Below are 144,179 nucleotides of genomic sequence, written 5' to 3'. Positions count from 1 at the left end.
ATGATGCTTTTTGTATATAACATCCACTTAGTTCACCCTAGTCTAACCCTTAGAGATAAGGGAGCTCACTATGTATGCACTATAGTGTATGTAATACTTATAGTTTCAAGGTCATTTAAAATACAAAATGAGATTACACCAAAGTTTTCTTAACCATTGTTTCTTTTTGATACAATTCAACTATTTGTTTTACTAATAGAAGTATATTAGTATATTGGCTAATATTTAACCGTTTTCTATGGCTCAGGAGTGCATTCACCTTATCAGCTTTTCAGAAGGTCACACATACAGTACAATACAGCAGCAAGCATTTAAAAGGTGATAAGCATCAGGTATGGAAATGTGTTGAAAAGAACTGTTGTACCTCTTGATTTATTTTCCTCTCTGTGCAATGTCAGTAAATGATGTACCTTGCCCCCCACTCTGCTCTCTACATGAAGTGCCAGAAATGACATCTGGACATTTAAATAACGTTCTTCTTCAGTTTCGCTGTCAGTGCTACTAGGAGTATATAACAGCATAGACAAATAATATAATCTGCCCATATGAAAATTCTATGCAGAAAATATCAGTTATAAATGACAATGAAAAAAAATTAGAAGTTAACTACATGTCACTGAACTTAACTACTGCTCCCATTGGTTACAGGTAATAAATGCAAAATAAACAGACCACTGTAGTCTTTGTGCCCTGTTTATAAATGTAAAATCCAATCCAGAAAAAAAAAAACACCACCTGGCCACAAACTGCAATCTGAAGATCAAAGGAGCCAGGCAGAAAATTCTCAGCTGAACAGTGACTTCATCCAATCAAATGCAGTCACTGTTGGGGTATTCTGACAGCCGCTGCTCCTTTGGCTGTCATAATTCCCCAACAGTGACTGCATCTGATTGAATGAAGTCACTGTTTAGATGAGAATTTTCTTCCGGCTCCTTTGATTTTTAGATTGCAGTTTGTGGCCGGCTGATGCTTTTTCTTTTTCTGGATCGGATTTTAAATTCACAAACAGGGCCATTGAGGGAGATTCTACCAACCATGGTGATTAGCATTATCCAGGCAGTAGCAGAATTTAGAAAATATTTGAATACATTAGTAGTAGATCTAAACCCTATCGAGATTACATTTTGTTTGCTAAATCCTTGTGTATCATAAACTATATCCAGTATAGTTCTACCTACATAAAACACTGTTTTCTTATGTTTTCCTGTCTCAGTACTGCTGTCTGATCTCCTCCAGCTTTTTCAGCAACTTCTGTCTTCATGCAGTGGCTCCATGGTCCCAGCAGCAGATTCACTGCGGGATCACCCTTACGATGCGGCGGAACAGGTGCCCCCCTCCTGCCGTGTCCCGGTCCTTTTCCCTGCTTACCGGACCCGCCGGCAGCGGAGAGAACGATCCGGTCCTGGATCCTCTTAGACAGGAAGTGGATTGAGGGCAAGATGGCTCTCACTTGACTCTATGGTCTTGGAGGACCAGAGCGATGTCAAATGTCGTTGCCTAGCAACCGGTTTAAAGAGACGATTTTGTTTTTAAACCATTTTTTTTCTTTTTTAGTGTACTTGTGAGGGCTTTTTGACCCCAGATCTCACAATAAAGAGGCCCTGTCATGCTTATTTCTATTACAAGGAATGTTAACATTCCTTGTAATAGGAATAAAAATGATCAAATTTTTCAAAATCTGTGTAAAAATAAAATAAAAAATAATAAATAAAATAAATAGGGAAAAAAAATAATTAATTAAAGTGCCCTGTCCCTGTTAGCTCACGCGCAGAAGCATACGCATACGGAAGCCCCACCCACATATGTAAACGGTGCTCTAACCACACGTGAGGTATTGCCGTGATCGTTAGAGCGAGAGCAATAATTTGAGCCCTAGACCTCCTCCATCAAAATGTCGCATATGGGATTTTTAAGCACCAAAGTTTGTCGCCATTTCACGAATGTGCACAATTTTGAAGCATGACATGTTGGGTATCTATTTACTTTACTTTTTAATTCAAAAATTGAATTTTTTCCAAAAAAATTGCGTTTGTAAGACCGCTGCGCAAATACGGTGTGATAAAAAATATTGCAACGATCTCCATTTTATTCTCTAGGGTCTCTGCTAAAAAATATATATATAATGTTTGGTGGTTCTAAGTAGTTTTCTAGCAAAAAAAAAGAAATCTGATTTTAGCTTGTAAACACCCCGTGTCAAAAATAGGCCCGGTCTTAAAGTGGTTAAAAACTGGCTAGATCTCAGTAGATGGTCTGGTTTTATGATGTAGCCTCGAAAGCTAGAGTAATGATTTTAAATCAGAACCCTTTTATTAATCGGAATTTCTCCTTTTGAATGAGCTGCTACTTTACACTACTACGTTAACAAAACTTGTCAAAATGTCATTTTTAGTTGTATTTCTTTCATTAAGGCCCTGTTCACAGCTGTGCATTTTAAGTGCGCTTTTTAGGTGTGGCACATTAAAAAAAAAAAAATCCTGCTTGCTGAAACTTCGATGTCCTTTTATAAAAATACATGTTATCTAGAGTTCAGTGGTAATGCATGAAAAATGCATGTAAAAATGCGTCTAAAACGCAACATATCTAAAATGTACAGCAGAGATGTAAACTGGTTTATAGACCTCCCACTACAAAGAATTTAAATCATTTTTCTACAGGCTGGATTTATACATACAGTATGTGTATCAAATTTGACACATAACCAGTTAACAAAGGGTTAGTACATATAACATACAACATTGCTGTATATTGGAGCTCAGTTTGCATTTCCATTGTGTTATTTGTGTGAGATGATTCAACATGCATATTTCTCAGAGTGTTCCATAGGTTTACAAAAGACCATGTTGGTGTAATGGGTCTTTAAACTCTATACAAGGTTCACAGTTCCCAATGTACCTTGACGCTCCTTGTACTTTTAACCCTGTTAAGACAACATGACCCTAGACCAGTAAACGAATAAAGATTAATCTGTAAATTGCAAAGATACTTGCATTAAAAAATATGTATATATTATAGTATATTTAAACTATGCAACAAATGCTAAAAGAAATGTAATATGTCGGAGCTCCATTTTTGTAAACAGATAAACCCAATTATAAGTAGATTGTTGCATTTGACCTGATTGCTATATACAGTAGATTTGCAGTGTTGCACGGTCATATAACTGTAACTTTTTTGTGATTTCCATTTATTTTCTTCTTTTTTCTATCTACTAAAATTGGAAATATCTTTTTATTAACATTTATAAACTTTGTCAGACATAATATAAACAGAAAATGTTTATGAATAGTGTAGGTGGATATTTATCTCTGTATTGAGAAAACTCATAGGGAATTTCTTTGAACAGCAGAAGATACAGGAAATGCAGAATTTTGTTTGACCTCACCATTTTTTTTTTTTTTTTTGGTAAAGGAAGAGTTCATTTATCAACTCCCAGCTATTAGTAGTCACGCTCCTTAGGGATACATTCATTGTCTCTTAAGCATTTTTTGTAAGTATCGTATTTTGCTTACAGTAATAGACCTTGTATTGTAGGAATTATGCTTTTGAAAGTAAAACCCAGACTTTCACAACTAGCACTGTCTAACCTCTAACCAGCATACATTCTTGTGCTAAGCACATGCATTAAGAATTTTTCAATTTCCATTTAAAAGTACTTTTTCTGACTCATTTCAAATTTCTTTTGACAAATTAACATTAGAGAACCACTATAAAAAAATGCTAATAACTGCATTTGGATATGTGGGCATGTATTTAAAGGATTTAATTTAATAATTCCTTTTTTATTTCAACTTCCTTTAACAACTCTTCTCTACATTTACATGCAAACCAAGCTGTCCAGTAAAACACACAGTGACAAGGGTTGTAACAAATTATACCACTGCAAGAAGTGCTTGCAACGGCCTCCTTTTATTCACAGGCTTTAAAAAAGCTTTATTATTTTAAAGATACAGTGCTTTGCGAAAGTATTCGCCCCCTTGAACTTTTCGACCTTTTGCCACATTTCAGGCTTCAAACATAAAGATATATAACTGTAATTTTTTTGTGAAGAATCAACAGGCCCAAACCATGATGCTGCCACCACCATGTTTGACAGTGGGGATGGTGTGTTCAGGGTGATGAGCTGTGTTGCTTTTATGCCAAACATAACATTTTGCATTGTTGGCAAAAAGTTTGATTTTGGTTTCATCTGACCAGAGCACCTTCTTCCACATGTTTGGTGTGTCTTCCAGGTGGCTTGTGGCAAACTTTAAACGACACTTTTTATGGATATCTTTAAGAAATGACTTTCTTCTTGCCACTCTTCCATAAAGGCCAGATTTGTGCAGTATACAACTGATTGTTGTCCTATGGACAGAGTCTCCCACCTCAGCTGTAGATCTCTGCAGTTCATCCAGAGTAATCATGGGTCTCTTGGCTGCATCTCTGATCAGTCTTCTCCTTGTAAGAGCTGAAAGTTTAGAGGGACAGCCAGGTCTTCGTAGATTTGCAGTGGTCTGATACTCCTTCCATTTCAATATTATCGCTTGCACAGTGCTCCTTGGGATGTTTAAAGCTTGGGAAATCTTTTTGTATCAAAATCTGGCTTTAAACTTCTCCACAACAGTATCTCAGACCTGCCTGGTGTGTTCCTTGTTCTTCATGATGCTCTCTGCTCTTTAAACGGACCTCTGAGACTATCACAGTGCAGGTGCATTTATACGGAGACTTGATTACACACAGGTGGATTCTATTTATCATCATTAGTCATTTAGGTCAACATTGGATCATTCAGAGATCCTCACTGAACTTCTGGAGAGAGTTTGCTGCACTGAAAGTAAAGGGGCAGAATAATTTTGCATGCTCAATTTTTCAGTTTTTTATTTGTTAACAAAGTTTGAAATATCCAATACATTTCGTTCTACTTCATGATTGTGTCCCACTTGTTGTTGATTTTTCACAAAAAATTACAGTTTTATATCTTTATGTTTGAAGCCTGAAATGTGGCAAAGGTCGCAAAGTTCAAGGGGGCCGAATACTTTCCCAAGGCACTGTAAAGAGATAGAGAGCTGTATTTTTCACAGGCTGAATACTGAGGGATTTCCTCTTTGCTGCAAGGAGACCGAAATGTGCACATCGCTGCTCCAGTGTGCACATCAACCTTCCAAAAGCTTGTGGATATGTGCTAAAGACTGGAGTTGTTTCAGGCAGATCCAGAAGTGAGCTGACATCTGAACAGTGAGACCCCTGTTATATTGCTGGAAATGGTGAGAGCACACTGATGTCATTAAACTGTTGCTGCTAGCAGACACTGAGCATATAGGTAATGGCCATCAAACCAGTGGTATTATTTACTGCATGAAGACTTTACTGGGACTGTACTCATGTACACCACTGCAAAAACTGGGCCCCATTGCTAGCCGGGTAAAGAACTAAGGCTGAAGACTTCTGATAGCTGCTTTACAATAACTTTGCCTATTTCGTAGTAAGAGCTACTTATTTAGGGAGACTTAAATCTCCTTGCTGTCATTAATATATAGTGCACTCTGTAGTAGATATAGCCTAGTGCTTGCAGAGGTGTTATAACACTATTGATTATCATTGCTGTTACTGTTTTGTAATGCCATTGCTTATTGCTGATTTTGTGGATTACCAAGTTTACTCTAATATAATGCCTAGTAAACATACTTACTATGATTGACCTAATCCTTTACTTACTCATTTATGTAAATAATGCTATTTACTGCAACCCTTGACAATATATTTGGTTCATTTACCATTAACCAGCCTGATGTTTGCTTTTTGATACTGAACTGAGGTTGTGTGTAGGGTATTTTAGCACTGCACCCTTGAGGGCTGCTGGATATTGCACTCTCGGGTCCCCCTGGGTTACCGTTAGCAACACTGGCATTCACAATTTAACACGTCTTGGCTCAGTCAATGATCAGTCCAGGGGTTTGTAGTTGTTTTTGGTGTTTTATTTAAATTAGGGATGGGAGAAGGGAATAGTGGGATACTCCAAATTAACTATTCACAATGCAGAGGACTCCTACTTCTGACAATGCAGCCAGGCTGCTGTTTCACCCTGCCACTGGGTGAATTTGGAATGATGGACTAAATTATCTTCAGGACACCATCCTGGTATCCTCTCTGTTGACCACTGACACCTGTCCACTGACTATCTCACTTTGGGGTGGCCCCCTCAGGTCAGGCCCCTTGACACAATCCCCTGTACTCACGATACTGTTTTTCTAGGGTCTCCAGTGTCTCCCCCTCAGTCAGCTTTCCTGGACCTCTGGGTTCAGTTCCGTTCCTCTGGCCCTCAGGACCACCTCCTGATGCCACGTGCCACTGCTACAGAGGAAGAGGCAGCCGCCACCCTCCCTTCGGTACTCTGCTAACCAGCCAAAGACCCGCAGCACATGTGCTCCTGGCTTTTATACAGTATTCCAGAATGCACAGAGAAAGCCTGTCTCTACCAATCACCAGGACTGTATCAAAGCCTATGTATCCATTGGTCAGGTTTCCTCCCACTGTACAACATGCCTCTATATTTGACCAGTGTGAAACACTCTCTAGACCCAATGAATCACATACTGAGCACACTGAGTAGACCTAACTCACAGATCCTGCTCTCTGGTAGGCAGAAAGCAATATAGATTTGCCTGCTGCCCCTCTGATAGGCAGACAGAGCTAAAAACTATACTCTCTCACTAGCACCTACCTAGGAGGGTGCTACACTCACCCCCCGCCAAATGAGCCATGTCCTCACTGGCTCTGGGCAGCCGCCCCTACAAAAATTATTTTACCAAAAATGTCCACAGAGTATCCCACAAACCTGGAAAAGGGGAAAAGGCAACTAACAAATGTACAGGGCCATGGGGCATACATCATATGTGGCCAGTAGATACAATAAATTATGTGAAAAAATATATGACTCTGCTGTACAAATATGCACATGGTTTTTTACACATAGCAAGTGCATTGAAATCAATACACCCCTCGCCAAACAAAAATCAGCTTGGACAGGTAGACATCATCCTGTCTAACTAACTAGATACAGTATCTACATGGCATAGAAATATACATTGAGTAATGGAGGGCCTAGCCAGACCCGGAAAGTCCCAAGCAAGCCTGCAAAGGAAGTTTGGTTAAGCATAAATGCATTGCTTGCTGCACCAGTTAGACTGTCCTCTGTTCAGAGGCGACCTTCTCACCACATCATCTCTGACTACACATTCTCGCAGAGATTCCCTTCAGTTCCTGCCCCCTCAGGGCACACTTGAGGCAACGTTCCATCGTTACTCCTGAAACAGATAAGAATTAGATCTTGCCAAGCTATATATCTATCTCATACTCTGCAACCAATTTTTGTTGACTAGATAATAGGCACAGTCCCTTCTTGACACTAGGGCACTGACTCTCTTCCTATTATAGTCAGACCCACAAGTTCAGAATAAAGACATCCACTGGTGTTCACAGTGTCCTTTCCTTCTGTAACACCGAGGCAACATATCTTCTTCTGTGACAAGCTATATTGCTGAAGCCTGAGCAAGCTTGTCCAACTTGTGAGTTTTGAACATCTCTTCGAGGGGTCCCTCACTCTGGCATCCCATCCTCTGAAGCGACAATGAGCCTCTACCTCCTTGTCCAAGGAAGCAACTCGCACAAAGTTCTCTCAACTGGTCTTTTGGCCTAACAGGATCTTCACAAAGTGTCCTTTGAGCAAAGAATCCTCTTCTTCTGTACTCTTTCTCCTGGCCCGTTGGCCCAAGTTTCTTCATAAAGTGTCTCTAGAATTGTTCCAGTAGGTGATTCTGGCCTGTTGGCCCAAACGATCTTGTTAGAACATTTGGTAAAGAAGGCTTCTGATAGCAACTGAAGTATGACACCAAGTGACTACTGAAGTCCTCTGAACAGAAAGTCTGTTGTGTGTTAGAGGGTCGGCCCACTTTTTATGGTACTATACAGTGGTAGAACGTCTGCTGATTCCCAATCCCTCTTCCAAGGATAGAAGGTAAAGGGGGAAACATGGGAATAGGGTTTTTAAACCCAACAAACAACTTGAACTTAGCTGAAACTGGAACTTTGGACTCTCCAGCCCCTTTTCTTTTCAAAGAACTTTTAGGACAGCCAGCCTTGTAACGACAATTTCTCTACAGGGGTGGGATCCTACACCCTTAGCAATTGTGATCAAGATGAGGGATCCAAACAGCCTTCCCCTCAGAGTACTGGACACGGACAGACCAAGCCTGGCCTGTTCCGTTTGGGCAGCGGACCTCCATGGGGTCTATGTAGATGGCCCGCTCTAAATTCCAATTTGTCTTCACAGAGCAAAAGGTGGTCCACAGTTCAGGTCTCTCCTTGCTCCGATATGGTTTGGGGATGTATAGGAACTCCCAAATCGTCTCGTCACACAACTCTTCTCTCTTGGCCTCTATCTCCTGCATAATCTCTCTGGGAGCGTAGGGATAGTTGTACCCATACTCCAAGGCCACCTTCCTCTGAATAAGACGTTGACATCTTGAGAACCTGGGAAGGGTCTGTCGATTTCCGGTCTCTCTTCTCCTGATGAGGTTGACGTAGGCCTTGTTCAGATTCTGAGCCCGGGTGTAGGTACGAGGTGGGGAGAAATCTGGGACCCTTGTAGCATAGGCCTCACAGAACCCCAAGTTCTTGGCACACTGCATGCATACCACAGATTTCCGTGTCTCCTAATCAGGCAAACTGGGACTTGCAGAGCTGCTCCTTTCATCTGCTCCCCAGTCCCATTCCGTCTCTCTTCCTCCGACTTCCACACATCTATTCCTTCTTCCAAGGACCTGAACTGATGCTGGAAGCTGGGTGACTCTACATCAAAGACCCCATTCACAATTGAGTGTTTTCTAGCTCAAAGCTCCAAAACGCTCAACATCCAAAATCCCATGGTTTTGAATTGTGTCTGTTGACACTTGAGTGTAGTGTCACTTGGAGCTTAAAGTTTGTAGCTCAAAAAAGTACATGGGATTTTTTCATGCTACAATTGTGAAGCGTTTTTGGTCCCAAATGGACTTCAATTAGAGTGCCTGAAAAACACATGCTTATGCATGGTTTTCCTTGTTCTCTAGTTTTCCATTGGCTAACAATAAAAGGCTGAAGCCTCAGACACCCACAAAAATGTACAAAATCCCCTGTACAAACCCTAAAAAAATGCCTGTAAAATGACCAAAGACGCTTAGTACAAATGCAAATGCAGCCTAACCTGTCCAAACATTCCCCTGCCAACTCATCTTGTGATGAACAACAGATTGGCAAGGGTGGATTTTTCGCCACCTGATTATTTTGTTCCCTTCAAAATTTAAGAGAAGCCAGAGTAGTTTAGGAATGCATCTTTTCCCTTGTGTGTTTCCCTTGGATATTTTTTAAATAGATATTTTATTGGTCTGATAGTGCCTTCAAGTCTACACAATTGTCTACACAATTCTTTTTATTTTATTCAACTATTTTTAAAAAATCTGTCCTTTTGCCTATTATATACAGGTATATATATATTTTTTTCCCTCCAAATGCCCACCAGCATAGTTGAGAATGCCACATTTTATATGTTGCACTAGGGTGTAGGGTGCTGTAGCTTTTACTAACCTTAGCCTCTGATCATTTTGTATTATTAAATTTTTGAAATAGCCTATTTAACCATTGAAGCAAACCCTGGGAAAATTAAAACTCTTTGTACTTATTCGCCTACTATGTTTGATATCAATTGATCTGTACTGAAAGTTTTTGGTGTGGGAAAATCTTTCTAACAGATCTATTTAGCTTTCATGTATCCCACATTCAATTGATTTCACATGAAAACTGCTTTTATCATCACTCAGATGGTGTTTTCCCTTGCTTTTTTTGGTAATAACTCTTGTCTGTGACAGATCTCATTACAAAATATTTCCTGACAAACCTACATATATTATATCTCATAAATCTATATCACTGTTGTTTTTTCAAAGGATATTTAAAAAGAACAAAGGTCATAAAAAAGTGCAGCAATTAGAAAAAAAATCATGTTTACTTCGATGGGGGGGATATCTACCTAGAAAAAGATGTCTTTAACTCAATTCTCTTTTAACTGGAGGTGCGTCTAGGTAAAGATGGGCTTAGGTATTCTCCAAGCAGAACTTCTACCTGTACTCCGAGTAAGATGTGGGCCAGGTCATTCCCTGCCCTCAGCTCATGTAATCTGTGGGTTATGGGAATGACCTGGCGTACTGCTCATTAGAGTACAAAAAAGAGGAGTTCAAAGTTTGGATTAGAGAGGACTTTAAAAGTCGCTGAAGCTCATCTTTACCTAGACACCTCCAGTCAATAGAGATTTATCACAATATTCAGCTTATTCTAGGAATGTTGTGGTTCTCTATTAAAGGAGTTGAAAGGGGGTACTACTTTTAAAAGCAGATTTTTTATTTGCGTACTTTGCTAACACATGTTGTACTGAATATGCGGAAGAAACTGCCACATAAAGGCACCCCTAATAACTGTGGTCCCTGACTCTAAACTATCTGAGTTGCCCAACTATAGGGCATATATATAGCGATACACAGAGAGCAGGCTCAACTAGAGGCAGTACTTTGGTCCTTAAATCTACAGCAACACATTAGAAGCTCAACTATCACCTTTGCAAGACAGATGAAGACTTCCAGTTGGTGTGTCAACACCAAATCCAAAAAAGCAAAAAATGGCAGCTTCTCTGTTCTGTTCAAAACTAGCAAAAAGGGAAAAGTGCATGTAGGAAGGGCATCATATAAAATAATACAAAGGGGCCCCAGCACATTTACAAGACAGCAAAATAAAGAAAGAAAGAAAAAATGATTTACATTTGCAAATATGTTCTCTGTAAAAGGATAATTCCACCATTAGCAAAATGTTACATGTTACTCCTGTATTTGAGTTGTAAAATGTAACATGTTGCTGAGCAACCCCCCCACCCCCAAAGCAGCCCCTCCCTTCACAGTGTGCATAGGTTCCAATGCAGCAGCTGTCAAATTTTAAATGGGCATGGTAGTTCATTCATTCACAGAAATCTGTGAATTAATAAACTAGAAATTTTGTCTGCCACAATGGCAGTTGGAACTGTAGTTCTCGATAGAATTAAGAGCGGACTCATAGTACGTTAAACCTTCCTCCAGCTCTCCAAATGAAAGCCCATACGGAGCAGAGAGGAAGAGTTTTCAGAAGCGTGAAATTGCAAACATGATCCACACATGATTGAAAGGTCCACCCCCTATTCATAGTTCCTATATCATTCATAGAAGCTGTAGTATGACTTCTTTGAATGGAGAAGTAGGGTCAAAAGGGCAGGATATTCAGGAACTCTTAAGGATAGCCTGTACCAACTACCACAATTCTATTAACCCCTGCCAGACCGGAAGGTTAATGTGGCAGGTGTGGGGGGCATAGACAGAGGAGGATTTCACCTAACAAAAGAGGCATCAGCATAAGGGACACATCCTAATGGCGGCACTTAGGCTTTAGTTTTAATTATCCACTACGTTATGGTATTTAGGACATCACTATGGATACCTTGTAGGTAATCGTTGTTTATTGTATACAGATTCAAGGTATCTTATATTAAAAGTATGCAGTTTCTTCTGATTCCATGAAAAATATAAATCCCCTACTTATTTAGGTCCCTAATTTTTAGTTTCCACCTCTCACATCCTCATTGCTAACAGCAATAGAGGCACCTTCCAGCTGCTATGTATATTACATAGCACAAATTGTCTTAATAGTGAAATACATTGGGTTTTATGGTCACACTTAAATTACATATAGTAGCTGGTAGCATTGCAAGTCAAACCTGTAACTGCAACTCTTCATCTTCGGAAAACCTGATAGATCTAGATGTGGAGCTTTTTTACAATAATAGGGGGATTATTGTAGGTTTTTAGGGATCACAACCTCCTTGCCTGCATTTTCAATGCCTTTGCTGCTCCCCTTCAGCTTTCAGATTACCTAAACAATGATTGTACTTATTGTCCAGTCAATAATTTTCCCCCCAGTTCCTTTTATTTGTTGATCAAATTTTTTTGGGCTGGGTGATGCCCACAAGGCCACCCATGCCACAAATATTGACTAAATAAGCAGGAACCAACCAAAATCCAAGCCATGCATGGTCAGCATTGCAGGAAGGAAGTTTTCCAGCTCTGTGATCCTTGGCTGTAATCCTAACTCTCAGCATAAGACCACTCCTTTACTCAGCCTAAGGATAATTGTATAATTTAACTCATAACCCAGCTTAGAGAACCACCCCCTCTAACATTTCACTCAATCCTGACTTGATTACAGGTTCTCTGTCGGGTGGCCAAGGTCGGGCTGCATAATGCTATGTCTGAATTTGATAAAATTGGATGCGATCTGACATAATTATTGTGCAACTTCCTACTTTTCTATTGAGTTCATCGAGCGAGGTTTGGTTCCCTTTGGTCGGCACCAGAAGTTCCAGAGGCAAGCAGCCTTTATACAAGCTACATCTCTCTACAATTCAACTGTAGTTTAGGTTTTTATTATATTTTATTTTATATTTATATGTGCATAAACAACACATATGATACCTTCACTAAAATGAGTTACTACTTTTATATGTTAATATAAATATGTTTTATATGTTATATATGATAATGATCCCTTGATAAAGTCACGTTTATGCTGTGACGCAACGCGTCGGGAGAAGCGCCTGACGTCACTTCCGGTCTTCGGCCGAGATCGGAAGTCTCTGGATTACACTGCCTTACCGCTGCCACGCTACCTTATGCTACCTAATGCTGTATTACTATTGATTCAAATGTGAGTTCATTACCTTACACTTTGTCAAATAAATGTTTTTAAAACTTACTACACTATGAAGTGCTCCCTTTTATCTGTGGTTTGAGTTTCAAACCCCACTTTAGGATATTCCCCCTTGATGTTTGATGCTGGCTTTCCAAAGGACCTAAAGAGCTTGCCTTAAAGGGACCACCACTGGACCTCTATTCCTACATTGGAGACCCTGTTACCTATTGGTACAAACACTCATTAAGAGTGTTTTGGAGGTGAGCGGCCATTTCACTCATTTATGGATTTATGCTCACCACCACAGTGTAACTAGTTTCCCGCACCATAGGAGTTTCCCGCACATCCGGCAATATCTCTTCACCAGCACTTTCTCTATGAACTTTTTTGGTTCTTTATGAACTTATGAACATTTTTTAACGTTTTTTATCTCCATTCATTTATGCTTTTTTATATGCTACCTTCACCCAAAAAATATTTTTTTGTTTTTTTGGGCTTCATCATTTATATCTTTATTATTTAGTATTTGTCACCATTTATCACTGAGTATATTTATATTGTGGACTATTATTACTTTCAGTGTGATCAGACCATTCTTTCTTTTTCTTTCTTTGTTCTTATTGGATCTGATCTATTTATAGCACGGTGCATTTTATAGTTCACTTTCACCATTTATTTTTCCTCAGTGATTTTTTTCATCACTCATGTTATTGTGGTTATATATTTATGCACTTTTATGCACTGTGCACTTTACCACATCTCTCTGATATTATTCAGTATTTATTGGTTAATATTCAGTATTTTTATGACACTTATTTAATCTATTTATCTTTATCAATATATTGTTGATTTTTATTGTGGTTTATTTTCACTATTGTCACCGTGCACACCACCACATCAACTTTATTTATATTGATTTGTTGCTATTTTGCTTAGTATCATTTTAGATGTGTATGCTTATTTATTCTTGTGATTTCTATATTTATTGGGGTTGATTGAGCGCCGTTTCTATTTATTATTTCATTTTATATATGTAGGTGCAAACTTGCCAATTGGTCACCTTAGAATACACCTTAGAATATGTGGTAGACATGTATTTCATGTCAAAATACTGTAAGTATAAGTGGTAATGATAGAAGGACATGGTGTAACATCCTCGGTGTCCAGTTATTTGTGGAACCTTCTAACTGCACTGTGAGACACACATACTTGGCTTTAGCAGTTTCAGAAATGCATGCAACAGCATATGTAGAAATAATATCCTTTACGTTTTGAAACATATTCGTATTTCATCATATTACGTATTGTAATTATAAAGCATGAAATAGGATTTACAGATGAGCTTATTGAGTACTGTTTACACATTCTCCAGTAGTTTGGAAAATTATGCCAAGAACTGTTAGTTGTCATGGTTAGTTAGCTGTTTACAGCACAAAGTTGATGGAGGATCGTTTCAGATGTACCAGTTAAATATTTGGGTTGAATGTGAAATATTAAGTGCTATAGGAACAGAAGCTAAAGAGCACACACACTTGGTTTCATGTTCACGTCTATTTTTTCCGTGTTTTTGTTTAACTATGGCTCCAATTTTAAGCTGGTTTATTTGATAAGGTGGGGCAAACTGTGATGACTATATGCAAAATGCTGTAGTCCATAGTACTGCATCATATTTCACCCTTCACCTTCTCTTTATTGACTTAACTAAGCTAAAATCTTTAAACTGTAAAACATATTATAACAAGATCGACAATGAGTAAGAGAACTGCCGGACACCAGTTTTTTGACTTGACTTCTCAAGGAGGCTTATTGGAATCAGTAAGACTCCCAAATAACTCATGGTCCAGGCGAAAAACAATAGCAAAACATTTAAATAAAAAAATAAAAAATACATGAATAAAATATTGTAAAATAAAATAGTGCCATCTACCACTTCAAAATAGCAAACCCCAGAAAACCTTTTCTGTGGATTAATACGATAAAGTATACTTTAAAAGCTATGTCAAAATTTAGGCAGGAAAATTTGCCAAAGATTTATTGTCCAGTTAACCAAGGCATACTGATGCTGCTCACATTTGTCTAGGCATCCTCTTATCAATGACCTCTAAAGAGTTCAACTGAATATTATTGGGCATATTGTATTTATTATGACAAACTATCTGGGGCTTGCAAGTGATCTTAAGATTCCTGTAATTAGGTCTCCTTATTTATGAGAGAAATATAGAGACTGCCATTGTTCACCTCCTTATCCTTCTGAAAATGCTAGTTGTCTGGTTATGTCTTACTTCAATACCTCCATTTCCCTGACCCATAACAGGCATGTAGTAATTAAAAGTCAAAGAAAAGTCAAAATCCCTTATTATATACCGTATATTATTTATAAACTTGTTCTGGGTCAGTTATTCAGAATGTACTATAGACAAAACATGAGCACGACAGCCAGTCAAGAAATATTACCAACGACTGCCTCCACATTTTACTTTTCATATATTGTGAATTCATGGAAATGTTTAATAAGCTGGAAGTCTTCTACAGTACAATTTATTTATGGTGCTTTATAGTGCTTACTGATCCGTCAAGGTACATACACACAACTGTGGATAATGCTCAAATCAACTTTGTGCCCATGCAGTCACATGGAAGTGTTTGCACTTTATAACAGCAGTTAGTTTATGCAGATAATGTCTATCTTTGCTTATGTTCAGAGTTTAGTGACTAGTGACAAAACAGTATCAGCACTTTAGTACAAGATACAGTTATACATATACTATGTGATTACCAGTTTTAGTGGTCCTTCTGTTTGTTTTGGAAAACACCAATTATCAGAGCAGAAATAAGAGTTCACGCCAATTTTCAGACTGTAAAACTTCCAAGTGCCTTTCATGGAAACCATTTTTGTACAATGAACCATGTACTTTGATTCAGCAGTTGGCATCTTTTTCTTGCTGTCTGTATCCACAATGAGGGGTAAATAAAACAGGAGTGGTCTTCTAGCAGTAATCTGTAAGAGTAACAATTTTCAGCATCCAGAGAACAACTATTGTTAGCCGCACTTTTTTTGTATATCATAGCAAAAAGGCTTCTATGAGGAATATATTTCACTTTCTATCTTATGAAGGATCCACCTAAATATACATTGTGTGCTAGTTGGAGTCAGGAATCTTCGACTTCTCAGAGAGAAACCCTTTGCTCCAACAAAGCCACCCTTTGAATAAAGAAATGCTGGTTACAGACAGTTCCAATGTTCATATTATCAATAAGGTGATTTTTTCTTACCTACTGTTATTTTTACAAAAGGAAGTAATTAACTAAAGGCAATTAGGCTGTTCATTTTGCAAGGGAATTTGCGCCAGAGCTTAGTAAATGTGGTGGCATTTCACTTTCAAAAAACAAAATACTAAATCATGTGCAAGAAAAAAACAAACATTTTTTTTGACTGGATGAAGGAAGTCAGTAGAGCTTCACCTCATTCACTATTATATCTCTAACAATGTGAAAAAATAATCTACTATAATAAATAATTCAGTGTTTCAATTGATATATATACAAGATATGCACACTTCCGTTTGCGGTGTGTCATCATCGGCTCCTCCTCTGTACGTATTGCGCCACCACATCACGTGACTTTACGTGACAATTTGCGCTGAAGTAACCCCACGATTTTATTGATCACCTCATTCACTAAGCTAGTAAATCAACCCCTCTGTGTGTCATGGTATGACAAGATGAATTGAGAAATGTCATCAGCACACCAAGGATCCCTCAGAGGGGTCCAAAGCTTTATTTACATGGTCTCATGGTACACATATGGCAACCTTTCGGAGCCAGGCAGGGCCCCTTTGTCAGGCAAGTGATGGTACCACAGGGAGTAACTGGGACAGCAAGTGAAGGGAAAGCATCTCTCCAGTGTAGAAAAAGGCAAAAATAAAAGGTGGAAGAAGTTCTAGCCTTCTAGTACCTAACTTTTCTTCACACTATATAAATAAACAAAAACATCTTGACTGAAGTTGGGTTTTAATCAAAAACAATATCTTTCATATTAATGTTTTAGCTGTAGGTATGCATAGATTGTAGCATTCTGTTCATGGTTTCTTTTTTTTTTTTTTTTTTTTTTAATAAATGTATTTATTGTTTTCAAAATATAAAACACACATTATTTCAAATACAAAAGCATTATATCTCCCAATCATTAACCTAACCCCACACCCTTAATTACCCCCCCCCCCCCCCCGACCCCCAACTACCCTTGTAAACTCTAGTTATCTAATTGCCTATTGTCCATTCCACTTTATGTATCTCTTTGTTTGTCCCACTTTATGTATTCCTTTGTTTTCTTAAAGGCCATCCACTCCTTCCAAATGCCCTCCCACTCTGTGGTTTCCTCTTCCTCCCACTCTCTTAGATATTCCAGTATTCTTATTCCTTCTACCCTTCTCACCCAATCTCCTAATGTCGGAGCCTCTTCTCTCTGCCAGAATAGCGGGATCAGAGCCTTTGCAGCATTTATCAAGTGTGGAATTACTGTCGCCTTATATTGTTTAACTGAACTTTTAGTACCGTGAAATAAGCAGACCCAGGGATCTTCTATAATCTCTATTTCCATAATTTCTTTGATTAGAGTTAGTACCTCCTTCCAGATTTTTTTTATTTTTGGGCAGTCCCACCATAGATGAGCCACTGTTCCAGTTTCACTACATCCCCTCCAGCAATCTTTTGATTTTTCTTTTTGATAATTGTGGGTCCTCTCAGGAGTATTATACCATCTTGCAATACATTTATAGTTCATTTCTATTGTGTTCACATCTACTGAATAACTGTGTATTAATCTAAAACATTTTTCTAAATGAAAATCCCTATTCCGCGTTCCTAATTCCCTTTCCCATATTTCAATGTATAGCGGCACCCTCAGACCCGCCATGTCCACCAAGATTTTATATATATTTGAAATACTGTTCTTATGTTTTTCAAGTGAGCAAATCTGCTCAAATGGGAGCAGCTCGTCTCCCGATCTTAATGGTTTTGGTAAGGTGGACACGAAATGCTTTAACTGATAGTATCGCCATTCATTAATCTTCCAATTTTTTTTGTTTTAAGTTATTTTTTGTGCAAATCTGTCCTTTATCTAAAATATCTCTCACACGTGCGTCCTCGTCTCTAATCCAGCTTCCCCCCATCTTTTCCCGTCCTGGTGGGAAAAAGCTGGTATCCCTAAGAGGAATTAATGGTGAATTAAATTTCCATTTATTTTTTTTGTGAATTATGTCCCAAATTCTCATTGCATGATGTGTAATCAAATGTGTATTGGTATTTAATTTCCTATATTGTGACGGGATCCATATAATTTTCCCTAATTGTGTGCCACTCATAGTGTATTCTATTTTTGCCCATATTTTTTTCACTTTTTAACTTCCCCCATTCTATCACTCGTGTAAGAAGTGTTGTATCATAATATTTTTTTAAATCTGGGACCGCTAGGCCCCCTTGGTTTTTGCCCTTTGTTAGTACCGTATATTGTATTCTAGGTTTACTCTTTTTCCATATAAATTTGGTAACCAGAGATTTCAAAGTTTTAAAATACACTTGAGGAATCGGTAACATTTGGTATTTATAGGTAATTGTCGGTAATATTATCATCTTAATGATGTTAATCTTTCTATTTACGATAACGGTCTATGTGATATCCTGTTTAATTCCGTTTTGATTTCTAACGTCTCACAGTCTGTGGGCAACTTACTCTGTCACATGACCTTTATTACCTCCTCATGGATGGTGGAAGCATGCTCTGCTTAGGTGTGTGTCTATGCAATCAGATGGCAAATATCCATTACTAATGCAAAGCTATGCTGCATGCCCACAAATTATCTCAATCAAGCAAGGTTCTAACATGAACCTGGAATGATCTATCATACTACATTGGCATACATAGATCCATTTATTTTATTTATTTCAGATGTGTCTTTTAGAGGCAGTGGGGCCTTTTTTGGACAGTTAAGAGGTAAATGCACTTTTCTGTAAAGTACACCTTTTCAGCCTGCCTAGCAGCCCTGATCAAAAATATTCTACCCTCCCCTGACCCAGGTGCTTATTTACCTGAACCTGACAGCCAAGGCCTGCCACTATATTTGGAGCCTGCAACTGAAATCTTCCTTACCCCTAGCCACACCTGCGCAATGGATATTCATAGACTTCTGTGTCCTTAGCATCTTCAATTTTGAAGCACATAGCTAATTTTAGGGTCAGGCCCAGTTTATTGAAGAGATCTCATAGATCATTATCTATGATGGGAAGAAGAGTGTGCCTCATATTATCATTATTTCTTATATTTCTTATATAAACCTTCAGGAAGAATAACAGACAAATAATACACTAATGCTCATAGAATTTAAGTATTTGAATTAAACAGCACTATACGGTCAGAAAGATGATGTTGAAGATGGTAAAACAGTAAAAGTGACCTGATGGGAACATAACTGAAAGCGAACTGTGGTTTGGACTGCATATTCTAAATATATGTATGTCTTGATAAGGCTAATAATAGTGCTTGAAGTAGACGGATTGCAGACGTCACTGAGGTATTATGAGCTGATTTTGGTTTGGCAGCTAGGATCACTTTTCAATCCGTCAAAGACTTTCTTATCTACAAAATGTCAGAACAAACTGTAATGTGACCAACCAGCAAGTGACTGTTCCTCTGGGGATGCCAAGGGGCAGTAAGAAGTGTAAGTGACATGGGCTAACAGCACAGGCAGTGGAGCCTGCTGTCATGAGCTGCCCTTCAAGTTTCCAGAACATGGCTTGGCTCATGCTGTCACTCCTAATGAAGTGCTTTTAAGTGACAGGGCCGATTGAGGCAATTAAACCAAAACCAAAACAACAATTTGTTAAATACACCATGGACTGTATTGCTGTGTATGCTTTTCACTTTCCACTCCAGTTTTACATCTGAGTCAGACTAATTTACATGTACTGGGAAGGCTGATTTTGCCAACAAAAAAATACAAGGTTTAGATGGAAATAATTTTAAAAGAATATTGACACTTTTTCACTTTTAATTTTCTATCTGGTCACAGATACAGTAAGTGATGATCATTAAAGCTGGCCAAATCAGATGACAATCCTATGTCAGTGGTAATAGCCACCAATCAACCATTATGAAGAGAAAGACTTGATCAGACTAGGTTGAAAACATTATTTAAGAGGTTTCTTTGTTATTCTGTTTGTTATAGTTGGTATATTGTTTCATAAAAGGTTAGTCATAAAACATATGTAAGTACGTAAAATGTAAACGTAAGTAGTGCGTAAAACAGCAGTCTGAACTGATGACTACAATTTTTCTATAGAATTATTGTGCACTAAATACATATAACTGTACTTGGCAAACAAGGCCCAATCCATATCAGACAATAATTTCTTCCCCTGACATAAGTCATGCCAGAACTGTCTGTGATGGTTAGGAGTGGCCTGTACAGTAGATACATGGTCCTTCTTAGTTTAGACTAATATTGGCCAGCTTGGTAAATGATCCTTGTGACGGACAGCCTGGCACCTTGCCTAGGTGCTCCTGCCAAGATACAGCTTCCTCCACTCCGGAACCAAGAACCATATATTATAGCTGGGAATTGCACCCAAGAACTAGATGACACTAGCTTAGATGCAAACTGGAACTCTTTAATGAAAACTCACACAGAATGTAAACCACACAAAATCAGGTAAGTGCTTGATCATATTATCCAAAACAATGCAAACTTACTCTACAGTAACTTCCTCAAATGCCAGGGCCCATAGTCAGTAGGTAAGAGGCTATCCTGCCGTCCCCTCCAAAAGCCCCTGTCCTGGTTTGGTCTGTCACAATCATCTTGTGTTTATTTGAAACTTTGTATGTGATTTTTCTTCCAGGGAATTTAAATTTGAAAGTAAAGCTAAAGGAGTATTGTCCGCTAACAGAAGTATGGAAAATAGTCATATTATATTTTCTGTTGCTGGTAATGTCCACAGCACATGGGAACTGAATTATTTAATTAGTATGTTACATATCAGGAATGATTTACTAAATGAATGGGAACTGCTCACTTTAGAAAGTATAGAGTAACTTAGCTTACTAAAGCTGGATACACACTATACAACTTTTGTTGTCAGATTTCCTTTAGATTTACCTTTTCTATGTAGTGCAAGGGCCTGCCAGATTGCATACAAATTGAAAGTGTTTAGGTTTGACCTCATATTATATGGTCTTGGTAAGTCTAAAGGAAAAAATCTAAAGAAAATTGTATAGTGTGTATGGCCCATAAGCAAGATCTTCTGTGTTCGCTTTAATTATGCTTTCATGTAGAAGAAAAGTCTTGTTTTTCTAATTTTTATAGATTATAATTGTAGTAAGTGTTGTTGTAAGTGTTGTAAGTGTTGTACCTGAGGGAAATGTCAAAAACCCAAATATAATAAATAAGAGATATCATAGCAAGCATAACCTGCTACATATTGCTTTATAGTCCCCTCCTGGGAGCTGACATTTTTCTTTAATATGCCAGACTCTACATGTTTCTGATAACCGATGAATGCAATCCTGACTCACACCATCTCCTTTTTTAGAGACAGACAGGTTGATTTACTAAAGGCAAATAGACTGAGCACTTTGCAAAGTGTAGTTGCTTCACTTTGCAAAAAGTACCCAATCACGTGCAAGGAAAATAAAAATAATAATTTTTACTTGCACATGATTGAATGATGGAACTTAACAGAGCTTCTGCTCATTTTCTAAACTCTGGAGCAACTTCTCTTGTAAAGCGCACAGTCTATTTGCCTTTAGAAAATTAACCCTAGCAGCTTGCAAGATTTGGGGTGGCCACTTTTCAGAAAAAGTCAGAGTTAGGCGATTCAGTTGCAGTAATAGCTAGGGTAAGTGTTTACCATCAACTCTAGTAGAGGCTAGTAGTAAAGTACAGTGTAGATAAGTATAGAGTCTCATTCACAACCACTGAACAGCCAAAGAGAGTTTGAACTGGAAAGCATTATCTTTTTCAGTTACAGATATGAGGCAGATTTGGGGCTTTATATAAACTACAGAAATGAAAAGTGGAGATGTTGGTGTACACAGCAAGAAGTCAAATTCCAAGTTTCATTTTCCCATTGCAAGTTAGAGGGTGAAAGTTGAAACCAATGTAATTGCTATGAGTTGCTATTTTAACGTTCTTCCAGTTTTACAAATCAGCCTCACTGTTGGATATGCCAGAGAGGCAGTCCTTGGGGGTCATGGAATTAAGATTGAAGATATAATGACAGAAGTTGCTAAATCTTGATAAAGATTGGAAATGTCTGTTAACATACATTTCTTTCAGCATGTGAGCTTCGAATCACCCCTGCAGATCATAATTCCTTTGGGTAGCCAATTACCCAGCATATCCTGGTAGCTAGGTGTACATTTAGTAATAAGTATGGTAAAATATACCCCAAGGCATACCAGCAGTAAATATTTTATTTGCACTAATAAAATGTGCTATTGGGTAAAGTAGAGCAGTAATAGTGTGTCAAAATATCACACGGGTACTTTGCTGTACAATTTAAAACTTTAAACAGTTCTACTAAGAAACATGTCTCTAATGGTTGCAAACATCACTGCTTGACGCTCACTTAAACTTTTAAACTCTGATCCTGTGTGAACCTCTTTTGATTTATAGAATATTAATACTACCAGATACATTTCACCATCAAATGTTCCTATAAGTTGTTCATTTTAACTGTAGCTTTGCCAAACTGGAACAGCAGTCTTACTCCAGCCTCCTTCTAGGCTGCCAAAAATAGCTTTTTTTTCCCTGTACATTATTCCTTTGATTTTCTGCAACATTGTACACTTCATAATTCAGTTTACTGGACCACTTCCATTTACTCTGATTACGCTTTCTCTATCTGTGTTATACATCTCTCTCCAGGAGTATCCCGGACAGGTGCAAAATCACGTGGTATAAAATATGCATACCATATTATCCACAAATTGCATCTTCAGAATTTCTGACTTCGACTGACTGCTAGCAACAAACATGGACAGGTGGAAGAACTACTTGGGAGCAATAGAATAGGAAACTTTATCATAGGGTTCCCTTTGTTTATTTGTAAATTCATGGGAGGTTCTGTGAATCCAGCATGAAGTACAAAACACTTGCTGAACCCCATTTATAGTCTATGGGAGGCAAAACTTGTTTTCTATCCATTTTCAAAGCTAAATGGCAAGCTATTGTTAAAAAAAAAAAGACACTGGGCACAGCCATGGGGGACATGTAGCAATGCAAACAATTAAAAAAAAATAATGTTCAGCAGGGGAAGAGTCTTTTCTTGCAGCTTAAATGGCAACATTGAAAGTACACAAATCCTTCAATGTCCTAAGAAGAAGGTGGGGGTAATATTGGGTGGAGGGGGTGAATTATAGGGAAATCTCAAAAGCCCAATTTATAATTTATAATAATTTATAATAGAGGATCCCTAGGTATTCGACCTGGAGACTGCATGCTTGCTGGCCTTTCCTTTTACACTATTATATACATTATATTATAACATTATATACATCACCATAGGGGTCAAGAGAGTCTCTATGAAACTCTTATTTAGAATTAGGAGAATGCAGATGATGTAGTGGTGTAAAATTGGCCAGCAGCAGAACAATTTCAATGAGATTAATCCAAAATGTACTACAGACAAGAATACAAGAATTAAGAGACTGCAGAAGATACCTGAAAGAAGGAATTTTCGGGCCCAAATGTATTACCTAAAAGGGGAACAGGTAGAGGTTTCCCCACAAGAATTAAAGTGGTTTTAAACCCAAAAGCAAACATTTATTATATGTTAGCTTACCATATCTTAGATATGATGGCTACACTAGTTTTCATTTTTAGGCTTTCTTTCCTTTGTTTTCATCTGGTAATCCAGCCAGTAATTTTGATGTTTTCCAACAGCATCTGCTGTTCTGCCAATATATCAGTTAAACTGTTATGACAAACTATTTACCACTGACAGGGGTGCTTACACTGATCAACTTTTATTTATTCATGTAAAACCTTTATCCCAAAAGAAAAAAAACTGTTGTTGTAACTACTAGTGTAACTGCAGTGTGAGCTGGAGTTTGGCTTATATTTGGTAGGGTATTTAAATCTACTAGTTCATCTAACACTCCCCTCCCCCACAAACTGACAATGCTGTTGTATAAAGGTGCTCCTTTTCTCATTCATCCAGAGTGGGGGACTCTATTACAGGAGGTGTGTTACTGGCCAGATCACCAGGTGAAAACAGAGGAAAAAAGCCTTAAAGAAACAAACCTAATACAGCCACCACATGTATGGGTTGGTAAGCTGCAATATAATACATTTTTAGTTTGGGGATTAATACTGATTTAAAACACTGCAAATGACAGTGTAGTATAAAAGTAGCCTGCAGCAGGACAATCATAAATAGCAATTTCAGGCCCAAATTTACTACAGACAAAGAGCACAGGCCGGAATGTTACTACAAGAACTAAGATACTGCAGAGGATATAACATTGTAAAAGTGTCCCGCAGAAAGGCAATTTTAAATAGCAATTATAGGTTTAATTATATTAAAATGACTGCAGACAAAAATCATGGGTAGAGATTTTACTACACAATTATGATACAACAGGGAATGCAGCAGTGTAAAATTAAACAGCAATGAGGCAGTTTAAATCAGGGATAATTGGTCTAACTGGTGTATGCCTAACTTTTATTTTATCTATAGAGATAGGGAGTGCATTAAATGTGAAAGATATATATTGCAAGGTGGCTGAGGTGCACACTGTTCTTGTCCCAAAACACCACCCCTGAAACAAAAGCCACAAAAAACATATACTATTTTAACAAAAGGCAAAAATTAGTTGATTGCCCAAAAAGCTAATAATCTGTATTAAAGTTCAATTCCTAACTGACCTTTATCTCTCCTATGTACTTTGACAGCTTTCTCTAAAATGATGGGAATGGGTTGGGTTTGTCTCCAAACTGGACCATATCTTATCCCTAATCCTTTGCTGACATGACTCTGACACCCTGACTAAAGCTGGATACACATTATACAACTTTTGTTGTTCAATTTCCTTTAGATTTACCTTCAACTATGTAGTTGAAGAACTGGCCTGACTGCATACAAATTGAAAGTATTTAGGTTTGATCTCATATTACATAGTTTTGGTAAATCTAAAGGAAAGTTGAACAAGAAAATTGTATAAAAGTTGTATAGTGTGTAGCCAGCTTAAGAGTCCTCATTTCAAGTATATTATAATTATCCAAATACCTCTTATTTACACCTTGTTCACAGCTCCTCACTCCTTGTTGTCATCGATTGAGCATCCTCTAGGTGTAGTGATTTCTTAGGTGCTCCAATTTTTTTCCTTTGCCACCATACTAACATCAAAGACAATATATGCAAGTTGATAGAAGAAGGACCAATCAAAATATTCACTTTGGACTACCCTAAAACTTAAAAAAAAGGGATACAGTTTTATATTGGTGCCCATTAATTTCTAGTTTAACAGCTACCTGCCTTCCCTACTGCTTCCATTTTCACAAGCTACTCCCTTGGTAGCACTGGATGTGGCATCTGTGGCATTTTATTACTGATTCCTGGCAGAGACAACCATGTGGGCTCTGCTACCTAATTTAATCACAGTAATTTAGGCGACACAAAAGTATCCAAAAGACAAATGTCTTTCCACAATTATACATTATACAGTTACCCCTTGACAAGGATCTAGCGAGTAAAAAATGTTGCATACAGTATCTGTATAAATAATGCGTTTCTACCCTGTGACCAAATTATAGGTACAAAAAGTGAAAGTAAAATACACTTTTTACAATGTAATTTAATTGATGCATGCACTGTAAGGGATAGTTTTGCAGTATGTTCCTTAGAAAGTTTGGTCGTGGCTGCAACATTCATTCCCAATATATGAACATATAAATAAAAACAGAAAAAGTACAGTGCTGAAAAATTATATCAAATACTGTACATATACCAAATATCCATTAGAATTCCATGAACTACTATACAGTGCCAATATTACTCAAAAGTCCAAAAGAGATGAATAAAAACATAAAATGTCTAATATTGATCAACGTGAAAACATAAAAAGTCCAATGTTGTATTTTCCGAAATTTGTCTCCACCATGTGTCTCTTCAAAAACACTGCAAACTTTCACCAAAGTGCTCCCTCCACCACACTCAGGGAGTGCATTTTAACGAAAATACATGCATATCCTGCAAAAGATCATTCAAGCAAAGCTCGTATCAAGCAATTAGGCTGGTGTCCACTGCTCTCTCGATCTTCATTTCACCAATTCCTTGGATGGACATAGATGACAAAAAAAAAAAACTTCAATAGTGTAGTATCAAGACAATTTCAATAAAAATATATAAAGTTAACTCACATACTGTATGTAGCACCCTCTAGCTAGTGTGCTAGTGTGCTAGTGTTAGTGATAGTGTGGGTAAATTTGGCCTGGCTGAGAGCCAAGCTGGATTGAATCTGGGTCAGGGTGAGTGACTCAGGGAGGCTGGATGACTCATCAGGCAGCACCTCTGGTACCTCCCCCTACTTGCTGGAATCTTGGAGAAGCTTCCAGAAGAATGGGAGGGAGTTTAGGAGGAGCTGCCTGGAGTATTAAGGAGGGTCCCAGCCAATCCCCAGCAAATGGGCAGGCAGGGGGTAGGCCCCTCTTAAATACTCAGAGTCAGGCCAGCAGGGGCAGTGGAATTTGGGTAGCCCCCTAGTCTGGGGAGGGGGGTGACCTCGAGCCTGGGGCTTTTGGTGCTTGAGGGATCCTCTTACAACACATAGAGGAGTTCTGGCCAGAGGCAGGGGAGTAGGTGTGAGGACAGCAGGAGCCAGTGAGCACATCCAGAAGCCAGGTAGGCATACTGATTGCAAAATACTGAACAGATTACCCCATCCACACAAGCAAGGTGAAAGGCAGAATCCTCCCCACTGTGTTATTGTATTCTGACAGCGGGGACTTCTCCAATTGGCTGCAGCGCTGATCGAAAGAAGATTTTCCAACAAGCCAGTTTGAGAGAATTCGATCTTTAAATTTCCTTCTCTGGAATGGGGATGGACATAGATGGATCAAAAATTTGTCAAGTCCCTGCTGAACCGGATAATTTTGGATTCCTCTATGGTTAAATTTAGTGGCCTCTGGAAGACAAACATTCAAGCTCAGCTGATACCAGTATGCATGCATGTGCATTATTCAGCCCTTAAATAATGATTACTCTTCAGTGAGATCTTTTGACTGTCATCTCATCTCTATGAATTGCATTAATTGCATTATAGTTATCAACTATACTATTGTCCCAAATATATAATAGATGTGTCTCCTTTTAATTAAACATGCACTGGGTTGTAATATATTAACATTGCTGGTTCTAGTATTACAACAAAAGCTACTTCTGTTTGTGTATGTGGAGGAGTGGATGCTTGGATCATTTTTGGCAGAATGAGCAAAGAAATTTGATTAGAATTTATAGCGTGCTTGGGTAGACATAGACATGTATCCAGTGTTATCTTGTTTGAGTACATCTTGATTTATAGTATTTCTGGCTCCTGCCTATTACCCATTGTTATTATTTCAGAATTTATATAGCCTTTGAGCCTACTATAAATAAAGTCACTCACTAGAAACATCCTCTTAGCATTATTTGAAATTATAACTATAGCTCTTTATGATTACCGGCATTAGAGCTAACCTAGCAGAAATGAAGATGCAGTGGCCTGGGTCAGCTAAGCTCCTGACTGTTCTGCTGTAACTCCATAGGATAACGGAATTGACTGCTGCAACTATGGGTATGCTTAGGCATGCTCACATACACATGGCAAGGTTCAATCTTATTTTATTCCTCCGAAGTGAGAAAACAATGTGGCTAGAACATCAGCATATACAAATATATCAAACAGGAATTAGATTCTATCTAATAAATCTAATGGGTTTACAATCTAGATCTTATAGTCATCCTTGTATTGAACGACTTTCCTTAAAGTGTTTGTTAACCCAACATTTGATATTCCTGATATGTGCCTGCTGTACCATGTACTTGTGTGAAATTGTATCCTGTTCTCTCTGTAGTGGTTCCTTTATGTGAAATCCCTGGTGATCCTGCCAGTCCCTCTGCTTTCATATTAAAAACTGACCACACTAAAGAGAACACACCGTGGTCAGTTCTCTAACAGTGCTGGGAACTCAGTGTGCTCTCCTCTGATGATCAAACTAGTCCTGACATGCCCCCCTGTATAGACTTTTACTGGGAAGCTCAGTGTGCTGTTGCTTATTCTCCCCCAGCTCTTATGCAGCTGGGAACAGAGGGGATAAATAGGAAAAAAAAGGTATTTAAATTTTTTTTATATATCTATGCACAAATGTTTGCCTTTTATTTCTATTTTAAACTGAATGAGTTATTTTACAAGGTAATTAATTGTTTACAATCACTTTATTGTCTGATATCATACAGAAAAAATGTGACACTCAACTAACATTTATTTTTTATAAAACATAATAGAATGTACCTCCTATCTCTCTATTCCTTTGTTTTATCTCCTAAACGTAAGCTTTTTTCTGCTGTTTGCATACTTTCTGTTCTAGGGTGGCTACATTAACGCTCCATGCCCTCCTTGCATATGTAAACATAGCCACCTTTTCCTGCTCACCCCTGAGATGGACTACACATCTACATGCTGGCACATTCAACTCTATGGGAATTGTAGTACTGTCAGGGCCTGGATTTGAATCCAGAATTTCTGCTATGTCAGGCACTGTCTCTTCTTGCTGAGCTACCTGGAATGCTGGATAGTCCCTTGGACAATTTCTTGAATAATCCTGTCTTGAACCTTGTTTATCTTTAACCCTATACTCTTTGCTCCTTCCATTCTCTTCCTGATTTAGGCCACGCCTATGCACTTCCTCTTTGCCAGAATATTGTGCTCTCTTCAGCCAGCATCTCGCTCCTGTCTTCCCTGCTGCCGTTCATATTTTTTTACCACTCTATATCGACCCTGGCTTGTTCCTCAACTACGCTTCTGCCTGATCCCAACATGCAACTACTCATTACTGACCTTTTGGCTTGTTTACTGACTACTTTTCTGTTTGATCCCTACCTTCTTATCCCCAACTAGACCCAGGCTTGCTCACCTCCTGGTGGGGCGATCCTGAGGACCGCAACCTGGTACTAACACACAACAAAATCCATCTCCACCATCAGGAGCTCTGGTGAATACCAGTTAGTACTTCGATTCCGCACCTCAGAGGAGCCGACTTCATCCACCAGGGTGATTGCTTGGGTACCTATCCAGCTGGCTGGTGGTAGTTCCGCTACTGCTATATCAACTGGTCTTCCTGCCTGACCCCTGATCTTGACAAGTATGCATAGAGTATAGCATGTGACTAGATATAATGGTACTGCTTACTCTACACCAGTAGCAGTGAGGTACACCCGTGGAGGACAAAAAACAAAGCCATGGTACACTTGATTATTTTAAAAAAATGTTTGTAAAAAATTTAGTTTAGTCTCACTTTAATGCTACAGAAAGGGATAAGCTTGAGAGAAATCCTAATATGTATATAAAAAATAGTGACCAAGGATAAAAAGAAGGGAGGAATGGTTATGGATCAGTGGATGGAAAGCAGGTTAAAAGCCAACCAAGGTTGGATTATCATACAAAGGGTACAGTCATTATTTGTTTTTTTAATGATTTTATGTATCAAAATTGGAGTCAGTACAGGAATCACTGCTTGTAGGCAGCAAGGTACCATGGGATATGCAGTCCTTATAAATGGACAGAAAACAATAGATGAGAAGATACAAAGCATGCAGGGAAGTTGTGGAAAGAGATGGCCAGCAGACAGGCAGAACTGTAAGCTTACTGTATATTGGATTGTCAAAAAATTTCTCTGTATTGTTATTACTGATGTTATAAAAGGTAAGAGTATGCCGTGACCATAGATTTCCTTTAAGCCCACCAGCATCAACTGACAGCATATGCGTGTGTGTGTAAATATATATATATATATATATATATATATATATATATATATATATATATATATATATATATACATCTTTAGCTGAACTATAATACATTTCTAAAATTATGAACTGTATTGCTGTCATGCAAAAGTGGCATGTTGCTATGAAGAGACCGACCAATACTGCAAGATTTGTTCAGATGTTGATAAAATTATATGCTTTGAAATGAAACAGTATGACTGTTGTATGAAAATGCACAGAAATTCCTCAGATACATTCTTAAGTGGAAGTGGAATATATAAACAAACTGAGAAATAACAGATTCTTGGAAGTGTCACATATTTTATGTGCAATACAAGTAACTACAAACTATATTTTGCAATATTTATAGCAAACACAAACCCTGCTGCCTTAAGTAATTTTTGAGGGCTGTAAACTTCAATGCAAAAGTTCATGCAATGCACAGATGATTAGATTCTTGGCAACTTAGAGCCAGCCAGAGGCGTAGCTAAAATTGTTCTTACCCTGGGATTAATGGTAAACTTGGGCGTCTATCCATTCTAACTTCTATTCATTTATTTACCTACTAATTATAATGTCATACTTTTTATGTTTCCCCATGGAACCTTTATTTGGCTTCTGGATCTTTTTTGTACAAACTTTATAACACTACTACCACACCATTTTTTTTATGTAAACCCAGAACCCTGTATCACTATATATGGTCTCCCACATTCCATAGAACATGAAAATGCAAATATTTTAGTAAATATAAACTGGTAAATACCTTTTCTCTTCAGCAGTTAGAGAAGTCTTGTTATGTTTATCAGTGTCCAGCCAAGCACTGGTTATAATTTGAAGGAGGGGTTTTCTGACTGTGCTATGAGAATGCAAGACCCCTGACCCTCTGTCTGGGCAGTGCTGATTGGCCCCATGCTGATCACATCCACCTTCCCAAGAAAAAAAACCTTTCTTGCAATACACACCAAACTGAGCCTGACTCCATATACTCTGTGTTATCAGGAAATTATTAGGTGGAAGGAGGGGAGGATCAGAAAAGCCAGGAAAAAACAGCCTTTTTACACAATGTGGATGATTGGCCCCTTAGGTTCCACAGTGAGTATAACAAGCATGCTTTATTCCATATACAGACTGATTTTACTTTTTTGGATTGAGTAACACTTTATAGTTTGTCCTGAAAAGGATTGCCAATTGTTGGTTAAGGTTTACAACCTGTCAACAGACTATTAATTTAAACAAAAATCTCCCCATAAGATATGTACATATACAATATATGAAAGCCTCCTAAGATTTCTGCTGGACACCACCATCTTGGAAATGGTATCAGAAGACTCAGAGCTGCCACTCAAGTGATACTATAGGATTCCCCACATCTCCTGTCAGTTACATAAGAGGTTAGATAGGGAAATGGGGGTGGAGGTGGGAGTAATTAGACACATATGGTAGAAGAGAGTGCTTTAAGGTGGCAGAAAAGAGGGGGGGGGGATTTAGAAGGGGAATGGTTTCTTAAATCAGTCAGGGAGCTCTCAAGCCTGTATACCTGTTGCAGACACAGTTGACTACAGAAGGGGTTCTGCACCAGGGTTGTCTAAAGCCCTTGAGGGTATAGGAAACAAGTGGTGAGGGGTATAGGACTGAAACTCTGAATAATGTTGTTACATTATAATAACCAAATCTAATTATTAGGTTATAAACTATTGCTGTTATCTATACGTATTGGCTTGAAAGCAATACATGTTTTGCTCCCTTCTACCTATTTCTGTGGAACATGATTCTCTGTATAATTGAACCTGAAGTAGAGTAAATGACCGGATTTGTCAGATGATCCATTTTTTAATGCATAAAAACAATAAAACAAACTACTAATTATAACAATCTTGTGTAATTGTGATTTAGCATTTATGTATAAATGAATACGATAAAATCTTTAGTTTTTTTTTTTTTTTTTGCTTAGCTATCTATATGTAAAGTAAAACAAAAACTACTTTTGAAGTCATACTCATACATATTAGGACTAATGATATTGATGTTTTTGATCCATTGGGGTCTAAAAAAGGTAAAGAACCCCCAGCCTACAGGATCTTTAATTTAATTTTCTATTGTGGGAAATGCAACAAAAAGTTTGTAAACATCCCATGATAAGCGGGAACACTCAAAACCCTCAGAATTATGATTTGGAAATGGCACCAAGTGTAATATGAACCTTTTGGGTAACTTAGTCCTCGAGACTTAACTTCTACATTAAATATCCCTTTATGAATAGACAGACGTCTTTATGGTCTTTATGGACCTTGCTTTGTCACTGGTGTGCAGTCATGTTGCAACAGGAAGAGGCCATCCCCAAACTGTTCTCACAAAGTTGGGAGCATGAACTTGTCCAAAATGTCTTGTATGCTGATGTCTTAAGATTTCCCTTCACTGGAACTAAGGGGCCAAGCCCAACCCCTGAAAAACAACCCCGTACCATAATTCCACCTCCACCAAATGATTTGGACCAGTGCACAAAGCAAGGCCCATAAAGACATGGATAAGTAAGTTTGGGGTTGAGGAACTTGACTGGCCTGCACATAGTCCTGACCTCAACCTGATAGAACACCTTTGAGATTAATTAGAGCAAAGACTGCGAGCCAGGCTTTCTCATCCACATCAGTGCCTGATCTCACAAATGCGCTTCTAGAAGAATGGCCAAACATTCCCAAAGACACTTTTGGACAGCCTTCCCAGAAAAGGTGAAGCTGTCATAGCTGCAAAGGGTGGGCCAACTCAGTATTGAACCCTACGGACTTAGACTGGGATGGCATTAAAGTTCATGCACGTGTCAAGGCAGACATCCCAATGGTTTTGGTAATATAATGTATCAGACTTCATGTATAAAATGAAGTGCCTATGTGAAGAGCAAACAGTCAGTTTTTTTTTCTCTTTGCAACCAATCAGCTACTTCCCTTCCTCTTGCTAGGGAAGAATGGACTATGCAGGATAGAAACTGTTTGGTGGCTAAAGAGACAAATGGACTGATTTTAGTCAGAAACTACATACTGTATGTAAAGCCTGATATTTTGGAATTGTTATGTGGGCTATTTTGGTATGTCTGGCATTTGTGGTACAAAGTAAGACATTAAAAGTAAGGATTTGAAAACACAAACAACCTTTACCTTGCAGTGTTGAAAAAAAAAGAGGAAAATGGAGTACCTTATTTATCAGCGTATAACATGTACTACCCCCACTGAAAATAGAGTGCAAATAATGTGTGCGTGGTATACGCCAATATTTTCTATTGGGCTGCCTCGGAGGGGAAGGGGGAATGAGCATCACTGGATTACACAGAGCGGGGATCTCCCGCTTACTCGGCAGGCGCTGTTATACAAAGTCCTGCCTCCTGGACCAGCTCCTATAATAGACAGCACACTGGTCCAATGCCAGGACATGTGCTGTTTATCATATCTATATATATCAGGAGGCGGGACTTGGTATAACAGCGGCAGCCTAGTAAGCATGAGATCCCCTGCTCTGTTTAATCCGGCGGCTCTAATCTCCTGAGGCTGCAGATGGGCACTGATCAGACTGCATTGATGGGCAATGGCGAGGCTGCAGATGGGCATTGAATAGGGTGCATTGATGGGCAATGGTGAGACTGCAGATGGGCATTGAATAGGGTGCATTGATGGGCAATGGTGAGACTGCAGATGGGCACTGATTAGGCTGCAATGATGGGCAATTGTGAGGCTGCAGATAGGCACTGATCAGGCTGAAATAATGTGCAATAATGGGCAATGGTGAGGCTGCATATGGGCACTGATCAGGCTGCATTGATGGGCAATAGTGAAGCTGCTGATAGGCACTGTTCAGGCTGCATTGATGGGCAATAGTGAGGCTGCAGATGGGCACTGATTAGGCTGCGATGTTGGGCAATGGTGAGGCTGCAGATGGGCACTGATTAGGCTGCGATGTTGGGCAATGGTGAGGCTGCAGATGAGCACTGATCAGGCTGCAATGATGGGGAATGGTGAGGATGCAGATGGGCACTGATGAGACTGCATTGATGGGCAATGGTGAGGCTGCATTGATGGGCACTGATCAGGCTGCATGGATGGGCACTGGTGAGGCTGCATTGATGGGCACTGGGGAGGTTGCATTGATGAGCACTGACCCTTATTTTGCTTCAAAGTTCTTTAATTAAAATATACGTTTTTTTCCTGAAACTTCCCTCTTAAAATTAAGGTGCGTGTTATACGCCTGTGCGTGTTATACACAGATACATACAGTAACTAGGATGGACTCTCTATGTTGTAAGCTGTATGCATGAACTAAGGTGGACTCAATGGACTTTAAGGCATAAAGTCCAAGGAGTGTCCAGTCTTCACAAAGATGGAGGTATGGCTCTGGTGTGTGAGGCTTCTAGGTCACAACACATAAAGCTGTTGAGCTCACTTAACCAAGTTGTCATTGTTTTAAAATATAACTAAGCTTTACCTCATGGTATACAGTAGGTGAGAGCAAGGGCATGGAAAACAAAATTAAAAAAAGCTCTCTACTTAAAAATATTTTAATGCAGTGGAAAAAACACTAAATTGGATTATTTTCAAGTTAATACTAGAATCGTGCTAGATTATAGCTGCTGTAACTAGCTTTGTTGCTTACTCTGAAATTCTCTCAAATTACTGATATCTCATAGCTGTAGCAATCCTTGTCTATGATACTAGTCTTTTTATAAGCTTTTGACCGAGCTTAACTAGCCTAACAAGACTCTTAATTGAGTCTACACAGCTGTGATATTTTTTTATTAGCTCTATGGCTTAACTTCCCAATACTTACATGTCATTGATTTCTTCTGAATGTGACTTGGAACTTGCATTGGCCTGAGGACTCTCTCCCTTCCCAATGTGACAATGCTGGATGGCAGAATGGCCGATTACCAAGCACTAGCACTGTCACTTAGGACTATGGGGAGTGAGTTACATGCTCGTACGTGTTTGATAGTACCTAATATTTTTTTGTGTTTCCAGTAGCTGAATGGAGCAGTGGGGTAACAAAGAAAAAGTAAGAATATATTGCCCATGGTGCTGCAATTAAAGTGAATTTGTTGCTTTGTCCTGAATTGATAAAGCATTCATTTACTTTAGGAGCTGAAATGCAAACATTCCGTTTTAATTTATGTAATTCTTTTTTTTTTTCATAAAAAAAAAAAGTTCAATAGGTGGCTTATTCAGTAAGGCAAAATGCATTTATATACAGAATAACAACCATTGCTAATCATGATATGACTTAGCCTAAAATGCCTATTTATTCTTGCTGGTACAAAAGCTTTGTCTTTAATTACAGCAAATTATGTATTTTCTGTAATATCAAGGAACTTCAGTTTTAGGATCTGGAGTCATTCATGCCTCAAAAAAACAGGCACTCAAAAAGGTCATTTGGCATGCTCGGATCCAAGCATTGCTTGAATCACCAGGCTAAAATAACTTCTGAATAACTAAGTCCTAATATGGAATCTATCACATTCTGAAAAACCCTTGTACATATAGCAGTTTATTATGAAAGACATAAAAGCAAATGTAAAGTCAAAACTTTTCTTTTTAGTTTTGGATAGGGTGAGGTAGGGTTAGACTCTCTGTCAAGTTTTTTTGCAGTTTGTGTCCATGCTCTGTTTTCCTGATGACCACTGTTATGAAGAAAGTAATGTAAATTCTAAATTCTAGAGTTTTCATAACAGCCAGATGTGAGGGCAAATCTTTGACACATTTTTCTGTAAGAGGTGTCTAAAATTCACATTTTCATTAGTTTGGGATAATTTCTTTCCAATTCCTGTTGTATTGTCAAGAATAAAAGTTGGACACAGAGTACAAAAAAGCTTATAAGGGTTTTTCCTTAGGGGGAAATATTCCTGGAGCTGGACACAGAGTGCAAAAAAAACTTATAAGGGTTTTAGTTAAGGGAAATCTTTCTGGAGCTGGACACAGAACAAAAAAAAAAAATGATAGGGGTTTTAGTTAGGGGAATAGATCCTAGGGGCTGGACACAATTTCCAAAAAAAATCTTATAGGGGTTTTAGTTATAGGGGATCTTTCTGGAACTGGAAAAAGCTTATAAGGGTTTTTCCTTAGGGGGAAATACTCCTGGAGCTGGACACAGAGTGCAAAAAAACTTATAAGGGTTTTAGTTAAGGGAAATCTTTCTGGAGCTGGACACAGAACAAAAAAAAATGATAGGGGTTTTAGTTAGGGAAATAGATCCTAGGGGCTGGACACAAAGTACAAAAAAAAACTTATAGGGGTTTTAGTTATAGGGGGATCTTTCTGGAACTGGAAAAAGCTTATAAGGGTTTTTCCTTAGGGGGAAATATTCCTGGAGCTGGACACAGAGTGCAAAAAAACTTATAAGGGTTTTAGTTAAGGGAAATCTTTCTGGAGCTGGACACAGAACAAAAAAAAAAAAATGATAGGGGTTTTAGTTAGGGGAATAGATCATAGGGGCTGGACACAAAGTACAAAAAAAAAACTTATAGGGGTTTTAGTTATAGGGGATCTTTCTGGAACTGGACATAGGGTACAAAAAAACTGATAGGGGTTTTAGTTAGGGGCAATTTTCCTGGAGCTGAACACAGAATACAAAAATAAAAACTTATAGGGGTTTTAGTTAGGGGAAATGTTCCTGGAGCTGGACACAGAATACAAAAAAACTTATAAGGGTTTAGTTAGGGGATATCTTCCTGGAGCTGGACACTGAGTGCAAAAAAAAACGTATAAATTATAAGGGTTTTAGTTAGGGGAAATCTTCCTGTAGCTGGACACAGAATACAAAAAAAATGATAGGGGTTTTAGTTAGGGGAATACTTCCTGGAGCTGGACACAGAATACAAAAAAAAAACCTTATAAGGATTTTAGTTAGGGGAAATGTTCCTGGAGCTGGACACAGAGTACAAAAAAAACTGATAGGGGTTTTAGTTAGGGGAATAGATCCTAGGGGCTGGACACAGAGTACAAAAAAACTAATAGGGGTTTTAGCACTACCCTAAAAAAAAAAAAAAAAAAGTTTTGGCTTTACATTCACTTTAACATGTTTCTGTGGTGTTTGGTCCCTATGGATGTAGGAATGTCCCTATTGATGTTATACTGTAAAAATATTTCCCTGTAGGAATAGATATTTTGAGTAATTATCTGCAGCACTCAGGCACTGAGCATTGGTAAGTAATCCAACTCCAAGCAGTCTCTAGGTAGATAGAGTTGTACTCTGCAACACTCCTAATTTCCCTTGGCTGGTTTCTCAGCAATGGCAGGATTAATTTAAAAACTAAACCTTTCAATACATTGCTTCACATATGGTAGAATCATTTTAGGAAAACTTAAGCAGCTGTGTGGAAAGGTGTAAATGTAGAAATATGATCAGACCATGACATGCTGAACTAGTGATAATCTTGAAGTCTGGTGATGTGTGAAAAATGTGTAAAGAATCATAAATCTTAAGGTCTGTGCTCCAGTCTATGAATAATGTAGATATTTTAGCAGCTCTAAATCTTTCATTGATTATTTCCTGTTGAATGTACACTATCACCCATGTTTGTGCAGGTAACTGCATCTAGATAAGATAAAGGACGTGATAAAATCCTGCGCAGAATGCTATAATTCAGGTTAGGCAGCAGGCCTGTTTTGAATATAACTTGCTGACCGAAACGTCATAAAGAAAGTTTTAGTCTAGTAGCAAATGAGCATTCATTGCAATATTCTACATCTAGGGCTGGCAGTGGGGTGGATATATATATCTGAATTTGTTTGTATTGGGAAAATGAAGTAGAGAATATAAAGAATACTTTGTCTGTAATGATAATCATATACAGATTCAGCTAGATACAGATTGGATATACAGTGCATTGCGAAAGTATTCGGCCCCCCCTTGAACCTACTGTATATTAGATTGTCAAAAATGATTCCCTGTATTGTTATTACTGATGTTATAAAAGGAAAGAGTATGCTGTGACCATAGATTTCCTTTAAGTCCAAACTGACATGTGGGTGTGTGTGTGTATATATATATATATATATATATATATATATATACAGTGCATTGCGAAAGTATTCGGCCCCCTTTAACTTTTCGACCTTTTGCCCCATTTCAGGCTTCAAACATAAAAATATAAAACTGTAATTTTTTTTTGAAGAATCAACAAGTGGGACACAATCATGAAGTGGAACGAAATTTATTGAATATTTCAAACTTTTTTAACAAATAAAAAACTGAAAAATTGGGCGTGCAAAATTATTCAGCCCCCTTAAGTTAATACTTTGTAGCGCCACCTTTTGCTGCGATTACAGCTGTAAGTCGCTTGGGGTATGTCTCTATCAGTTTTGCACATCGAGAGACTGAAATTTTTGCCCATTCCTCCTTGCAAAACAGCTCGAGCTCAGTGAGGTTGGATAGAGAGCGTTTGTGAACAGCAGTTTTCAGTTCTTTCCACAGATTCTCGGTTGGATTCAGGTCTGGACTTTGACTTGGCCAATTTAGATATGTTTATTTGTGAACCATTCCATTGTAGATTTTGCTTTATGTTTTGGATCATTGTCTTGTTGGAAGACAAATCTCCGTCCCAGTCTCAGGTCTTTTGCAGACTCCATCAGGTTTTCTTCCAGAATGGTCCTGTATTTGGCTCCATCCATCTTACCATCAATTTTAACCATCTTCCCTGTCCCTGCTGAAGAAAAGCAGGCCCAAACCATGATGCTGCCACCACCATGTTGACAGTGGGGATGGTGTGTTCAGGGTGATGAGCTGTGTTGCTTTTACGCCAAACATAATGTTTTGCATTGTTGCCAAAAAGTTGAAATGTGGCAAAAGGTCGAAAAGTTAAAGGGAGCCGAATACTTTCGCAAAGCACTGTAGATTGCACAGAATATTCCCAGTCAATTAAATGTCTTTTGGGAATAAAACATCCTAGTATCACAATAAATCACTAAATTTATTTAATCATTCAAGATTGTTTCTATGTTAAATGTCCTGCTAGCTGAATACAGTTTAAGGCTGGGTTCAAATATGTGCGAATTGGATATGGGTTTAACCGCATCCAATTCGCATTACATGCGAGTGTGACCGGTTCTCAATGGTGCCAGTTCACACAGGCCCGGGGCAGTCTAGATCGCAGAAGGGTCCTGTGATTGTTTGGGTCTGATTCAGGGGTGAATTCATGTGAAAATTCTGACCTGAATTGCACCTGAACCGGTGAACAGACACGCACCAAACCCCAGGCACAAACCCGCGACCGCACATATTTAAACCTGGCCTTAAAGTGGTTCTAAAAGCTAAAGGTTTTTTTACCTTCAAGCATCCTTTGCGTGAAGTTAAAAAAACTTTCTGTGTGCAGCAGACCCCCTCAGCCCCCCCAGTCCTTACCTGAGCCCCCTCTGATCCAGTGATGTTCACGATAGCCTCGGCTGTATAAGGACTCTCCCTCCTTATTAGACAGCAGCAATGGCCCATTGGCTCCCACTGCTGTCAATCACAGCCAGTGAGCCAATGAGGAGAGAACGGGGGGGGGGGGAGCCACAGCTCTATGTGTCTTAACTATGCATGGAGCAGCGAGCACGCAGGGCAAGTCACTTTCTCTGAGGGTGGGGGATCGGAGTTTCTCTGTGCAAAACCATTGTACAGATCAGGTAAGTATAACATATTTGTTATTTTTAAAAAAACAAAACTTTACCTCTTTTCTACTACTACTTTTTTTTGCACACATCTTAAAATCTTCATTTTTTGCTAGAAAATGACTTTAAAACCCCAAGGATTTATATGATTTCTGAAAGCAGAGACCCTGTAGAATAATATGGCTGCAGTGGCAATCCATTATGCCCCTAGATATTTGCGCAACTGTTTATGAACACACATTTTTAGGAAAAGGCACACTAAAGTGAATTTCAGAGGAAGGAAAAGGAAGTGCTTGGCGCTGCCAATACGTATGTATAGTGAGAAAAGGTGTTTATGTCGATACTGGGAGAGGATATATGTGAATTTCACCAAAAAGATTGTAATAAATGGGAGGTATACAGCGATAAATGTGTGAATAAATACGTGATATGCTGATTGATGGATTCCTAAAAAAGAAGGTAAAATGCAATGGTGTGGTATAAAAACCTTTCCTATAAAGGGCAACAATGCGTGAATATAAAATCTGTACAATAGTATAAAAATAAATATAAAACACCTTATGAAAATGTATATAAAAATGGAAATAAAACTGGTGCCCTTCGGGTGGAGATAAGAAGGTGACGTTACTGATAGTGCAACACAAGTGATAAACACCACAAAAAAAGAAGAACAACAGAAAAAAACTGTTTTGACCCGGGGGAATTGGAGCGATTAAAGTGGACCAGGCGACCGGACCCCTTTTCCTTTGGGAGCGATCCCTAAAATATCGACCTGCGTTCTACCCCTGTGTGGGGAGTTCTTTCTGGTAAGCTCAGTATTTATTAGAAAGGGGAGCACCGGACCCACGGGACAGGGGAGCACCGAATCTTCTCACCCTACAACTATCCACCCCCGCGGCACCAGAGTTTTTGGCACCTTATTATAACTGTGGACTTTTTAAATTGTATGCGCTTTTGAGGACTTTTTGTGCATCTTCTGGTGCATTTTTTGCCACATATACCTGCGCATTTTTTTTCACTGGCACAACATTTTTTGAAGGCACCTTATATAAGGACACTTTGAGTTTTTTGTATTTTATATTTCTCTCATCACTATTCTCATTGGTACACTCCACTTCTTTTTCTGTGTACCTTCACCAGGTTCTCTGACACTTCCTGGGACAGAGACCTTTGTAGAACATCTTCTGAGCACTTTACACTTTATCCACATAGGTATCTTTTATCCAACATCTTTGAGCCATTTGTCTCATTTGTTCTGTTTCACACTTTATAGAGGATTCATTTGTCCTGCTTTGCACTTTATAGAGGATTTATTGCACCTTAATTTATTCGGCTCACTTTATATTAATTTGCACACTTCAATTCTTGTGAAAAAAAAGTTTTTTTTCTGTTGTTCTTCTTTTATTGTGGTGTTTATCACTTGTGTTGCACTATCAGTAACGTCACCTTCTTATCTCCACCCGAAGGGCACCAGTTTTATTTCCATTTTTATATACATTTTCATAAGGTGTTTTATATTTATTTTTATACTATTGTACAGATTTTATATTCACGCATTGTTGCCCTTTATAGGAAAGGTTTTTATACCACACCATTGCATTATACCTTCTTTTTTAGGAATCCATCAATCAGCATATCACGTATTTATTCACACATTTATCGCTGTATACCTCCCATTTATTGCAATCTTTTTGGTGAAATTCACATATATCCTCTCCCAGTATCGACATAAACACCTTTTCTCACTATACATACGTATTGGCAGCGCCAAGCACTTCCTTTTCCTTCCTCATATATTGTATAATCTCTTGTAGGTTATATTCCGAAGTGGGCTGCAGCCAATTGAATCATTTCTGTGTGTTTACCCTACCACCTTCTTTTTCCTTTATCCTAAGCGCGGATTCCTTTTTGCATTTTACCTAAAGTGAATTTCACTCCACACAAAAACAATATAATACCCGTTTTGTGGGCATTGCATAGGGCAAATAAATACCAAACATGTCAAGCCTTTAAATTGCACCTGGCTAAATAAACCACGGTACCTAAAATTGTTCATAGGCCAGAGAACTATTAGCTTATTTTAACCCCTTAAATACCAGGACATTTATAAATGTACTTTGGTAGACAAGAGGTTAAAAGTGAACCTGCACACAAATATTAAAGAAACTCTAGTCAGAATTAAAAAATTAAACCTTGAGCTGCATACAGGGAGAGAAAACAATTTCCTTACCATGGCCGGATCCAGGGGGGTGCTGGGGTTAGCTGTCCCTGCCCCCCCCCATTTTAGTTGCACCCCCACACCCGGTCTCTGAGAGTGCATCCACTGATCCATGAGCCAGTCTGATGGGAGTAATTGATGTGAGGGAGCACTCTGATGCAGACAGTTCATGTAGGGGGCACTCTGATTGGGCCAATCCATGTAAGGGGGCACTGTAGTGGGGATACTTTATGTAGAGGGGAACTTTGATGGGGACACCTGGTATAAGGATGCACTCTGATGGGACCCTGATTTAAGGGGGACTCTGGTTTGGACCCTGACTTAAGGAGCACTGTGATGGGGACCCTGATGTACGAAGGCACTCTGATGGGGACCCTGATTTCAGGGAGACTCTGGTGGGGACCTTGCTGTAAGGGAGACTCTGGTGGAGACCCTGATGTAAGGGGGCACTCTGATGGGGACCCTGATGTAAGGGGTACTCTGATGGGGACCCTGATTTAAGGGGGCACAGTGATGGGGACCCTGATGTATGAAGGCACTACGATGGGGACCCTGATGTAAGGGGAACTTTGGTGGGGACCTTGATGTAGGGAAGCACTCTGATGAGGACAATGATTTCAGGGAGTCTCTGGTGGGGGACCCTGCTGTAAAGGAGACTCTGGTGGAGACCCTGATGTAAGGGGTACTCTAAAGGGGACCCTGTTGTAAAGGGGGACTCTGATGAGTACTCATGATGTAAAAGATACTATGATGAGGACTCCTGATGTAAAGGGGGACTCTGATAAGAACACCTGATATAAGAGTGCACAGGTTATGTTTAATCATCCTAATATAATGACAGGCTAATACATACTAGTACTTCCCAGGTTGTAACACTGTCAGTGACTCACACACAGTGTTGACAATGTGCTTCCTAACTTTTTTTTTACTGCACCCCAGATCAGTCAGGCTAGATCCAGTCCTTTACCTTACATTGTGAGGTACTGTGAACTACAGGAGACCAGGTGTGTCCTTTCTGATTTTAGGACTGCCTTCAAACCTATGCTCTTTCATTTTCATGCATTTTTCATCAGTTTTTCAACACTCATTTTCATTGAGTGTTTTTTCGAACTATGTGCCCAGTATCTAGAGGGTGTGAAAAGATCAAAGATATGGGGTGCCCACATAGCAAAGATTGTCACTTTTCAAATATAGCTAGGCCAAGAGGACAGTTGCCACACCTTACATACAACATTCCAGCAAAGAGATGTGTATGTGGCCAATACAAAAAGATCTGGCCACACAGATTGGAGAGAGCACAGAATTAAGACAGATAGTATATTATGTGACATTGGGATCCTGGACCCACAGCTACAGAACAAGTGTTTTTCCACTTTCCATACTATATACAATTACTACATTGCTAATTAGATCCATGTTGATTCTTCATATCCCCTGACCGACAGCTGCAAAGCTTCATTCCCAGATCAGATTTAGCCTCTGCATCCTACTCTGTGATCTCCCTATATGACCTGAAGACTCTTGGAGGTCTATGGGAAATTCCCAACAAATAGGAAAATTAAAGAGTAAAATGCATTGGCATCAAGCAGTCTACAGTCTACACATCCTCTTCATAATCTGTACTTTAGAGAGTAATTTTTTAAGGAAGCAAAGTATTTTTAGTTATAATTAGTTTTTCAGGTTTATTTGTTAAGTAAATGGGAAGATGAGTGCAGTGCTTTATGCCGTGGATGAAACTGATCATGTCAGAATGTTGACATCCAGGAGATCACCCTTTCCTGTTTTGGATTTTATCCACAACTTTGTCAGCTATTCTAATTAGAAGATGCATTTAGGGAAAGTGTCTAACAAATTTATAACTGATGTCAAGCCCCCTGCACAACACTATCCAGATGTCATTTCTAGAATCATGCTGTGGTCTTACTGGAAAATCATTAAAGACAAATATTGTTTCCAGCATTGTTTAATACCTCATCAGATAAGTTACCGGAAATTTCTCCTGAGTCTTTTCTAGTTCAAAACATTACATTATGTAGCTACGTAGCACATCGACAGCATCTTCAGAAACTATATTTTGTTTTTTAGAAATCAGAACTGATTTGTAAAAAATGGCAAGCAAGCTTAGCTCTTTTCTGTTAGTTTAAAGGAGTTGTAAAGTCAGGAAGTTTTTTTTGTTTTTTTTTTATCTTAATGCATTCTATGCATTAAGATAAAAAGTCTTCTGTGTAGCAGCCTCTTCAGCACCCCCTAATACTTACCTGAGCCCCATCTCTATCCAGCAATGTCCACGTGTCCCTGGGCTGCCTGGGACTCTCCCTCCTGATTGGCAGTAGAGGCACCATTGGCTCCTGTGGCTGTCAATCAAAGTCAGTTGGCCAATCAGGAGAGAGAGGGAGCAGGGCAGAACGGCAGCTCCGTGTTTGAGTGGACATACAGAGCTGCAGCTCGGCTTGGGTGCCCTTAAAGCAAGCTGCTTGCTGTGGGGGCACTCGACAGGAGGGAGAGGCCAGGAGCGCCGAAGAGGGAGCCGAAAAGAGAAGGATCTGGGCTGCCCTGTGCAAATCCACATTCTAGGTACATGATCCGGCACAGGAGAGCTGCTCTGTCGCCATATAAGTAAGTTGGCTGGCATTATGCGGTTGGCAAGCAGTTATAGCACCAACAGTTTGCACAACACTTTACAAAATGGAGGAAGACGATTACAATTACAATACAATTACAATACAATTCAGTACAAGAGGAATAGAGAAAGTTCACTCCTATTTCCTTCTGATTAACCGTGATACAGAAGTGTGGGTTTGTGGATGTGAGAGATTACAAAGACCCTGGACCCTGCTCATTAGAGCTTGCAATCTAAAAGAGTTATCTGAGTTTCCTTCCCCTAATATGTCCATATAGTAGATGAGGAGGTTTTAGAAATACTGTCTGCACCCTTCTGTTCTCCCATTCTTTGAGTGAGCATTAAAGGAACAGGAAGTGAGGGAAAATATTCCCAATGGAGTCACAGACTAAAAATGATGGAGTATTAACAATATAACAGTGAAAGGGATTGGGAAAAACTATAACAGGACCAGGAAGTTTATTTATTTATTTAGTAGGGCTTGGTGAAGGAGCAGCATATATTTTGTCAGTCTTGTTACTAAGTAAAATTTCATTAGTCTGTACTTTCCCAACGGTAGAGCAGTGTCAGGGAGCACAGTAAGGGCTGAATGTAATGCAGTAATGGGTTTGCTATTGCACAAAAGTGACACAGGGGTTATTCGGAATATAATTACAAATATGTGATTCTTTCATTCCTCTGATTTTATGTATTTTCCTTAGTTATCAGTAGGATACTATACACCCTCACTATGAGTTTTTAAAAACAGACCATGCATTTTACTACTTTGAGTGTGCCTAATCCTTTGATGGCATGTAAGTAGCATTATAATATTGTATTTATTATTGTAACTGTTTATTAAGTAATAGAACTGTTAAAAAATACAGAAGTATTCTGTTCAGGAGTATCAAGAGTTCAGATCACAGGTTTTCAGTGCCACAGTTTTGACTGGTGCAACTCAGTAGGGGGTAACAGTCAAGTAAGGCCATAACCAGCCCATTAGTTCAGGTAATAGTTTTCTTTTTTAGATTAATAAACCAAATTAACCCCCATGTATCCAATTCATGCCAGGTTCTAACTTACCTTTCCGTCACCTGACCACACCACAAACCCTACTACAAGCACTTTACAATTCACAGTACTTCTAGGTATGTAGGAACACATCTCTCCCCTTTCCCTCCCAAAGTCAGGATTCAGTGGCAGAGATGACCAGATCTGCATGATTACACAAGGAAACTGAAACCAAACTATATATACTTAAGGCCCCTTTCACAAGAGCAGGCCGATTGGTTTCCGCCTGTCAGTTTTTCATCAGATCCAATCGGACCCTCCAGTCTTCTTTATGGAGCAGCGGGTGTCAACAGTCTGCTAAAAACAGATGGATAGGGATCCGTGCCCCATCCGTCTGGTAGATCGGATTGGATTGGATGGCAGTCGGATGTAAGCGGACAGGCGGTGCTTTTACTGTACATCGGACCACCCATAAAAGAGTGCAGAACACAGACAATTAGGAAAAACTGGAGGTGCAGGCAGGAGATGTGAAAGGGGAAGCAAGAACCAAGACTAGGGGAACCAAGACTAGAATCAGAAACAAGGGAGAGCTGGTACAGGGCAGCAGCGTACAGGGTACAGTGAACAGAATAAATGGCAACAGGCTCTGGCAGTAGCATAACACTGAATCAAGAGGCACCAAAAGAGGAGGACCTAAATACCCTCCCTGGGAGACACCTGTTGGTGGAAACTGGAACTACAACCCTCCACACAGGGAACTGCAGTGCCACAGCGATCCAGGTCCTGAAGCGCAAAATGCCAAAATGCATGGCTCAATAAATGAAATCAACAAGCCCAGTACTGGATTCTAGGACAATATCCCCCCGGACAATATCCACCGGACATTATCCCCCTGGACAATATCCCCCGGGAAACATCCCCCCTGGACATAATCCCCCCTGGACAACATCCCCCTGGACAATATCCTCCCTGGACAATATCCCCCTAGACAATACCCCCCCTCTAACCCTAACCCTATGTCCAGGGGGATGTTTTCCGAGGGGATATTGTCCCGGGGGATATTGCCCGGGGAATGTTGTCTCGGGGGGATATTATCCGGGGGGATGTTTTCCTGGGGGGATTATGTCCAGGGGGATGTTTTCCGGGGGGATATTGTCCCAGGGGATATTGCCCAGGGGATAATGTCCGGGGGGATATTGTCCGGGGGGATATTGTCCTGATACCCCAGTACTGTCATGTTTGGGGGCACCAGTTGCACTAAATACTCTTAGATCTCCATTATCATGCATTCCTCTTGGGGTTTGGTTGAATTTCACTAATTCTCTATGTCTGCCTCCTTTTAGTCTAAATTTTTTTTTAAACCACAGTCAAAATCTGTGCCTTATATGAATACCATCTAAAATCCAGAGGTTGTTCTCTTCATAATTGTTTGTTTCATGTCCGCACCTCAGAAGTGTTTTCCCCTATTCTGTAGTCAACTTTTATTATCAAAGTGACCATGGACGTTAGATGGAGGTTGGTTATGCAGGCAGGATCCAAAAGCCCTTGGACATCTGTGCTAGCCAATGTATCCAGAAAAACTATTTTTGCATTCTGTGACCTTTTCTTTAGTGTATGCTAAAAAGATGGGGGAGGCCCTCAACAGACTCAATTGGCACAGGATTATGGGAAAACTTGCTAATCCCATTAGATGAACCATGTCCAAGGGCATCTGCTGTTGGGGTAGAAACATAATGTTCTAATCTGGTATAAAATGACCAGATGGAGAAAATGTCCTCTATTGTCTATAGGCCTATTATAAAACTAAAAGATACCTTCAGAGCAATAACGCAATTTTAGTCACCAGATTGTTTAACCACTTGCTTGCATGACAATTTTCAGCTTTCCATGCTCTCACACTTCGAATGACAATTACTCAGTCATGCAACACTAACCATATGAAACTGTCGTTTCTTTTTTCACCACTGGGTTTAATGTTTTTGCGCTATAAACTGAAAAAGACCGAAAAGTTAGAAAAAATGCATTTTTACTAGTATTTGTTTGTGTGAACATTATAGAGTCTACAAGCTATGGACCAATCATTGAAAATTGATCACACCTGATGTACTAATGGCCTATCTCTTTAGGCCCTAACATGCCAGGACAGAACAAATTCCCCCCAAATGACCTCTTTTTGGAAAGTAGACATTTCAAAGTATTTAGTAAGAGCAATGGTGAGTTGTAATTTTTTCACACAATTCTTTGGAAAATTAAGATTTTTCTTTACAAAATTGTTATATTAACAAGGTATTTCTTACACATGGCATAGGCATACTTGCAAATACACTGCTACTCCTCATATGGCGATATCACATGTGTGAGACCTTTCCACAGCCTGGCCACATAGAGGGACCCAACATGCAGGGAGCACCTTTAGGTGTTCTAGGGCCATATATTATTCATCTATTTTCCTGACTACCTATCACACTTTTAAAGTGGAACAACAGAACAATGGAAACCCCCACAATATGACCTAATTTTGAGAGGCAAACACCCCAACACATATTCTATGAGGCATAATGATTCTTTTGAACATATTTTTTTCCTGATGTTTTCAGAAAATGTGGAAAGAAAATGAAAACATATTTTTATTTTACACAAAATTGTCCATTTATAAGATATTGCTAACACATTGCATGTAAATATAAAAAAATACACCACAAAATACATTTTGCTACTGCTTCTGAGTATGGCGAGACCACATGTGTAAGATCTTTTCACAGCTTGGACACATACAGAGGCCCAACATCCAAAGCACACCGTCAGGTGTTTTATGGACATAAATTACACATTCTAATTTCCTGACAACCTATCACATTTTTGAATACCCTTCATTTCTCCAACACAGCATATACACACCAAGAATTACACCCCAAAATACATTCTGCTGCGCAAAGGGTAAACAAAAGATTAGCTGTGGTTTTAGTAGTGCAGATGTCCACAGAAGAGAGCATTGGTCCAGGCAGCAGGCATGGACGTGGTCAGCAATAGCAAAAGGAATTGTCCAGGCAGCAGGCAGAAATATTGTTAATAGTCAGAACAGGCAGCAGGCAGAGATATTGTCAGTGCAGTCAAAGCATTGGTGCAGGCAGCAGGCAGAGATGTGGTCAGTAACAGCAAAAGGAACTGTCCAGGCAGAGAACTACTACAGGGATAGTGGCTTCTCTCACCCAAATCTCTTTGAAGCTTCTAAACTCCAGATCCTAATTACAAAACCCAGGGAAAACCCAAAAACTTAGTTTTCTCCATCCGGGAAAAACTATTCTGAAGCCCCCCACATATGTGAGACCCCTGTGTTATCATGAATCTCACTACTACAGTTGCCGGGCAAAAGATTAGTCCAAACAGCATGCAAAAAAACTGTCTTTTACCTGAACTGACCTCAGCCTGGTCAATTAACTGGCTGAGATCAGTTCAGGTGGAAGGCAGAAATGTGGTTGATAGTTCAGATGGCCTAGCACAGGCTAGGGTCAGTTACGGAGCAGGCAGAGGTATGGACAGTTTAGGTTACAGGCAGTGGCCCGGTCGAATAATAGGCCAGGGACAGTTCGGGACAGTTCAGGAGCCAGCAGAGGTATTATCAGTTTAGGAGGCAGGCAGTGGCGTGGTCAAACAACCGGCTAGGGTCAGTTCAGAAGCAGCCAGAGGCATGAAGAGTGTGAAGGCAAATGGCAGGAATTCCCAGTTACGGTTACCATATTTCACTAGTTTTGTAGAGAAGTATGATAACAGCGGAAACAGTCACCTATGCAGAGGCCTGGTTGGGAAGGACAATTGGAACAATAACTGGTGTCTCGTCTAACTCCTCTTCAGGAGCACATCTGACATTTTTTTCTACATCTTCGGCCTCTTTCTCTGGGAGGGTCTTTTTGCGAATGCTTTCTAGTGGGCCTTCAGGGTACAAAGGGACAATGACAATTTCCTCCTTATAGCGAAGAAAGGATACGGGTGTCTCGGTGGATTTGCGGTAGATCACATATGACTTATAAAAGGCCAAACTGAAAACATAAATAAAGACTTTCTTATACCAATGGTGGGTTCTTCTTACAGCAAGGTAGGGCTGGATCATCTGATCACTGAAGTCAACTCCCCCCATGAACAAATTGTAATCATGCACACATTCTGGTTTCTTGATTGGGCCATTCCTTCTGGAGATTTGCACGTAGGTGTCGTCATGAATTGATGAAAGCATGTAGATGTCTCGTTTGTGCCTCCACTTCAGGGCCGGACTGGCCTACCTGGATGCTGGGAAATTTCCCGGAGGGCCGCTGGCCCTGGGGCCGCTTTAAGCATTGGGGCCGGCTGCTTTAAGCTTTGGGCCCGCTGCGATGATGGCCGCTGTGCTGCAGCCCCGCTCCCCCCCCCCTGCACTTCCAGAGTGACGGTGACGGTCCAATATACTCTTTCTAATACTACATCAACCGGTGTGAGCGGCATGACGTCACATCCGGCGGGGGGCGGCTGCGCGGCGGTGGATCAACTGACTCCAAGACTGGCACTGCGCCGATCCATCATTGCAACCTGTAAGATTAGCCATTCATCGAGGATTTTGGGACAGCAAAAACCTTTTATATGGACTCCAGTGTGGTGCCAAGGAAAGGAGCTCCATGATGAGCATTGTGACCAAATGGAATCCTAGTTTCCTTCTAGAGAGATTCTGATCAGATGATAGGAGCTGTCTACTTTTAGGCTTAAAGGGAACATTTGATTTGCCATAACCTCTGTACTCCTCTCCTACATTTACTGCTGCAGTCATACCTTCCATATTCTTCTACAATTACTGCTGCAGTCATACCTTCCATACTCCTCTCCTACAATTACTGCTGCAGTCATACCTTTCAAACTCCTCTCTCACAATTATTGCTGCTGTCATACTCTCCGTACTCCTCTTGCTGCTGTGGTCATACTTTCCGTACTCCTTTCCTACAAATGCTGCCACTGCTATACCATTCATAATCCTCTCCTACAATTTTGACTGTGGTCATACCTACCACACTCCTTCTTCTGTACCATGCCCGCAGCACTGCATCTCCTGTACCATGTCCACAGCCCTGCATCTCCTGTAACATGTCTGCAGTAGCCCCTGCCCCATGCTGGCAACCCTGCATCTCCTGTACTATGCCCACAGCCCTGCATCATCTGCACCATGCCCGCATCCCCTGCATCTGCTGCACCATGCCCACAGCCCTACATCTCCTGTACCATGTCTGCAGCCCCTGCCCCATGCCTGCAGCCCCTGCATCTCCTGTACCATGTCCGCAGCCTCTGACATCGCTTGTACCATGTCTGCAGCCCCTGACATCTCCTGTACCATGCCCACACAGCCCCTGCATCTCCTGTACCATGTCCGCAGCCCCTGCATCTCCAGTACCATGTCCACAGCCCCTGCATCTCCAGTACCATGTCCACAGCCCCTGCATCTCCAGTACCATGTCCACAGCCCCTGCATCTCCTGCACCATGCCCGCAGCCCCTGCATCTCCTGTACCATGTCCGCAGCCTCTGACATGTCCTGTACCATGTCTGCAGCCTCTGACATCTTCTTCTGTACCATGTCCGCAGCCTATGATATCTCCTGTCTCATATCCACAGCCCCTGCACCATGCCCGCAGCCCCTGCATCTCCTGTACCATGTCCGCAGCCTCTGACATCTCCTGTACCATGTTCGCAGCCTCTGACATCTCCTGTACCATGTCCGCAGCCTCTGACATCTCCTGTACCATGTCCGCAGCCTCTGACATCTCCTGTACCATGTTCGCAGCCTCTGACATCTCCTGTACCATGTCTGCAGCCTCTGACATCTTCTGTACTATGTCCGCAGCCTCTGACATCTCCTGTACCATGTCCGCACAGCCTCTGACATCTTCTGTACCATGTCTGCAGCCTCTGACATCTCCTGTACCATGTCTGCAGCCTCTGACATCTCCTGTACCATGTCTGCAGCCTCTGACATCTTCTGTACCATGTCCGCAGCCTCTGACATCTCCTGTACCATGTCTGCAGCCTCTGACATCTCCTGTATCATGTCCGCAGCCTCTGACATTTCCAGTAATATGTCCGCAGCCTCTGACATCTCCTGTACCATGTCCGCAGCCTCTGACATCTTCTGTACCATGTCCGCAGCCTCTGACATCTCCTGTACCATGTTCGCAGCCTCTGACATCTCCTGTATCATGTCCGCAGCCTCTGACATCTCCTGTATCATGTCCGCAGCCCCTGACATCTCCTGTACCATGCCCACACAGCCTTTGCATCTCCTGTACCATGTCCACACTTTTACTACTTTTAACCTGAATTTGCTCTTATATATAAAGCCCTACATGCTTTCATATCTGTCTTATCTATATATAATACACTCTTCAAATGTGCTTTAAATGCATGGTTTTCCCTTTTATGAACAAGAAAATAATGGTGCTATGCTGTTGGGTCGGTATAATAATGCTATGGGGCTGGTAGGAAATTATTTCCAGGGCTGAATTTTATTCCCAGTCCGGCCCTGCTCCACTTCATAGCCAATTGATCTTCGATCCACAAACCCGCTGACTCCCCTCATTGTAGTCTTTTTTGTGGATAAACCGCTTGAAGCCCAGCCTGCCAGTTAAGGGGACAAGTGACTCATCCATGCAGATATTTTTGTCTGGGATAAATAACTGGGCAAATTTCTCAGAGTAAAAATTCAGAAGTGGCCAAATTTTATACAATTTATCATATGCTGGGTCATGTTCCTGGCATAACTGATGAGTAGATTGGCATGTGATGGATGGGGTGGGTGACCCAGTATTAGTGTAATTCATTTTTTCTGTGAGTCCCATATTAAATGTGAGGCCCCCCTATATTCCTCCACTGTTGACTCCTTCCACTCATAGGATCAGGCATAATTTGAAGCTGGGTTGTTGGCTATAAACTGTTGGGCATAGAGGTAGCACTGGTCCACAATTAAAAGTAAGAAGTCATCCGTAAAAACAAAATAAAAAAAATCAATAGGGGCAAAATTTTCTGTGTTCACCTGGACACCTGGCTGAAAAGTAAAAGGGGGATTTTAGCGGCTCCTGAGTTTTTAGAAGGGTTTTGAAGGGCATATGGAAGACTGGCATGGATCCTAACCCTTTTGAGCGGAGGTGAAACCCCACTAGTGCCAGGCCTTTCTTGCAGAGGTTCTCTATTTCTGATGAATGGCACTGAGCTACTTGTCGATGCTATTGCGTTACTGGTGGATGCCATTGCTCTGCTTGTGGTAGCCTGCTCCTCACCAGAATGCCTTGGTTTGGTGGGCACACTTTCCTCCTCCTATGATTCTGTAACAGATCCACTGCTTAAAATGGGCTGGTAATTAGAATCAGACTCAGACATAGAGAGCCCCCTGCTCTTCTTGTCAGTCATCCTTAATATTTGATATGCCTCCTCACTGGAAAATAATTTTTTAGACATACTGGTCACTATTGGCCGTGGTGACACAATGCTGGGATGGGGAAACTGGGACAGATGTGGCTGCACTGATGGGAGCTGATGAGGCTGCTCTAATGAGGCTGCACTGATGGGTGATGATGAGGATTCTCCGATGTGCCCTGATACGTACTGATGAGGCTGCACTAATGGGCACTGATGAGCACCGATGAGGCTGCACTGATGAGGCAGCACTGATGGGCGCTGATGAGCATCCACTGATAGGGCGGCAGTTATGTACACTGATAAGCTGCAGTGATGAGGCAGCACAGATGGGCACTGATGGACACTGTAGGGCACTGATGAGCACTGTAGGACACCAATGCTTACTAATGTGTACTGATGATAAGCTGTAGTGTTGAGGCAGCACTGATGAGCACTGATGACACTGTGTGGCACTGATAAGTACTCACTTATGGCACTGTAGGGCACTGAATTGCACTGATAAGCACTGTGGGCACTGATGAGCACTGTAGGGCACTGATAAGCACTCACTGGTGGCACTGTAGTGCACTGTAGGACACTGATAAGCATTCACTGATGGCACTGTAGGGCACTGATAAGCATTAACTGATGGCACTGTAGGGCACTAATGTGCACTGATGAGCACTGTAGGGCACTGTTTGCACTGTAGGGCACTGATGACACTGTAGGCCACTAATATGCACTGAAGGGCACTGATGAGCACTGATAAGCATTAACTGTTGGCACTGTGGGGCACAGATGTGCACTGATGAGCACTGTGGGGCACTGATAAACACCCACTGATGGCACTGTAAGGCACTGATGTTCACTGAATGGAACTGTAGGGCACTGATGAACAATATCAATATCAACTCACTGTGCAGCATCTGATCTCTCTCCTTTCCTCACACTCGGTATTGATGTGAGGAAAGGAGAAAGCTGAACCAGGCATGACCCCGCTTTGTTTACAAAGTGATTGTTCGTCATTGGATAGAGCGACCACGTAGTAAAGGGCCGCAGTGATTCGCCCTTTACCCCAATCCGTGATGCGCTGTGTCCCATTTACACTTTCCGATGTGCACCCCAGGGGGGGCGCTTAGGGTTGCCATGTCATCTCTTTAAAACTGAACACATTAATTACACAGGTTCTTGGGCTATTTTAACCACTTCTGGACCGGAAGGATTTGCCCCCTTAATGACCAGGCCATATTTTGCGATTCAGCACTGCATTACTTTAACGGACAATTGCGCAGTTGTTCGACGCTGTACCTAAATAAAATGGATGTCCTTTTTTTCCCACAAATAGAGCTTTCCTTTGGTGGTATTTGTGCGATTTTAATTTTTTGCGCTATAAACAAAAAAAGAGCGACAATTCTGAAAAAATTATATATTTTTCACTTTCTGCTATATGACATTCCCAAAAAAAAAAAAAAAAATTTAAAATCTAAACTTTTTAACATTTTAGGCCAATTTGTTTTCTGCTACATATTTTTGGTAAAAAAAAAAATGTTTACAACAGCTGACCGTTTTTCTCTCTCAGTGGGGAAATATCGTATGTGTCAGGCGGCAATCAGAGCCACCTGCCACCGTGCATCGGAGTCCCCACTGACGAGCGGGGGTGGGAGCGCGCCACCCCCTAGCTGCAGCCACGCGACCGACGTATACCTACGTTGGTTCGCGCAGGAGCAGCTGCCTGCAGCAGTATAACTGCGGCGGGCGGTCGGCAACCGGTTAATGAAGTGAATCAGCCACAGATCCTGTGTAATTAATATGTGTTTGGTTTTAAAGGGATGAGGTAGAAAGATGGGTGATCACGGGAGGACGTCATGTGACTCCCTTCCAGAACAGACCAGCCGCACTGTAGCTATCATTCGGCTATAGCGCAGTCAGCAAGTGGTTAACCAGTGGTGGCCGGTGCTGCCCCCCCTATCCATGCGTCCGGCCCCCTAATCTGCATGCAGGGACGCCAGACGCATGGAGTTCAATGGGGCTTTTTTTTTTTTTGGCATCACCTGATTAGAGCCAGAGGCTCTAATAGGGCGATGCAAAGGGTGGACCCGGGGTGCAGAGCAGTGCGTCCCGAGCCCACCCATTGTGTTACAATAGCGAATGAAAATTCGCTATTGTCACACAGGTCCTCCTCCTGGCCAATCAGGGAGAGCGTCCGATACGCGCTTCCTGATTGGCCGCAAGGCAAACCCCATGCCATTGGCCGAGGAGGAGGCGGGAGCGGGAGGACTCATGGAGACGCCGGGGGATTGAAGAGAAGCCGCCGCCGGGACACTGAGGAGAAGGCACCGCCGTGGCTGCTCCAGGGCTCCAGGTAAGTGCACTGGTCTGGGGGGGGGGGGGCACACTGCATTGATGGGGGCATGTACGCTGGTCACCACATTGAAAGGGGGCATGTATGCTGGTCACTGCATTGAAAAGGGCATGTATGCTGGTCACTGCATTGAAAGGGGGCATGTATGCTGGTCACTGCATTGAAAGGGGGCATGTATGCTGGTCACTGCATTTAAAGGGGGCATGTACGCTGGTCACTGCATTGAAAGGGGGCATGTATACTGGTCACTGCATTGAAAGGGGGCATGTACGCTGGTCACTGCATTGAAAGGGGGCATGTACGCTGGTCACTGCATTGAAAGGGGGCATGTACACTGGTCACTGCATTGAAGGGGGCATGTAAGCTGGTCACTGCATTGAAAGGGGCATGTACACTGGTCACTGCATTGAAGGGGGCACGCTGGTCACTGTTTTGAAGGGGGCATGCTGGTCACTGTTTTGAAGGGGGCACACTGGTCACTGTGCATTGAAAGGGGGGCACGCTGGTCACTGTGCATTGAAAGGGGGGTCACTGTGCATTGAAAGGGGGCACGCTGGTCTCTCTGCATTGAAAGGGGCACACTATACCTTAATTACTGAAGGCCCCTTTCACACTTTTGCGACCTCAAAGTCACGCAATTTTTTACAGCATTTTTTGCCACAAAGCAATGCCTATTACATTTCGCTGTTTGCGCCCCCCCAAAAATTTTGAGCACCAGCCGCCACTGTGGTTAACCTTAAAAAAGCTACAGAATTATTCAAAGCAAAAGTTCATTTTCTGTAATGGAGTTTATAGAGAAAGCTACTTTTTTTTTCTCAGATGTGTGGCTGTTTAATGTAAGGCAATGATTGAACTTGGCCTTTTTAAACCTTTCTTTTTTTACTACCATGGACATGTGGAATGCCTCAGTTGGTATCTTATAAGTAGGCACACTTCAGTTCATATATAAGCAGTACAATGATCCCGCACACCTGTCTTCCATTCCATAAAGCTTTGCTTCTGCATATTTTTCTTCTGTGTGCAAATAAAATAAGGGGAACAATCTTCTCCTTCACATGTGGGAAACATGTTCAATGCAAGCCTGTTATTTCACTCACTCTGGTAACCTGGGACCCAACATGCAGGCACAATATTGATAGTAGAGTGGCAGCAGGGTGCTAATTGCTGGAACGTTCTCTGTTTCCAGCTCCTGACACTGACAGAAAGACTGTACTGTCTACCTAAAGTGATTGTAAGTGATCACCTTGTAAAATAACATATTTAAAAGGAGTTTATTCTAAGGAGTTTATTCCAGGATTTTCGGTCTAAAATAGAAATGAAAGGCAAAACATTTTTGTATTGATATAAAAAACATTATAAATACCTCTTTTAGCATTTTTTTTTTATAAGTGATCCCATTCCCTCTGCTCTCAGCTGCATAAATCTGGGGTGAGGAGAAGCAGCAGCAGCACACTGAGCTCACCAGGTAATGGCAGGGGGTGTCATTTCAGGAGAGAGTTCCCAGCATGGCTAGAGAATTGACCACGGTGTGCTCTCCTGCTTAGTGTGGTCAGTTTTTAATATAAAAGCAGAGGGACTGGCAGGAACTTCAGGGATTTCACACAAAGGAAGCAATACAAAGAGAACAGGATACACTTTCATATAAGTACAAGGTACAGCAGGCATGTATCAGAGATTTGAAATGGTGAGGTAACAAACGCTTTCAATTTCACCACCTCTGACCACTGATGTGGGGGGTGGTTTATATCTCACTGCAAGCGAACAATGTCTGGGAGGGGGGTTAGATGTACTGAAATCAGTGCTGGGGGCTATCATTGCATTTACTGACACCAATGTTGGGGGTTATTTTGAGTTCATTGACACCAGTGCTGGGGGTTATTTCTGCTCTGACTGACACCAGTGTTGGGGGTTAGAATTGCACACACTGACACCAGTGTTGAGGGTTAGAATTGTACACACTGACACCAGTGTTTGGGGTTAGAATTGCACTCACCAACAACAATGTTGGGGGATTATTATTGCACTCACTGACACCATTGTTAGGGGTTAGTATTACATTCACTGACATCAATGTAGAGGGTTTTTATTGCACTCACTGACACCAATGCTGGGTGTTGTTATTGCACTCACTGACACCAATGTTGGGTGTTATTATTATTGCACTCACTGACATCAATGTTGGGGGTTATTATTGCATCCACTTACATCAATACTAGGGATTATTACTGCATCTACTGATGCCAATATTGGGGGTTATTATTGCATCCACTGTTGGGGGCTATCATTGTGTCCACTAGCACTAGTGTTGGGAGGTTATTATTGCACTCACTGACACTAATGTTGGGTGTTATTATTGCACTCACTGACACTAATGTTGGGGGTTATTATTGCACTTACTGACACCAATTTTGGGGGTGTTTTTAGCACTCACTGACACTAATGCTGGGTCAGGGCCGGCGTTAGGGGGGGGGGCAAAGTGGGCAAATGCCCAGGGCCCCGAATGTCCAGGGGCCCCGTGTCACTGTCAGCCAGGGCCGGACCGGGCAGTGTCCCGGTGGGCCGCGGCGCTCAGAGTCATCAGACTCACTCACAGACACTAGAAGACATTCCCTCACTGCGGGCGGCCGCCGGCCGGTGTACTTGCCAGCTATACCGGCTCCGCGGCCAATCAGCCTTCTGTTCAGGGGGGGTGTGGGTCACACCCCCCCCCCTCAGCAGAAGGCTGATTGGCCGCGGAGCCGGTCCGGAAGTCAAGTAGTCAGTGTGTGTCTGTGTGTTCCTTCCCGCGCGGCCGCCGATGATCACTGAAGGCAGCCACTGTAGATGGGAGCTCCTTCAGCCCGACTTCGGGCTGCTCGCGGGGGGGCGGCTGCGGGGAGAGAAGGTAAGTGACTGCCACTGCAGCCTGTGCTGAATAGGAGGGGGTGGGGCGGCTCGGCTGCATATAGAGAGGATTTGATGTCTCCTTATGCCGCTGGATGGATGGATTCTTCTCCTCCCTTCTGCAGGCATTCTGCGGCTGCTGGAGAGATATGGAAATATCAATTTCTCTATATGCAGCTGAGCTGTCCCATCCCCCTCCTATTCAACTTCTTTTACTGCCCCCCTCCAGTGATCTTAGCCCCCCCCCGTGATCTTAGCCCCCCCAGTGTTGTGTTCTTAGCCCCCCCCAGTGATCGTAGCCCCCCTCCCCAGTGATCGTAGCCCCCCTCTCCAGTGATCATAGCCCCCCCTCCCCAGTGATCTTAGCCCCCCTCCCCAGTGATCGTAGCCCCCCTCCCCAGTGATCGTAGCCCCCCTCCCCAGTGATCGTAGCCCCCCTTCCCAGTGATCTTAGCCCCCCTTTCCAGTGATCTTAGCCCCCCTTCCCAGTGATCTTAGCCCCCCTTCCCAGTGATCGTAGCCCCCCTTCCCAGTGATCGTAGCCCCCCTCCCCAGTGATCGTAGCCCCCCTCCCCAGTGATCTTAGCCCCCCAGTGATCTTAGCCCCCCTCCCCCAGTGCTCTTAAACCCCCTGTACTCTTTAGCCCCCCCGTGCTCTTCAAGTCCCCACAGTGCTTTTCATCTCCCCCTATGCTCTCTGGCTCCCCCAGTGCTCTCCACCCCCCTGTGCTCCCTGGCTCCCCCCTAAGTGATATCCAGTCCCCCCCCATGCTTTCCATCCCCCTGGTTTTCCCTGCCCACCACCCCCCCCCAGTGCTATCCACACCCTGCGCCTTCCAACCCCCCTGCAATGCTTTCCAAACCCCCCCCTTAATTCTCTCCAGTTCCCCCCCCCCCTTGCCCTTCAGCTCCTCCAGTGATATCTGCTTTCCCTGTGCTCTCCAGCCCCCCTAGTGTCCTTCTATCTTCTATCATGTCTGCAGTCTCTGGACCATCTCCTGTACTATGTCTGCAGTCTCTGACCATCTCTTGTATCATGTCTGCAGTCTCTGACCATCTCTTGTATCACGTCTGCAGTCTCTGACCATCGCTTGTATCACGTTTGCAGTCTCTGACCAGCTCTTGTATCACGTCTGCAGTCTCTGACCATCTCCTGTATCACGTCTGCAGTCTCTGACCATCTCTTGTATCACGTCTGCACTCTCTGAACATCTACTGTATCACGTCTGCACTCTCTGACCATCTACTGTATCATGTCTGTAGTCTCTGACCATCTCTTGTATCATGTCCTCAGTCTCTGACCATCTCCTGTATCATGCCCTCAGTCTCTGACCATCTCCTGTATCATGCTCTCAGTCTCTGACCATCTCCTGTATCATGCCCTCAGTCTCTGACCATCTCCTGTATCATGCCCTCAGTCTCTGACCATCTCCTGTATCATGTCCTCAGTCTCTGACCATCTCCTGTATCATGTCCTCAGTCTCTGACCATCTCCTGTATCATGCCCTCAGTCTCTGACCATCTCCTGTATCATGTCCTCAGTCTCTGACCATCTCCTGTATCATGTCCTCAGTCTCTGACCATCTCCTGTATCATGCCCTCAGTCTCTGACCATCTCCTGTATCATGCCCTCAGTCTCTGACCATCTCCTGTATCATGCCCTCAGTCTCTGACCATCTCCTGTATCATGTCCTCAGTCTCTGACCATCTCCTGTATCATGCCCTCAGTCTCTGACCATCTCCTGTATCATGCCCTCAGTCTCTGACCATCTCCTGTATCATGCCCTCAGTCTCTGACCATCTCCTGTATCATGCCCTCAGTCTCTGACCATCTCCTGTATCATGCCCTCAGTCTCTGACCATCTCCTGTATCATGCCCTCAGTCTCTGACCATCTCCTGTATCATGTCCTCAGTCTCTGACCATCTCCTGTATCATGCCCTCAGTCTCTGACCATCTCCTGTATCATGCCCTCAGTCTCTGACCATCTCCTGTATCATGCCCTCAGTCTCTGACCATCTCCTGTATCATGTCCTCAGTCTCTGACCATCTCCTGTATCATACCCTCAGTCTCTGACCATCTCCTGTATCATGCCCTCAGTCTCTGACCATCTCCTGTATCATGCCCTCAGTCTCTGACCATCTCCTGTATCATGCCCTCAGTCTCTGACCATCTCCTGTATCATGCCCTCAGTCTCTGACCATCTCCTGTATCATGCCCTCAGTCTCTGACCATCTCCTGTATCATGTCCTCAGTCTCTGACCATCTCCTGTATCATGCCCTCAGTCTCTGACCATCTCCTGTATCATGCCCTCAGTCTCTGACCATCTCCTGTATCATGCCCTCAGTCTCTGACCATCTCCTGTATCATGCCCTCAGTCTCTGACCATCTCCTGTATCATGCCCTCAGTCTCTGACCATCTCCTGTATCATGCCCTCAGTCTCTGACCATCTCCTGTATCATGCCCTCAGTCTCTGACCATCTCCTGTATCATGCCCTCAGTCTCTGACCATCTCCTGTATAGTGTTGAGCGAACACGGACTGTATTATTCGTGTTCGTACCGAATAATTGGATTTTTTGTACCCGAACACGGACACGGACACTTTACTGTATGTTCGGGTAAAAATCCGTGTTCGGTCGTTTTATTTCCGGGTTTTGCATGCTTTGGCGCTCTTTTCATGGCGGGCTTTCAACAGCCAATCAACAATCGTTTAACTGGTGTGCCTTAAGCCATCCCAGCCATGCCTGCAAATGTCTCAGTAGCTGTGATTGGCCGTCTGAAGCATGTGACCAAGTCTTTATAAGTTCGAGGCAGCCGCAGCGGCGTCATTATGCTGCTTAGATTCAGGGACAGAGCACACATCAACGTGCTGGCTGCTGATTAGGGAAAGATAGGCAGGAAAAAACCATTTGTGTCCGGATAGAATTGAGGGACAGGTCGGAGTGTTTAGGCAGGGCGAGTTGTAGGCATTTTAGGGATAGAGTCTGCTGAATTATAGGGTCAGTGTCTTCTACAAACTACAATCGATATTGCTGTGTGGGGGGTGGGGTCTGCACTCAATCCTGATCTACGATCTCTTCTCAATCCTGTTAGGGACAGAGTCTGCTGAATTTTAGGGAAACTGTGTTCTACAAACTACAATCGATATTGCTGTGTGGTGTGGGATTGGAGATAGGCAGGTGTCAGTGATCCACATCCATTTTTCTGTGTGTGAGCTGCAGTGAACACAATCTTTTTGGGCTGCAGTGAACACAATCTTTTTGGGCTGCAGTGAACACAATCTTTTTGGGCTGCAGTGAACACAATCTTTTTGGGCTGCAGTGAACACAATCTTTTTGGGCTGCAGTGAACACAATCTTTTTGGGGTGCAGTGAACAAAATCTTTTTGGGGTGCAGTGAACACAATCCTTTTTGGTGTGCAGTGAACACAATCTTTGTGGGGTGCAGTGAACAAAATCCTTTGTGGGGTGCAGTGAACACAATCTTTTTGGGGTGCAGTGAACAAAATCCTTTTTGGGGTGCAGTGAACAACATCCTTTTTGGGGTGCAGTGAACACAATCTTTTTGGGGTGCAGTGAACAAAATCCTTTGTGGGGTGCAGTGAACACAATCTTTTTGGGGTGCAGTGAACACAATCTTTTTGGGGTGGAGTGAACAACATCCTTTTTGGGGTGCAGTGAACAAAATCCTTTTTGGGGTGCAGTGAACAAAATCATTTTTGGGGTGCAGTGAACACAATCTTTTTGGGGTGCAGTGAACACAATCTTTGTGGGGTGCAGTGAACACAATCTTTTTGGGGTGGAGTGAACAACATCCTTTTTGGGGTGCAGTGAACAACATCCTTTTTGGGGTGCAGTGAACACAATCTTTTTGGGGTGCAGTGAACACAATCTTTGTGGGGTACAGTGAACAGAATCTTTGTGGGGTGCAGTGAACACAATCTTTGGGGGGTACAGTGAACACAATCTTTGTGAGGTGCAGTGAACACAATCTTTGTGGGGTGCAGTGAACACAATCATTGTGGGGTGCAGTGAACTCAATCTTTGTGGGGTACAGTGAACACAATCTCATACTTCTGAAGGTTTGAGGGTGCTGCCTGTTCCATACTCCCCCTACTCCTCATCTAGCCTTTTAGGGGTACAAACAATAGTAATTGGGGCCTAGTGTGGTTGTGTACGTGTGATATACATACACTTTTTTTGGATCATATTTTCTATTCCGCTATTTAATCAAAAACCTTTGGGGATCAGTTAAATTGGGGGATAGTCTGTGTTGGTACGTGTGAGAGAGATCCACCTTTCCAAGTTGTTGGGGTTCATCTCATACTTCTGAAGGTTTGAGGGTGCTGCCTGTTCCATACTCCCCCTACTCCTCATCTAGCCTTTTAGGGGTACAAACAATAGTAATTGGGGCCCAGTGTGGTTGTGTACGTGTGATATACATACACTTTTTTGGGATCATATTTTCTATTCCGCTATTTAATCAAAAACCTTTGGGGATCAGTTAAATTGGGGGATAGTCTGTGTCGGTACGTGTGAGAGAGATCCACCTTTCCAAGTTGTTGGGGTTCATCTCATACTTCTGAAGGTTTGAGGGTGCTGCCTGTTCCATACCCCCCCTACTCCTCATCTAGCCTTTTAGGGGTACAAACAATAGTAATTGGGGCCTAGTGTGGTTGTGTACGTGCGAGATACATACACTTTTTTTGATCATATTTCCTATTCCGCTATTCAATAAAAACCTTTGAGGATCAATTGAATTGCGGGATAGTCTGTGTCGGTACGTGTGAGAGAGATCCACCTTTCCAAGTTGTTGGGGTTCATCTCATACTTCTGAAGGTTTGAGGGTGCTGCCTGTTCCATACTCCCCCTACTCCTCATCTAGCCTTTTAGGGGTACAAACAATAGTAATTGGGGCCCAGTGTGGTTGTGTACGTGTGATATACATACACTTTTTTGGGATCATATTTTCTATTCCGCTATTTAATCAAAAACCTTTGGGGATCAGTTAAATTGGGGGATAGTCTGTGTCGGTACGTGTGAGAGAGATCCACCTTTCCAAGTTGTTGGGGTTCATCTCATACTTCTGAAGGTTTGAGGGTGCTGCCTGTTCCATACCCCCCCTACTCCTCATCTAGCCTTTTAGGGGTACAAACAATAGTAATTGGGGCCTAGTGTGGTTGTGTACGTGTGATATACATACACTTTTTTTGGATCATATTTTCTATTCCGCTATTTAATCAAAAACCTTTGGGGATCAGTTAAATTGGGGGATAGTCTGTGTCGGTACGTGTGAGAGAGATCCACCTTTCCAAGTTGTTGGGGTTCATCTCATACTTCTGAAGGTTTGAGGGTGCTGCCTGTTCCATACCCCCCCTACTCCTCATCTAGCCTTTTAGGGGTACAAACAATAGTAATTGGGGCCTAGTGTGGTTGTGTACGTGCGAGATACATACACTTTTTTTGATCATATTTCCTATTCCGCTATTCAATAAAAACCTTTGAGGATCAATTGAATTGCGGGATAGTCTGTGTCGGTACGTGTGAGAGAGATCCACCTTTCCAAGTTGTTGGGGTTCATCTCATACTTCTGAAGGTTTGAGGGTGCTGCCTGTTCCATACTCCCCCTACTCCTCATCTAGCCTTTTAGGGGTACAAACAATAGTAATTGGGGCCCAGTGTGGTTGTGTACGTGTGATATACATACACTTTTTTTGGATCATATTTTCTATTCCGCTATTTAATTTAACTGGGCCTCCATGCGAGACCTGTGTGCCTTGTTGCGCTGTTTTGAGTACTCCACCAACATGGCCAGTGGCAATGACGCCGTTCTCAGCTTAACTATCCCACTTCTATGCCTCCTTGAAAAAACAATTCGGGCGATGATGGAAGAGGATGTGGCACAGGATGAGGAGGAGGAGGAGGATGAAGAGGTAACATTTCCAAGGCTTTCAGGGCAGTCATTCGCAAGGGGCTCCGAGGGTGGGTTCCTGCACACGCAAACGCCAGGGACGCAATTGTCCAGCAGGGGCACAGTTCTGGAGGATGAGGAGGATGAGGAGGAGGAGGAGCTGGAGGAGGAGATGGAACCATGTTCACAGCAGGGTGGCACCCAGGCCAGCTCATGGCCATCACTGGTGCGTGGCTGGGGGGATACAGAGGACACGGACGATACACCTCCCACAGAGGACAGCCTTTCGTTGCCTCTGGGCAGCCTGGCACACATGAGCGATTACATGCTGCAGTGTCTCCACAACGACCGCCGAGTTGCCCACATTCTAACTTGTGCTGATTACTGGGTGGCCACGCTGCTGGATCCCCGTTACAAGGACAACGTACCGTCCTTAATTCACTCACTGGAGCGCGATCGCAAGATGCGCGAGTACAAGCGCACGCTGGTAGACGCCATGCTGCTGGCATTCCCATCTGACAGCGGGGCCACAGTGGAAGCACAAGGCAGAGGAGGAGGAGGAGGAGGTCGCCAACGCAACCAGGGCACCGCCAGCACCTCAGAAGGCAGGGTTAGCATGGCCGAAATGTGGAAAAGCTTTGTCAGCACGCCACAACAAACAGCAGCACCAGCAGCTCAGATGGAACGTCTTAGCAGGAGGCAGCATTTTACCAACATGGTGGAGCAGTATGTGTGCACACGCCTACATGTAGTGAATGACGGGTCTGCCCCCTTCATCTTCTGGGTCTCCAAATTGGGCACATGGCTTGAGCTTGCCCTTTACGCCTTGGAGGTGCTGGCGTGCCCTGCAGCCAGTGTATTATCTGAACGGGTATTTAGCACGGCTGGGGGCGTTATAACAGACAAGCGCAGCCGCCTGTCCAGAGACAATGTGGACAAGCTCACGTTCATTAAAATGAACCAGGCATGGATCCCACGGGACTTTTCCGTACCTTATGCAGAATAGCAATGGATACCGACCTTACCCACCCATTGTTCCATTTTTGCTCTTTCTCACTCTTTTGGGGTGTACCCTCATTTAAAATTTTTGAAAAGAAGCAGTGTTGGCTACCTCGTCCTCCTCCTCAGGGCCAGATTAATGTAGGGGCTATTGGAGCTGCAGCTCCAGGCCCCTACCTTTTATATAGGCCCCGGGTTGGCCATATTCACTGTTACCGCTCTTCTGTCACTTGTAAACACAGAAGTCTGGCTTCTATGCTCGCTTCCCCAGGCAGCACCCTCAGAACCTCCCCACACAGCGTGAAGGCCGGACAAGGAGGGACAGTTGGCGATGCATGGATGTGTTTATGGGCTTCAGAGACAGCATCCCATGTTGAATTAGGCATGCATGGCTGCACCCTTCCTCCTCTGGGTGCATGGCAAGGCACGGCCCTTAAGGCCCTTCAAAATCCTCAGCACCAAGCCCATGATGCTGTTAATCCGGCCCTGGTCCTCCTCCACCGCCGCTTCCACCTACACCGCCCATAGGTGTGCGCAGCCTATTGCATTAAGGTGTGCACCCCAAAGTTGAAATACACATGCATGTGTTTGCCAGCAGGGAGAGTAATGTATCGGGGCCATGTACCTGTAGGCAAGGAGAAATAGAGCAGAGCAGGTCCCAGGGAGATCTTTCCCATCTCCTCACTGGCAATGCTATGTGCCCTAGGTGATTAGGGTGTGCCCAGGCACACCCAGCACACCCTGTGCGCACGCCTATGTCACCGCCACATCCACCACCACCTCAACCTCCCTCCTACTCCATATGGGCCTCGTCCTTCAGAGATGAAGAAGAACATTGTTTTATTTTTCTGTTTTTTTTTTGTTGTTTTAAGTTATTTCCCTATCCACATTTGTTTGCAGAGCACTTGCCATGCTCTTAATTACGTTTTGCTGCCATTTGCAGCACTCTAGCCCTTTCCTTTGGTGTTTTAGAGCCATTTTAGTGCCTTAAAGTTCGGGTCCCCATTGACTTCAATGGGGTTCGGTGTCCGGGAAAAGTTCGGTAAAAGTCCGGGACACGGACCCGGACTTTTTTTTAAAGTTCGGCCGAACCCGTCGAACACGGACATCTAGGTGTTCGCTCAACCCTACTCCTGTATCATGCCCTCAGTCTCTGACCATCTCCTGTATCATGCCCTCAGTCTCTGACCATCTCCTGTATCATGCCCTCAGTCTCTGACCATCTCCTGTATCATGTCCTCAGTCTCTGACCATCTCCTGTATCATGTCCTCAGTCTCTGACCATCTCCTGTATCATGCCCTCAGTCTCTGACCATCTCCTGTATCATGCCCTCAGTCTCTGACCATCTCCTGTATCATGCCCTCAGTCTCTGACCATCTCCTGTATCATGCCCTCAGTCTCTGACCATCTCCTGTATCATGCCCTCAGTCTCTGACCATCTCCTGTATCATGCCCTCAGTCTCTGACCATCTCCTGTATCATGCCCTCAGTCTCTGACCATCTCCTGTATCATGCCCTCAGTCTCTGACCATCTCCTGTATCGTGCCCTCAGTCTCTGACCATCTCCTGTATCGTGCCCTCAGTCTCTGACCATCTCCTGTATCGTGCCCTCAGTCTCTGACCATCTCCTGTATCGTGCCCTCAGTCTCTGACCATCTCCTGTATCGTGCCCTCAGTCTCTGACCATCTCCTGTATCATGTCCTCAGTCTCTGACCATCTCCTGTATCATGTCCTCAGTCTCTGACCATCTCCTGTATCATGTCCTCAGTCTCTGACCATCTCCTGTATCATGTCCTCAGTCTCTGACCATCTCGTGTATCATGTCCTCAGTCTCTGACCATCTCCTGTATCATGTCCTCAGTCTCTGACCATCTCCTGTATCATGTCCTCAGTCTCTGACCATCTCCTGTATCATGTCCTCAGTCTCTGACCATCTCCTGTATCATGTCCTCAGTCTCTGACCATCTCTTGTATCAGGTCCGTAGTCTCTGACCATCTCTTGTATCATGTTTGCAGTCTCTGACCATCTCCTGTACTATGTCCAGCGGGAACACTCTGCAGCCACACCGCACAGCACACCCAAGGTAAGTGGAGGACTGGAGAGAGGAGTGACTTCTACTTAGGGATTTATTTTGCAGATAGGCTGGGCTGGCACTGGCAGCAACAATTTTATTCAAAGAAATCAGGATTTCTTCTGCAAATATACTGGCACTGGCAGCAACAATTTAATTCAAATCAGAATTTATTTTGCAAATAGGCTGGCCTGGCACTGGCAGCCAGGCATAGTACTAGTCTAGTACAATGCCTGCCAGTGCCTTGTCTGATCTGATGATGTCACTGCCAGGCTATTTGCAGAAGAAATCCTTATTTTTCCTCATTTTTTTGATCATGTGTCATGATGACATTGGTTTTGGTAATTGTCTGACTCTGATGCCAGCCTATTTGCTGAAGAAATCCTGATTTGAATAAAATATTTGCTGCCAGTGCCAGCCTGCCAGGCTATTTGCAGAAGAAATCCTGATTTGAATAAAATTGTTGCTGCCAGTGCCAGCCTACCAGGGGCTGATCTGAGGTGTGAAGGTGCAGGAATTGGGGTGGTCTGAGGTGTGAAGGTGCAGAAATTGGGGTGACCTGAGGTGTGAAGGTGCAGAAATTGGGGTGACCTGAGGTGTGAAGGTGCAGAAATTGGGGTGGCCTGAGGTGTGAAGGTGCAGGAATTGGGGTGGTCTGAGGTGTGAAGGTGCAGAAATTGGGGTGGTCTGAGGTGTGAAGGTGCAGAAATTGGGGTGGTCTGAGGTGTGAAGGTGCAGAAATTGGGGTGGTCTGAGGTGTGAAGGTGCAGAAAATGGGGTGGTCTGAGGTGTGAAGGTGCAGAAATTGGGGTGGTCTGAGGTGTGAAGGTGCAGGAATTAGGGTGATCTGATTTGTGAAGGTGTGCAAAGCTCACTTGATTTCTTATTTATTCTATTTAATGTTATTTAATTAAAGCATATTTTCATGTAGTTGTATGTTTTATTTGGCTAAATTTGATTAAATGCGGCTATATTTTTGGTAGAATATAAAAAAATTTGGGGCCCCATTTTTAGGTTTGCCCAGGGCCACACTTTATCTAAAACCGGCCCTGTGCTGGGTGTTGCTATTGTGCTAATTGACATGAATGCTGGGGCTATTATTGCGTCCACTGATACCAATGCTTGTAGAGGGAAGGCATTTCCCCTTGAAGCCCCTATAACAGGGGGCTCGTGGGAGATGGGGATTTTAATGTGCCCAGAAAAAGATAATTGCTCAGGAAAAATCCATAAAAAATCAATACATTTTATTTGTACAAAATCTTAAAAACAAGAAAGATACAGATCATCTAAAAAACATGTTTTCTGACAGCGGCTCCTACCGCACTAATCAGTGGCTGCAGGTGATTGGCTGCAGTGGCTGATCGAGGAAAATTTTCCAACAAGTCTTTTTCATAAAAATAAATTAAGCGTAAACAACTTCTGTTTAGTGGGGACAGCCTCACACTGATCATAATTTGGTCAGTTCCTGCTGAAGCAACAAAATTTCAATCAGTGAATGGCCAAATTAGAACCCTTTTTACACGGGCTTTCCGATCAGGTCCGCCTATGAGTTTGCTCCAGCCACTCGTATGGAGAAGTAGATGTCATTGCAAAATGATGACATTTCCACTGACACCCGCTGCTACCCAATCCTGTCCGTAAAAATCCAGACGGATGGACACCCTATTTTCCATCTGTCTGAAGGATCGGATTGGATAGGATCGGATGAAATCAGACAGGCGGTCCGTTTTTATCTGATCTCCTATAGAGGAGAGCGGGGATCTGACAGGTCTGTCTCTGCACAGTGAGCGGAGACGGACCTGTCATTGCCAATGTCTTCATTTGCTCTGCTGTATTTCTTTGGAGAGAGTTTGGTGATAGATTCACACCTTTGCATTTTTGTTTGATGTGTCTTCTTTTGAAAAAAAATAAAAAATGAATCAAAAGCATGTGCTAAGGTGCACACATGTGAACACATTAGACGCATTATGTGACAATGCACATTTCTGGTGAATTGTTTAACTTAATTTCCATTCATTTCAATGAAAAACACGTCCAGCTGATTCTATCCAATCGTATCCTCTTCTATTTCTATTTCTTCTATTTCATATCTAATATCCTATGTTATCTGATTCTATCCCCTCTTTTCTTTCCTATTCTATCCTATATCCTATGGTATCCTACACTTGCTTTTCTTTCTTATTCTATCCTATATCCTATCCTATTGTATCCATTCCATTCCATATAATAATAAAGCTAAATGCTATTTTTATATCCTTCAAAGGAAAAATCAAAGGAGTTGGATAATTTTTGGCCAAACAGCTGCTGCATCCAACCAGAATCCAATAGGCACAGCAGAAAATTCGTCCTGAAGAAGCGCGCTGCGTCACGCGAAACGCGTTGACGTCACACGCTGCTACGCTACTGACTCCGCCCGCCACCCTGATCTTCACACGGACCACTCCAACGTCTGTCGGCTGCTTGGTGCCAAACCTACGTTGATCAGCAGGAAGCTCCCACACCCTCTGGCGGACACCTCGGCATACCTCCACTCCCAGGAAGCGGTACTCGGCACCATGGCAGGACCGTTGTTTGATGATTCCAGACTGCTCGGATACCGGTGCATGGAACACAAGTCTACAGGACTCTCACGGTCAGTAACCGGCTGCTCATTGTGAGAAAACGCCTGTCGTTTGCTGCCATACTGCCTGTCACATTGCTTTCAGCTGCTGGCTGCACCTGTCCTGAGTCCCGACATACACCTATTGAATCAACCTGTGACTTACTATTACTGATTCCGGACTGCTTTATCCACCGCTATAGGTGATGATTAGCTCCTTGGTTGCATTGACCGGATAGGGACCTGGACTTGGAGAACTTTACATTTACCAGGCTACATGCATCTATACTGCTGCTTACTGCTTTATGCTTTCTTGCTTTGCTAAAGTCTGCTGCTGCTGCTGTGCTGCTTTGCTTCTGCCGTGTTCTTGCCATATTTTGCCCCTACAGGACTATATTCAAGTGGTGGTGCTACAAATGGAACTCTATGTCCGTATGCCAGAGTGAACAGTGGTTGAGCCGTAAGCTGCAACATATGTCTACTGTGGGTGTGAATATTATTCATTAAGTATTTACAAGTGTTGGCCCCTTTTGCCTAAAAGCCGAGAAAACCCTCACTCAGTCTGACCACTGGATCTACATTGCCCACAGTTGGGAGTTCACCTTGCACTGGGAGCCCTTTGGAGCCAATATACCATCTGATCTCTCCACATCCCCAGTGGCAGATTCTCATTTATCTACTTCACATAGTGTTGAGATGGGGTGGTGGGTGGAGTCATAGTTATGCGTAGCAGTTGTTTTATATGAGACAGGACCCCGTTAACATGATTTTATCCTTATGTCCATGAGCACACCTTCTATCATGTATCTTTGATGTTGTTGGTTTTCATATGTTCAATTTTTTGCCTCAATAAAGTACTCTATAAAGTATTTTACACACACCATACCCTTGTTGGAGCCATACTTGCAACTTCTTTTTTCTTTTTATTTGATTCTTGTTCCAGTTGCTTGGCTCACAGGTCATATACCGCTGGGTTATAGGTGTTACCAGGGGCGTAACTACAGGGGTTGCAGGGGTTGCAATTGCAACCGGGCCCCATGCTCCAGGGGGCCCATGCAGCTCCCCTGTACACCTGAATAGGAGGAGCGGTGGGGCAGCTTGTAGAGAAATCACTGTCCTCCTTTTTCCTTTTGTAGCTGCAGGAGGAAAATGGAGGAGATTGGTTCCTCTGTATGCTGCCCCTGCCACTCCTCCTATCCAGTTCACTCTTGTTCTGCTGTCTCTGGGCCCCTGTGTGTTCCCCTGGTCCCCCCCTACTGTGCTGCCAGGGGTCCGGGGGGCCCTTTATGGTTTCTTGCACCGGGGCCCTGAAGGTTCTAGTTACGCCTCTGGGTGTTACACTCTACAATATCAATGTCACATCCTCATACCCCGACCAAGAGCCTTTGAGTTGATTTCCTGGTGTTCCCCATTTTATCCCCCCTTCCCTTGGTAAGACAGCAGAAAATTCACCTATATACACTATATAGCATGGAGGGTCTGTGTAGCACCTCTAATTGTCTGCTTGTCTCCCCAGTGTTGCACTCCCCTACTTATCCTCTTTAGCAATGTTATATTCCAGAGGCGTCAAACTCAATTTCATACTGGGCCACATCAGCATTATGGTTGTCCTCATAGGGCCGATTGTACCTGTGAGACTATAAACATTTTTGCAGGGCTTTTTTTCTCAGAGAATAGGTGCAGGACCTCAACCATGCCCCCCCCCCCACGAACCACATTGAATGACGGGTGTGGCCAAATTGCACTAACAGTGGGAGGATCTTAAACGGGCAATAAATACCAGGAGTGCGTTATGTGCAGAAGTTGAGGGATGCGCTAGGTACAGAGTGCAGAGCTCAGGAGTGTACTACTTACATAGTGCAGAGTTTAGTGGTGTGCTATGTACTGAGTGCAGGGTTGAGGGGCGTGCTATGTACAGAGTGCAGAGTTCAGGAACACTCTACTTACAGTGCAGAGTTCAGAGGTGCACTACATACTGAGTGCAGGGTTCAGGGGTGTGCTATGTATAGAGTGCAGAGTTCAGGGGTACGCTACACAGAGTACAAAGTTCAAGGGTGTGCTGTGTACAGAGTGTAGGGTTTAGGGGTGTGCTATGCACAGTGTGCAGGGTTCAGCTCTCTTTCACAGGCTGCACACATCTAACTTCCACCCATCCCCCTGCGAGGGTGTCATAAAATGGCCTGGTGGGCCAGATTCAGCCCTAGGGCCTTGTGTTTGACAAATATGTTATATACTTTAGCTGTGTGTCTCTTTCTCCCCTTATCTTGTGCTCACAGGCACATACTCAGTTAAGCTGGCTATACACTAAAATAATTTTCGAATGAACATGTACATTTGATAACTGGTTCAGTGTCATTCGAAAGAACTTGAAAATTTTGTTTGCTTTTAACATACTATTTTGGAATTAAATGTAATGTCCCAACTGAAAATCACACTCACTGCTAGAAATGAGTTCATTTGAGAAAAATTTTCTATCCTCCGAATTTTCTCACTATTATGGCCAAAAACAAATGTCAATTTGACCCCACTAATGATTAGACAATCAAACACCTGTTCTTAAAACGAAAAATTTCCAATGAAATTCTACTATTGTATAACAAGCTTTACAAAACACCTATTGACAGACCACAAACTTAGTCACAGATTACAGTCAGACCACATACTCATTCACAGAACACAGCTGGAGTGAGCAGTATGCAGTCAGAGTCACATTTCTGATACGGCAAGCTTCTTTGGTGTCTGGATGCTCTGAACTAGCTCAGATGCAGATTAGAGACTTTCTGTCCCCAAACTGTATCTGAAGGACACAGAGAAGACATCAGGTGTCTAATAGACCTCTGATTTCTTTATAAAGAGAACCTGTTACTACAGTAAAATAAATAACAAGGAATACAAACTAGAAAAAGGGTGCCCTATCCTTTTATATTTTCCACCCTTTCCCTCAATATTTTGTACACCCTGCCTGTACATAATATACACTGAATTAACCTTCTCTCCCAACATCCTCTCTGCAACTATGGGTGTACTGTCATACCCTCTGTGCTCCTCTCCGGCACAACTACTCACTGCCATGCCCTCTGCACTCCTCACCTCCAAAAACCACCTGTTATCATACCCTCTGAACTTATCTCCTGCACATACTGCCTGCCAGAATACTCTTTGCAGTTCTTTCCCGCACATACTCCCTGCAGTCATGTAACAGAGTGCCCATCTACTCACCATGCTCAGATGTAGGCTTAGGCCCCTTTAACCCCCTGTGTTCCTGGAAAAATATGTTTCTCTGTTTCCCTTACTCAGCAGCTCATAAAGGTCACACCTAAAAAGACAGAGGTAGCTGGGCAAGTAATCTGCAGCCAGATGTGAGGCCCTCCACTATCAAAACTGTGTGTGCAGCTGGACCAGTGCATAATAGCATGCAGCTTCTCCGAAAGACCCAGAGAGAGCATCTTTCCAATTGCTACTAGAGTACTCTAGTTCCAGTGAGGTGACTCTAAGTCCTTGGGGATTAGATCCCTCCAGCTGTTCATCTGTGTTACCAGAGTTACCGTGGACATGTGAGGGATAGTGTCTATGACTCTTAGGATAATCACAAGTTGCAGTGTTCTGTACAGTATTACTAAAGTAGTGATTCTCAACTAGACTCTCTATTGTTATAGAGCCTTATAGGGACTATGCTATGCAACCATATGTTACCCTGACTAAGTCACAAAGACATTCCAATGAAGAATACACGTTTGTTCAGCTTTCATTGTTCTGCAGTGTATGCAAGTTTTTTTTTTCCTATCCTTAACCTGTTTTGCATTATTTTCTTTCAACTTTGCACCTATTTATTAAACTGCAAGTTACTTGCTGTTTGATCTATTCAGCCGATTACCCATTCTTTTCAACTCCGACCTTTCACAATGCTGCTTGCTGTCTGGTTTCATGCTCTTCTTCACATATTGTCTGCAGTCATACTATCTGCAGTTTTCTTACCCACATACTGCCTACCATCGTACCCCAACTGTCATACACTTCGCAAACTGCATCTACACATACAGCCCACTGTCATACCCTTTGCAGTTTTCTCCTGCACATACTGCCTGCCATCATTCTGCTCTCCTCCTCCTACTCTGCATCAGCTACAAGCCATCATGCTCTCTATACTCTTCTCCTGCGCGTACTGCCAGCTGCCAAAGCTTTGTCATTATTCATCTTCATATATTGCCCACTGTCATATCCACTGTTCACATGCCTCTTCCTTACATACTGACTGCTAGAACACTTTTTTAGTATTGCTTGTGATATCCCCAAAATTTCAGCTCTGGAATGGGAATATTTTTGGTACAGACAATAACATAGCTCCACTGTTAGGATCTGCGATTGACTGGGACTCAGAAAATGTAGAGATCTGCCCTTCCCCCCCTCTCTCTGGTCTGTGCAAACTTTGAATTAAAGAGAGAAAATCTGAAAGAAAACAGTTTCTGCTTTCCTCTCTATTATTTTTCTGAATTTTAACTGTATATTCCTTTCCTCTACTATAAACCACCACAAAAGATATGGATTGAAAATGCTACACTATGGGGCATTCTATCCTTTCTTCTTGAGTATTACCGCACCCATCTAGGAATCGGATGCCAGAGGGGGGATATCCCGATATGGACAGGACGGTACCCTAAAACGTTTCACCCCTGTTGAAAGGGGAGGGCTGTCTGGTGAGTGCATTACCTAGTGGGAACCACGGGTGAAAAACACAGAGGACACTGAATGGTGTAACACCTGCACGGACTATTTGTTGGCACAGCACAGTGGACATCCACTATCACAACAAGTGGCTGCCAAAATGGATTGAATGATAGCAATATAAGAATTCTTAACTGATTGAATCTGTCACCTAATTGTTTTGCACTATTTGCACATATTTTGTCTTAAGCAGTCTATATTAGGGTCTTGTATACCCACCATATCTCAGTTCCCCAGGTGTGCAGTGAGTAGATGCATATGCACAATTGGGGGATTATTTGCATTTATATTCTAGCACCTTCTCAACACTTATAGCACCAGCACTTTAAATAAGTACGTTGCACACAGTAATTATTCAATAGTGGTATCCACAATTGTATTTGTATTTATCTGCATTCTTTTGGTTTGATTTATTTATTTATTTTATTAATTTATGCACAATAACACTTTCACGGAAACATCATCATATACCGTATATACTCGAGTATAGGCTGAGTTTTTCAGCATGTTTTTTAATGCTAAAAAAGTCCCCCTTGGGTTATACTCGAGTCACTGGCTCACTTACCTTTTAAAAATGGTGACGCACGTCACCACCCGGCGCCAACACGTCACCGCACATGCGCCGTCTGCCCGGTCATAGCCGAACGTGTACGGTGCCATTTTTAAATGTAAGACGCCTCACCGTCAGGTAAGTGAGACTCCTCCGCAGCCCCTGCATTTCCTCATGCAGTGCTAAAGGCATGGTACAGGACATTCTCCTGTACCATGCCCGCAGCACTGCATCTCCTGTACCATCTGTGCCATGCCTGTACCATCACCTGTGCCATGCCTGTACCATCTCCTGTGCCATGCCTGAACCATCACCTGTGCCATGCCTGTACCATCTTCTGTGCCATGCCTGTACCATCTCTTGTGCCATACCTGTACCATCACCTGTGCCATGCCTGTACCATCTCTTGTGCCATGCCTGTACCATCTACTGTGCCATGCCCATACCATCACCTGTGCCATGCCTGTTCTATCATCTGTGCCATGCCTGTACCATCTCTTGTGTCATTTCAAAGCAAGCCTATAATTAATAGAACCATAACGGTATCAACTTCCAGATGCTAGACTATATCAAAAATTGGGAAAGGGGATAAGAGAGACCTCAAACTCCCCACTTGGAGAGGTACTCAATGGGACAGGGGAGATGGAAGAGGAAAATTGGTTCTGGATTTAGGATACCAATGTATGTTGGTTACAAATCAACATCAAATATAGATAAAATAGTATTTATTCCATAAAAAGTTAATCACATAGACATAACAAAAATAGACAGGACAAACAAGTAAAGTCAATATACAAACAGGTTGACTGAAATGCATTTGACATAGTTGAAACTGTGGAGTGTAGTTGGCATGTTTCCACAGTAGGTTCTCTACATGTTTCGCGGACTATGCCGCTTCTTCAGGAGAAACAATAATGGATAAAAACCGATTCTATGAAAATAGAACAAGCATTGAATGAGTCATAATAAAGACAACAAAAAACATAATTATTGAGGCTGGGTGTATGGATACCCATGGTACAATGGGGAGTGTAGACTTTACCTGCAGTCACCATGAGGCGGGTTTGACCAATGGGGGCGGCAGGATCAAACACAAAGTCTCACCGGCGGATATAGGAGACCTTAACATGTTTATGAAAGAATGTACAAAAAGTTGATAAATACAATAGAACTCTGAGTGTTATCAATGTAAAGAGAAGGGGAGGGGGAAAGAGGGGGGGGGGGGGAAGGGAAGAAGGAAGGGGAGGAAAAGGGGACCAGGGATGGAGAAGGGAGGTGGGGGGGAAAGGAAGAAATAAACATGGGAAGGGGAAGGGGAAGGGAAGGGGGAGGGGGCAGGACAACAGGAAAAGGGGAGAAAGAAGCCGACAAACAAAGGATGGGAGAAACAGGGAGGGAAGTACATAGACCACTCGTGTTAAGAAATAATAATCACCTTTCAAAAACGTTCATGTAGATATAACCATGCGGAGAGGATACGAGGACACAGCATCAAAAAGTATCACAAAAATTGGTTGCGAGTTCCATTAATAGTCTGGTCAATAGGGTGACCAAGGGGGGGGAGAAAAGAGAAGAGGGGCGCCCCCTGGGAAAAGCCCAGACAGGGATAAACCCTATATTTGCTCTAATCCAAGGCACTCCTTGTATCCATATGTTATTCCATCGGTGTATAGTAATGATATGCCAAAACGTATCATACAAGGAAAGAAAAAGGGGGAAATATAACCACAGTATAAATGGAAGATCCGACCAATATAGAAATAAGTATGGCGTAGACTGAGTCTATTGACTGTTACCTGAAATGCTGCCTCAAGATCCTCCTCTCCGCATGGTGCATAAGACGCCGACGCCGCCATAAAGGCCGCGCCGGCTTCTTATGTGTCTCCGAGCATGTGTGACATCATCACGCCGTGAGCGGTGTCCGAAGTCACACGCCCAGTCCCTCCTAAGTGTGCGTGAGCGTGCTCAGACACACTCCGCCGGACATCCAGCGGAACCAGCGGAGGCCGCTGGCAAGGAGGGACACATATCCGCCGGAAAGACCGGACCCCGCCACTGGTCCCCAAGGTCCCGCCTCCGGGTGTCAGCAGAGAATGATGAAGAACATAAAAAATCTCTATTAGCACGCATAAGCCCACATTAAACAAAGTCAAAGAAGTAAATACATAATAGCTACAAATATAGCATACATGTATATTTAGATTATTCCCAATACCGAGATAACGATATTGGACATTGTAACTCAGTACATATTCCATACAAATATATAAATAGACTCATTGAATCGGTCCAGATGGGACCTATTTTAGACATCCATCAGGAGAAAGGAAAGGAGGGAAAATGGATAGGAGAGTGAGATGGGAAAGGGAAGAGGGGAGGGAAGGGAGGAGGGAGATAAGCATGGGTGAGAAACGGGGAAGGGAAGACTAAGGAAGGGGAAAAGGGGAGGGGAACATGGAACAGTTAAAGGACCGTGGAACAAAATCCCAAGGGAAAGGGGGAAAAAGGGGGGAAAAAAAAGGACACAAAAAAAGGGGAATGATTTGTTCGATCTCTAAATCATGTAGGGATTATAGAAAAGGCTTATATGAGACAACCTCATTCAAGCCAGGGGGAGTAGTGGCTTTTAGCCTTTCAATCCATTGGGTTTCACGTTGAAGCAATTTCTGATCCCAATTGCCCCCACGTGGGTCCTCAGGTATGGCATCAAGAACGAAAAATTTCACCACCTCAGGGTGGTATCTATGGTGAAGGCCAATATGGCGTCCAACTGCTGTTGTTTTACCACCTGAGGAGTAATATAAATGGTCTCCTATTCTCTGGCGTAGCTCTCGTCTGGTTTTGCCAACGTAGTATGCCCTACGTTCCCCCCCCTCCCCCTCTTTCCCCCTCCCCTTCTCTTTACATTGACAACACTCAGAGTTCTATTGTATTTATCAACTTTTTGTACATTCTTTCATAAACATGTTCAGGTCTCCCATATCCGCCGGTGAGACTTTGTGTTTGATCCTGCCGCCCCCATTGGTCAAACCCGCCTCATGGTGACTGCAGGTAAAGTCTACACTCCCCATTGTACCATGGGTATCCATACACCCAGCCTCAATAATTATGTTTTTTGTTGTCTTTATTATGACTCATTCAATGCTTGTTCTATTTTCATAGAATTGGTTTTTATCCATTATTGTTTCTCCTGAAGAAGCGGCATAGTCCGCAAAACATGTAGAGAACCTACTGTGGAAACATGCCAACTACACTCCACAGTTTCAACTATGTCAAATGCATTTCAGTCAACCTGTTTGTATATTGACTTTACTTGTTTGTCCTGTCTATTTTTGTTATGTCTATGTGATTAACTTTTTTATGGAATAAAAACTATTTTATCTATATTTGATGTTGATTTGTAACCAACATACATTGGTATCCTAAATCCAGAACCAATTTTCCTCTTCCATCTCCCCTGTCCCATTGAGTACCTCTCCAAGTGGGGGGTTTGAGGTCTCTCTTATCCCCTTTCCCAATTTTTGATATCTCTTGTGTCATGCCTGTACCATCTCCTCTGCCATGCCTGTACCATCACCTGTGCCATGCCCGTACCATCACCTGTGCCATGCATCTCCTGTACCATCTGTGCAATGCCTGTACCATCACCTGTAAGGGGTAAGTTGGTGGCAGCTTACACCTCCATGTTTTATCTTATAGTAGATTACCATATTATCCATAGTGCTGGTCCCATTAGCTTTCTTTTTTTCAGATTGGCTCTATTGTCTTTACATGTGTGCAACCATCATTTGTTTGTGAATACAATGTATGTTGCTTTTTTGGATTTTAATAAACCTTTTTAGTGGTAATGCATGAGGTCGGCGTGCCCTTCTCTTGTTGTTCTCTTTCAGTGTATTTGGATACCCTTGGTCCAGAGGGGGGTGACAAGACCTAAGGTGGTGCCTACAAAGACAACATAAGATCACTCACCCTTTTTCACATAGCACTCGAGCACAGGAGAATTCCTGTTCTTTGAACTTTTCCATACCACACTGATTTCTAGCAATGTCCACCATTGTTCTACAAGAGGGTGGGTAACACAGCCATACCTTTTCTTCTAACACAAAAAGAAAACAGTAAAGCTTGGTTGTACTGTCTAGATATTGGTGGCAAGAAACAGCCATAAATTTCTTGACAATTGTGCAATTCAAAATACACAATACACCAGACAGAATGTTCTCAAGCCTTTGCGCTATGCTTGGAACCTGATTTGGGGCTTTCCTGCCAAAAGTCTGTCAACTGGGCCATAGTTTTCGTTTGCATGACTTGTGAACAAATAACAAAAATGTGTAAGCACTTGAACAGACTGGAAACAAACATCTGTGTTAATCACAAGATTTCTGGAGACAGAATGCTATATTATTATTTTCTTTGTATGCAACAAATTCAGAATGGAAAGCTTAAGTTAACTGTGAATGTGAAATACAGAAATTACTATATTTTGCTGGTGTTTTCAATGTCGAAGCAAATAGCATATATGTCTGAATTATTGGCTTATCTAGTTTATGTTGATTGTAGGCACAGGCAGGAAGTTTACACAGTACACAAGAGTGGCAACATACATTTCTGCATATATATTATATATATAATATATAAAAGTGGGCATAGTAGCCCATACCTCTGCTATGGAGCCCTGCAGGGAAGAAGAGCATAACCATAGGTGTGTGCACAGGGTGTGCTGGATGTGCCTGGGCACACCCTAATGATCTAGCGGGCATTAGCATTATCGCTCTGTGTAGCAGCAGGGAGATGGGAAAAATTTCCCTCTTAGTGGCTCTTCCATAGGAGAAGTGGTTATGCACTTCTCTTTCACTGTGCTGGCAGGAAGATCAATGTGCCAGGAGCATATATATATATATATATATATATGTATGTATATATATATATATATATATATACACACACACACACATGTGTGTTTGAGCTTTGGGGTGTACACCCTAATGCTATAGGCTGCTCACACTTATGAGCATATCCCATTTGCTGCTCTGTTTGCATAATAAAATGATTAGGATAAAATTAGGATCTCATTACCATACATATAAAAAAAAATACTTATTAGAGTAAATTACTTGTAAATCCACTTGCCGACCGGGGTTTTTCTGGCACTTTTTGTTTACAAGTTTAAATCAGTGTTTTTTGATAGAAACTTTCTTATAACTCTAAAACATTATACATTTTTTTTTAGCCGAGACTCTAGGAAAAAAAAAAGGACAATTGTATACAATTTGTTTGGAAAAAATACACTTTAATTAATTAAAAGAACAACAAAACACAATCGTTTTTTTTGTATAATGTGAAAGATGATGTTACACCGAGTAAAAAGATACCAAACATGTCATGCTTTAAAATTGCGCACGCTCGTGGAATGGCAACGAACTACAGTACAGATTAACTGTTTAAAATTACAGAGGAGGTCTAGCACTAGAAATATTGCTCTCCCAATACCTCACATGTGTGGCTCGAATACTGTTTACAAATGGCCTCCTACTAAAACAAACTTTACCGGGGTTATGGCTGATCCGTCTAGATTGTAAGCTCTACTGAGCAGAGCCCTGTGATTCCTTTTGTATCGAATAGTATTGTAATTGTACTGTCTGCCCTCAAGTTGTAAAGTGCTACGCAAACTGTTGGCGCTATATAAATCCTGGAAAATAATAATAATATCATGATCCCAGTAAACCACTTGTAGACCACAATGTATATCCTAGACTCCTTTCCTCCTGGCAGCAGACTTTTGGCAGAAAAAACGCTTGACACTTGTAAACTCATGCAACACGTTTAGGCGCGTCAAGTGCTTGGGTGTTAATTCACTTAATTGGCCAGAATAGTAAGTGCTTAGGCACATTTAGACGTGTTTACACGTTTAGGCGTGTAACACTGCCCCCTTGAGGGCTGCTGAATTTCTCACCTTTCCGGGCCCCTCTGGGTTACCGTTATGCACAAACTTAACACATTGCTCTCCGGCTTAGTCAATAAACAGTCTAGGGGTTGTTGTTTTTGTTGTTTCATTTTAAATAGGGATGGGAGAAGGAAAGAGTGGGATACTCCAGAACTTAAACTATTCACAATTCTGAGGACTTCTATCTGAAGATGCAGCCAGGCTGCAAATTTCACCTTGCCACTAGATGAATTGTAGATACTGAGTCTCTGAACAAAAGGCTTGGTTACACACTATCTTCAAATGTAGAAAAGTCCCCAATTATGAGAAACACAGGATGTGGGTTGCCGTCGTCCCTGGGTAAGTACAAAGAACAGGAGGGTCCCCCTAGGGTTGGGACTATGTAGGCAACCACACTTCCAATAGTATAAAAATATAGATTTATTTGATACATTAAAAAAGGATCATTCGATCATAATATGCAAATTAATACAAAAAGATGTAGTACAAGGCAAACATGTAGATAAATAGGTGTAAAACCTAGGATAAATGGTAAAACTACAAATTGTAGCGGCTGATATACAGTGTGGATCACAAAAAGTGAGTAGACGTGGGAATCCTCCAAACCTGACGCGTTTCAGGTAGGAATAGCTTTCTTCAGGGGTATGAGAGGGAGTACTATGATTTCCTGGATTAAACTAGTCAAAAAAGTAAATACCGTCACTTTAATTGAAAAATAGTTGTGATCATCATTTGCATATACTGTATATAAACGAAAGAGCTAAATGTCTGCGTACCAGATGGATGTAAGAGGCGGCAAGATGGACGCATTCAGTTAAAAGTCGTAGAAAGCAGATAAGAGTATGCTGTTGGTGACAATGCCCGCAAAGTGGTGTTGCCTGCAAGGAGGCGGCGGATGGGCAGAGGCTGCTGTATCCCCCGGAGGTCTAGCAAGGATCCCAAACCAAGGGCCAGAGCATTGTCCCTCAAACAGTAAGGTACAGGTATCTATCAAAAGATAATGTAAGAAATAATATGCTGTGGTGGCTCTGCAGAGAAAAATTAATGAAAATGGACCAGCTCATTACATACCTGTGTGTGTGTCTCCAAATTTGACTGGGGTATTATATCAAAAAAAGGCATAAGAGGATGGTGTGACAGTATCAGCACAGAATATGAGGACACGTTGTGTGTTTGGATTGAAAGCCTTAAGAAGTCTATAAAAATCAAAGGAGAAGCTGGCAGGTTCTCGTAGTATGAGTACCAAAAAGCTTAAGGTCAAAGGTAACAAGGTATGTAAAGAGAAGGGAAGACTTACAAGGTCTGATACAGGATGGTGCTGGACTTGTCCATGAGTGGATAACAGCATGTTGGGATGATAGGGCTAGCCATCATTTAAATACTTAGCAAGGGACGCATGCTCTGTTGCAGTCAGAGAGCCACGCATGTGCGGGAAATGGCCAATAGTATCCCCCGCCCGTGGAACACCCAGCACGCCCCCCGACAAAGCGTAAGTGTGCCGTGCGTTCCAGGGGCGCTGGCGCACAGAGATGACTGCCTATCCGTGGACAAGGTCCGTCCAATGAGGGCGGGTCCGCAGAGCCACCACAGCATATTATTTCTTACATTATCTTTTAATAGATACCTGTACCCTACTATTTGAGGGACAACACTTTGGCCCTTGGTTTGGGATCCTTGCTAGACCTCCGGGGGATACAGCGGCCTCTGCACACCCACCGCCTCCTTGCAGGCAACACCACTTTGTGGGCATTGTCACCAACAGCATACTCTTATCCGCTTTCTACAACTTTTAACTCTATATGGCCATCTTGCCGCCTCTTAAATCCATCTGGTACGCAGACATTTAGCTCTTTTGTTTATATATGCAAATAATGATCACAATTATTTTTCAATGAAAGTGACGGTATTTACTTTTTATTAATATAATCTAGGAAATCATAGTACCCCTTCTACATACCCCTGAAGAAAGGTATTCCTACCTGAAACGCGTCGGGTTTGGAGGATTTCCACATGTCTACTCATTTTTTGTGATCCATACTGTATATCAGCCGCTACAATTTGTGGTTTTACCATTTATCCTAGGTTTTACACCTATTTATCTACATGTTTGTCTTGTGCTAAATCTTTTTGTATTCATTTGTATATTATGATCGAATTAGCCCATGAGAACACAACAGCTCCGCGTGAGGGATTACCCCCTCAACACTGACCTTTTCCTGTGGTTACAGGAAAGAAAATCGCACCATCTATGGCCGGCTTAATATGCAGGGGTGTTTAGGAGCAGGGAAAAAAATGCCAAATGCTCCTTAGAGCAGCAGAAAAAACGTCCAGTGTGCATGAGACCTGACATCTCTTAACCTGCACTGACATATTTTTGAAAAGAATTTGAATTTTTTTAGCATGTTCAAAAAAAAGTCAGCTAGTTGAAAAGGGGTTTAGTCCTATATGAACACATAATTTCCTGGTGCAAGAAGTAGTCCAAGCACAGACAGTGCTATCAAGCTGATTGCTGTGAAGTCAAGACATCATCAATAACGATATTAACGATAATAATGTTATTGATTTTTGGGGCTCATAAATTATAATCTTCACATATAAAGCAAACTGCTTTTGCATGGTAGACGAGCTCATGTCTGCAGCCATGTTCATTTTGAATACCCTTTAAAAAATTCTGTTTTTTTTAATTCCTTTGCTCATGATTGAAAATGCAACATGAAAGGTTTATTTATTTTTTTATTTCAGGTTCTTATATAGCGCTGTCAATTTACGCAGCGCTTTTACATATACATTGTACATTCACATCAGTCCCTGTCCTCAAGGAGCTTACAATCTAAGGTCCCTAACTCACATACATACATAGTAGGGCCAATTTTATACAGGATCCAATTAACCTACCAGCATGTCTTTGGAGTGTGAGAGGAAACTGGAGTACCCGGAGGAAACCCACGCAGGCACAGGGAGAACATGCAAACTCCAGGCAGGTAGTGTCATGGTTGGAATTCAAACCAGCGACCCTCTTGCTGCTAGGTGAAAGTGCTAACCACTACACCACTGTGCCACCCAGGTTTACCTTATTTACTAACTTTCACTAACATTCACATGGCAAACTGAACATATACTTCACAAAAGTCTCTGCTTTTTTTTTTTTTTTAGTAAATCAATTACAATTTTTTTTACTAGTTTTCTTGACTTTCCAGAAAATGCCTTTGTATTTTCTATATTTAGATTTACTGCTGTCCATTTTTTGAAAAGCCAAAATTTTTACATTTCTGTCAGTTTATATATTCCTTATCTCTTTATTTTTGGGCATTACCAAACAATAAAAGCCCTAAAACAACAGTCAAATATCCATATGACGGTAATAGGAGGGTCAGAGGTGGCATCAGAGTCGCAATCCATTATTGGTGAGGTTGTATATTGGTCAATGCTGATCCTTCTTGACCGGCTAGTATGATTTAATGAACTCGCCACCTAATCTTGATCGAAGTAAAACTCTTTCATCTACTGGTTATGTTTCTTTCAGGTTGCTGATCAAAGCAGTGCCAATGCAACAGGGAGGCCTGGAGTAACATGTATCATTTGTGTGAAACATCTCAGCAGACAAACCAAATATCTCACTTTCTCTGTTAGAGTTGGGCATAGCCCGACTGTCTTGTCTCTGTCAGAGGAAGCCTCTCCAGCAGATAAGACTAAACATCTTTAAAAATCAGCACTGACCCTGTGTCAGGAGTTAAGTGCTGTTTGGAAGATACTACTTGAGACATCCTTGTAAAGACATAATGGTAATTTAAAGGGTGCCGGAAAGATTTATTTGATGCCAGATTTGCTTGGACAGTTACTTTGAAACATTTGGTTTACAAGATGGATGTACATAACTATCAATATGAATCATACAGATGTCCACCGACCCCGTTTTCCCCACCCACACAAGCTTTAGGGATATATGGCAGTGACCTCATCATATTCCTTGTCTGTAGTACCCTTTGAACTCTTCTTGGCAAACACATGTCTCCATGATTTCTGTTTATATGTCTATGAAATAAATTGAATTACAAGTCACTTTTATGGATGAGATGGGAAAATATTTAAAGAACAATCGGGGGAAAGTACCGATGTCACTCCATGTTCTGAAGGAATAGTGACCAGTAGCCTAATTCTCTCAGATGTTGGGCCATCACCCTTCTACTTCCTGTTTGGAGATAAAAGGAGACATGACTATCCCCGTGGATTAGATGCTGTACAGGATTTTAGCAAAATGTCTGGAGTTTGTTGCATGTGAAAAAAGATCTGAAGATTTATCTGAAAACATTATAGTTTCTAAGGGAAATTGTGTGCTACAAGGGAATCAGATTTTAATATGACGAGACCTGACTAGTTTTCAAAGACCACCAATAGTGTGTGATTTAAAGACTTTGGTCCATTGTCTTCTGGTCATCTGTACCCAATTAAGAGAATCCCCAGAATGTATCACCACTATGGCTATTTTGTAGACACAAGATTTTGTAAAAAGCTGGAACAGCTAGCAATTGATCTTTAGGAGTAGCAACTAATTAATTGAATGGATAAGTAATTGTAGTATAGGTCATTTAACCACTTTACCACTAGAGCATTTTGCTGTCTTACGTCCAGGCCACTTTTTGCGATTCGGCACTGTGGGAATTTAACTGACAATTGCGCGGTCGTGCGACACCGTACCCAAACGAAATTTACATCTTTTTTTTTTACCACAAACAGAGCTTTCTTTTGGTGGTATTTGATCACCTGTGCGATTTTTACTTTTTGCGCTATAAACAAAAAAAGAGCGTAAATTTTGAAAAAATAACAATATTTTTCACAATTCCCCCCCAAAAAAATGTAAAAATCTAAATTTTTTTAAATTTTTGGCCAATTTGTTTTCTGCTACCTATGTTTCGTAAAAAAAATCACGATGAGCGTATTTTGATTGGTTTGCGCAAAAGTTATTGCGTTTACTAACTAAGGGAAAGATTTCTGTCATTTTTTGGTGTTTTTTTTTTAACGAGTAATGGCGGCGATCTGCGATTTTTTTGCAGGACTGCGACATTGCGGCGGACAGATCGGACCCTTGACTGACATTTTTGACACTTTTGGGGGTACCAGTGACATTTCTATAGTAATCAGTGCTATAAATATGCACTGTTACTGTAAAAATTACACTGGCAGGGAAGGGGTTAATTTTATTGGAGAGGGAGGGGTTAATGTATGCCTGGTGCTTACCAACGTGTGTGGGGGGAGGTGACTGAGTGACACAGGGACAGATCGCATGTTCAGCTATGCTGAACCCTGCAATCTGTCACCGTTTGTCACTTAGGAGATCCCACCGCTTTGTTTACACAAGCGGGCGGATCTCCAGACTCGATTCCCCGACGATCGGTGAAGAGCGGCGGTGATCACCGCTGCACCTCCCCTGGCCCGACTCCCGCTGTGACTGAAAACAGCGGGAGCGAGCCTCCGGAGGCACCCGAGCGCCGCCCAGAAGGGGAGGGGTCCAGCGACGTAGGTCTACGTCGCTGGACGTAATCGAGCCACTTTGCCGCAGTACAGTCAACGTGACTGGTCGGCAAGTGGTGAAAGTGCTTATAAACTCCCATTGATTAATTGTACCTATAGGTACTGTAAGCCTATAATTATTATTATTATTATACAGGATTTATATAGCGCCAACAGTTTGCACAGCGCTTTACAATGTGAGGGAAGACAATACAGTTACAATACAATTCAAAACAGGAGGAACTAGAGGGCCCTGCTCGTTAGAGCTTACAATCTAGAATAAGGCTTACCTATAGGTACTGTAAATATTTACTGTATATGCAGCTGATGATGTCATTGGCACATTTGCTCTGAAGGATTGGCCACCCGTCCCATTCATTCAGAGCCCTGTGCCGTGACCGGGGGGCTCCCGCACGCATGCGCTGGAGTGACGTCGCATGGTTTTGGCCAGCCACACAGACCCAAAAGGAAAACAGGTGAAGATGTATGCGGCCTCTAGTGGTGACGATGCATTGGTGGAGGGCTTTGCAGGTAAGTTTCACATAATGTGCTAGTATGCGATACATACTAGCACATTATACCTTTACTTTGTAGAACAGAAAGAACAAAAAAGCCAGCGGTTTACTTCCTCTTTAACTCAATTTTTGCTCTTAAGCCTAGTACACATGATGGGATTATTGGAATGATCATCCGTTTTTTGGGCTTTTTTTGCATGCTAGCCTCCAGATCAAAAATAAAGAGGTTACTAAAGTATAAAAGTTCTCCTACGACAGAATAAAAATTTGAAAGTGACGTCATGTGTTGTAGTGTATTTGTGTTAGATTTTCGGACAAAAACTGTAGTGATTAAACAAAAAACGTACAATTTGGTATTGTACGAGAAAAATGTTTGCGTTTGTCCCTTTGAAAAATTTTGGACGGAAGTTGTGTACTAACGATCAGATTATCGAACGACTGCTTCGAAAGCGATAATTTTGGTATGATCTTGTGATTGTATGTACTGGCCTTTAGGCCGGGTTGAGATATTTGCAAACCAGACTGCACAATGCACAAAGTGTGGTGCACATTTAGATGCACGTTCATTTGATGCACTTGGGTACAATCAGCCTGCCCATACATGGTTGGAATCTCGGCCTGTTCCTACTGAACCAGCCGAGATTCAAACCGGCTGTGGCAGGCTTAACACTCCACAGCACACCTTTGTTTTAGCATACTACAATGCACAGCAGAAAGGGAAAAGTTCATATTTAGGCTTGTTGTGGCTCACTGGCAACCCTTTAAAAACGAATGGGCTGCTTGAACGTAACACAACGCACATATGTGAACCCAGCTATGGGAATTAAAAGCAAGTCAATTTAGTAGCACGACTGAGAAACTCACGACTGCCCATGTGCTGTTTCATATGAAGGTTGTAGTTGTTTGTAGAATTCTTTTAAAATTTGTGATTTGAGAATTACTAAACATGGTGGCTTTATCATATACAAATCTAAAGCAATTATTTATTTGGTGGATACCTTCCAAGCAAAGGGGATTTCAATGGATTACTGAGAGGTGTGTCGAGTTAGAGCCAGTCCACACCACATGAAGTCCAGTGCGTTTTTTTTCTGCATCATAAACGCATGGAAAGTAGGTTATACGGTTTGAAATGACATTGCTCACACCAGTGCTTGCGGTTCGAGTGCGTTCCAGTTGCAGAAAAAAAGTAGAATATGCCGCATTTTTTCCTGCACTGGACTGTAGTGGAACGATGTAAAATGTTCCAGTGCATTTTTGGTGCGTTTAGGTACGTTCCGATTTACTCTAGTGTGTTTTTGATGCATTTTCAGCATTGCAGTATAGTCCAAAATGCGGCATATTCTACTTTTTTTTCTGGAACTGGGACGCACTGGAATTGCAAGCACTGGTGTGAACTATGCCATTAGAAACAATATAACCTACTATCCATGCATTTTTGATGCAGACAAACAATACACTGGACTGCATGTGGTGTGAACTGGCCCTTAGCATAGAAACGCAGTCCGGATGCGTTCCAGATGCTTTTCTGCATGCACTGTTTTGATGTGTTTCTGATGCATTCCGGTGTGTTTTTGATGATTGTTGGTGTGCTTTTGTTGTAGTCCAGTGCATTTTCCACCCCTCTTTTTTCTTAACCTTAAATAAGGGCCATTTGAAACCATATAACCTACTTTCCATGCAATTTGGATGCAGAAAAGAAAAGACACTAGACTGTATGTTGTGTGAAATGGCCTTTAAGGTTAAGAAAAAAGAGGGGGGGGGGGGGGGAATGCACTGGACTGCATAAAAAAACACACCAAAAATGCACTGGAGCACATCAAAAACATTTAAAAAAAGGCACATGCAGAAAAGCATCCGGAGTACATTTCTATGGAACTGGCCCTAAAATGCATCAAAAACACACTGGACGCATCGGAACGCACCTAAATGCACCAAAAAATGCACTGGAACACACATGTCCTTATTTAAGGTTAAGAAAAAAGAGGGAGAAAAAAATGCACTGGACAGCATCAAAAACTCACCAAAACCGCACCAAAACGCACTGGAACACATCAAAAACACGTCAAAAATGCACATGCAGAAAAGCATCTGGACTGCATTTCTATGGTGTTACCTGGCACTTGCAGTGTTCCAGTACAGTCCAGTGCAGGAAAAATGCAGCATGTTCAACTTTTTTTTCTGGAACTGGAACTTCAAGCACTACTGTGAACTATGCCATTTGAGACCCTATAACCTACTTTCCTTGCATTTTTGATGCAGACAAAGATGCACTGGACTGCATGTGGTGGGAAATAATCTTTAAGGTTAAGAAAAAAAGAGGGGGGAAAAATGCATTGGACTGCATCAAAAACACACCAAAAACACACTGGAATGCATCAAAAACGTGCATGCAGAAAAGCATCGGCATTACATCCAGATTGCGTGTCAATGGTGTGAACTGACCCTTGTACTAAAATACAGTACTTGAGCATTGCTTCTATCAGACATCCTCGGCTAAAAGGTACTGCATGTTATGCAATAACTAAAATGTTACTAATACATTGTAATAGTGTTACTTATGACGCCTATAAGTGTAACCATACAGACATTGCAAGTAGTCTAACTAATCAGTGGAGCTGATTTGAAAATGTTGCCAGTAGTAATCAATCAGATTTCACCTTTTATTAATCGTAAAAATTAAATAAACTCTAATTAGACACTATGGGCAAGAACTTTTGGCTTCATTTTCAATTAATCAAGTGCGGTATGTCGGTAAAAATATAATTCTGCTTTGCCAGGGAGCCATTAACAAGTGCTGATAAACAGGCACAGTACATTAGGCTGTTTTCTCAGCCCACATCCATCCAAATGCCCTTCTGACCCAGGAATGCTTAAAATACCTGCACTATCAGGACAAGGAACCAGGGACAAGTGCTGCCACATGGAAACAATCTTACTTATTCATGAGAGCTATATGTAGCCAGCAGCAGTAGAATTACATTTACTTCTAAATTTAAATGATTTTGAACAAGAGAAAAAGCTTTCATAATTGAAATGACATAAACCATGTTATAATGATGTAATAACATATAAGTTATATGTTGGTGATTAAATTGCTAAGGCATGGAAATACCAATAGGCATAATACCCAATGATATTTCTATGAGATACAGTAAACAGGTGGCACAGCACACACAGGAAAACCAATACTTTACAGCCAATAAAATAATTTCTGGAATTAGAATAAATAAGGATAAAGAAAACCCACTTAAAGGATAACAGATATTCTTTCAATACTCCTTTTCATGGCCTGTATGAGACATCTTGTAGGAGGTGATCCCTGTTTACCTTGTGGTCGCGTGTATGCTAGATTCTCAGAATGATTTATTTCTAACCTCCCTATCTGGGGTCCTGTGCTTCGGGTAAGAGCCTTGGATTTGTTTTCGGTGGCGGATCATGAGGCTGGCACTTGTGAATGTTTTACAGAAGGCTGGGTTTACACTTCTGCAGGTCTTGGACTGTGTGTAAGGCCGGGTTCACATATTTGCGAATTGGATGTGAGTGTGACCGCCTCTCAATGGGGATCGGTTCACATTCCAAAAGGGTCCTTTGCAGGTTTGGGTCCCATTCAGGTGCAAATTTAGGCAAAAATTTAGAGCTGAGTTGCACCTGTACTGGCGAACAGGAATGCACAGGATCCCATGCTAGGAACTGTGGCTGCGTATATGTAAACCCGGCTTAAATCTCATGCTTTCCCGCACCCATAATAAAAATGCGCTTCTGTTAGCAGATGTATGGTGGTGCCATTAAAGTGGTTGTAATGAAATATAAACAAAGCATATCCCTCTATAGCCGTGATGGCAAATCTTGGCACCCAAGATGTTTTGGAACTACATTTTCCATGATGCTCAACTACACTGCAGAGTGCATGAGCATCATGGGAAATGTAGTTCCAAAACATCTGGGGTGCCAAGGTTCGCCATCACTGCTTTAAAGTATGCACTTGTCTCAATCCAGTGCACCAAGTGTCCTTTTTTGTCTGCTGCTTCATTCCTCTGCTATCAGAATGAAAAAGAGATAACACTGTGCTTAGGCTCCATAAAGCAGCTGGCATAAATTGCTGGCAACAATGATAAAGATATAAAATGAAAAATACAGTGCTAAAAAAACTCATGTGTTCACATACATCAGGAAATCCTAGAGAAAGTGACACAAGACAGAAAATAAACATTAAAAAAAAGCCCATCTATCATAGGGGACACCCAGGGTGCAGGACAGACTGAACTGCAGGTGAACTAATAATCCTCCACCGACACCACGGCACACCAGGCCTCTTACCCCAAGATATGGACCACTAGATCATAGGTGGTCATGCAAGTATTCCAACAATCCTCTGACTTGTCTTTGCTCATTGATAATAAGAAACGAATGGATCCTGTAGACACCTCTAAGTTAAATCTCTACACAGGTCACATAAATTAAAATGCGAAAGAACAACTCCTCATGGTGCAGTATATCAAAAACAATCAGGAATTTTATTGCAGATAGATTAAGAATACTCACATAAAAACATGTAAAATAAGCGTGTCATACAGTGGAACGGTCGGTTTCCAATCATCAAGATGGCCACGGTCCACACGCGTTTGGAAACTGACATCCGGGAACCATAGTCCACCCTACACGTTTCGTTCAATCAGAATGTTGTCACTTCTGACAAGTTTTCCTGACACCAGGAGAAAAATGGTGATGGGAGGGATCTCCACTTGATTGATAGCCTCAGCTCTGTTCCTGTGTGCTATGTAAAGGGGGGTGTGTCCCTTCCCTCCAATCATCTCTCAAGCTCTCCTCACTGAGCTCTGCAGTGTGTAACTTCAGCTCTCCGCCCCTTTTTTCTGACAGCTCAGACAAGCTTTATCAATTCTGGACTTTGAACAACAGTAGAGAAGAGAAGACTGACAGAAAATATGTACAACTCATGTAGGAGGATTTGTTTCATCTCTGCTTATCATCTGAGGCCAATCACTTCACTGGGCATATGTAAGGGCTAACAACAATTTTATTCTTAATGACACCCTCAGGAATTGGAAACCGCAGTCTGTTTTTCTATGCTGGGAACTACCTAGCCTGTTTGCCAGTTATATGCTGATCTGAGAACCCTGATGGAGTTGAAAAAGAAGAATTCTCAAACACACCTGCTGCAGTTAGTTGTTATTTCTCACCTATAAAAAGCCTGAAGCAAAAATAAAATCTCAGCAATAAGCCATTCCTTACAACCACCAATCAAATTTGTTTTTAAGTTTGCATCTGATTATGATACAGTAAGCAGAAGGCGAAAAGTTAAAACATTGCTACAGGAAGCACATGGCTTTACAGAGAATGCAGATTAAGTTAAACTTTAGCACAGTTTACATTTTGTTCTGGAAAGCATAAGTAGCTCACTGATTAGTTTCCCTTGTTGCCTGAAAATGTGTAAAGCGTATCTCCACTTTTGTTGAGAAAAACACATTCCCCTCTGGACCCGGCACTCTTGAAGGAGAATCCTTGCACTTTTGCACTTTATAAGTTAAAAGGACTTTTTTTTCACTTATGTATTTACATACACAGGAATGATATAGTGTTTTAAAGAATTCAATGAGTAGCTATGTGGATCCAGCAAAGGAGGACTCTTGCACCATTGGACTTTGGACTTGCACTTTATATGAATTTGAATATGTGCACAGTTATATTTAAAGGTTAAGAGATTCTAGTGAGCAAAGCTGTGACTTTCAGAAACTATTAAAAAAAGTATAATTATCAGTAGCTACATTGCTTCTATATGACAGACTCAACTATCCCTGAGGATGCTCAGACTTTACCAGGAGTACTCACAAAGCCTAGAAAAAATAGTTCTCCAAAATGCAGGGATTCGGTTTTGGTGAAACCTTTATCTCTTGGATAAGAATTCTTTATACTGACCCGCAGGACCGTATAAGAGGGAATAGCTGCATATCAGATCCCTATTTTATTCAAAGGGGCACCAGGCAGGGGTGTCTGTTGTCACCCCTGCTATTCTCTTTAGCAATAGAGCTGTTAGCAGAGCTCCTCAGGGTCTCCCCTCTCAATAAGGGTATACTGAATGGTACTTTAGATGAACAGGTATCTTTGTATGCTGACAACATGTTATTGTATCTTTCTGATCCTGATTGTAGTGTTTTAGCAGCTTTAGATATTATACAACAGTATGGGTCTTATTCTGGGTTTAACGTCAATTAGACAAAATTCTGTCCATTCTAAATAGATGTAGACTTACCCCTATGCCTACCCCAATCATGTCCAGTAGAGGTTACACACAAATTTAAACATCTGGGTATTAAAGTGCAACATCCCCTAACAACATTTGTTAAAAACAATCTAGTGCCCTGCATTTCCTCCTTACGCACCAAAATGAATCAGTGCCTTTAGCTCCCATTGTCCTTAATGGGAAGGGTTAATATGTTTAAAATTATTTTCCTTCCAAAATTTCTGTATTTTTTTGAGAATGCCCTGATCTATCTCCCAAAACAAATTTTTCAAGACATATACATTTTTCACTTCTCTCTATATTTCTTTTGTCCCCGAAGGTTGCTAGACTCTCTCTGGAGTTTGGCCCTCCCAACCTCTGCTTCTAATAGTATGCTGCCCAACTGGTCTGTATGCACTGATGGATGCTTCTGTAAACTTATAACACCACAACTGCTGCTGAAGCGGCAGTGGTACTATCAAACAAAACTCTGAATAACCTAATATAGAGGCGTACATTTAATACATTTATGGGTAATGTGACATTGAGGGCCTCTATTAGAATTTATAACTATTGCTTGCATTTGTTATCTGAGACAGTTAATATACACTCTCTCAATAAGCCCTTATGGCACAATCTTATTGTGGGCATGGAGAGGTCTGAAGTACACCCACCAGCTGTTTGAGATTGGTGTGTTCAAATCCTTCGCACAATTACAACAAGAACTGGGTATCCCTTTTGGTTGGCATTATAGATATTTCCAACTCAGACATGCAACAGCAGCCCAATTAGGTATTAGAGAGGTACATCTGTATAATTCAAAATTGAAACATGCATTGCTTTCCCCAGAACATACAAGTCTAGTTTCTACATTTTATTCCCTATTTACTGGGAGTATTTGAGGATGTAGAACTATCAGTCAGAACTAAAAGTTTTCTTAGACTACTGCTCTTTTATGCTAGGAAAATAATTTCTCTGCATTGGATATAGGTTGATGGCCCCCACCCGGGTCTATGGAAAAAATTGATTAATCAAAACCTCGCACTTTATAAATTAATATATGCGGTAAGGGGATGCCTTAAGAATTTTCCTAAAATATGGAAACCATGGATAGGCTCTCAAGACTCCAGTAATACCTTGCTTCACCTAATCTCTGACCCTCCACCTTAATATGCTCTTACATCCTATCTTGGTCATTGATGTAGAAATAAATGGTGTAGCGCTTAAAAAATAAATTAAAATGAACTCCACAGTCCATATAAAAATATCAATCATTGGAAGGAAAGTCCATATCAGAAAGACGTGCTCCCAAAGGTGTAGCCAATCAATACACACTCCAACAATCCTGTGCAGAGAGACCACCACCAAGAGAAAAGATGGCCCCTTACCGCAATGAATGGATCCCCACTACAGAGATCAGATCCAGCTCTATTCGTACGTCTATATGACCATATCAGACAGTGCCCGGCTCATAGTGACATCCACATCAACTCCAATGGTTACAGACACAGGTATAGGTGCATATGTGAAGAAAAAGGGACAACTCCCATAGTGAAGTACAGTAACAAGTGTGTTTATTAGATGCACTAGCATAGAATTGGCAACTCACATTTAGCAGCAGATATTATAGCATGTCTCTCTCATACATCGCCTTTCGGGTCCGGTTCCCAACCAAGAAAATGGCCGCCGCGTCCCTCGTGTGTCCCAGCGTGGCGTGCCGCAAGCTCCTTGAGGAGCTTGCGGCACGCCACGCTGGGACACACGAGGGACGCGGCGGCCATTTTCTTGGTTGGGAACCGGACCCGAAAGGCGATATATGAGAGAGACATGCTATAATATCTGCTGCTAAATGTGAGTTGCCAATTCTATGCTAGTGCATCTAATAAACACACTTGTTACTGTACTTCACTATGGGAGTTGTCCCTTTTTCTTCACATATGCACCTATACCTGTGTCTGTAACCATTGGAGTTGATGTGGATGTCACTATGAGCCGGGCACTGTCTGATATGGTCATATAGACGTACGAATAGAGCTGGATCTGATCTCTGTAGTGGGGATCCATTCATTGCGGTAAGGGGCCATCTTTTCTCTTGGTGGTGGTCTCTCTGCACAGGATTGTTGGAGTGTGTATTGATTGGCTACACCTTTGGGAGCACGTCTTTCTGATATGGACTTTCCTTCCAATGATTGATATTTTTATATGGACTGTGGAGTTCATTTTAATTTATTTTTTAAGCGCTACACCATTTATTTCTACAATTTTTTATGATCTGTGTTTTCTAATTCATGATCAGGTGTTGGCAGCTTTCACTTAGAGAGGTTGAGCTTTTATTCATTGTTGAGTGTGTAAGCTTATTTAATCATGTTTTAGCGCAGTAATTCCCATATTTTTATCTTGGTCATTGATGGCCCAATATTTCTTGAGTGAAATGGAAATATGGGTGAGCACCAGTTAATTTACAACAATGTGATAATTATTGTTATGTACCGTGTACGTTTACGGGTAGTCGTGGTTCTTTGTTTTATGTTCTTTTTATATTTGGTTAGTTTTTACTATACGTGTACCCCTGTAATATGATGTTGATTATTATTATGTGGATATATCTTTCTTGTCAATACTATTCAACTTATTGCATCAACACATTTCCATGTACATTGTAAGATGGATGTACAGTACACAATCTTTTTTCTTTTTTTTTTTTTTCTTTTTTAATAAAAACAAGTTAAAAAAAAAAAAATGCTCTCCAAAAGCAGAATATTAGATTTATTAAGATTCAACCTATGAAGCATTCTGTGCATTTTTCAGTCATCACTTTCTGGCCCACATGTCTAAAAGCTAGTTAAACACCATTCCTCCTTTTATCTGGATTTATTTTACCAGTTGTATATTCCATCCCAATGACCCAGAACCATCACAGATTGGATAACCTACTAAATATTCAAATTATAGTCTACAATCTCATCAATAGAGCCACTGAAAAACTTACAGATAGGTAACTATATCAGCTTTGTGCAGACTGATGCTTTGTTATGAACAATGATAGCACAGGCCAAAACATGAGAGCCATTTGGATCAGTATTTTACTGGGGCACAGGGATGCAGGAAAGTATAGATGTATGCTTATGAGTAAAATTAGGTTGTGCCAATAAAAGACAACCACAAGGAAAACATATTTAAAAATGACTTGTATTATTTGAATAATATGTTTTGTGTTATACTAACTTTAAAATGCATGAATACGTTTATAAAATACAAAATAACTTACTAAATTACCTAAAAGATAAAATATGCAGTTAAGTACAACTTGATAACTAACAGATGCATAACTTTAATATATTTTATTTATACGGACCCTTACTGAGAAGCAAGCAAGCACAGTCCTAGTCCAAACAGCTGAAGCCAGCTATCATTAGAGTATAGTGAAAAGCTTTTCTAAGTGTACAAAATTTCTCCCATATCAACATACAAAATATTATACATATATTGTAAGGGAGAGGGTTGAGATGCTCAAATGGTATTGGCACTGGTACACCATGCATGAGACAAGGACACACGGGAAGAGTCCAAGCATGAGGATGACCTTATTTGTGAGCAGCCAACATTAAGTTTCCCTGCTTGAAAAGGTTTATGAAACCTTGTAGGCATGTCACAGATGTGAAAAAAAAAAACTGTAAGCATCATTATGTGAGAAAGTAGGGGAAATAGAAGAAGAGGCCAAGGCCTTCAGGATTATGGTCAACTCCCACAGTGGAAAGATAGGTACAGTATAAGGGGAAGCTTTATCTTCATAGCAATCCTGAGGCATTTCACAACTAGAGAGTTCCTGTAAACTTTGACAATTCCAAAATGTGTACCTTTAAAGTTCTATGGTTGAGTCCTTTGTCTAGGGCTGATTAAATTATTGACGCAATGATTTTCTTAGTTCCATCTAAATTACTTTATTGCTTAAGTAAATCCATTCCAAATCCTTTGGTGTGGTGACTTTATGGAACTCCTGGTGGAACTTAGTAAAGTAAGGGCAACAGAAGAGGAGAGGCCTAGGTGTCTCAGACTCTCCCAATCTTCAAGCCATTAATCTTAGTCTGCTTTCGGTGAAGGACAGCCTCTTAGAATAGTAGAACTTTGTTGCACCATAAAAGAATGTCATCGTCTCATATAGTAGAGGAAACCACAATCCCTCAAACCAAAATGGGACAATCACAATTTCCATAACTTGCACTCTTTGGGTCTATAATATGCAGTTTGAGATAAACTGAGTGGGTTGATACAGGTTACCAGATTTAAAGGGCCATGGACAGGGGAGGGCATCCTGTCCCCAGGCCTGTAAACATTAAAGGCAAGCAAAGAACACTGGAAGGAATACATTCCTTGAAGAGGCCACACAGGAAAAACCTCTACTGGTGATTCAGAAATGTTGCTGTAAAGTGGCTAGAGTGTTCTCCAGAGCTCGGTAAGTAGGTGGCCATCAAATCTAACAGATGATGCTGTATCCATTGAAATCTGAAGCAAAGAGAGTAAGCCATCACCAACTTGTTGTCCAGCATCATTCTGAAATTCTGTCCCTGGACCATGGGAATACAAACTTTCAATGCTCCGAGCACCGTCTGTAGCTTGAGGAGATTTGATTGTCTTCGGGGACCAGACCATGCCATTTGCCCTTGGCATGGAAAACTTCCAAAAAAGTGCCCCCCCATCTCAGAGATTGGCATCTGAATGCATAGTGAAACAGTCTCCAGGGGTGAAGGGCCTGTATTTGGGTCACACTAATCAGCATCATCCAGCACCATAGAGTGCCTCTGATAATCCTGGGAGGAACAGTCACCTGATGCAAATGCCCCCTCAGCCATTAGTGTAGAAAACAGGATTGGATCCAACAGAGTTTCAGCTGCAACTGTAGATGGCAGAAAAACAATATAGCTCAGTCCATTGTGGTCACAGAGGAAGAATCCATTAATTTCCTTGATCTTGATATAATCTGCCAAATCATCCTGGGGGGTCAAAAGATTCTAGGTTGAACCGAGTCAAACACCATGCTAAAATACTGAGACTGGGTTACATTCAGGTGACTCGTCTGGAGATTGACAAGCCACCCAAAATTTCCAAGGGTATTTAATACCATGGCTTTTTGAGGCAAGAGAATAGATTGGGAGATAACATGTAGCAGAATGTCATCCAAGTAGTGAACGCTCTGTATCCCCTGCAGATGAGGTAGAGCCACTGTGGTCAGAGAATAATGGAGAAAGACCTTTAAAATGTCTGCCTGACTAGAAGGCAACACAATTGATAGTGCTGTTGAAATATTTTGAACCTAAGAAATTTCTGCTAATCATACAGTCTTGAGGGAGAAGAACTGAATAAATGGTCTGTAGAGACTCCATCCTGAAGCTTTCAACTGCCATGAAGGTACTGAGTCTTTTCAAGCATAAGACAGAACTTTATTTTTCTGAATACTTCAGGACAAGAAAGATAGGTGAGTACGCCCCTTGGCCTTACTCTTTTTCCAGCACTGGAGCTATGAATTGTAATAATTCCGAGGTGTATGATTTTAGGCACTCTATCTTTATTTGATTAACAGGGATCTTTATTTGAAAAAAACAGTTTACTGAACCAGAGAGCCCATTGTCTGGTCACTGATTAAGACAAAACCCTTGCAGTAAACCAGACTCAATGATGCATCTCCAAAAAATCAGAGACTATTTTCATTTCTTTTAGCAATAAACCCATTAAGTTAAAGTGGACTCCACATTTAAAGTCCAGGACTTCAGAGCTCTAGATAGAGCTATTTCAGTTCTACATATTGATTCCATAGAAGAATACATTATTTTAAGCTCTGAGTCACAGTGCCTATCCACCAGATCTTTGAATGTCACACAGTTGTCCAGGGGTAACATTAAAGGTCTGGCTGGTCTCTGTAGGGCCCCATTCATCCTAGCTAAATCCCAGTATTCTAAGTAGCAGGGGAGGGCTGGCAGCCTTAGGTCTGGGGGGCAAGTCTAGTCAAGTGGCCCATTGAACCATCGAATCAGCTTACCATCCATGCCCACCTGGTTTTGGACTTGCAGCTGTATACAGTGTCTGGCCCCTACATTAATCCAGCCCTGAGTGAGGCCTTTTTACCAGTTTTTACCACTTTTCAGAGTGGCCCGGGGGCAATTGCCCCCCTGCCCCCCTTGCCAGTCCTCCCCTGCTAAGTAGTCAGATGGACGAATGGGGTACTGATCAGAAAACATAACATTGGCTGAGCTTCCTGTCCACCTTTGCCCACTCATCTTTCTAATAATTCCTTTCTTTCAAATATACTTAGAAAATTGGAAATTGTTTCCCGTAGGAAAGGAAAAGGTATCCTTTGCTTTAGGCATAAATCCTTTTACTTCCAGCCAATAGCATCCTTGTCTGGTTTAACAAACAAAGGCACAATAGTAAACTCTGAATTTAATGACTTAAATTCTCTTTTGTCCATACTCAGATCCGAAGAATGATATCACTGAGAGGATTCTTCCTGCTCTCTGACAAGCTTTCTATCCTTCCTCTATGATGCCTCTTTAGGATATGATCTTGCATACTCTACTGTCTGCCTAACAGGGAATTTTACCCTAATACATTCCGAGTCTCTATCCCCTGCCACCTCTTTAACCACTTCTGGACCGGAAGGTTTTTCCCCCTTAATAACCAGGCCATTTTTTGCGATATGGCAATGTGTTACTTTAACTGACAATTGATCAGTCGTGCGATGATGTACCCAAATAAAATGGATGTCCTTTTTTCCCATAAATAGAGCTTTCTTTTGGTGGTATTTAATTTAATGATTTTTATTTTTTGCGCTATAAACAAAAAAAAAGAGCAACAATTCTGAAAAAGAAGACAATATTTTTTTAGTTTCTGCTATAAAACATTCCCAATAAAAAAAATTTTAAATCAAATTTTTTTAGGCCAGTAAGTATTCTGCTACATATTTTTGGTAACAAAAATCCCAATAAGTGTATATTGATTGGTTTGCGCAAAAGTTATTGCGTCTCCAAACTAGGGGAAAGACTTATGTCATTTTTATTTATTTATTTATTTTTACTAGTAACGGCGGCGATCAGCGATTTTTAGCGGGACTGCGACATTGCGACAGATCGGACACCTAACTGACATTTTTTTACACTTTTGGGGGGACCAGTGACATGACTACAGTAATCAGTGCTAGAACAGTACACTGTTACTGTACTAATGACACCAGCAGGGAAGGGATTAACACATGAGGCGATCAAAGGGTTAAATGTGTCCCTAGTGGGTGCTTTCTAACTGTGTGGGGGATAGGCTTGCTAGATTAACACAGAGACCTGTGTTCCTAAATAGGAGGAACACAGGATCTCTGTGTTCATTACTGACAGAACAGCGGTCTGCCGTGTTTACATCGGCAGACTACTTTTCTTTCTCCACGGGGAGAGATTGCGGGTGCCCGGCAGATGTCGCGGCCGCTGGAACCACTAATTGGCTCCCCCTGTGGCCAATGGCCGCACAGCTGCCCTCACTAGCTGTCTTATGAAGCATTGTACAGGTATGTCATTTCGCGGGTCAGAGCCGACCTGCCACAGTATAAGTACGGCGGCTGGTTGGCAAGTGGTTAAGGCAAAACTGGCATAGTAGCCTACTTGGCAACTCAGAACCACAGCATAACCAACACAAACCCACTGGAGGCCTTTTAGTTGAAGATTGCTTGAGGGGGAGGAGTAACTAGACAAGAGAAATCCAATTATCCACGAGGATACTTTAAATGTCTGTGATGCCAGTTAGAAGCGAAGTGGAAAAATCGAAAAATTGTTGAAAGCACTGAGACTTGGATTTGACATCTTTACCATTGGTCTGGGCTCTTCTCCCTGGCAATGGAGAACAACAAATTAGCCCTGCTGTTTTACCAACTGAGAAAGGACCTCATGTTGAACTCATGTTTTCATGATGACTCATGTTGAACCTAGGAAAATATGAGCAAAAGTGAGAGAAAGGTCAGAAGTACACAGTGTGGAGGGAGAGGAAGGAGACCTACCGGAATTAGAATAGGCTATATTATGCAGCTAGCTAAGCAATGGAGACAGCCAGCCAACACACAAAGAACAAGCCTACAACCACTGATGAGGAGGACTCAGAAATATAGGATAGCTTGCCAATTCTGAGACTCAACCTGAAGGTACTCACATGGGTTAGAGGCATAGAGAGAGAGCAGACATGGCATCACCAAAAATGTCTGCCTTAAGATTTCAGGAAATAGAAGTACATCAAGGCCCTACACCCCTGCCTCCTTTTTATGCAGACTGGATCATACCAGAAGAACCAGTTAGCAAGTGAGCAAGAAAATACATATTTGGAAGGAGGAGTATATTGGAAGGAGTATATTGGAGAAAAGACAATATGGGGGTTAGTAAGGGCAGACACTAGAGCCACAATATAATATTTACAGGGCCACAAATTGAGGGTACAAGGCAATCCTTCCATGCCAGGCTTGGGCCAAACACATCGGGGGGGGGGGGTCAGCAGGGGCTGCTTGTGGGTAGACACTTTGAGGTCTTTCCATGCCATTAGCTGAATACTGTGGACCTGGAGGCTGTCTCATTTTCATGTTTGATACGCTTTTTCTTGTCAAGTGTTTGAAGGTACAATACTTGTTTTATTTATTTATTACATTTTATTATGGTAATGCACTAGGTTGGTGCACCCTCTCTTTTTTTGTTGTTGTTTTCCAGTACATGATAGGATACCCACAGTTCTGAGGAGGCAGCAAGAGGTTTTGTGATATATTGATAAGTCAGTTGTATGGAGAGACCTTCAAGTCCTTAACCGCTTGCCGACCGCCCACAGTAATATTACTGCGGCAGAGCGGCTCGAGTGCGTCCAGTCACGTAGTACTACGGGACTGGAGTGCATGTGGTTTAGACACAGCGGGAGGCGGGCCGCGGGAGGAGAGGCGGCGATTGCCGTCTTCCTCCCGCGATCGTCCGGGAAACAGAGAGAAGTCTCGCCTGCTTATGTAAACAAAGCAGATGGATCTTCTCTGAGACAGGCAGGGACAGATCAGCAGTTTCAGCTAAGCTGAAACTGCGATCTGTCTGTGCCTGTCACAGAACCCCCCCCCCCCCCACACACACACACACACACAGTTAGTAAGCATACGGCATACATTAACCCCTTTGATCAGGAAGGGTTAACCCCTTCCCTGCCAATGGCATTATTACAGTAACAGTGCATATTTTTTTTAGCACTGATTACTGTAGTAATGTCCCTGGTACCCCCAAAAGTGTCAAAAATGTCAGTTAGGGTTCCGATCTGTCCATCGTAATGTCGCAGTCCCGCTAAAAATCACAGATTGCCGCCATTACTAGTAAAAAAAAAAAACAATAAAAAAAATTACATAAATCTTTCCCGTAGTTAGTAGAAGCGATAACTTTTGCGCAAACCAATCAAAATTGCGATTTTTTTTACCAAAAATATGTAGCAGAAAACAAATTGGCCTAAAATGTTAAAAAAAAAAACATTTTTTTTTTTTTTTTTTTTGGGAATGTCCTATAGCAGTATGTGAAAAATATTGTTTTTTTTCCACAATTGTAGCTATTTTTTTCAAAAATTAAAAACCGCACAGGTGATCAAATACCACCAAAAGAAAGCTCTATTTGTGGGGAAAAAAGGACATAAATTTTGTTTGAGGAACAGCGTCGCACGACCGTGCAATTGTCCGTTAAAGTAACGCAGTGCCGAATCGCAAAATAGTGCCTGGTCAGGAAGGGGGTAAAACCTTCCAGGGCTGAAGTGGCTAAGCACCACACTCAAGTGCAGTAGACTTTTCTTTGGTTAGACATTGACACTAGCACAGACTCCATTTAGATGGGCAGAGAAGTTTTCAAAGACTTGTCCTCATAACCTAGATCCTGGGGGAGAGACATGATGTCAGAATGGAGGATTTGATGGGTCACTGAGGACTGAGGCCAGTTGCTTCTCTTGGTATATGTAAGAGTTTACAACCACTTTAATTCTCGGGGGTGTTATTGTTCTATGGTGTTTTTCCTTTGTTTTATCTAATATAGAACATCCTTTATACAGTATAGAGATATTGCTTGAAGATTAATTGCATACATAGCATTTTTTCCACCTTTAGTCAAAATATGTTTTTCCCTGCTGTCTAGTAATACTGTATATGTGGATCTATATATTTGGGGTTATATAGGTTTTTTCCTGGGAATTAGTGGTTTATGTAACAAATATTACACTGAGTCTAGTGGTCATGCATTCTGTGGCTGTGTTATTCATTCTAAATTGCCTGGCTAACCCACTCTGTGTGATTTTATTTCTACTCACCATGTAACAGGGTTAAATGTAATACAGAAAAATGTTATTCTAACAGAAAAATCAAGTGGCTAGGAGTGCCTGTTTCTCTATCCGGTTATATTTAGATGGATGCATAATTTTCTCTTTTCTTACTGTAAAATTTTGGAGCCTGTAAGAACTTAAAACTTGACCAGTTTTGCTGTTCCTATACTGGCTCCACAAAAATATAAACAGGCTTAATAAATTTTAAAAAGAAATGTGCTTGCCAATTTTAACAAACCAGGAATCATTTATGATGAGGGCGAAATTTAACATGTTGCTATTGGTTTCTGTGCATTTCACATTTTCATTGCTGTTTATAGTGCCAAATTTAATAACTGGAGTTAAAAACACAAAATACAATATATATGTCTTCTTAATATAAGACGTTTATGTATGTACTGTATATAAAACTTTCAGTAATCCAACATTGGAAGACCATTACCACACTGACACATCTTATCCATATGTGTATAAGATGGTACGCTTTTTGGTACCTTTATTTCTTTGATGTTAACTAAAAAGAAAAACTACTATTTTTCCCTAACAACTTCAGACAACTTTGAAATTACAGGACTGAAGTGAAGGCCCATTGCACTAACATTTATGGAATTTTATTTCTACTCATCATGTAACAGGGTTAAATGTAATACAGAAAAATGTTATTCTAACAGAAAAATCAAGTGGCTAGGAGTGCCTGTTTCTCTATCCGGTTATATTTAGATGGATTTCTCTTTTCTTACTGTAAAATTTTGGAGCCTGTAGGAACTTAAAACTTGACCAGTTTTGCTGTTCCCATACTGGCTCCACAAACATATAAACAGGCTTAATACATTTTGAAAGCAATGTGCTTGCCAATTTTAACCAACCAGGAATCAATCATGATGAGGGCGAAATTTGACATGTTGCTATTGGTTTCTGTGCATTTCACATTTTCATTGCTGTTTATAGTGCCAAATTTAATAACTGGAGTTAAAAACACAAAACACAATATATATGTCTTCTTAATATAAGACGTTTATGTATGTACTGTATATAAAACTTTCAATAATGCAACATTGGAAGACCATTACCATACTGACACATCTTATCCATATGTGTACAAGATGGTACGGTTTTTGGTACCTTTCTTTCTTTGATGTTAACTAAAAAGAAAAACTACTATTTTTCCCTAACAACTTCAGACAACTTTGAAATTGCAGGACTGAAGTGAAGGCCAATTGCACTAACATTTATGGAATCCGTACTCCCACCTCCATGGCTCCAAGACTTGAAAAAAAAAATATTCTACTCTGCAGTTCTGCTCTGAAAAAATAATTTGAATAAAATCCCAGGGTGAATTGTTCCTCCGAATTAGTAAACCCTATGGAGGAAATCACATCATTATATGAAGTTAAGTCCAACTTATTTTAACATTTTCTCTAGTGCTGGCAACTGGAGCCAATAATCTGTCATTCTTTACATAAACAAGTACCTTATCATATCACTAACATTTGTTTAACCCTTTTATCCCAAGCTTTTAAAGGAGTAGAAGGGTGTCCCTTTAAGACAGGTCTGTTTTCAGACTGGTTGGAGAGAAATGTTCAAGGTCCTGTACATGGCACTCAATCTGTCATGTGTCAAGCAGCACTTCTGTACAGGCCTATGTGAAATATTGCAGTCTGAGGCACTACATCACCACATTCCCCTAGCCTGGCTTTCACACCCACCTTCCTCCCTGGAGGCCTGACCTGCATTGTACGTCTCTATCTGGAGCCAGGCCTAATTAGTCCAAGAGATGCAATGAAGGGTGCATGCTTGTGCTTCATTTTTACAACAGTATACTGCGGGAGGAAAAGAATTTATGATAAAAAAAAAAAAAAAAATAAGTCATTTAACACAGTGAAGGAAGGAATGGCAAAGCCTGAACATTGCTTTGCTTCTCACAATCTCAACTTTTCTCCTTCTCCTCCTGTTTTTCTTTCTTTTTCAATGACTGTTCCTAGCTGATGAGGTCAAGTTATGATTAAGCACACATAATATATATTTCAATATGGTCTACATCTCAGACACATAAAATTCAACTGCAATAAAGTAAAAAAAAAAAAAAAGTATATATATATATATATATATATATATATACATATATACACACACACTATATCACCAAAAGTATTGGGACACCTGCCTTTACATGCATATGAAATTTAATTGCATCCCAGTCTTAGTCCATAGAGTTCAATATTGAGTTGGCCCACCCTTTGCAGCTATAATAGCTTCAACTCTTCTGGGAAGTCTGACCACAAGGTTTAGGGTGTGGATGAGAAGGCCTAGCTGGCAGCCTCTGCTCTAAAATTCATCCCAAAGGTGTTCTATCGGGTTGAGGTCAGGACCCTGTGCAGGCCAGTCAAGTTCCTCCACCCTTAACTCACTAATCCATGTCTTAATGGACCTTGCTTTGTGCACTGGTGCGCAGTCATGTTGGAACAGGAAGGGCCCCCCCCCCAAACTGTTCCCACAAAGTTGGGAGCATGAAATTGTCCAAAATGTCTTAGTATACTAGCGCCTTAAGAATTCCCTTCCCTGGAACTAAGGGGCCAAGCCCAACCCCTGAAAAACAACCCCACACCATAAGGAGGAACTTGACTGGCCTGCATAGAGTCCCGACCTCAACCCGATAGGACACCTTTGGGAAGAATTACAGTGGAGACTGCGGGCCAGGCCTTCTTGTCCAACATCAGAGCCTAACCTCACAGATGCGCTTCTGGAAGAATGGACAAACATCCCTATAGACACACTTCTAAACCTTGTGGACAGCCTTCCTAGAAGAGTTGAAGCTGTTATAGCTACAAAGGCTGGGCTAAATCAAAATTGAACCCTACAAGCTAAGACTGCGATGCCATTAAAGTGCATGTGTGTGTAAAGGCAGGCATCCCAATACTTTTGGTAATATAGTGCATATGTATATGTAGGAACTGTTTCAGGTAAACATAAAAGCCTGGTCTAAGGCCTGCCCTAACCTGTGCCTGGGCAATAAAGTAGCAGTTGCATACTGAAACGTTAATCCATCTGCTCTTTCCTTCTGTTATAGTCATATTAATATTGTGCAATGCAAATATACCTATTCAGCTGCTGGCCTTCCTCTCCCAGTCTCTGTACTTCACATTGAATTTCAGAAGGGCTGGAGTAGTTTCTTCTGGAGTCTGAGTGCTTGCTATAATTAAATATATTTTATATACAATTAGCATAAGTACCTGAATTTAGTATGATATCAGGCTCCTGTCATTCATGTGCAGCAGCACCAGGAGAGGGGGTGCAGTACTAGAAGCTAGTCAGGCTCCGGTGCATAAACATGTGCTGACACAAAACATACTAGCAGAAGGATAGAGCAGAGTGAGCATAACTGATGAGTAATTAGTGATTTGCTGCTCCGTTATTGACCAGAAGGTTTCAGGAGAAGAGGTGACACTACTGTATTCCTTAACATTAAGAAAGAACGTCGTGTTAACCTTCTGGCTGTGTTGTCTGGTAGAGGTGCACTACTGTGCAAACATTTTAGGCAGGTGTAAAAAAATGCTGTAAATTAATAATGTTTTCAGAAATAGAAGTGTTAATAGTTAATTTTTCAATTAACAAAATAGAAAGTAAAGGAACAGAAGAGAAATCCAAATCAAATTAATATTTGGTGTGATCACCCTTTGCCTTCAAAACAGCATTGGTTCTTTTGGGTTTACTTGCACACAGTTTTTGAAGGAACTCAGCAGGTAGGTTGTTTCAAATATATTGGATACCTAACCACAGATCTTCTGTGGATGTAGGCTGTCTCAAATCCTTCATGTAATCCCATATAATCTGTGGGAGCCAGACCATCATTATAGTGATGATAGTTTATAATTACATTGGTTGTATGTTTGGGGTCATTTACCTGCTACAGAATACATTTTTGGCTAATCACACGCCTCCCTGATGGTATGGCGTGATGGATAAGTATCTGCCTGTATTTCCCAGCATTGAAGACACCATTGATTCTGACCAAATTTCCAACATCATTTGCAGAAATGCAACCCCAGACATGCAAGGAACCTCCACTGTGTTTCACTGTTGCCATCAGACACGCATTATTGTACCTTTCTCCAGCCCTTTGGGGAACAAACGGCCCCATGCTACAGCCAAATATTTTCCCCCCTTCCTGACCAGAGAACTTTTTGCAATTTGGCACTGCACAGATTTAACTGGTAATTGCACGGTCATGCAACACTGTATCCAAACTAAATTTGCGTCCTTTTTTTCCCCATAAATAGGGCTTTCTTTTGGTGGTATTTGATCACCACTGGGATTTTTATTTTTTGCAATATAAATGAAAAAATACCGAAAATGTTTTAAAAAAAATTATATTTTCTACTATTTGTTAAAAAAAATCTAATAAACTCAATTTTTGTCATACATTTAGGCCAAAATGTATTTAGCCACATGTCTTGGGTAAAAAAAATTTAAAAAGCGTAAATTTATTGGTTTACGCAAAAGTTATAGCGTCTACAAACTATGGTACATTTTATTGAATTTACGCAGCTTTTAGTTTATTTCTTTATTTCATTTCTTGAGGTGCTAAAATGTCAGGGCAGTACAACCCCCCCCCCCCCAAATTACCTTTTTTTTAAAAAAGTAAACACCCCAAGGAAGTTGCTGAGAGGCATGATGAGTCCATTGAATATTTCATTTTTTTTTTTTTTTGTCCCAAGTGATTGAAAAATGACAAAAAAAAAAAATTAAATAAATAATTTTACACAAAGGTATCACTGAAATTATATATTTCTCACACATGCCATGGGCATATGTGGAGTTACACCCAAAATACATTCTTCTGCTTCTCCTGAGTATGGGGATACCACATATTTGAGACTTTTTGGGAGCCTAGCAATATACTGGACCCCGAAAACCAATCGCAGCCTTCAGAATTTCAAAGGGCGTAAATTGCTCATTTCACTTGCTTACTACCTATCACGGTTTCGGAGGCCATGAAATGCCAGGATAGCACAAAACCCCCCAAATGATCCCATTTTGGAAAGTAGACATCCAAGCTATTTGCTGAGAGGCATGTTGAGTCCATGGAATTTTTTATATTTTGTCACAAGTTTTGTGAAAAAAAAAGTATTTTTATTTTTTTTACACAAAGTTGTCAGTTAAATGATATATTGCTCACATATGCCATTGGTATATGTGAAATTACACCCCAAAATACATTTGCTGCTTCACCTGAGTACAGGGATACCACATGTGTGAGAATTTCTGACAATCTAGCCGTGTGCAGGACCCCGAAAACCAATCACCGCCTTCAGGCATTCTAAGGGCATAAACTGTTGATTTCACTCCACACTACCTATCACAGTTTAGGAGGCCATGAAATGCCAAGACAGCACAAACCCCCCCCCAAATTACCTCTTTACGGAAAGTAGACACTTCAAGCTATTTGCTGAGAGGCATGTTAAGTATTTTAAAGTTCTCGCTTTTTGTCACAAAAATAGAAAATTGGAAAAAAAAAACTTTCCTTCTCTTTCTTCATTTTCCAAAAGAAATTAGAGCTGCAAAATACTCACCATGCCTCTTAGCAAATACCTTTAGGTGTCTACTTTCCGAAAAGGGGTCATTTTGGGGGGTTTTGTGCTATCTTGGCATTTTATTGCCTCCATAACTGTGATAGGTAGTATGGAGTGAAATCAACCATTTTTGCCCTTAGAAAGCCTGAAGGTGGTGAGAGTTTTCCGGGTCCTGTATGCAGCTAGACTTCCTAAAAGTCTCACACATGGGGTATCATATGTGTGAACTTTTTTAATTTTCCCGAAACTTGTGGCAAAATATAAAATATTCCATGAACTTAAAATGCCTCTCAGCAAATAGCTTGGAGTGTCTACTTTCCAAAATGGGTCAGGTAGTGAGGAAGTAAAAAGTGCAATTTACGCCCTTAGAAAGCCTGAAGGCGGCGATTGGTTTTTGGGGTCCTGTACGTGGCTAGGCTCCCAAAAAGTCTTACACATGTAGTATCCCCATGCTCAGGAGAAACAGCAGAATGTATTTTGGGGTGTAATTCCACATATACCCATGGCATGTGTGAGCAATATATTATTTAGTGACAACTTTGTGTTCAGAAAAAAAAAAGTGTAATTTTCCCAACACTTGTGGCAAAATATAAGATATTCCATGGATTTAACATGCCTCTCAGCAAATAGCTTTGGGTGTCTACTTTCCAAAAAAGGGGTCGGGGGGGGGGGGGTTGAACTGTCCTGGCACTTTATGCTAAATACAGTATTAGAAGCTTTTGCCACACATCACCCACTCTTCTAACCACTTGAAGACCAAGCCCTTTTTTTAAAGCAGAGTCCCTACAGAATAAAATGGTGGGTGTTGAATTTTTTTTTTCTGACAGTATTTGTGCAGCAATTTTCCAAAAGCAATTTTTTTTTTTCATTTTAATGCACAAAAACGCACTATATTGCCCAAATGTTTAGTAAAATATAAAAGATGATCTTATGCCGTGTACATAGATACCAAACACAACACGCCCGTGCAGCGGAGACAAACTACATACAGTTTTAAAAGCCTTCAAAAGCCTTTACAGGTTACCATTTTAGATTTACAGAGAGTGTCTACAGCTAGAAGCATCTGAGCACATCAAGATCAGTGTGATAAGATGCTTTCCCAATTTCCCAATGGCGCTGTTTAAATCCAGGGAAACCAAAGTCATGAAATGCTCGTAGCTTCCGGTTTCTTAGGTGATAGAGATGATTGGAGCCACTCTGGTCTCCGATCAGCTCTAATATTAGCTGGCGGAACTACCGGCTGCATTCTCGGGCTCCCCAGTGGGACAGGAGAGCACGAGAAAACCATGGAAGGTGGTTGTAAAAGCAGTCTAGTGGCTAATTAGCCGCTAGGATTGTTTTCACATGAAAGCCGATAGCCAGCTGAAAAAAAAACCATACCAAGATGATGTCTAAACCTGCAGGCATCATTGCGGTATAACTACTCAAAGTCCAGCAACATATCAGTACATTGCTGGTCCTTGTTGGGCATATATTGTAATGTTCTTTTTTTAATGCAGCCTGTGGGCTGAAAGAAAAAAGAGAACCTAACAGATTCCTCCATTCACATCGATCGATTGGTGGTATGCCCACCATCAGAATACCCCCCTGCATCCACCCACTTCTAATGATGGGCATACATGCACTGTTCCTTTTCATGGGCTGAACAACAAAAAATAACCTAACAGATTCCTCCATTCACATAGATCGATGTGGATGAAGAAATCTCTGCTAAGAAAAGTGAATAAAATATTTATGCCGAAGCATAGAGGAGAAGACCCCTTTGTGTCCACCCAATCTCCTATGCTTTGGCATATATGCTTTTTTTTAAACTGCGGTAGTGAAATCACCTCCTACAGTGCTGGAGTCACGGATATATGTATTGTGAGAGCAAACCCTGTTGCTTTCAAAATAAACAAATCAGTGCTGCAGCTGAATGGCGTACCTGCAAAGCAAACAACGGTTAACGATAAAACACAGTGTCAATAAAACATTACCACAATAAAATAACTTTTTTTTTAATGCAATCTGTGCCAAAAAAAAGAGTAAAAAATATAGGGCGAAGCATGGGGGCAAGCTGCCCCTATGTCCAACCCTGCCAATATGCTTCGCCATATGTGCACTTTTTTTTAACTGTGGTGGTGAAATCCCCTCCTACAGCAATGGAGTCGCTGATTTTACATATTGTGAGAGCAAACCATGTTGCTGTCAAAAAAGGTAAATCAGTGCTGCAGCTGAATGGCGTACCTGCAAAGCAAACAATGGTTAACAATAAAACACAGTACCAGTACAATAAAACAGTAGAATGACATACCTGCAATGCAAACAATGGTTAACATTAAAAAAACACAGTAACAGTACAGTAAAACAGTAGAATGACATACCTGCAATGCAAACAATGGTTAACAATAAAACATTACGGTATAGCATAAAATAAAGTAAACAGCTATTTTTGGCTTTTTTAATTTTTTTATTTTTCACATATTTTATGTTTTTTTTTTTACACTTTTATTGTAACTATAAACATTCCAAGTTAGGGTCTCTCAAAATGTGATAGCCATCTAACATCTTTCGAGACCCTGTGTAAAAGTATTCCCTAGACTGCGCATGCTGTACCCTATACTAATACTCCACTAGTGTGTGGTAGCGACAGAAACGATCCCCAAGGCAGAGACCAGGTTCGCCAGGACAGGAGGAACAAGAATAGTAGGTGTCACGCCTATATCCGCGCTTGCTACAGACACGGCATCATTTTTGGGGTGTTCTTTGGGTAGGGGTACCAGGGAGGACATCCGGAAAATGCCTCTCATGCACCTGGCTGACTGCATCTGGATTGGGAAATTGGGCCACGGGACCTTCTGGATACAGAAGGGCTGTATGATCTCTTCCTGGAATTTTAGGAAGGATCCACTTTTTCCAGACGCTTTGTATAGTACATAAGCATTGAAAAGAGCCAATTGAAATAAGTATACAGACACTTTCTTGTACCAGCATCTGGCCTTATGGGCAATTAAGTACAGCCCCATCATCTGGTCGTTGAAGTCCACCCCTCCCATTTTACGGTTGTAGTTGTGGTCACAGAGGGTGTACTCTACAACACCAGTCACCGTTGTAATTTGGACTGCTGTGTCTGCGTGAGTGGAAGACAGAACGAAAACGTTCTGTTTGTCCCTCTACTTCACTGCAAGCTATTCATTTCACCTCAAGCAGGCTCTCTCCCCCTGACTAAGAGGGGCATTTAGAAGCCATTGGGGGAAGCTCTGGTGATTAGATTGCATGGAGCCACATGCACCAATTCCTAACTGAAAGAGGTGTCAAAAAAAGTGGCACACTTGTATAGAAGTTGTTTACGTATAAATGGTACTCCTTTCTGAATAAGGGTGACACCAAGTCCCAAACAATCTTGCCACTGCTTCCTATGTAGTCTAGGCAGTTGGGGGGCTCCACATTGCCATCTTTTCCCTCATAAACCATAAAACTACATGTATAGCCTGAAATATAACAAACAATGCTTCAAAAGTAAAGTGCTAACAGTGCAACTTCAATATATAAAATGACAAGCATGTGGTCAGTGAAAGCTCCTTAGTGTTCCTCCAGAATAAAGTGCTGCAGTGCAGAAGTGATGAAATTCCAAAAAGTACTCATGCAGTGTCCAGTGATCCATTCCCCTATGGAAAACCAAACTTACCAGATCTCGTGGACCCCTTAGCCATATAGCATGTGGGTCTATCAGGCTGTACTGGTAAGCGGGGCCAAGTGTGGTTCCTGTAGGCTATGGCTCATATAGAGGAAGAGAAAGAATCCAAATATGGTGTAATGCATTTCTTTATTTTAATATTTGCAGTGGAAATACACTTACATTTGAGAAGACATCATATCACCTTGCTAAAAATGCTGAGAGGGCTGGTGTATCGTACTGGTGGATAGCAACTGCCGGCTCCAGGCACTGCACCCGTCGTGCGTTCCAAACATGCGTACCACCCCCGCTGGAATTGATGAACTGAGAGACTGGAAACCACGTTGACGCATTTCGCCCCTCCCACAGGGCGTTGTCACAGAAGGTTCATTAATATTTTTTATGCACTTTAGCACTTTAGGTTGTTTTGATTAATATAGTGTTTTCTATTCACATTTTAACTCCAAATTGTTGCTATTTCAGGTTTTGCGTTGTAACTTGTATATTTCATTAAATTTTCAAATTGTGATGAACAGCAGCATACCTATTATTGGTGTTTATATAATTTTTTAGTGCAGGATTATCCTTGTATTTGTTACATGTATAGCCTGTTGCCCTGTCACGGAGCTTATACATCTTGACCCCATATCTGGCATTCTTGCTGGGGAGAAACAGTTTGAAAGCAAGACGGCCAGAAAATTTAATCCGGGACTGGTCAACGCAGACATCGTGTTGGGGGATAAACAAGGCTGCAAATCTTTGATTGAAGTGGTTTACGAGGTGCTGAATTTTGTGGAGCCGGTTATATCCAGAGTCACCCGAGGATGACAGAGTTCATTGTCAGTGAAGTGCATGAACCACAATATTTGCTCGTATCTAGTCCTGGCCATGGCAGCAGAGAACAGGGGCATACAATGAATTGGGTCAGTGAACCAATATGACCGCAACTCACTCTTTTTAGTAATGCCCATGTTGATGGATAGACCCAGAAAGGTTTTAAATTCAGGAACCGTTATAGGTTTCCAGCCGAATTGCCTGGCAATGGTCAATTTTGGACTTGCGGCGATAAATTGATTAGCATACAAATTGCGTTGGTCTACAATAGATCTTCCGTGAAAAACAGCTCAAAAAAATCAAGGGGAGTACAATTGGCTGTTTCCACCTGACTTTTGGGTTGGCCAGTGAATGGGGGAAGTATGGGCGCTGCCGAATCTGTGAGCTACCAATCTGGATTTGCAAGCGCACCAGGGAGGGCACTATGGGCCTGCGTTCTAATTTTTGGTGGCTGCAGGACACTATTTGTGCAACCCACCACACCAGCTTGAACTGCACTTATGGGACTCACCACGTTACCAAGTGATACTGCAGTGCTGGTTTGTCTACGACCAGGATGTACTAGGCCGCTGGTGGTCGCCAGTTCACCAGAAGGTTGAGTGGCACTAGTACTGACACTCTGCTGCATATGAGAATCATGCGGTTGTTGCATCTCAGCAACAGAAGAACAAGGTCAGGTATGCCTGACCTTAGCAGGGACCACTACTCCATAGTCAGAGCTATCTGTCAGGGTGCTGCTGCTCTCTACAGGTTCGTATACTGAGCCTGATTCTGACAATGACATCGCTCTCATCTGTCATGCTCAGTATACTGTAGACCTCTTCACTAGTGTACCTTTCGTTTGACAATTCGGCCACTAAATTTACAGGTACCTAGTGTGATTCGCAAGAAAAAACAGGCCTGACTCTGCTAACGCTTTGTATTGGAAGTGACAGTGATCTATTGATACTGCACTTCTTGGGGGCTGAGCGGAGGGGCTAAACGCAGGTGCTGGCAGGTGTCGGGGCTGATCCTGCATTTTTGGGAACATTAATCTATTAGGGACGCTAGTATAGTTCTGATCAGATCAAAGATATTGATCCGTTCAGACACTATACTAGTAATGTGTGTGTGTGTGTGTGTTAGTGTTACTGGCAATCAAAGGGTTAAAAACTGACACTATCAGGGATTGTCCCTAACTGACGCTGATGCTAACTAACTGGTGTCACCCGTGACACTAATACAGTGATCAGAAAAAAAGATCTGTATACTTTGCTAGTGACACTGTGACAGGGAATGAAAGCGTTACCTGGGGGGCGATCAGGGGGTTAAAACTTTATGAGAAAATATGTGGCGGGACCCTGAAGCTACACTAAGACTGACACTGATGCTAACTAGCTAACTAGCATCACTAATACACTAATACAGTGATCAGTAACTTTTTTTTTTGTAAATATTTTGTAAATATTTTATTATACAACAATGAAGAAATGACACTTTTCTACAATGTAAAGTAGTGAGTGTACAGATTGTATAACAGTGTAAATTTGCTGTCCCCTCAATATAACTCAACACACAGCCAATAATGTCTAAACTACTGACAACAAAAGTGAGTACACCCCTAGACGAAAATGTCCAAATTGGGCCCAATTAGCCATTTTCCCTCCCCGGTGTCATGTGACTTGTGGTGTTACAAGATCTCAGGTGTGAACGGGGAGCAGGTGTGTTCAATTTGGTATTATCGCTCTCACTCTCCCATACTGGTCACTGGAAGTTCAACATGGTACCTCATTGCAAAGAACTCTCTGAGTATCTGAAAAAAGAATTCTTGCTTTACATAAAGATGGCCTAGGCTATAAGAATATTGGCAAGACCCTGAAACTGAGCTGCAGCACAGTGACCAAGAGCATACCAGGTTTAACAGGACAGGTTCCACTCAGAACAGGCCTCGCCGTGGTCAACCAAGGTCGAAGTTGAGTGCACGTGCTCAGTGTCATATCCAAAGGTTGTCTTTGGGAAATAGACATATAAGTGCTGCCAGCATTGATGCAGAGGTTGAAGGGGTAGGGGATCAACCTCTCAGTGCTCAGACCATACACCGCACGCTGCATCAAATTGGTCTGCATGGCTGTCACCCCAGAAGGAAGCCTCTTCTAAAGATGACGCATAAGAAAGCCTGCAAACAGTTTGCTGAAGACAAGCAGACTAAGGACATGGATTACTGGAACTGTGCTCTGATGAGACCAAGATAAACGTATTTGGTTCAGATGGTGTCAAGCGTGTGTGGCGGCAACCAGGTGAGGAGAACAAAGACAAGTGTGTCTTGCCTACAGTCAAGCATGGTGGTGGGAGTGTCATGGTCTTGGGCTGCATGAGTCCTGCCAGCACTGGGGAGCTACAGATCATTGAGGAAACCATGAATGCCAGCATGTACTGTGACATACTGAAGCAGAGCATGATCCCCTCCCTTTGGAGACAGGGCCACAGGGCAGTATTCCAACATAATAAGGACCCCAAACACACCTCCAAGACGACCACTGCCTTGCTAAAGAAGCTGAGAGTAAAAGGTGATGGACTGGCCAAGCATGTTTCCAGACCTAAACCCTATTGAGCATTTGTGGTGCATCCTCATCCTCAAAACTCCATGCCCAAGAAGGTTGAGGCAGTGCTGGTAAATAATGGTGGCCACACAAAATATTGACACTTTGGACCCAATTTCTTAGGGGTGTACTCACTTTTTTTGCCATTCTTTTAGACATTAATGGCTGTGTGTTGAGTTATTTTGAGGGGACAGCAAATTAACACTGTTTTACAATCTGTACACTTTACATTGTAGCAAAGTGTAATTTCTTCTGTCACATGAAAAGATATAATAAAATATTTACAAAAATGTCAGGGGTCTACTCACTTTTGTGAGATACTGTATCTGTATACTGTATATAATGACACTGTGACAGGGCAGTGAAGGGTTTAACTGGGGGGTGACCAAGGGGTTAAACCTTTGTTAGGGGATATATGGCGGGTAACCTAAACCTATATGGGACTTTCGCTGGTGCTAACTGGTGTCATTATTTCCTGTGCCTGTGTTTACATTACACAGGCACAGGATGTTCTGCAATTACCATTGATTTATGGCCTGGACCTAATGACTGATTGGTTCTGAACTGAATCAGACCCCACGCAGGAACGGTGGGAGCACGTGCCCCTGACCCGCGAGCCCGCATCACATACCTATACTTGATTTTGCGCAGCCAGGCCGCCCTGCCGCATTATATATGCGGTAGGTGGTCTGGAACTGGTTAAAGTTTGACTCATTAGTTCAAAGCACCTACTGCCATTTTTCTGCACCCCTGTTCCTATGTTTTCATGCATAGTTGAGTTGCTTAGCCTTGTTTCCATTTTGGGGGTATGACTTTTTGCCCACAATTCTTCCATTTAGACCTCTTCTGACCAGACTTCTCCGGACAGTAGATGACTGTACCTAGGTCCTACTGCTTTTCCCCAGTTCTGTACTGATGGCACTGATGGACATCTTTTGATGTCAAAGGGAGCTTTGTATAATGTGTCTTTCATCTGCTGCATTAAGTTTCATTGGCTGACCACTGTGCTCAACATTACCCATTACTTTGTGCTTTTTCAGAAGAGACTGAAAAGCACATCTTGGAACCGCAGTCTGCTTTGAAATCTTTGCCTGGGAGAGAACTTTCTGATGCTACCTTGACCTTGTAGACCTTGTATAACTACCTTGTGTCTTGTTGCTGTTCTCAGTCTTGCCAAGATGTGATAGAAAACTGTCTAACACAACCTAACCTTAGTAGCAGTTTGACTGTTCTTTTCCTTGTTTTAAGCCTCATACCCAGCTGTTTCTGTTTCAGTTAATGATTGTTTTAACATACATATGAAATTTATGATCATTAGCACCTGCTTGGTGTAATTGGTTAATCATACACCTGACTCTAATCCTACAAAATCCTAAACTTTGTACAAGTGTACAAAGTGTGCAAGTGTAAAATCTGATGCTGGTTTGAAGCCAACGGGTAGTCACACCAAATATTGATTTGATTTAGGTTTTTCTTCTGTTCGCTCAACTTGCATTTTGTAAATTGATAAAAAAAAAAACAATTAAAGTAAATATTTTTGAAAGCATTCATACTTTACAGCATTTTTTCACAACTCCATAAAACGTTTGCACAGTACTGTATATGAAAAACAAAAAAGGCTGGACTGGAATTCAAATTGGTAGATAAAACAGTTAATATATCTATATTTCAACTGTGTATTTAAGTGTTTACCAGGCATTCAGGTTTATAATGGAATTCCAAGTAAAATTTTGGATTTAGGACCTCTGTCAGATATCTGTTGCTGTTTATGTCCCTGTTTGGAAGACTGTCTCTTACTTTTTCCAGAAGTGACTGGAAAGGGAAATTTAAAACAAACAATCGATGTATTACTGGAAAAGAAGGTTAGGTAAAATCTCCCATTGGGCATACTGGTTCCAGTGGCAACTGTCAAAAGCATGATTTCCCACAACTTTGGTGAGATTTCCTCTAACTTCCTCTTACATCTCTGAGACAGTAGATGAGGGGAAATTGGTCCAATGGGGACACAAACAGAAGTTAGAAGCCTGACAGAGGTTTCAAACTTTAGATATCTCCATCTAAACCTAGAGATATGTTTTTGTTGGATTTCAACTTTTGCCATTAAACCCAAAGTGTAAACGTTACAAAAGTCAGAATAAATTGGAAAACGTCTGATAAAATGTATAACTATCCTAGGGATGCATTCAACTTTGATAAAGCACAATGATGAGCTTTACAAATGTGCTTTGCACACTGCTGGCCTTGGGAGTCCCAAACTGCTGGAGCACAATGGAAATACTGTACATGGGAAGCTGTTAAAAAAAGCTGGGAGAAGAGCCTGGTCATGTGACCTGCCAATGTCACATGATCAGCTCTCCTCCAATCACGGAGCTTACTCTGAGTTGTTCGGCAGCAAGAATTAGCAAAGGCTGTATACTATGGCCCAAATTTTATACATAGGCTGGATGCGGTATGCAGTAGCCCTCCATTATAAATGAGGCACTGAGAGTCATTACCAGATAATATATGTTTCAACTATGAGCTTACACATTTGTTAGTGCTAACTGTTGTGGAAATTTTATTAGGACTAGTGTGGACATTTTTCAGGATGTGTTTTATTTAGCTTGTCATTATGGCTTCTGTTGTCGGTTTGCTTGCAATACGCTCATTAAAGCGTGTACGGGCGAACCGGCATTGAGGAAAGACTACTGCCAGTGGAATATAAAAATGGGGATATTGCTGCGCTAAAATGTAAAGATAAAACCATACATAAAATAAATGAAAGGTCAACAGACCAATTGAAAGCAGCCAGCACCTGATCTAGAATCAGAAATACCAGATCCGAATGGCACTATAGAATGGAAATGGTGCAGCGCTAACAAAAATAAATAAAATCCACAGTCCATACAAATGTTCACAATGGATCAAATATAAAATGCAGTAAACAAAGTTCATCAGAGAGTGCTCCAAAGAGAAGGGAAACTGTCCACCACTTCAAACTTGGAAAAAGCCCCGAGTGCAGGAACCGCCACCAAGATAATAAATGGCCTCTTACCAATATGCAATGACCCCCATTACAAGGATCAAAGCCAGCCTGTGTAATCAAACCGGTGCCCAGATCGACATATACCGATTCCTAATGCTCCCTCAGCAGCTCCAACCGGAACAAATGCACATAACGAGAAAAGGGACAACTCCAATAGTGAAGTACGTTCACAGGTTTATTTAGGTAAAAGCAGAGTGGCAACTCACATTTGTATGAAGAAAGCACAGCATGTCTCGGAGCTATACTCTCAGGAACTTTGTTTCCAACCGATAAAATGGCCGCCGTGTCTCCCCGCTGGCCTCAGCACGACGTACCTCAGGTTCCTCCTCCGACCGGTTTCGTCAACACGTGAACGTACTTCACTATTGGAGTTGTCCCTTTTCTCCTTATGTGCATTTGTTCCGGTTGGAGCTGCTGAGGGAGCATTAGGAATCGGTATATGTGGATCTGGGCACCGGTTTGATTACACACGCTGGCTTTGATCCTTGTAATGGGGGTCATTGCATATTGGTAAGAGGCCATTTATTATCTTGGTGGCGGTTCCTGCACTCGGGGCTTTTTCCAAGTTTGAAGTGGTGGACAGTTTCCCTTCTCTTTGGAGCACTCTCTGATGAACTTTGTTTACTGCATTTTATATTTGATCCATTGTGAAAATTTGTATGGACTGTGGATTTTATTTATTTTTGTTAGCGCTACACCATTTCCATTCTATACTGCCAGTGGAAACCTTTCCTTAGATGTTTAGACGCTTTCACTCTACATAGACATCTCCGCCGGCGAACACTCCATGCGCTATGTGTGGATCTGTTTGCCGGTAGAGATCTATGTGTATTGGGGTGCGGAGTTCAAGGATCAAGCAGCAAGGATATGACCACCAGCGGGGGCCCCTCTATAATGTGCAGATTTGTTTGCTCGGTGGGGATATATTGGCTCTATGAAGTAAAAAAAATAAATTTCACTGCATTTAAAAAAAAAAACTAAACAGCAAAGTTAGCCCATTTTGTTTGTATATTTTTTTGTATATTGTGAAAGATGATGTCATGCCGAGCAAATAGATACCTAACATGTTACGGTTTAAAATTGCGCACACCCGCGGAATGGCGACAAACTAAACTCAATAAAAATCTCCATAGGCAATGTTTTAAAATGTTTTAACGATTACTAGTTTAGAGTTACAGAGTAGCTCTTTTTCTAAAATTATTGCTCTTGCTCTGGAGATCGTGGTGATACCTCACATGTGTGGTTTTAACAGCGATTTCATTTGCGGGCGCGATTTCTGTATACGTTCTCTTTTGTGCGCAAGCTCACGGTGACGGGGGCGCTTAACGTTTAAAATTTTTTTTTTCCTATTTTATTTTATTTTTTTCATTTTAGCACAGGTTTTATAAAAAAAATAAATAACAATCTGATCACTTTTTTTGCAATATAAACATCCCTTGTGACAGCAATAGGCAGTGACAGGTACTCTTTATGGAGGGATCAGGCGTCTAAAAGACCCTAGGCCCCTCCACTGCACTTGAATGTATTCAAAATGCCGAAAACATTTTTGAATACTGTCACTTTCTAAATTCAGGCGCCTTTAGCCGCCAAGTAACCCGGACGTGACGTCATAGACGCTGCTTCCGGGTTACATTATCGGAGACCCGATCAAAGCCAACTCCAAACTCCAGACTCCAACCAGCCAGCGAATGTTCCGGCTGGTTGCTCGGGTCTCCCGGTGAGACGGGAGACCCGGGCAGACCGGCGGAAGGTGGTGGGAGGGGGGATGTCCCCTCCCGCTCGCTGGGGTAACGATCGATCGGCTCCCGAGCCGCATCAGCCATTACTGCCTGAAAGCCAACTGCTGGTTCTAAAAAATGGTACCAGGATGATGCCTCTAGCTGCAGGCATCACCCCAGTACAACCACTTCTTGCAGCCGACGTAGAGCTATGTCGGTTTGCGGGAAGTAGTTAAAGTCATAAAAGGTATAGGAAAGCCTGAAATACTTACCTGGGCAGCTGAAAGCACTAAAATGGGATTTCATGTTAACACTACCAAGGTTATGATACTGAAAAAATAATATCACTTTATTAATATTAAAAAGTTTTATAAGTAATCCAATATACATTGAAAAAAATCCCACAGTGTGAAGACCCCATATACATTTAACCTGAAGTTGACTTTCTCCCAACCTGCATTACACCTCCTTCTAAGATGTATCAACCTGCTTCAAGTTGCTTTTGCATTTCCATTAACTTGTGAGAGAAACAGTTTTAACATGTCTATGAAGGCCTGTCGATAAAGAATGGATGAATTTGTCTTTTGCTAGGTTGCCTACATGTAGAGATGGGCTGAACGACTCCCTGTTTGGTTCACAGCAGAACTCCCAACAGGGAAAAAATTCTAACCTGAACAGCGAACCCCATTGAAGTCTATGGGAGCCGAACAGGAAAAATGCCCATTTTCAAGGCTTATATGCAAGTAATGTAGTTGGCCATAGAAGGGGTATGGGGGTCCGGGTCCTGCTCTGGGGGACATGTAACAATGCACAAATGTTTTTAAAAAACTATCATTTTTAAATTCGGGTGTTTGGCGAACAGCCAAACAGGAAAATGTTCGGCCCGAACTCATGCTCAGGTCAAACCGTTCCCCCAACATTACCTACATGTTATAAATGTTAGTGGTCTGTCAAGACTGCACATCTCTAGTAGGGATGATCGAACGGTTCGGGTCGACCATCGGTTCGGCCTGAACATTGGGTGTTCGAGGTTCGGCCGAATTTAGAACTTTTTGCCCAAAAAGTTCGGAATTCGGCAACCAGAACCGCCCAAAATGCAATGCTTCAGGAAATGGGCTTTAAAAGCCCGTGATTGGACCAGAACCATTAGCAAAAGCCAATTGAGGGGGCAGGAGAATGCTAGGAATGTGATTGGAGTGACTAGGGGGTCCCTAGACCAATCATTAGTGAATACGCCCCCCAGTATATAAGATCGCCCCCGCCATATTCCTAGCATTGTTATACTGGACATGGAAGAGAGTGGAAGCAGTTCTGTTAATTTTACTTTAAAAGTGTAATTTAGCTATTTTTAGTGTGAGGAAAGGGATATCTAGTGTAGTTAGAGTGCTCCTTTACACTTAAGTTAGCTTCAAAAATTGAGTTTCTGTAGGGAAAGTGTTAAGTGTAAGGGGACCGTAGTGTAGTGTAGAGTTAACTGGCAGTGACTGCTATGGAAGGGTGACAAAACCCTTCCATAGCAGGGTGACCGCTATAGAGAAATGATCATTTCTCTGAATAGCTTCGGCACACCCATATGGCTTCTCACCAGCCAAGCATTTTTTATGCTGCAGGGGCTGCCACTGCCAGTGCTTTTTTGAGGACATGTTTGGTGTCAGACATGACATCTGAACATGTGTATAGGGGGTATATATAGACATATATGTCTGAATATATACCCCTAGACATATATAGGTGTGATAGTAGCAGAAATAAATGTTTGCGCTAATGAAATCATTTACAGTAATATATTTCTGCTACTATCACACCTATATATGTCTAGGGGTATATATTCAGACATATATGTCTATATATACCCCCTATACACATGTTCAGATGTTTTGCCTGCCTCAAAAGAACCCAAAAAAATGCCAAAAAAACGCTAGCATCAAAAAAAAATGCCCAGGTGTGTTTTTGCTGGCATTTTTTGGGGGGTTTTGGAGGCAGGCAAAACATCTGAACTTGTGTATAGTGGTGTATATACACACATCCATATATTTATATACACACCTAGACATATATAGGTGTGATAGTAGCAGAAATATATGCTTGCGCTAATGAAATCATTTACAGTAATATATTTCTGCTACTATCACACCTATATATGTCTAGGTGTGTATATAAATATATGGATGTGTGTATATACACCACTATACACAAGTTCAGATGTTTTGCCTGCCTCAAAAGAACCCCAAAAAATGCCAAAAAAACGCTAGCGTCAAAAGAAAATGCCCAGGTGTGTTTTTGCTGGCATTTTTTGGGGGTTTTTGGAGGCAGGCAAAACATCAGAACTTGTGCACAGTACCACTATACACAAGTTCAGATGTTTTTCCTGACTGCAAAGAACCCAAAAAAATGCCTTCTATTAAACCGGCAAGGTGTTACAGCAGCGGAGCCAACCTCACTTCACTTTTTAAATTTTCAATAATTGGCTTTTTTTTATCAAAAATGACAATTTTTAAGAACTTTTTTTGTGTGATTTTGTGTCTGGGGGGTCTAAAAGGTGTACCTGTGAAGTTTCAGCTCTGTGGCATGTCCAGAACCAGAAAAAAAAGATCATATAGGTGTTAAAGTTAAAGGAGGGTCCCGACCCACATCCCTGTTCTACTGAAAAATTGTCTTTTTTTTTTTCATGGTTCTGGACATGCTACAGAGCTGAAACTTCACATGCACACCTTTTAGACCCCCCAGATACTAAATCCAAAGTAAAAATCAAAAAATCTCTCTTTTTTTTTTTAATTTTTTCAATAATTGGCTTTTTTATCAAAAATGACAATTTTTAAGAACTTTTTTTCATGTGATTAATAGTTAATGGGGCATGACCCAGAACCCTAGGCACTTTTAAGGGGCATTTATTGGGTTTTAGGGCTTAAAAATGGTGTTTTTTGATTACCGAAGTTCGGGTCCCATTGATTTCAATGGGGTTCTGAAATCCAAACCGAACTTTTGGGAAATTCGGGTGTTCTGGTCGAACCGAACTTTTCAAAAGTTCGATCATCCTTAAACTCTAGTTCAGAGAAGAGATAGGTTACTTAGTTCCTGAAGAAGTGATTGGGATAAGCTAAATAACATTTTCAACATTACAGAACATGTTAATTTAAATGAATTAGCTATTACTAGATATTTCTTATTTCAACTTTTAATAAATGCGGTACAAAGTCACATAGCCCTCAGGGCACTATTATGTTGGGGTACCCACAGTGGAATTTTCACTTCTTTTAGCCTCTGAATAAAGCTCAAATTGTTTTGACATGCCCTTACCGCATTGCCACACCCTCTGACACACCAGGCTAAATAAGGAGTATTTTTTTGTGCAGCACATAGATAAATAAAATGACAATGACAGTGAACAAGTTACCAATAAGAGATATAACTTTGTATAACACTATGTAGTACCCTCTAGTGCTAAAGTAGTGTAGGTACATTTGTTTTTGTGACTCATGATAGTTGTGTAAGTCGGTAATTGGGTCAGGTTACTGTAGGTCAGGCTGGAGGGCTCTACAGAACAGGCCTCTGGTACCTCCCTATCATGTACCTGGTGAAGACTGGAATGTTGTGGAGGCCTCTCTTGCACCTCCCACCTAACACTCCTGAAGGTGGGGACAGAGAGTGTAAAGGCAAGGAGTGGCACAAGTGCCATGGCAGCTAGCTGGTGATGTCTACTCTGTAGGTAGGTAGAACTGGTAGTCGCAGTACTCAGAACTGGATGCAGGAGAAGCTTGGCACCAGAGCGTGGGATGGAAGCACAACCAGAAGACATGCAATAGTCAGTGGCAACCAGGCAGTGAGGTACCGAATAAGTAGGCAAGCAAGTCCAGGAGATAAGCCAGGGTTGTTAACCGCCGTGCAATGCAGTACAAAGTCAGCAGGCAGATCAGATCCAGTAAACAAGCCAAGGCCAGAGAAGTAGGTAACAGAACTAGAGCACAAGCAGAGGCAAAGTCCAAAAGCAAGCTAGGTCATAAACGTGTAGGCAGGAACAGCAGATCAGATCTTGGGAACACAGGAACGAGCTAAAGACCATTCAGCAACTGCTCACAGTAATAGAACAGTTTAAATGGGCCACTGGGAGCAAAGTGCTAATTGGCATGTGCACTAATGCGCACAAATATGTGCGCGATGAACTGGCACTGCAGAAGGGACATTGGTCTTTCACTTATAAATATTAGCATGTGTGCGATGTGCACAAGCATGAGCATGAATCTGCACTGACCTTTTGGTGGTAGAGATCCGGTTTACCTTACGCTCCCCTGGTTCTAGAAACTTGGAAATGTTTCTGGAAGCTAGTGGGTGGGGGCTAGGAAGTGCTAATCTTCATATTTATGGGAATCTGGCCAATCCCCAGGCAAGAGGCCTTGCAGGGTGGCTGGATCAGCCCTTAAATATGGTGGAGCCTGACCAGCAGGGGAGTCAGGTTTAAGATAGAGTGTGTCGTCTGGGAGGGGACCCCATGTTGAGGGGGGCTCTGCCTTCAGGCTGGGAGCTGAAACAGGAGAAAGGGCAGAGGGATCTCTACTATGCCGTGGTTTCATTAGAAAGACACCCTGGCTTGCAAAAAAGGACCTGTAGAGCAGGAAACCTGAACAGTCGTTTCTTCTGAGGCAGCATGATCTCCATGGACAGTGTGAGTACTTCTACAGCCCAAGGGCCAAAAAAGGGTTAAAGTTGCCAGATGTTATATTAAGCAAGCAAATCCTAGCAAGCTGTGACCCAATCCCTTGTCCTGGGACATTTCACTAAGCAGCAAGGTGGACTGGTATTTTCAATGAAAGGGGGCATAGAGCTCCCGCAAGCAGAGATTCAGCTAAAATTCTACTCTTGTGACCCAAAGCTCTCATTCAGGGAGATTGCCTTGCCAAGTGTCCTGGAGGGAATACAGTCAAGTGTATGTTAATTTTTGTGGATTACATAGAAAAGAAAGTTGTCTTCATTATTGTTATTTAAGTCATGTTGGGCATCCCATAATCCCTATACCCTATCCAAGTTGTTTTCAACAAAAGCAAACTCATGAATGGATTTCTTGTCTCTGAATGAGATGTGTTGCCTGGCTGTACATAAACAGGGGGACCCAAAATCTAGCAGCTCCTGCGGGGGTATTGTTACAATTATAAAAAACTTGAGGACCTAATGTCTCTTCCCCAAATCCTAAAACCAGGGAGGTCCTAACTAAATAGTGGTACTGAGAACTAAAGATCCGTTACTCACTTTAAAACTCACATAGTCAATGTGTTGATAATCTTTGGGGCCAATAGTTCTGGTTTTGGAGCATTCAGACTTGAGTAGATGCAACCATACCGGGCATAAGTGCCCAAACTATATGCTAAAATTAGGTTGCTCTGTCCCTTTAAGCAGTGGGCACGGATTTTAGTCCAGCAATCTCTCACCACAAATCTGTTCTCGATCTGGACTTGGTGATGTCAGCTGCGACTAGGGACTCCTTGGTGAGGATCTATCACCAACACAGGACTCAGCAATGACAATCTCCCACTGATCTAGTGATGTTAGCAGCAGAGTATTTCTGTATTTCCAATACTGTGTTGAATCCTCCAGCAGGCAGCTCTCTGACATAGCAGCCCACCCTTTCACTCACCTCTCACTATCCTCCAAACGACTCCACTAAGCCCTGGGCTTCCCTCCCCTTTTCCTCCTCTTCTTATCCCTGACCTTTTGGGACTAAAGCACGATCAGATTATCGAACGATCTGTTGTCCGTTTTTTGTTGCATGCGAGTCTCATGTCGAAAGTGAAGAGGTTACTTACATATGAAAATTCCCGTACGACAGAATTCAACTTCAGAAGTAACGTCGTGTGTTGAATTGTTTTGTATGTGTTCTTTCATTTCTGAGCATGCCTAGTCTTGCTCTTACGATTTTTTTCGGACACAAACTGTACTAATAAAACGAATAATTGGACATTCTGTTGACGTACGATAAAAATTTTATAGCCTGCACATCCAGTTTTTGTCGTCCAAAAATTCGTAATCGGCTGTCGAAAGCACTATACTAACAATCCGAAAATCGGCAGATCGTTCGTCGGACGAAATTTTCCTTCCGATTTTGGTATTGTGTGTACGGCCTTTATAGTCCATCCAGACCATTGTTTTATCCAAAACTGGGGTCTACATCTCACAAAGTCCCCAGCAGTCTTTCTTCCTCCCAGGTTGTACAGCAGCCAATCACAGTGCCCTCTGCAACATAGAGTAGTGGACAGGCTCTCCTCTGAACAGTGTCCTGTGTCCTCTCTCTCCCTCCTCTCCTCACTGCCAGTGAGAGGGGAGAGATGCTTGTGCTGGTGGCCTTGTCCCATACAGGATTGAAAGTCCTTGCCTGCTCCACGGATTACAAAGAAGAGGTCTCCACAGTTCAGCAGTGTCTTGGTTACAAACAGTACAGTCTTTAGACAGCTGTGTCCTACTCCACTCTATATCCCAACAGACACCTGCTGACTGCTACTTGTCCTTTTCAGCCCTCTCTTTTAAGTGGGTTAACCCAAATAAGACAGAAATACCCATAGTCAGAGTTGGAGACTTTTTCCCACCAAAAATCTTTCTAGAACTCTGAATTCCAGATCCCATACCATGACTTACCAGTCATAGGAACACTGTAGGTCTGTTTTCTTCTTTTGCTAGATAACCCTGGAACCTATCACCCTGTATAGGTGAGAATCCCTGAGTACTCCCAACTGCTTCTTTTTTTCCCCTTCCCCGACCACAACCAAAAAAAATGGGGACAAATTTGGGTAATGAGTGTTACTTCTACAGAAAGAGTCCATACAGTTCAACCTACTGATTGATATTCAAACCTATCCCTATTCTACCAAAACTAGTTTTGTTGCTGCCTCTGTCCTTACTGGTAACATTTTCTATCACTTCCTATAGATGTGACACCCTGTCAGTGGGAAAAGGAAAAAAAGGGGAAATCCCTCCTGTTGGCCATTGAGTTGTATCTAGTGAACAGTATGGCTTTTGTACTGAACTCTTTGTTTGGAAGCAAGGATATGGAAGGTCCCAGACCCATGTTGATCCTATGAAGAACGAACTCCAAATAATGTTTATGAGGTGGATCTATGTGTTACCACACAAATAAATTATCTTTCACATTGCCTGTGCAGAATATTTTTCTCCACCCTGTAACCAGTGACCTTTATCCTGATTAGTAAAAAAAAAAAAAAAAAACTTCATTCATAAAACAGAACCTCTAATGTGTGTGAGAGGAAAGGGTCAAAACATGCCTTGCAAGTGTCACACTTACCTGTTCCACACTTCCACACTTTCCCTCTGGCTTCCTGCTTCTGCAAGCACTGCAACCAGTCACAAAAGGGGCACCATCTTAAAAGGGTAGCATGCACTTTGCTCAGCGTTCAAGCAAAGTGTCCATGTGCTAGCAGTTGGACCCTGTGTGTTCCCAATGACTTCGCTACTGCTGTGTGTGCTTCCCAGTGTGATCTCCATATCTCCAGTCTTCCCATTGTCATTCTGCCTGTTCCTAGGTCCTGGGTGTTTTTTTGTAGTCCTCAGTGTTTTTTGCATATCTCCAGACTGTATATGGCTGTGTCCCTGTGCCCTCCAGACATGCTCAATGTGATCACGTGAACTCCAGCCTGTACCTAACTCCAGTGTCCAGTGTGACACTTTGCACTTCAGATCTACCCTGCACCAGTGACCTTGTGTGCTTCAGCCTGTAGCCTGCCTTCAGTGATGGCCCCCATGTGTCTTTGTGCAATTCTACCCTCTCCCAGCACCTCTGTATCTCTGTGTGCCACCATGCACTCTTACCAGCTTGGACTGTATTGCCTACTGACCTGTGTTATGAGCATCTCAGTGCTGCAAGAGACTCTTTACTGCTTACCTTCTCTCACTTTCTAATAGCTGCCTGCTTGAGTGAGTAAGAGGGCCGCAACCTGGGAGTCTCCTACAGCAAAACCTATTTCCACCTTCAGGAGGTGATAGCGGGGGGGGGGGGGGTTAAGGCAAGGTTGTACCTTAGATTCTGTGCCTTGGCTTTCACTTTCTCGAAATATTCACTCTGGGATTTCCCTAAAGATGACAATGGGTATCACGATTCTCCTATACTTTATGCAGTTTTCTGTGTCTCCTTTGTGGCCACCACCACTGCCTATCCTCAGCTGCCATAACAAATTCCTGGTCAGTTTGCCCCTAGTGAGAACAGTCTCCAATCCATAGCAACAAGCTTGCCAAAATGTTACTCAGGAAGCCATAACACCTATGGCTGGTTTTGGCTGAGATAATACTAAAAGCTAGACTCAACCTATGTATCTCAAATAAAAAGCAAGGTATATATTATACAGTATATACAGTGCAAGAGAGAGAGAGAGAGATCTGCATAACATAAGGGCCAATATATATATATTTAAAAAAAGAATCCCTGTTGCCAATAGCAACCAATCAGCTTTTAGATTTTAAAATGAAACAAAGATTCTAATTGGTATATGAATGAAGCATGAAATGTTCCAATAAGCAAAATGTGTGTATATTAGCCTCATAGAGAGGAACTGTATAATGCCCAGTAAAGTACTGTGTATTGAGGCATACAAAGCAAGCTTTCCAAGGGTAAATTGCTAAAGGAAACAGAGGAAATGGGACAAATGACTGCGCTGTTTCTCCATCAACAATGGTAATGCTCTACCTGGTTCCAATAACAATTACTGAATGTCTTTCCTATTGTTGAGAGCTGGACTTCAAACTTGTTTGCAGCAGCATTTTGTTTTACTAATGATGCTATTTTTCTCAGCATGTTTGCCTATTACCTAATACACTCTACATCAGGATATTTCACAGGATTCACTCTTATAAGATGAGGTCATAAATTCCCAAGCCTTTAAAGTGTTTGGAGAAGTCTTATTTTGTTATGTTTGGCTCTTCTCCTAGAAATACAATTGACATAATGAAAATACCCTCATGCAAAATTATTATCCCCCTCGGGACAAAACTCATCATTTCCTACATGCAGACTTCAAAGCTTTTTTTATTCTTGGTACATGCAAAAATGGATGATAACTGTAAGTAATAACAGAAAGTATAACAACCACAATATAGATTGCCAGGCTAATATATTAGCAAGAAATTTAAATGCAATTTTAATAGGATATTGATGTTCATACATGCTCTAAATTATTCACAAATCAGCTACTGCTAGCACACGATTTCGTTTATGAATATGTTTGTAACATTTGTAACTACAGGTTAGAAATAATATAGGTAAATAGTCAATAAAAATTCTGTATTTTTAACTGCAAGATGTGTAATCACCAGAGTTTGTCTTGTTTTTAGCCTTCTGTAGGACTAAGGCTGGGGAAGGACAGACAAGGTATAGGTGCTAATATTGTTCTGCTGTGTGTACATGTGCTGGCATAAAATATGTTGGCAAAAGGAGAGCAGAGAGATTACCTTCTCAGTGGGCTGCCGTTCTGTCACCAGACTGCTGGAATAAGTTGTGTTAATGCTGCACTGGAGATTGAGGAACTGGCTGTGTCTGTCAGGAATGCTCTGATCCCAAATTTGGCTCCACAGAATTATAAATTCTATGCCCAGTAAAACAGTTCCCATAACTTTTTTTAAAAAATTGGCTTTACAAACGTCTCATTATTTAAGCAAAAACATAATGAATAATACCCGTAATATTTGTAACGTGTGTAATGTCAGTTTCTATTTGTTGCCGAGCAAATATAGCCTCCCTAATTCTGGGAACACTGAGAATATAGACTGCTGGAGACTTTGAGGGAAAGTGTGGTGGATTGTGGGAGGTGTAGTTTCAAAAGACTGAGTTTACTTTAAATTCTAATGCTGGGTACACATAGGGAGTTTTTTTTCATTCAACCAACCCAGTGGGCTGAACAGAAAAAAAAGGAGAAGTCGCCATACTAACTATGCAGTGATCCCCTCCGCTGAGATATAGTGTTCTGACAGAGGGACTGCCTTCTTGCCACAACACACTGATCAGCTCTCACAGCCATTGGCTGCAAAGCTGATCGGATGCTGGTTTTCTAGCATGCCTGTTCGATAAAAGCTGGACAGTAGACCGACTTCTGTTAGACATGCTGCTGTACACAGCTGCTTTCTTTTGAACCAGCCGGTACAGGCCAATATTCGGCGCTTGTGTACCAGCCTTGAGAGGAAAAGACTTTAGCTCCCAGAGGCACTGTGGTGAAGAGGAGGAGAAGTGTCCTAACTTTCGTGGGCTGAGAAGAGTTAGATGGAACAACTTGCAAAGGAACTGAGGCTGCGAGCAGATCACTGCAACTGAGAGAAGGAGAGACAAAGTTTCGGCCATTCTGGAAAATTGTGAGAGAAGGAGGGACACAGTGGTAGCTATTCCGGGAACATTGTGAGAGAAGGGGAGACACAGTGGCAGTCATTCTGGAACATCGTGAGAGAGGGAGAGACACAGTGGTAACCATTCTGGAACTAGAGTTGGGTGAATGGTTCGGCCCGAGCAGGAGCTGTTCGCCTGTTCGGTAAACACCTGAATGGACGGGGCGTTCTACCGTTTGTTCCACCCGCCGAATGACCACAACGCACTGCGCCACCGCACAGTGCATTGGAAGCCCTGATTGGCTGAAGCAATGAAAGCTTTGCACAACAGGACACATAGCACTGTCAGAGTCATGATTGGACACTGTCATGATGACTCTATCCAATCTTGGCTCATTGCTCTTAGTCCCAACCCACACTATAAATTTTTTTTTTCCATACTAACCATTTGCAGTGTGATATTGGCGTGGACAGAGATAGAACAGGGCTCTGTTCAGTGCTACTAGCGAGTTAGTGTGCTTTAGGAGGCTGTTGTGATTCTATTGTGAGTGTAAAGTATCAGTTTAGTGTGAATCTCCTGAGTGTAGTGCTACCATTTATTTTTACTTTAGTGTCAGTTTAGTGTGAATCTAGTGATAGTGCAGCGTGAGTGTAGTGCGACCATTAATTTTTACTTTAGTGTCAGTTTAGTGTGAATCTAGTGATAGTGCAGCATGAGTACAGTGTGACCTTTCATTTTTACGTTAGTGTCATTTTATTTTGACAGGGCAGGTTTCCTGCAGTATTTTGCAGTGCGTTGGTGCATGTTTACCACAGTATATTGCAGTGCGTTAGTGCACATTTAACCCAGTATATTATAATGCGTTAGTCCATGTTTACTGCAGTATATTGCATTGCGTTAGTGCACGTTTGATGCAGTATATTTTTTCACCATATTGCACGTTTACCGCAGTATATTGCAGTGCGTTAGTGCACGTTTAACACAGTATATTTCAGTGTGTTGGTGCACGTTTCACGCAGTAAATTTCAGTGCGATATTGCACGTTTAGTGCAGTTAATTGCAGTGCGTTAGTGCACGTTTAACGTGGTACATTTCAGGACGTTGGTGCATGTTTAACACAGTATATTGCAATGCGTTAGTGCACATTTAACAAAGTATATTTCCGTGCGTTGGGGCATGTTTAACACAGTATATTGCAATGCATTAGTGCACGTTTAACGCAGTATATTTCAGAGCAGTACTGTATATTGCAGTGCACCAGTGCAGTTTTAATGCAGTATATTGTAGTGTGTCAGTGGAGTGTGCCTGTGTAGTAAGTACTCAAGTTAAAGTGCACCGAACACCACTTTCCATTGAATAAAGTGCATCCATTTACACATTTCTTCATCTTTGTACATTTTGTTGATAAGCCCACCTCATCATGTCTGGAAAGCCAACAAAGAGAGGCAGACAACATTCCCATGACACTGTGAGGGGGCCAGCAGCATCTGTGATCACAGGCAGAGGTGGACATGGTCCGTCCTCGGCCAGGGCATTATTTCCTCTGTTTAGCGATGTTGCCCGTGCCATCAAGCCACAGCAAGCAGAGGAGGTGGTGGACTAACTTACTAAACCATCCTCATCCTCCTCATCCTCCATCACCCAAGCAGAGACTAATGCGCAGTCCATTGCAGCTGCCAGAGTGGCTTATTCTGCCTTCTTGTCCACAACTACTCCTGTCCACAACTACAACTGTCCACAACTACTCCTGCCATAGCTGGAGGAGTCAGCTGAGTTATTTGAACACAGCATCAGCCACTTGCTTCTTGACAATGCACAGCCATTACTTGATTCAGATCTTGGTTCTGAGTTTGAGCAAGGAAGGAACATGAGCCTACAGAGAGGGGAGATCACTAGTGAACATTAAATTGGCAGTCATGTTTCCCCAGCCGCAGCCTATTGCCAAGTTAGCTCCAGTGATGATGAGGATGGAGGGAATGATGATGATGAGGTCACTGACATGACTTAGGTGCCGAATAGAGCAGAGGAGGTAAGTGAGGGTGAGGGAAAACCCCAACGAGGTCGCCATCATGGAAGAGTAGAAAGCAGCCACCCTTTTCCACCAGATTGAGGAGCTGTTATCTCCCAGCCCACTTCCCACAGTTCAGCTGTCTGGGCCTTTTTTAGCACATGTGCAGCCAATTGCACTATTACTATTTGCAAACTTTTCCTCAAGCAGATCAAGCATGGCAAAAACACCAGCCATTTGGGTACCACATGGTTGACAAGGCATTTACCTCCCATCGCGCAGCCCATTGGAAAGAACACCTGAAAGCCTCACAATTCTGCTTCTCCTCACTCCTCACCATTCTAGTCTACCGCCGCTAAACCTTGTGACCTCTCAGCAGCCTCCACTGACAAGGATGATGGTATAACGAAGGGTGTCACAGGTGCTTGCAGCACGTCTGCCAGTAGCACGCCACCAGTTGTAGACTATAGCAGGCAAATTTCTCTGCACCATCTGCTGCATTAAAAAAAAAAGAAATACTGTCACTGCTACCCGCTTGCCTAGCGTCTAAATTCAAGCTTGTCAAAACTACTTGCTTTACAACTCCTGCCTTTCCATCTGGTGGATTCTGCCCCTTTTTGTGAATTATCAGAATGTGCTGTACCACTATGGTAGGTTCCCAGTCGCTATTCTTTTCACGTAAGGCCATTCCAGCTCTGTACTATCACATAGAAGGCAATGTTGTGGCATCGTTGGGCAAGGCAGTCAGTTGCAAGTTCCATATTACTGCTGACAGGTGGTCCAGCAAGCATGTTAAGGGATGCTATATTTCATTCACACCATACTGGGTAACTCTGCTTGTAACTCAGAAGGATGCAGGACAGGGCTCAGTGCTGCAGCCTGTTGTGCTGCCAAGTCTCCACACAGCTAGTGGTGATGATGTGAGATTTGTCAGCTCCAATCCTTCCTCCTCCTCCACCATGCCCGCCTCTGCTGAATTGTCCTATGAACCACTAGTACCCCCTAAGTGTTCAGGGGATTATTCAGTTAGTCGGGCTAAAAGGTGCCATGCAGTGCTTCAGCTGATGTGTCTAGGGGACAGGAGCCACACTGGAGCAGAGATTCTTGCAGCTCTGCAGGGGAAGTCCCAGAGGTGGTTCACACAATGCCAGCTGGAGCCAGGAATGGTGGTATGTGATAATGGCACAAACCTCCTGTCCGCCCTTAGAGAGGGAAAGTTGACACATGCGCTATGCCTGGCAAATGTCCTCAATTTGGTGGTGCAGCGTTTCCTAAATAGGTACCCAGAGCTGGAAATTCTGCTAAAGCAGGCCAGAAGAGTCTGTAGTCAATTTAGGTGGTCATACAATGCCAGTGCTCAGTTGGCTGAAATTCAGCAGGAATTCGACCTGCCTGTAAACCTCCTGATTTATGACATGCCCACCAAGTGGAACACGATTTTGGCAATGCTGCAGCGGCTGCAGATGCAGCAGAGGGCCGTCAATGAGTACCTGTTTGAGTATGGCTCAACAACAGGCTCAGCTTTTTTCCCCACCCCAATGGCTGCTGATAAAGGATGCATGCACTGTACTGTCACCATTTCAGGAGGAGACATGGATGGTGAGCCGTGAGAATGCATGCATCGGTGACACAATCCCTGTTATGTTCCTACTGCAGCAGACTCTGCGTGGCATAATGGACAGGTCACTAGAGGAATTCCTTATCTTTTAAGGCCCACTTTATGCAGACACCATTCTTGCGATGCCCCAGAACACACAAGAGGAGGAGGATTCTGGCAGTTTTGGAGGCATTGAAGGGGAGGAAAACATACATCAACCCTTAACAGATGGTTTTTGTATCCCCAGAACCCTTGGGAGTAGTACGTGGGTGGGAGGAGGTAGTTCCAGATACTGTAATCCTCAGTGACCTTGAGGAGTCTGCTTCTCAGGCCTCCACAACCTTGCAGTGCATGGGCTCCCTCATTCTTTAAAGCTTGTGAAAGGACCCAAGAATACCTGGCATCAAGGAGAAGGATCACTATTGGTTGACAACCCTCCTTGACCACTGTTACAAGGGGAAAGTCTCATATCTATTCCTGTCCCCACAGAGGGAGCAGAAGATGAAATCTTCTTGAGGACACCTTAAATCGGAGTTCCACCCATTTTTAATAGGTTGGAATACATAGATCTATGTAATCCCCTTTAAAACGGCTTTTACCAATGGAAACTTTTTTTTTTTTGCTAGTAAATACCTTAATTTCTGCTTTATTCCTCCTCTCCTCACTTCCGGGTCCATTCGGCGATGACGTCATTCGGCGATTCGCATTGTGTGCTGGGATGTATTCTATTCCAGAAATCTCGCAGGAGCTGAGCTGTACTGAGCCGTGCCTGCCCCGCCTCCGCCCCGCCTCCTCTCATTGAGTTGTATTGTATGCAATGTATTAAGGCCGTTCTCTGCCCCGCCTCTGCCCCGCCTCCTCTCATTGAGTTGTATTGTATGCAATGTATTAAGGCTGTTCTCTGTCCCGCCTCTGCCCTGCCTCCTCTGTGAGTTGTATTGTATGCCATGTATTCAGGCCGTTCTCTGCCCCGCCTCCGCCCCACCCCCTCTCAGTGAGCTCAGTAAGGATATAATGATTTCAGTCCTCGCTCACTGAGAGGAGGTGGGGCGGAGGCGGGGCAGAGAACGGCCTGAATACATGGCATACAATACAACTCAATGAGAGGAGGCAGGGCAGAGGCGGGGCAGAGAACGGCCTTAATACATTGCATACAATACAACTCAATGAGAGGAGGCGGGGCGGAGGCGGGGCAGAGAACGGCCTGAATACATTGCATACAATACAACTCAATGAGAGGAGGCGGGGCGGAGGCGGGGCAGGCACGGCTCAGTACAGCTCAGCTCCTGCGAGATTTCTGGAATAGAATACATCCCAGCACACACAGCGAATCGCCGAATGACGTCATCGCAGATCGGACCCGGAAGTGAGGAGAGGAGGAATAAAGCAGAAATTAAGGTATTTACTAGCAAAAAAAAAAAAGTTTCCATTGGTAAAAGCCATTTTAAAGGGGATTACATAGATCTAAAGTTCCAAAAATGGGGGGAACTCCACTTTAAAGAGGAGTTTATGTAATGCCTTTCCCGACTTTAGTAGGTTACCGTCTTGTGGAAAAGAGTTTTGAGGCTTCTATTGGTCAAGAGAGGAGAGGTGGAAAAGGGGGCCGCATTTCACAAATATTTTAGTCCTTGGCACCCAGAGCTGTCAGCTTCCATATCCCATCAGCAATGTCTGCATCATATGATGGGAGATTATCTAGGGGCAAAAATAGACATAGAGAGTTTTCCACCCAACGATCCACTGGGTTACTCGGTCATGAGTATAGACCACTTGCCAGAACTGACCCATTATGCAATTTAGCTGCTGGGCTGACCTGCATCCAGCATGCTTTATGAATGGGCATCAAGTGCTGCCAGAGGTTTTGTGACAGATAAAGAGCGTGTCTGTCCACAGACTCCGTGAACCGGCTGACATTTATCAAAATGAATCAGTCCTGGATTAGCAGCAGCTATCAAGTCCCTGTCAAGCCCCATGTCACTGATTAAGTGCTTTCTGGATCTTGAATCTCTGAAAGACTGTCTAGGCTGCCTAGCTTTGTGGGTATTGATTTCACCTGGAAGAAGGTTTTTGGTGTAAGTTTCATTGGAACAATTACCACCCAAGTACCAATTTCTCAGTACCTGTTTGACAGGTGCATATCATTTCAAATTTTGACAGCAAGGCCAATTCTTGCTTTCAGTGGGAGTACTTCTATAGGGTTACAGTGTGAAGGCATTACTGACTACCTAAAGACCAATTTTTCTGCACCTGTTTGGCAGGCGCAAATCATTGAAATTTTTGACAGCAAGGCCAATTCTTGCTTTTTTCAAGAGTACTTCTATAGGGTTACGGTGTGAAGGCACCACCATCATCCAAAGACCAATTTTTCCACCACTGTTTGGCCGGGCATATAATTTAAATTTTTGACAGCAAGGCCAGTTTTTGCTTTTAGTAAGAGTACCTATATAGGGTTACGGTGTGAAGGCACCACCAACAACCAAAGCCCAATTTTTCGTCACCTGTTACTTCTATTCAAAGTCTGCGAAAGAGACACCAGAATATATCCAAAAAATCTTGAATCTTGTTCTGAGTGCACTAAATTGTGGCCTCATCATACAGGCTGGCTCTCCAAGACATTGTTTATAAAATAAAGAAGGCTTGAATTGAAAATTTCATTTTTATGGCTTTATAAATGTCATTATTGCTGCAGCAGGTTCTGTACACGGTACATATGTTCCACTTTACAGGCAGACTAAGGGGACCCCTCAGGCATTATATTTAGAGGACTTTTTAATTTCTATCGTTTCACTTTAAGCATCGGTAAATCACTGCTCATTGAAAAATCCTGTTTTTTAAGAAACTTTTTTTTCATTGATACATGACAGCACCCAGGCCCCCATTACCATTGTATGCCAAATTACTTGCAAATAAGCCTTTAAAATTGTCACTTTTGATTTTTCCAGTTCGAGCTCCATAGACTTTAATAGGGTTCGTTATTCGGTTCCAAACTTTTGCAATGTTCAAAAGTTCTGCCACAAACTGAACCGGGGGGTTGCCGGCCCATCTCTAGAAGAGACACAGTGGTAGCTATTCTGGAAAATCATGAAAGAAGGAGAGACACAGTGGCGGAGGATGTCCTGGATGCTGGTTGAGCCTGCTGTCTGATTGAGGAGCAAACGCTGAGGTACATTGCCCTAGGAAAAGAGGGGCCAAGCTGTCTGCAAGAAATACAGTGGCAGTGCATGAATCAAATTCTTAAAGGGGCACTACCCTGAGTGCACCACCAAAACACACTTCTATGTTTCTATGTTTACTCCATAATCATTCACTTATAGTGTTGCTTCAAACATAGCAGTTGGGATGATTTAATAAAAGAGTTAAAACTCTTCACATAATAAATGTATTAATTGTTTACTTCAGTTTTTCAGTCACATGAAAAGCAAATTCTTTTTCACTTTGAATACCCAATTATGTGCTTTTGACTTTGTTAGGTGGCTGGGGGATGAGTGCTCTAGCAAAATGTTATGCATATTTCCTGTTGAAGTTTAGGTGAAACTTTTTTTTTTAGTTTTGGCTGCTGAATTTTTTTATAATTGTTATTAGGCCTGAATTGACAGGTGGAAGAATCAGCCACAACAGATCTAAAAAATATAGTAAAGTTTACTTTTTTTTAAAAAAAAGCCCACAGCTTTATACAATTAGGCCAGTGGCACAACAAATGTGTTAATATAGTTTGTAAGCTTCTTTCTTAGCGGTACTACTCTCAATTGTTTTAGAAGTTTATTAAAACGTCAAATGTTTTCGAACCAACTCCTATCATGGTCAAAAGTCATGGAACAATGAACAATTAGATAATTAAACAGATTTGATTTAATGCAATAGTAACCTTAAAAATGCTGCCGATAGAAAGTGCTGGATCCCTAAGGTTGGATAAGGAAAAACTAAAAACCAACTGGAAATAGGAGTTATGGCAAATCTTCCAAGAAGCTTGTAACAAACTAAAGTGTTCAGTCTTGTGTTCTGAGGAAGAACAAACAAAAGCATAATTCATCTGAAAAACAGTAGGTATCGTTTTATTGCATTGGATTCATAGCAGTTTGCACACTAAAATGCATGTGTGCTGGTGTACATTATGTAAGGGTGGTTTAGGGTGGTGCTATGCATTCTTCAACAAATATTGCTTTGTTTACTTAATCTTTTTTTTTTTAACTTCATTGAAGTGTCACAAAATGACACTTTGGTGAATACATAACACAGCAATGCCGTGACCTACGGTAGGGTATGGCGATTTGCATTTAAATTCAGCATGTCTGAGATGGTGCGAACATGCCCTTAATGTTTTGAATGTGTTTTTTGAATGCCAGATATGTATATATATATAAATATATATATAAATATATATATATATATATATATATACACACACACACACATATATATATATATATATATATATATATATATATATATATATACAGTATATATACTGAATATATATTTATACAGGTGCCTCTCGAAAAATTAGAATATCATCAAAAAGTTAATTTATTTCAGTAATTCAATTCCAAAAGTGAAAGAGATTTTTTTTATAGATGTATTACACACAGAGTGATATATTTCAAGCATTTTTTTAATTTTGATGATTATGGCTTACAGCTAGTGAAAACCCATGGAGATGTTGATTTTATTTTCCAGCAGGACTTGGCACCCAGGGCCGCCATCAGGGGGGTACAGGCAATACACTTGTAAGGGGCTCGGGCGCCCAAGGCCCAGCCTGCACCCCCTACAGCAGCATATAAAATTAAACTGTTAATACTGCAGGCAGCCGCTGGCCCACATGGCACCCACATTAGAGAATGAGAATCATACAAGCCACTGCCATCTGATTCCTTTCATCCCCTCCCCCCGGAGATCCTGGCCAGCACTCGCTCCGCTTCCTTCCCTGCTGAGGTGGAGCCAGCTGCTGCTAGGTTAGATAGTAATCTGATTGGGAGGGACTCATGCAGGGGGTATGGACAGCTCGTCAGTGGTGGAAGTGGACCCAGCCAGAGAGCAGCATGGAGGGTAAGTCACAGAGTTAGCATGTGTGCCACCCGTGCTGTAGATTGGACTCACTTTATTTAATCTCCTCAGATAGGACACCTGAGGGTGACAAGCTAGCATGATGGAGTTGCATTGTGAAAATGGATGAGGATGATTCTGGTTCAGGATGAGACTTACATTGTGGAGAGCCTCTTCACTCTGCAACTCTCATCCCCGCCCAGAATCATCCATCCCTTTCCACAATGCATTCCCATCCCTGCACAGAATTATCCATCACTCTCCACAATGCATCCCTATCCCCGCCCAGAATCATCCATTCCTTTCCACAACGCATCCCCATCCCCACCCAGAATCATCTATCCCTTTCCACAATGTATCCCCATCCCTGCCCAGAATCTTCCATCCCTCTCCACATGGTATCCCCATCCCTGCACAGAATTATCCATCCCTTTCCACAATCTATCCCCATCCCCGCCCAGAATCATTCATCCCTCTCCACAATGTATCCCTATCCCCACCCAAAATCATCCATCCTTTTCCACAATGCATCCCCATCCAGAATTATCCATCTCTCTCCACAATGCATCCCCGTCCCTGCACAGAATCATCCATCCCTTTCCACAATGCATCCCTACCCAGAATCATCCATCCCTTTCCACAATGCATCCCCATCTAGAATCATCCATCCCTTTCCCCAGTGTATCCCCATCCCCATCCAGAATCATCCATCCCTTTTTACAATGCATCCCCATTTGTGCACAGAATCATTCATCCCTTTCCACAATGTATCCCCATCCCTGCCCAGAATCATCCATCCCTTTCCAAGATTCTGAGCGGGGATGGGGATACATTGTGGAGAGGGATGGATGATCCTGGGTGGGGATGGGGATATATTGTGGAAAGGGATGGATGATTCTGGGTGGGGATAGGGATACATTGTGGAGAGGAATGGATAATTCTGTGCAGGGATGGGGATACATTGTGGAGAGGGATGGATGATCCTGGGTGGGGATGGGGATATATTGTGGAAAGGGATGGATGATTCTGGGTGGGGATAGGGATACATTGTGGAGAGGGATGGATGATTCTGGGTGGGGATGGGTATACATTGTGGAAAGGGATGGATATACATTGTGGAAAGGGATGGATAATTCTGGGTGAGGATGGGGATACATTGTGGAAAGGACCTGGATGTGACATCAGTGGAAGGCACCTAGGACCAGCATGGAACACAAAAGCCAGGAAGTGATATCAAAAGGGAGGACGCATTTCGGAGCATCAATTGGCTCCCTCTTAATGCCAATAACTCAGAACAAATTACCATGTCCTAATATACCCGCTGGGGGTGAGGTCATAGGCTGGACTATGGGCAGGAATGGGGAAAGTAGCCACAGTATTAATGAAAATTAATACGAAATAATATTAAATAAAAATATATGTTACATATATTTTTATTTAATATTATTTAGTATTGATATTCATCCATCGCCTTTTACCCATTGCCTTTTATGTATAAATTCTTATTCTGGGCTGCTGCTATCTCCGTTCCCGCCCATAGTCCCGCCTATGACCCCACCCCCAGCGGGTATAATAAGACACGGTCATTTGTTCTGAGTTATCGGCATGAAGAAGGAGCCAATTGACGCTCTGAAATGCGTCCCGCCCCTTTGATATCCATTCCTGGCACTTGCGTTCCACGCTGGTCCTGGGCATCCTTCCTTTGCTGTCACATCCACGTCCTGCGTTCCACGTTGGTCTAGGCAGTGCGGCTGACCTTCCTGGTTCTCTCTCCTGTAGCCCCCCTGTGGTGGTCAGTTGGGATCCGCAAGCTGCACATTGGACCACTCCTGGGACCATCTGTCACTCGATTCCTTGCCACATCCTATGATGAGCCTGGTTTTATTTTAATGCTAGTAAGTGCATTTTTAACCTTTTGGCAATAAAAGTCTGTTGTTTTCTGCAGGTAGGGGCACCTTCTGTTCGTTTTCTTTGTATTAGAGTTTGCTTCCCTCTTGGAGTTTCTTTAAAAAAAGTTAATAGATACAATAAGAAATAGATTCAAAACATACAATCTTCATTTGTCTTGTCTGTGTCCTAGAATGGATAGAGAACTAACTTTTAACAGTTGATTTCCTCTTTTCTTACTAATAATTTGTGGAAAGTGTTTACAGAGGGTAGCACTAGGAAGTTACACTATATTACCAAAAGTATTGGGACACCTGCCTTTTACATGCACATGAACTTGGCATCCCAGTCTTAGTCCATAGGGTTCTATATTGAGTTGACCCACCCTTTGCAGCTATAACAGCTTCAACTCTTCTGGAAAGGCTGCCCACAAGGTTTAGGAGTGTGTCTATGGGTATGTTTTACCATTCCTCTAGAAGCGTATTTGTGAAGTCAGACACTGATGTGGACGAGAAGGCCTGGCTCACAGTCTCCACTTTAATACATCCCAAAGGTGTTCTGTCGAGTTGAGGTCAGGACTATGTGTAGACCAGTCAAGTTTTCCACCCTAAACTCGATCATTCATGTCTTTATGGACCTTGCTTTGTGCACTGGTACGCAGTCATGTTGGACCAGGAAGAGGCAATCCCCAAACTGTTCCCACAAAGTTGGGACTATGAAATTGTCCAAAATGTCTTGGTATGCTGACGCCTTAAGAGTTCCCTTCACTGGAACTAAAGGACCAAGCCCAACCCCTAATCTTGGGTGGCCTGCACAGAGTCCTGATGTCAACCTGATAGAACACCTTTGGGATGAATTAGAGCGGAGACTGTGAACCCGACCTTCTTGTCTACATCAGTGCCTGACCTCACAAATGCGCTTCTGGAAGAATGGTCAAACATTCCCATAGACACACTCCTAAACCTTGTGGACAGCCTTCCCAGGTGAGTTGAAGGTGTTATAGCTGCAATGGGTGGGCCAACTCAATATTGAACCCTGCGGACTAGTACTGGGATGCCATTAAAGTTCATGTGCGTGTAAAGGCAGGTGTCCCAATACTTTTGGCAGTATAGTGTATGTGGGATGAAATTAGGGGTGAAGAGACCAGAATGAGTGATTTGTAGTTAATTTATTCTAATAGAGATATAGGGTGTGAAACTTTGAGTCTGTATCTCTCATGAAGATGGTGAGCTCATTCATTGTTTTGAAATTGTTGGCGCTACCAAGCCACCATTTCAAGATTTGTGAGTGAAGGGTGCTTTCGTAATGCAGGTATTTAGTGACGTGCCACATCCACCAGATGCGATATGACCCATTTCATGGACACCTTCAGTGGAAGCTTATTGTTGTGAACCAAGAAAAACGGCATATACAGTGCATCCAGAAAGTATTCAAAATGCTTCACCTTTTCTACATTTTGTTATGTTACAGCCCTATTCCAAAATTAATGAAATTCAATATTTTCCTCAAAATTCTACAAACAATACCCCAAAAAGACAATGGAAAAGAAATTTGTTTGAAATCTTTGCAAATTTATTAAAAATGAAAAATGTACATAAGTATTCACAGCCTTTGCCATAACACTCAAAATTTAACTCAGGTGCATCCTGTTTCCAATGATCATCCTTGGGATGTCTCTACAGCTTGATTGGAGTTCACTTGTGGTAAATTCAGTTGATTGGACAAGATTTGGAAAGGCACACACCTGTCTATATGAGGTTACACAGTTAACAGTGCATGTTAGAGCACAAACCAAGCCATGAAGTCCAAGGAATTGTCTGTAGTCCGGGACAGGATTGTATTGAGGCACAGATCTGGGAGAGGGTACAGAAACATTTCTGCAGCATCGAAGGTCCCGATGAGCACAGTGGCCTCCATTATCTGTAAAGATGGAAGACGTTTGAAACCACTAAGACTCTTCTTAGAGCTGTCCGCCCGGCCAAACTGAGCGATCGGGGAAGAAGAACCTTAGTCAGGGAGGTGACCAAAAACCAGATGGTCACTCTGACAGAGCTCCAGTGCTTCTCTGTGGAGAGAGGAAAACCTTCCAGAAGAACAACCATCTCTGCAGCACTCCACCAATTAGGCCTGTATGGTAGAGTGGCCAGACAGAAGCCACTACTCAGTAAAAGGCACATGACAGCCTGCCCGGAGTTTGCCAAAAGGCACCTGAAGGACTCTCAGACCACGAGAAACAAAATTCTCTGGCCCATTTAACAAAGATTGAACTCTTTGGCCTTAATGGCAAGCTTAATTTCTGGAGGAAATCAGGCACCGCTCATCACCTGGCCAATACCATCCCTACAGTGAAGCAAGGAGGTGACAGCATCATGCTGTGGGGATGTTTTTCAGCGACAGGAACTGGGAGACTAGTCATGATCGAGGGAAAAATGAATACAGCAATGTACAGAAACATCCTTAATGAAAACCTTCTCAGAGTGCTCTTGACCTCAGACTGGAGCGAAGGTTCATCTGTCAACAGGACAACAACCCTAAGCACACAGCCAAGAGTGGTTACGAGACAACTCTGTGAATGTCCTTGAGTGGCCCAGCCTGAGCCCAGACTTGAACCCAATTGAACATCTGTGGAGAGATCTGAAAATGGCTGTGCATCAAC

The sequence above is a fragment of the Pelophylax lessonae genome, assembly GCF_965119305.1.
Source record: "Pelophylax lessonae genome assembly, chromosome: 5".
Taxonomy (NCBI): domain Eukaryota; kingdom Metazoa; phylum Chordata; class Amphibia; order Anura; family Ranidae; genus Pelophylax; species Pelophylax lessonae.
Note: the sequence above shows the minus strand (reverse complement) of the source record.